The sequence below is a fragment of the Haematobia irritans genome, chromosome 3 (assembly GCF_050003625.1).
Source record: "Haematobia irritans isolate KBUSLIRL chromosome 3, ASM5000362v1, whole genome shotgun sequence".
Classification (NCBI taxonomy): domain Eukaryota; kingdom Metazoa; phylum Arthropoda; class Insecta; order Diptera; family Muscidae; genus Haematobia; species Haematobia irritans.
Genome location: NC_134399.1, coordinates 78909243 through 79053421, shown reverse-complemented (window position 1 = coordinate 79053421; position 144179 = coordinate 78909243). Strand labels below are relative to the sequence as shown.

Here is a 144179-nt window from a genome sequence, read left to right as displayed (position 1 = left end):
GACACATAGATGGCGTCATTCATCAATATTTGGATATGCGGAAGCTCTGTGCAAAATGGGTGCCGCGCGAGTTGACATTTAACCAAAAACTACAACGTGTTGATGATTCTGAGCGGTGTTTGCAACTGTTAACTCGTAATACACCCGAGTTTTTCCGTCGATATGTGACAATGGATGAAACATGGCTCCATCACTACACTCCTGAGTCCAATCGACAGTCGGCTGAGTGGACAGCGACCGGTGAACCGTCTCCGAAGAGTGGAAAGACTCAAAAGTCCGCTGGCAAAGTAATGGCATCTGTTTTTTGGAATGCGCATGGAATATTTTTTATCGATTATCTTGAGAAGGGAAAAACCATCAACAGTGACTATTATGTGGCGTTATTGGAGCGTTTGAAGGTCGAAATAGCGACAAAACGCCCCCTTATGAAGAAGAAAAAAGTGTTGTTCCACCAAGACAACGCACCGTGCCACAAGTCATTGAGAACGATGGCAAAAATTCATAAATTGGGCTTCCCCACACACCGTATTCTCCAGATCTGGCCCCCAGCGACTTTTTCTTGTTCTCAGACCTCAAAAGGATGCTCGCAAGGAAAAAATTTTGAGGCAAAACCGAAGGAGTACTACCAAAATGGTAACAAAAAATTGCAAGGTCGTTATAATCGTTGTATCGCTCTTGAAGGGAACTATGTTGAATAATAAAAACGAATTTTGACAAAAAAAAATGTGTTTTTCTTTGTTAGACCGGGGACTTATCTGCCAACCTGTTAAATGATAGAATTTCATGTACCTGACCATTCAATTTTTTTTACTTTTTTGCAGAGAAAAAAGTATTTTTATAGGTTACGTATAAACATGTCTAGAACCATTACATGGTTATAAAGACCATGTAAATTGTTTTCGTGACCATTTAACTTTATATTTTTTTTTTGCAGCGAAAAGATTTTTCGAAAAACATTGGGCAGGTACACACGATTTGCATTTTGCGCGTCAATTGTGTGTTGATTGTTTCTTGGAATGGACAGAGAATACGGGATTACTGTGTTTTGTGTTAATTTATTTATTCAGAAGTGACACGTGGTTTTATGTGGACACAAATAAGTATATATGGCCGTAAGTTCGGCCAGGCCGAATCTTATGTACCCTCCACCATGGGCAGCGTAGAAACTTCTACGAAAAACTGTCATCCACAATCGAATTACTTGGGTTGTGGTATCTTAAATCGTTTTCTAAATTGTGAGTTAGTCCATACGTGGTATATATTAGACAAAAAAGATATGGGTAGGTAAGTCTACAAATAATTACGAATCGATATGGACTTTTGTACGGCACATAGGGAGCCAGAATTGAAATATGGGGGTCGCTAATACGGGGGCTATATACAATTATGAACTTGATATGGACCAATTTTTGTGTGATTGGGGATCGATTTATCCAGGGATCCGGAGCGGTCCATTTTTTTCGCTCCGCTCCGCTCCCGCTCCGGAGAAAAAAAAAAAAATCCGCTCCGCTCCGCTCCACGCTCCGCTCCTCTTCGAGAAAATTATAGTACAAATATTGTATTATTTGTTCAATTGAGTTTTATTATACCCTGCTCCACACTGTGGAACAGGGTATTATAAGTTAGTGCATATGTTTGCAACACCCAGAAGGAGACGAGATAGACACATAGTGTCTTTGGCAAAAATGCTCAGGGTGGGCTCTTGAGTCGATATAGTGATGTCCGTGAACACATTTTTGTAATCAAAGTCTAGATCGCAGTTTTAGTCCAATCGACTTCAAATTTGACACAAGTATATGCTGTGGCTCAGAATAGAACCCTATTGATTTTGGAAGAAATCGGTTCAGATTTAGATATAGCTCCCATATGTATATATATTTCGCCCGATATGGACTTATATGGCACCAGAAGCCAGAGTTTTACCCTAATTTGCTTAAAATTTTGCAGAAGAAGAACAATTAGCACTAGAGTCAAGTGTGTCAAATTTTATTGAAATCGGTTCAGATTTAGATATAGCTCCCATATATATCTTTCGCCCGATATGGACTAATACGGTCCCAGAAGCTAGAGTTTTATCCCAATTAGGTTGAAATTTTGCACTAGGGGTACAATTAGTAGTGTAGTCAAATATGCCAAATTTTATTGAAATCGGTTCAGATTTAGATATAGCTCCCACATATAGTTTTCGACCGATTAACACTCATATGACCACAGAGGCCAATTTTTAACTCCGATTTAGTTGAAATTTTCCACAGGGAGTAGAATTAGCATTGTAGCTATGCCTGTCAAATTTGGTTTAAATCGGTTCAGATTTAGATACAGCTCTCATATATATGTTTTTCTGATTTCGACAAAAATGGTCAAAATACCAACATTTTCCTTGTAAAATCGGCACTGCTTAGTCGAAAAGTTGTAAAAATGACTCTAATTTTCCTAAACTTCTAATACATATATATCGAGCGATAAATCATAAATAAACGTTTGCGAAGTTTCCTTAAAATTACTTCAGATTTAAATGTTTCCAATATTTTTTTACTAACTTTGTGTTACACCCTAGTGCATTAGCCGACTTAAATTTTGAGTCTATAGATTTTGTAGAAGTCTATCAAATTCTGTCCAGATCGAGTGATATTTAAATGTATATATTTGGGACAAACCTTTATATATAGCCCCCAACACATTTGACAGATGTGATATGGTATCGAAAATTTAGATCTACAAAGTGGTGCAGGGTATAATATAGTCGGCCCCGCCCGACTTTAGACTTTCCTTACTTGTTTTATTTAGAAAAATCGGGTGGTACATATATGGGAGCTATAGCTAAATCTGAACCGATTTCGATGATTTTTTGCACATATAGTTAGTGCTATAGAAGATTACATTTAGCCAACTTTGAGTAAGATCGGTTGATAAATAAGGGTTTTATGACATAATTTGGCAAAATTGGGCGATACATATATATGGGACCTATATCTAAATCTGAACCGATTTCGATGAAATTTTCAGACTTAGAGGGTGATACAAAAGATTATTCTGTGCTAAATTTGACGACGATCGGTTAGTAAAAAAGTGTAACGTGACCCCATTTGTCGAAATCGAGCAATACATATATATGCTATATCTGAATTTGATCCGATTTATTCCAAATTCAATAGCGTTCGTCCTTGTGCCCAAAAAAACTCCCTGTACCAAACTTCATCAAAATCGGTTAATAACTGCGACCGGAATCCTGTGAACAACAAATACATGGACAGACGGACGGACGGACACCAAGCGCTAGATCGACTCAGGAGGTGATTCTGAGTCGATCGGTATATACTTTATTGGGTCTAAAATCAATATTTCTGGTAGGCACATTTTTTGGCAGATCAAACTTATTATACCCTAACCACTATGTGGTTTAGGGTATAATGACTTTAAAGCAATGTTTTGAAACATTTTATTAATTTTGAAGATTTTTTTAGAAATATTAAATCCATTTTGACTTCATTAAAACAAAATTTTCATTCATGTTAGGATACACATTTTTATGTCGAATCACTTAGCTATAAGGACAAACAGACTTCATTGAAAAGTTTAGAGACTTTTAGACAAGGAAAAAACTTTACTTCAGAGAAATACGTTTTATATTCTAAGCAAAATTCGTATTCATATTTTACGCATGTGAAATATTTGGCCTCACGACAATATTCTTTGCGGTGCACCATCTACTATTTAATATGTGATAGAAACCAAATTTATGAATATGGACCAAATTCTGTTTGGTCCGACCATCGGACCAAATTTAAAAATTAGAAATTTTTTGGACCAATTTTGGTCCGATCGGACCAAAACGGCAACGCTGATTGGAATTGAAAGTCTATACACAGAGTAGAAGTAGCTACTCTCCGAAAGTTTTTTTTGTTTTGCAACAGACGTAGAGAAGAGGTTTTGTTATATTTGTAATGTGTGTGTGTATGTTTATGTTTATGTTTGCAACAACCTCCATCGAAATCAGTCCGTGGTATACCTACGAATATTCTTACTCAGATCTAGTGTTACCTAATTTCGCTTTTTTCTCTTTTATTGCAAAAATAAATTTTCGAACAGCGTTTTTAAGAAATGTTCGTTCTCAAAAAAGTAGATAACATGCAATAATACAAATCAAGTCAATGTGAAAAAAAATAAAATAAATGTATATGCGCACATTTTTCAACCAAAATTGAAACTATCCATAATTTTAATTACATTTTCGAGAACTAATATCAGAAATAAGAGAATTCTAGGATATAGTACAATAGTAAAGCAAATATGAATGTCCTTACACTGAAAAAAAAATTTTATCTTTCATGTTATGATACACATTTTTAAGTAAAATCACTTAATTATAAGGACATTACAACTTCATTCAAAAGTTTAGAGAAATGCGTCTTCGATGTTAAGCAAAATTTGCATTCTTATTCTAAGGACATGAAATCTTTGACTTCACGACAATATTTTTTTCAGTGTAGAAAACTAAAAAATTAAATATAAATAAGATCATTTAATTGCATTTATTTGACGTTCATTACAAACTACTAGCTATATTTGAAATTACCTACACAGTGTAATTTCAAAGTTACACATTTCATTCAAGTAATATTTTATTAGGAGCGGAGCGGTTTTTCATTTGGAAACCGCTCCGCTCCCGCTCCGCTCCGGATTTTAGAAATGCCGCTCCCGCTCTGGCAAAAAAAGGGCTTGCTCCGCTCCGCTCCGGATCCCTGGATTTATCTAAGGGCTATATATAACTATAGACCGATATGGACCTAGTTAGGTATGGCTGTTAACGGCCATAAACTAGCACAATGTACCAAATTTCAACTGACTCGGATGAAATTTTCTCCTCCAAGAGGCTCCAAAACCAAATCTCGGGATCGGTTTATATGGGGGCTATATATGATAATGGACTGATATGGACCACTTTTGGCATGGTTGTTAAATATCATATACTACCACCACGTACCAATTTTCAACCAGATCGGATGAATTTTGCTTCTCCAAAAGGCACCGGTGGTCAAATCTGGGTATCGGTTTATATAGGGGTTATATATAATTATGGACTGATGTGAACCAATTCCTGCATGGTTGTTGGATACCATATACTAACATAACGTACCAAATTTCAACCGAATCGGATGAATTTTGCTCTTCCAAGGGGCTCCGGAGGTCAAATCTGGGGATAGGTTTATATGGGGGCTATATATAGTTATGGACCGATTTCGACCAATTTTTGCATGTCTGTTTGAGGCCATATATTAACACCACGTACCAAATATCAACTGAATCAGATGAATTTTGGTCTTCCAAGAGGCTCAGGAGGTCAAATCTGTTGATCGGTTTATATGGGGGCTGTATATAATTATGCACCGATGTGCACCAATTCTTGCATGGTCATTAGAGACCATATACTAACACCATGTACCAAATTTCAGCCGGATCGGATGAAATTTGCTTCCAAATCTGGGGATCGGTTTATATGGGGGCTATATATAATTATGGACCGATGTAGGCCAATTTTTGCATGGTTGTTAAAGACCATATACTAACACCATGTACCAAATTTCAGCCGGATCGGATGAAATTTGCTTCTCTTAGAGGCTCCGAAAGCCAAATCGGGGGATCGGTTTATATGGGGGCTATATATAATTATGGACCGATGTGGGCAAATTTTTGCATGGTTGTTAGAGACCATATACTAACACCATGTACCAAATTTCAGCCGGATCGGATGAAATTTGCTTCTCTTAGAGGGTCTGCAAGCCAAATTTTGGGGTCCGTTTGTATGGGGGTTATACGTAAAAGTGGACCGATATGGTCCATTTCCAATACCATCTGACCTACATCAATAACAACTACTTGTGCCAAGTTTCAAGTCGATAGCTTGTTTCGTTCGGAAGTTAGCGTGATTTCAACAGACGGACGGACGGACATGCTCAGATCGACTCAGAATTTCACCACGACCCAGAATATATATACCTTATGGGGTCTTAGAGCAATATTTCGATGTGTTACAAACGGAATGAAAAAGTTGAAATACCCCCATCCTATGGTGGAGGGTATAAAAATGTCTTTGCCGCTATACGAAGTTCAACTTTCTTCACAATGAGTTCATTTTAACTTAAATAAGAGGTTACTTTTTTCTGTGTGTAAGTAATGTTTCATCTGCAAACAATTTTTTCCAATGGGAATTTCATGTTAAATAATGGGTACCGCCAGAATTAACTCATTACCTACCATACTCAGGGATACCTCCATTATACCCAGTAATTATAGTTTTTGTTCAATTTGCCTTATTAGCTTCTTTCGTCCCCAAATATACCGCTGGGAAGTTGCATGTTGCATACTACAAAACGAAAACATCGCAATGAAACACAAATTAGATACTGCCCACATTGTACGCGCAGTCGTAACAACATCGCACTTTTGTTTTTATCCAACTAACTCCCCTAGGCGGATCTCTCATGAAGATCTTTTTCTTTTTGGATGACGCGAGGAGTACGGTTACATGCATGGTCCACCAGACATCTATTTAGTTATGTGGCCCGAAAGGAAGTGTTACGTAGAGAAGAGAAATAGCAGCAAGAAAACAAAACAACATCCAAATGAAAAACACCTTAAATTTCTTTTCTGGGTTTTACGCAGACGCACACTCATTTGCAACCAGCTCTGAAATTATTGTACACAATCTGGGGGAGTGGGGAACGGTGGGTAGGTGGGCCAACTGACGCACACACAATTAAAATATATTTCTTACTCTTAAATCAGACATTTGTTAGAGTCGGACCGGGAAGTGTCTTCAGTTGTTATTTTGGCCAACAAAAGTCATTAATTTCATTTTTGGCCAAGTTTTGTTTTTTCGGTTTGTTTTTCCTACTGCCGGAGAGATAACATTTTGAGATTACATGATATTCACATGTTACTTGGTCAATATCAATTTAATGCTCCAGTTGGACCACTAAGTCTGCCAATGCCCATTTTCAGAAAAAAAGAAAATAGTAAAAAAAAACATGGACAAATTGGGACGAGTGGTGGCATGGCGTGGTGTGGCGTTTTGCATACTGCTACAAAGTGGATTGTGTGAGAATTATTAATGCTAATTGTTTCACTTGTAGTGGGCAATTTGTCTTGTTTATTGCACTGATTCAATTTTAATTACACATTTTCTTATCATTATAGATTTATGTATACAATGTGTAAATGGTCGATATAACAATGCCTATGAAAATGGTAATGAGTGGTCCTTTTGAAAATATTTAGTTCAACATATCTGTGGATTTATGACAAAACCCCATAAGTCTAAAAACTCGGTTTCACAGGTGACAAAAACTTCAGTAGAAAACATCTGGGAAATGTTTAATATTTATGTGGCAGACCTTTACACACACAAAAAATTTTTTTGTTGATTTAATCACGAAATTAATTGATCCAATTAATTTTTAATTGAAATGTCTTCAATCACAGAAATGATAGTATCAATTAAAAAATTAATTGTCAGTCAATTAAAAAATTAATTGATCCAATTAAAAAATTAATTGATACTATTATTTTTGTGATTGATTTTTGTTTCAATTAAAAAATTTTTGAATCAATTAAATTTTTAATTGAATATTTTTTAAAACTCAATTAAAATTTTAATTGGAAATTTTTTCGTGAATTTTTTTTGTGTGCACACAAAAAAATTTTTTTCTGATTCAATTACGAAATTAATTGATCCAATTAATTTTTTAATTGAAATGTCTTCAATCACGAAAATGATAGTATCAATCACAGTTTTAATTGGGCATAGAAAAATTCTTGATTAAAAAATTAATTGATTTCATTGCCATATTTCAATTAATTTTTTAATTGATTCAATTAAAAATTTAATTGATGTTGATTGCAAAACTCAATTAATTTATTAATTAAAAAAAGGTAACTATTTTCAATTAAATTCTGAATTGGCTTAGAATTTTTATTTGGATTAACAATTGATTGTTTGAAAAAAAAATTAATTAAAAATTTAAAAAAATGTTCATCATCATCATAAACTGACTTACCCCCATTTTCATAAAGCTCCGTTAGTGTTCCGTTAACTAACCAGCTTTTAAACCGTATTATGGACGAAGCTGTCATCTTGCATATATATTCCATATGCCAGTTATGAACTTAACTGACGAAAATTTTTCAGTTAAAGTTAACTGGAGAGAAGATATTTGCAATTTACTTTCTGTTAACTGGCAGTTAAAGCCTAACGGAGCTACATGAAAATGGCCGTTAGTCTTCCGAATTTGATTAAAAGTTAATTGTATCAATTAACTTTTTAATTAAAAATTTTAAAATTTTCAATAATTGACTTAATTAACTTAATGTTTCTATCTTGATTAAAAAGTTAATTGTACCAATTAATTTATTAATTGAAAAAAAATTTTAAATTCAATTAACTTTTTTATTGGAAATATTTTGGTGATATTTTTTTCTGTGTAGAAATAACATTTTGACAATGTTTTCTATAAAAATAAAATTTTGGTAGATTATTTTGGCGCGAGTGGCAACTATGATTATGAACCGATATGGACCAATTTTTGTGTGATTGGGTATCGGCTATATATAACTATAGACCGATACTGACCAATTTTGGCATGGTTATTAGCGGCCTTATGGGAGCCACCGTGGTGCAATGGTTAGCATGCCCGCCTTGCATACACAAGGCCGTGGGTTCGATTCCTGCTACGACCGAACACCAAAAAGTTTTTTCAGCGGTGGATTATCCCACCTCAGTAATGCTGGTGACATTTCTGAGGGTTGCAAAGCTTCTCTAAGTGGTTTCACTGGAATGTGGAACGCCGTTCGGACTCGGCTATAAAAAGGAGGTCCCTTGTCATTGAGTTTAACATGGAATCGGGCAGCACTCAGTGATAAGAGAGAAGTTCACCACTGTGGTATCACAATGGACTGAATAGTCTAAGTGAGCCCGATACATCGGGCTGCCACATAACCTAACCTAACCTAACCTAGCGGCCTTATACTAACACCACGTTGCAAATTTCAACCGGATCGGATGAATTTTGCTCCTCTAAGAAGCTCCGGAGATCAAATATGGGGAACGGTTTATATGGGGGCTATATATAATTATGGACCGATATGGACAAATTCTTGCGTATTTCTTAGAGACCACATTCTAACACCATGTTCCAAATTTCAACCGGATCGGATGAGTTTTGCTCCTCTAAGAGGCTCCGCAAGCCAAATCGGGGGATCGGTTTATATGGGAGCTATATATAATTATGGACCGATGTGAACCAATTTTTGCATGGTTGTTAGAGACCATATACTAACACCATGTACCAAATTTCGGCCGGATCGGATAAAATTTGGTTCTCTTAGAGGCTCCGCAAGCCAAATCGGTTGATGAGTTTATATGGGGGCTATATGTAATTATGGACCGATATGAACCAATTTCTGCATGGTTGTTAGAGACCATATACTAACACCATGTACCAAATATCAGCCGGATCGGATGAAATTTGTTGCTCTTAGAGCAATCGCAAGCCAAATTTGGGGGTCCGTTTATATGGGGGCTATACGTAAAAGTGCACCAATATGGCCCATTTGCAATACCATCCGACCTACATCAATAACAACGACTTGTGCCAAGTTTCAATTCGATAGCTTGTTTCGTTCGGAAGTTAGCGCGATTTCAACAGACGGACGGACGGACGGACATGCTCAGATCGACTCAGAATTTCACCACGACCCAGAATATATATACTTTATGGAGTCTTAGAGCAATATTTCGATGTGTTACAAACGGAATGACAAAGTTAATATACCCCCATTCTATGGTGGAGGGTATAAAAATGTTATAATATATTTTCAAATACTAAAATATATGTCCCAAACATTTTATACTAGTTTATGAAAATTATATGTTTGCTATAAATTTGAAAATATTTGCTATAAAATATTAAGAAAAATATTATGCTATAAATTTGAGTGCCAAACATATGATTTGTACACCGAAACATATGAAAATCAGTCTTTTTCGTCCGAGTATCCATGATAAAGGGTTAGGTTAGGTTAGGTGGCAGCCCGATGTATCAGGCTCACTTAGACTATTCAGTCCATTGTGATACCACATTGGTGAACTTCTCTCGTATCACTGAGTGCTGCCCGATTCCATGTTAAGCTCAATGACAAGGGACCTCCTTTTTATAGCCGAGTCCGAACGGCGTTCCACATTGCAGTGAAACCACTTAGAGAAGCTTTGAAAACCTCAGAAATGTCACCAGCATTACTGAGGTGGAATAATCCACCGCTGAAAAACTTTTTGGTGTTCGGTCGAAGCAGGAATCGAACCCACGATCTTGTGTATGCAAAGCGGACATGCTAATCGTTGCACCACGGTGGCTCCCAACTATATTTATATATCTATATGGCTGTAGAACTCTATTTTAACTCTATTACTCGTGAATCGTCCGTGAATGTGAATGGGTACCACACGTATCGTGTGTGAATAAACATTTTGTTTCGTGAATGTACGTGAGTGTGAGCGAAATTTAACTCACGCGCACACCTCTACTAAGGACCCTAGGTTAGGTATATTGACAGCCCGTCTTTTATACACTGAAAAAAAGTATGCCAAGTTCCAAAAATGTTGCCTTTACACAAATGATTTTGGTATTGATTCCGAGCCGTAGAAGCGGAGAATTGACGTAAGGATACCTTTGAGACACAATTCTTTTTCAAATTTGAATACATACTTTATTCTAAGAAACAATTTTTAGTTTATTCCAATTTTCAGCTTTTTTGTTCATGTCAATCAAAGTTCATTAAAAAAGTATTAACGATAAAATTCAGACTCGACTTCACTTAGAAATTACCCGGCAAAAAAATTGGAAGTTGTTCCAAAGGCTGACTGAATTCGAATCGCACCTTAAGAAGTGATACAAATTCAGTGCATCGGCTATTGAAATTGTCCTATGACAATCCCATGTTAAATTGCTTCTGCCCCAATTTTGCACAACTTCCGGATACAAAAAGAACATTTTCACTCCTTTTTTTGCTGGGTAGCTATGTTGCAAGTAAAACACGTCTTTAAAATAAAATATTACAACACATCTCCTATTTTTTAACGCATTTTGGCTTTGTAGTGAAGATACAAAATATGTACACACAAAAAAATAAAATATGAATTTGTACATAAATTTGTACATTTTTATAAATGTAGGGTCTTTTTCATAAAAAATGTGTACACTTACATAATATATTGTTTTCGTAAATACTTGTTATGAAATTATGAATTTTTTAATAATATATAGGGACGATTTCATAAAATTAATGAAACTTTACTTAATACATCAAAAAATACTGGTTTTCTCTTAGCGTGAGAGAGCCACAACATAGAGTTACTCTCATGTGTATACAATACAAGCATATAATACCAGACGAAAAAAGAAACATAACGTTTTGAAGCAACACGTGTGTTTGAGTTTTCCAATATAGTTTGATTCGCCGTAGCGATTCGAAGATTATTTCTTGCTTTAAAAAAAATTACGAAAAAAAATATTAACTTGAAGCGTTGGTGCTCATGTTTATAAATAATATAAAATATTATAAAATTATGTTCTTTGCTGGTTGGACTGTAATGCGGGTTTTAATAAATGGGTTTATACATTTTGACCAATTATACAAGCATTAAGAATTAGGGGAAAATTTAAAGAAAAGTTACATATAATGCATGACGTTTTGAGTATATATTATGTAAAAGTACATATTTTTCAATAACAAAAAATATGCATACTTCATTTATAATATTAAAAATTCCATTCTTATTATGTATACATTCGTAGTCAATGAAAACCTGTATTTTTTGTTTTCATATAATTTATGAAACCCGTGTTTGGAAAATTTTTGTGAACACTATTCATAAAATAAATGTATTTTTTTGTGTAGGTATTTATTCTGCCTTTTAATATCTAAGCTTTGTCATTAATTTTGAAGAATTTTGCAGAAATATTAAAGCCAAGTTGACCATAGTCAAACAAACTGTTCTTTCATGTAAAGATACCCACCCAGCAAAAAAAGCGTCGCCAAAAAAGTAATGAAAATGTTCTTTTTGGATCCGGAAGTGGTGCAAAATTGACGCAGAAGCGATGAATTTAACATGGGCTTGTCATACTCGTAGGATGGAAGTCCTCCATTTTAACACCCGTTGCACTGAATTTGCATCACTTCTTTAGGTGTGATCCGAATTCTATGTTTTTGATGTAAATTAAAAAAATTCTTAGATATTTTGTCAAATAAATAATTTTTATAATTTTTAATGGATCTAACGCTTGTCGGAAACGTTTGACCTCAAATATTTTCAAAAATTCACAATTTTTTCAGATTGGATTTAGCATTTTTTTTCGACAAAATTTAAATGATTTGTACAATTTTATGAATTCTTACTCTGTTTTTAACCTATTTGAATCAAAAAAAGTTAAAATTACCCATTAAAAGTATGAAAAAATCAAGTTATAAAAAATTGAATTAAAAGAACTTCCTGGGTAGTTAAAATAAAGAACATCGTTGGGATTGCATCTTCTGGAAGTGCTTTTAAAGTTATGCCTTTGGAAGAACTTCCAAAATTTTTGCTAGGCAACTTTAAGTTGAATCACTTAACTATATTGACAAAACGTCTTCATTGTAGTTTATGGACTTTTGGACAAGGAAAAAAGGGTTTATATCAGAGCAAACCTCATCCGATCCGGTTAAAATATGGCACGTCATTTCAGTGTAGTGTGTCTGATATGTAATGTAATCAACCTGCTGTCATTTCTAACACTGAAAAAACAGTGAACCCACCAGAAAGAAAATCTTTGGTTAATTTTAGAAAATTTTGATTATTTTTAGTTCAACTAAACAGTAACATATTGCCAATATTTTTCGACAAATACTAGAAAATTTTGTTAGACATAATTAATTTTTTTCACTTGTTAAAGGAAATGTTGTATTTTGAAGGAAAAAATTGGAGTTAAAAAAACGTCTTTAGTGCCATACGAAGTTCAAGATTTGCGCACTTGTAGTAAAATTTACAAATTTAAAGAAAAACCCAAGTATATACGGCCGTAAGTTCGGCCAGGCCGAGGCTTATATACCTTCCACCATGGATTGTATAGAAACTACTTCTAAACACTGCCATCCACAATCGAATTACTTGAGTTGCGGTAACTCTTGCCGATAGCAAGGTATCTTAAAACCTCCTAACACCGTCTTCTAAATTGTAAGTAAGTCCATACGTGGTATATATTAAATTAAACAAGTATATACAGCACTAAGTTCGGCCGGGCCGAATCTTAAATACCCACCACCATGAACCAAATATTAGGGTTTCCTTTGAAATTTCATGAGGGCTTGAGGACTTGAGGACACTTCCCGAAGATACATTTAAAGATTTCACCTATGAGGACTATATCAGATTCTGGATTTATAAGAACCATTTTTGTTTGAGTTTTAGAGGAATCATTACCATCTCTTGTAAGTGTGCAAGAAAATTATAAAATAACGTCTTGATTTGAAATTTTAAATCTGTAGAAGTAAAATCTGGAAATTTTACCTTGAGTTTCAAGCAATTTTCATGATCAGTGCGCCTTCTACACCCTCAAGAAGTGAAGTCGGTCTATACGGAGGCATTACCAAATGGACCGATAAAAACTTAATCCGATACACGTTTTTGTGAGCCTAAAATACCAGAATATTTACAATTTCAGGCAAATCAGATAAAAACTACGGTTTCTAGAAACCCAAGGATTTAAATCGGGAGATCGTTCTTATGGGGGCTATTCTAAAATATGGACCGATACTCACCGTTTTCGGCACACCTCTTTATGACCCGAAAATACCTCTAGATTTCCAATTTCAGGCAAATAGGATAAAAACTTCGGATTCTAGAAGCCCAAGAAGTAAAATCGGGAAATCGGTCTATATGGGGGCTATACCAAAATATGGACCGATACTCACCATTTTCGGCGCACCTCTTATGGTCCTAAAATACCTCTAGATATCCAATTTCAGACAAATTGGATAGAAACTACGGTTTCTATAAGCCCAAGACCCAAAATCGGGAGGTCGTTTTATATGGGGGCTATACCAAAACATGGACCGATACTCACAATTTTTGGCACACGTATTTGTGGTCCTACAATACCTCTAGATTTCCAATTTCAAGTAAATTGAATAAAAACTGCGGTTTTTATAAGCCCAAGAAGTAAAATCGGGAGATCGGTCTATATGGGGGCTATACCAAAACATGGACCGATACTCACAATTTTTGGCACACCCCTTTATGGTCATAAAATACCTCTAGATTTCAAATTTCAGGCAAATTGGATAAAAACTACGATTTCTATAAGCCCAAGACCCCAAATCGGGAGGTCGTTTTATATGGGGACCATACCAAAACATGGACCGATACTCACAATTTTTGGCACACGTATTTGTGGTCCTACAATACCTCTAGATTTCCAATTTCAAGTAAATTGAATAAAAACTGCGGTTTTTATACCCACCACCATAGAATGGTGACGGGGGTATAATAAGTTTGTCATTCCGTTTGTAACGCATCGAAATATCGATTTCCGAATATATAAAGTATATATATTCTTGATCAGGGAGAAATTCTAAGACGATATAACGATGTCCGTCTGTCCGTCTGTCTGTCTGTCTGTCTGTTGTAATCACGCTACAGTCTTCAATAATGAAGCAATCCTGCTGAAATTTTGCACAAACTCGTCTTTTGTCTGCAGGCAGGTCAAGTTCGAAGATGAGCTATATCGGTCCAGGTTTTGATATAGTCCCCATATAAACATACCTCCCGATTTGGGGTCTTGGGCTTATAGAAATCGTAGTTTTTATCCAATTTGCCTGAAATTTGAAATCTAGAGGTATTTTATGACTATAAAGAGGTGTGCCAAAAATGGTGAGTATCGGTCCATGTTTTGGTATAGCCCCCATATAGACCAATCTCCCGATTTTACTTCTTGGGCTTATAGAAACCGCAGTTTTTATTCAATTTACTTGAAATTGGAAATCTAGAGGTATTGTAGGACCACACATACGTGTGCCAAAAATTGTGAGTATCGGTCCATGTTTTGGTATGGTCCCCATATAAAACGACTTCCCGATTTTGGGTCTTGGGCTTATAGAAATCGTAGTTTTTATCCAATTTGCCTGAAATTTGAAGTCTAGAGGTATTTTATGACCATAAAGAGGTGTGCCAAAAATGGTTAGTATCGGTCCATGTTTTGGTATAGCCCCCATATAGACCGATCTCCCGATTTTACTTCTTGGGCTTATAGAAACCGCAGTTTTTATTCAATTTACTTGAAATTGGAAATCTAGAGGTATTGTAGGACCACAAATACGTGTGCCAAAAATTGTGAGTATCGGTCCATGTTTTGGTATGGTCCCCATATAAAACGACTTCCCGATTTTTGGTCTTGGGCTTATAGAAATCGTAGTTTTTATCCAATTTGCCTGAAATTTGAAATCTAGAGGTATTTTATGACTATAAAGAGGTGTGCCAAAAATGGTGAGTATCGGTCCATGTTTTGGTATAGCCCCCATATAGACCGATCTCCCGATTTTACTTCTTGGGTTTATAGAAAACGCACTTTTTATTCAATTTACCTGAAATTGGAAATCTAGAGGTATTGTAGGACCGCAAATACGTGTGCCAAAAATTGTGTGTATCGGTCCATGTTTTGGTATGGTCCCCATATAAAACGACCTCCCGATTTTACTTCTTGGGTTTATAGAAAACGCACTTTTTATTCAATTTACCTGAAATTTGAAATCTAGAGGTATTGTAGGACCGCAAATACGTGTGCCAAAAATTGTGTGTATCGGTCCATGTTTTGGTATGGTCCCCATATAAAACGACCTCCCGATTTTACTTCTTGGGTTTATAGAAACCGTAGTTTTTATCCAATTTGCCTGAAACTTGAAATCTAGAGGTATTTTTTGACCATAAAAAGGTGTGCCGAAAATGGTGAGTATCGGCCCATATTTTGGTATAGACCGATTTCCCGATTTTACTTCTTGGGCTTCTAGAATCCGAAGTTTTTATCCTATTTGCCTGAAATTGGAAATCTAGAGGTATTTTCGGGTCATAAAGAGGTGTGCCGAAAAAGGTGAGTATCGGTCCATATTTTGGTATAGCCCCCATAAGAACGGTCTCCCGATTTAACTCCTTGGGTTTCTAGAAACCGTAGTTTTTATCTGATTTGCCTGAAATTGTAAATATTCTGGTATTTTAGGCTCACAAAAACGTGTATCGGATTAAGTTTTTATCGGTCCATTTGGTAATGCCTCCGTATAGACCGACTTCACTTCTTGAGGGTGTAGAAGGCGCACTGATCATGAAAATTGCTTGAAACTCAAGGTAAAATTTCCAGATTTTACTTCTACAGATTTAAAATTTCAAATCAAGACGTTATTTTATAATTTTCTTGCACACTTACAAGAGATGGTAATGATTCCTCTAAAACTCAAACAAAAATGGTTCTTATAAATCCAGGATCCGATATAGTCCTCATAGGTGAAATCTTTAAATTTATCTTGGGGAAGTGTCCTCAAGCCCTCCTGAAATTACAAAGGAAACCCTAATATTTGGTTCATGGTGGTGGGTATTTAAGATTCGGCCCGGCCGAACTTAGTGCTGTATATACTTGTTATAAGCCCAAGAAGTAAAATCGGGAGATCGGTCTATATGGGGGCTATTCCAAAACATGGACCGATACTCACCATTTTTGGCACACCTCTTTATGGTCATAAAATACCTCTTGATTTCAAATTTCAATTGGATAAAAACTACGATTTATATTAGCCCAAGACCCCAAATCGGATAAAAACTACGATTTATATTAGCCCAAGACCCCAAATCGGGAGGTCGGTTTATATGGGGACTATATAAAAACCTGGACCGATATAGCCCATCTTCGAACTTGACCTGCCTGCAGACAAAAGACGAGTTTGTGCAAAATTTCAGCACGATTGCTTCATTATTGAAGACTGTAGCGTGATTACAACAGACAGACAGACAGACAGACAGACAGACAGACAGACAGACAGACGGACAGACGGACATCGTTATATCGTCTTAGAATTTCTCCCTGATCAAGAATATATATACTTTATATAGTCGGAAATCGATATTTCGATGTGTTACAAACGGAATGACAAACTTATTATACCCCCATCACCATTCTATGGTGGTGGGTATAAAAAGACCGATTAAATATGTATATAATTCAGTTTAACAAAATTTTCTATAGAAATAAAATTTTGACAAAATTTTCTATAGAAATAAAATTTGATAAAATTTTCTATAGAAATAAAATTTTGACAAAATTTTCTATAGAAATAAAAATTGGACAAAATTTTCTATAGAAATAAAATTTTGGTAGACTATTTTTGGCTCTAGTAGCAACCATGATTATGAACCGATATGGACCAATTTTTGTGTGATTGGGGATCGGCTATATAACTATAGACCGATATGGACCAATTTTGGTATGGTTGTTAACGGCCATATACTAACACGATGTTCCAAATTTGAACCGGATCGGATGAATTTTGCCACTCCAAGGGGCTTCGGAGGTCAAATCTGGAGAACGGTTTATATGGGGGCTACATATACTTATATGATATACCGATATGGACCACTTCTTTCACGGTTGTTAGAGACAATATACTAACACCATGTTCCAAATTTCAACCGGATCGGATGAAATTTGTTTCTCTTTGAGGCTCCTCAAGCCAAATCTGGGGATCGGTTTATAAGGGGGCTATATATAATTATGGGCCGATGTGGACCAGTTTTTGCATGGTTATTAGAGACAATATACCAATACCATGTACCAAATTTCAACCGGATCGGATGAATTTTGCTCCTCCAAGAGGCTCCACAAGCCAAATCTGAGGATCCGTTTATATGGATCCTATACGTAAAAGTGGACCGATATGGCCCATTTCTACATCAATAACAACTACTTGTGCCAAGTTTCAAGTCGATAGCTTGTTTCGTTCGGAAGTTAGCGTGATTTCAACAGACGGACGGACATGCTTAGATCGACTCAGAATTTCACCACGACCCAGAATATATATATATATATATATATATATATATATATATATATATATATATATATATATATATATATATATATATATATATATATATATATATATATATATATATATATATATATATATATATATATATATATATATATATATATATATATATATATATATATATATATATATATATATATATATATATATATATATATATATATATATATTATAGGGTCGTTGAGCAATATTTCGATGTGTTACAAACGGAATGACAAAGTTATTATACCCATCCTATGGTGAAGGGTCTAATAATTATTTTGTCAGAATTATGAATTTAGTAAATCTTTATGCTTCATTATTAGAGTAAAGAAAACTTTCTCCAAACATAATAATTCCATGAACTAAAATAAAGTTAAATTGGCTTTAGTGAAATAGAGGGTTCAATTCTTTTTGAGTGAGCCCGCCTGTCTGAATGCTCACAGATTTATTCCAGTGACAGTTTATTTTATTATTGACAAGCTTACAAAGGCATTTAGGTCGTTTCATTCAACGCCTTTAGACCACGGTTGCCATTCGAGCTAAAAGTAATCTCCCACTATTTGGAGCAAATTTTACCAAAAAACTACTTTGTCAAAATTTTATTTCTATAGTAAATTTTCTCAAGCTTTTATTTATTTTGTAAAATTTCTCAAACTTTTGGTTGATTTATTTTTATCTATGTTTTGAAGATTTTTCAAAAACTTTTTTACATAGACAATTTTGTCCAAATTTTATTTCTATAGAAAATTTTGTCAAAATTTTATTTCTGTAGAAAATTTTGTCAAAATTTTATTTCTGTAGAAAATTTTGTCAAAATTATTTCTATAAAAATTTGGTCAAAATTTTATTTCTATAGAAAATTTTGTCAAAATTTTATTTTTATAGAAAATTTTGTCAAGACTTAATTTCTGTTAAAAATTGTGTCAACATTTTATTTCCGGAGAGAATTTTGTCAAAATTTTATTTCTAGAGAACATTTATGAAGTAACTCTTAGTTGGAGAGGAATATTTTGCAAAAAAAAAAAAAAAAAAAAACACACATAAAGAGGTCTTTTCATCCAACGCCTTTAGACCACGGTTGCCACTCGAGCTAAAAGTAATCTACCAAAATTTGGAGCAAATTTTACCAAAAAACTACTTTGTCAAAATTTTTTTTTCTATAGTATATTTTCTCAAGCTTTTATTTATTTAGTAAAATTTCTCAAACTTTTATTTGATTTATTTTTATCTATGTTTTGAAGATTTTGCAAAAACTTTTTTCCATAGAAAATTGTGTCCAAATTTTATTTCTACAAAAAATTTTGTCAAAATTTTATTTCTACAAAAAATTTTGTCAAAATTTTATTTCTGTAGAAAATTTTGTCAAAATTATTTCTATAAGAATTTGGTCAAATTTTTTTTTCTATAGAAAAATTTGTCAAAATTTTATTTTTATAGAAAATTTCTTAATTTCTATTAAAAATTGTGTCAACATTTTATTTCCAGAGAGAATTTTGTCAACATTTTATTTCTAGAGAACATTTATGAAGTAACTCTTAGTTGGAGAGGAATATTTTGCAAAAAAAAGAATTCTACCAATCTATACGCAGAGAAGAAACATGATTGTCACAATCATATTCGAAGACCAAAATAATATGATAGGAGCTGTTTTGCGGCGACCATGTAACATTTTCAACTGCAACCATATTGATTCAGTGAACAAGGTTCTAAGAAAAATAAAATTATCCTCATCTAAAATGTTATTATATTGATAAAAAGAATTTTGTTTGAATCAAAAGACAATGGTCACGATCTAAAATTTTATGGTATTCGGCAACCATGTCCAAAAATATTTTTTCTGTGCGTGTACCAAACAGTACAAAATCTACCATTTGAGGTTCTACCAACTGTAGCAACTGTGCTTTAGACTGGGGCTATGTTAAAGATCATGTTTATACAGACTAGCCCTCTTTAATTTTAAATAATGAAGCATTTATTCGTGAGATACCGGCCGAAAGTTTGAAAGAGTATGCAAAAATTAGACTAAGGGATGGACCACTTGAGGCGCAGTTAACATCCCAACAAAAAAATTTGAAAGTTCTTCTCAAGGCACAACTTTAAAAGAACTTCCAAAAATGCTCTCCCAAAGATATTTTTTATTTTAACTGCACAGGAAGTTCATTTGAGTCAATTTTTTTATAACCCGGTTTTTTCATATTTTAAAGCGAAATTTATTTTTATTTGTTTTAAATAGATTAAAAACATATTAAGAATTAATAAAATGGTACAAATTATTTAAATTTAGGCGAAAAAAATGTCAAATCCTTTCTACAGAAATTGCGATTTTTGAAAATATTTGATGACAAACGTTCCAGACAAGCGTTATAATGCATTAAAAATCATAAAAAAAATTTAAAAATTATTTATTTGTCAAAATATCACAAAAATTCTTAATTCACATTCAAAACACTGTATTAACCTCACACCTTAAGAAGTGATGCAAATCAGTGCAACGGTTGTCGAAATTGTGGACATCCGTCCTATGACAAGCCCATATTAAATTCATCGCTTCTGCGTCAATTTGGCACCACTTCCGGATCCAAAAAAACATGTTCACTACTTTTTTGGCGACGCTTTTTTTACTGGGATTTGCCTGAAGTAATCTTCAAACATTGAAATATATCGATTCAAATAAAATTTCGTTCCTCAGAAAAGAAAACTCTTCTGTCAGTGTGGTTTTCTAGGTTTTGTAAGTGAGCCATCGGTTTTCATTTTGAATAACTCAATGATTTATAGTGCCTATCTGTTTACTACCTCTGTATATGATTTCATAAACGTCGATTAAGACATTCTTCCAGTGCAATTTACATCGTCGATTTGATCCACCTAACCAAGAGCTTGATTAAGCTTCATTATGGTTAATATCGAAAATTTATGACATGGTGACATTTTTATAACAAGCAAACGAATCCAGTAAAAAGAAGAAATTCCACCAGAAGATGTGGTAGTTATACCAATAATGTTGCGGTGAAATGATTTCAATTGAAACTTCGTGATTATTTCCTCATAACTCATTTAGAGTGGATCAACCAGATCTATCGTATATAACTCATACAGCTACTATCATTATATGGAACGGATGGTGAAGATTAGTTCCAATTGAAATATGGATTTATCAGTTTAAGCGCAGATAGCTTATAGGCGGATTGTCTTGTGATATATATTGATGTAATAAATTAATTATCCACAAATGCATATTATATCATAGGGAATAGTCACACTAGGCAACTATTTAACAAAAATTAAAGTTAAAATATTTTCCAGGAACACAACATGCGAAAAAAGTCGGCGAAAATCTAATTAAAAAGCCAATTTAACTCTATTTATTTAAGTTCATGGAAATTTATTAATTGTTTCCAACTACAATGAAAAAAGCATGCCTGGACAAATTTAAGACACAACTCTCTTTTAAATTTGAGTTTTGCTTACTTGATTCTAGGAAGAAAATTTTAATTTTTCGTTTTTTCAGCTTTCTCTCTTCCTTTGCTATCAAAGCCCTTTAAAAACGTGTTAATGACTAGAGAACGTCTGCGATCTACCGCAACCGACCAACTAAACTGAAAACAGCATGCCCGGACAAATTTAAGACACAACTCTCTTTTAAATTTGAGTTTTGCTTACTTGATTCTAGGAAGTAAATTTTAACTTTTCGTTTTTTCAGCTTCTTCTCTTCCTCTGCTATCAAAGTCCTTTAAAAACGTGTTAACGACAACTTAAATTTCCAAATTCAGGCTCCACTAGAAATTATGCTATGTTTCAAGTAAAAAACTTCTTTAAAATAAAGTGTTGAAAAACAAGTCCTACTTTTTCAACACTTTTTTGCTTTGTATTCAAGATGCAAAGAAGAATTTTTCTAAATTATTAACGTGAAGTTGCCATTAGTCAAAAAAATGTCTTACATATTATGACACCAGCGCGACTTCATTGAAAAGTTTATCGAATTTTGGACAAGGAGGTGTTTTCAAGAAGTTTCTTGAAAACACCTCCTTGTAATGGATTTTGTCTATACACCCAAAAAAAATTGCTTCTCTAACATATGTTCCAAACATATTTTGCAGGAAGCACATATATATATATTGGATACTAATTTTATTTTAAATTTTACCTTTCGCCTGCACGGAGAATCGAACCGAGGACCATACAGTTTGTAAGCCAACACACTATCCACTGGGCTACGTAGCTGTTATAGTCACCAGTAGAAAATTATCGTTATAAGTTACATTTATATAGTATAGTTTGCAGCGCCCTCGAACCCATGCAAACAACATTATTTAACAGAAACATACATTTGTTGGCCACGTGGAGCAGGGGTTATCATGTCTACCTTGCATGCAAAGGGTCGTGGGTTCAATCCCTGCTCCGACCGAACACTTTTTTTATTTACACATTTATAGAAGACGTTGGTTCGTTAAAAGAAATCGTACGTTCCGATTTCTTTTAACGAACCATGAAAAAAAAATTTGCCCATAATACTAAAATGATGAACAAAACAAAACAAACAAAAATTGCAATTTTCAATGTAAAGTATTGCTATTGGCGGTTCGATACAATGTTTTGAAATATGTGTCACCCTGTTGTTATTGGTAGCACTTAAACAGATATTGGGGTATTGATTATCGTTATCGATTGATGTTTGACAGAGTGGGTCAGAACGTTCGTTTTGTTTTGTTATTATTGTATTTTTGCAGTGTTAGTGTTCACGCGGGTGTATTTAATATTATTAGTGATCGCATACCAAAAAAATATATAATTTTTATAACGAAAACTGAAGGTGATCGCGATAATTGATTAAACGGACTTCAACACTCCGTACTGGATCGGTTGCGAACAGCTAATTTTTTATACGATAGCGGTCAGATGAGGCCGTAGAAAAATATCAAACTCAAAATATGACGAAGAATCAGAAACACGTCCGTATATGTATGCCTGTGATATATACAAGCGGTTTCACAGAAATTGCTCTCTTTCTATTCTTTCTCTGTGTTATGTTGATATCTTTCGTCAACTCTCCCGGTTTCCATCTCTATTTCATTCTCTGTACTCTCTCTCTCTCTCTGTCGCTCTCTGAATAAAATATCACAACATATATATGTTTACTCGAAATTTGTAAATTTATATATGTTTACATTCACACATATTATTTTTATGAAACATTCATGCCCCAAACATAATATATTCTAACATATTAACATATGTGTCCCAAACGTTTATTGTTAGTTTGAGAACATTACATGTTTGCACTTAAATATATTGTGTTTAAAAATGGTGCCCGAAACACATTTTGTTTATATCGGAACATATAAAAAACATATTTTTCTAACAGTGTAGTACTCGTACATACACAAAAGCGAACTCCCCAGGGCATTAAAACCACCTTAATTATATTTTAGTTCATGGATATTATTAGTTAAAATTTCTAAAATAAGAGAAAGTTTCCTTGGATTTTCTGAATTGTTCGTGTATATTAGGTTAGGTTAGGTTTAAGAGGCAACCAGCTCGTTTTGGATATAATTCTGCAACTTTTGAAAGGATAAAGCTGAGATGTTTTCTCTAAGTTTGCACATTTTTGGGTCCCTAGTGGGTCAACGGGCCCACAGACCTGTTGGTCACCTCGGGGATATGGAATTTTGTTTTAGCTGTCAACTCCGCAAGCGAATTTTGACCATTTATTTCGAAAAAGGCACCTACTTTCTTTCTGCCGTAAAATAATGTATGTGTCGAAAATTGCTTCTCTAACCTCCAGAAGTGAAAACGGTCGATATGGAGGCCTTACCAAATGGACTTTTTTGTGAGTCTAAAATACCAGTATATATACAATTGCAGGCAATTTCATAAAAACTACGGTTTCTAGAGTTAAATAGGGAGATCGGTCTTATGGTGGCTATACTAAAACATGGACCATATATATATATATATATATATATATATATATATATATATATATATATATATATATATATATATATATATATATATATATATATATATATATATATATATATATATATATATATATATATATATATATATATATATATATATATATATATATATATATATATATATATATATATATATATATATATATATAGGAAATTGCTAACTAATAGGTGGAATGTTTTGTACCTAATTTCTACAAAAATTGCTCAAACAAATGAAAATGTCTTTGGCGCTATACGAAGTTCAACTTTCTTCACAATGAGTTTATTTGAACTTAAAGAAGGGGTCACTTTTTTCTGGGTGTAACTAAAATTATTAGAGTAAAGGAAACTTCCTCCAAACATAATAATTCCATGAACTTAAATAAAGTTAAATTGGCTTTAGTGAAACAGAAGGTTCACTTTTATTGAGTGGATGATTTTAAATCTAAATTTTTACCGGAACGAGAAGTAAAATCGGGAACATCATGCAATTTGGATGATCAGTGAACCTTCCATTCCCTTAAGAATTAAATCGCGAGGCTCCAACATATTTTGAACTTGAAATAAATCATAGGTTTCAAAATTGGATGAAACTGTGGTAGTGGCCCAAGAAGTCAACCAAAAATTGTGCCGAACCATATTCGGCCATGTAATCTAGAGGTACTTTATATCCATAAACTACCTCTAGATTATATAATGTCAAATCTGGAGATCGGTCTATATGGCGGTTATACCAAAAAGTGGACCGATCTACACCATATTCAGGACATCCATTTGTGACCCTAAAATAACACTATATGTCGAATTTCAGGAAAATAGGATAAAAATTGCAATGTGTAGAAACCCAAGAAGTCAAGTCGGGAGATTGTTTGGGAGCTATTGCAAAACATGGACCGATATACACGATATTCGGCACACCTAAAATACCATCAAATTTTGAAATTTAAGTAAATCGTGAAGACATTGCGACTTATAGATGCTCAAAAAGTTAAATCGGAAGATCCATATATATGGCGGCTACACCAAACCATGGACCGATATATACCAAATTAGACGTATCTCAGTAAGGACAAATATTTTATCTTTAGATATACAATTTGAAGCAAATGGGATCAAGATTTCGACATCTTGATACTGAAGAAATCTAATCGAGATGTCGGTTTATGTGAGGGCCAGAGACGAACGTAGAGAGGCGGGAGCCTGGGCCCCATGAGATGTGTTCACGTCCATAGAAATATATCTTGACAAAGAGCGACATTTTGTATCTGTTCGAGAACAGCTTTATACACCAAAAAAAAATACTTTCCTCCGGAACGAAATTTTAGACAAACGAAATTCTCCTTTCTTATAAAATATTTTCTTTCAGAGCACATAAATCGTAATTTATGACAAACAAGGTAACAATGGTCTCCAATCTTTTATATTTGCGTTTAAAGACATTTTTTCTTCTTTCAGTGTATATTCAAAACAATAGAAACTTCGATAAATGAAATCGGCATCGTAATTTCAATCGTATGGAGCCTTGATATAGAGATGTATTGCCTCTTCAAGTATATTTTATTTTTGATACTAAAATCTTAAATTTTGACCATCAATTTAAGACCTTTGAATCCAATTTAAGTTTTTATACCCTTCACCATAGGATGGGGGTATATAAACTTTGTCATTCCGTTTGTAACACATCGAAATATAGCTCTAAGACCCCATAAAGTATATATTCTGGGTCGTGGTAAAATTCTGAGTCGATCTGAGCATGTCCGTCCGTCCGTCTGTTGAAATCACGCTAACTTCCGAACGAAACAAGCTATCGACTTGAAACTTTGCACAAGTAGTTGTTATTGATGTAGGTCGAATGGTATTGCAAATGAGCCATATCGGTCCACTGTTACGTATAGCCCTCATATAAACGGACCCCCAAATTTGGCTTGCGAATCCTCTAAGAGAAGCAAATTTCATCCGATCCGGCTGAAATTTGGTACATGGTGTTAGTATATGGTCTCTAACAACCATGCAAAAATTGGTCCACGTCGGTCCATAATTATATATAGCCCCCATATAAACCGATCCCCAGATTTGGCTTGCGGAGCCTCTAATAGAAGCAAATTTCATCCGATCCGGCTGAAATTTGGTACATGGTGTTAATATATGGTCTCTAATGACCATGCAAAATTTGGTCCACATCGGTTCACAATTATATATAGCCACCATATAAACCGATCCCCAGATTTGGCTTGCGGAGCCTCTTGCAAGACCAAAATTAATCTGATTCAGTTGAAATTTGGTACGTGGTGTTAATGTATGGCCTCAAACACCCATGCAAAAATTGGTCGAATTCGGTCCATAATTATATATAGGCCCAATATAAACCGATCCCCAGATTTGACCTCCGGAGCCTCTTGGAAGAGCAAAATTCATCCGATTCGGTTGAAATTTGGTACCTGAAGTTAGTATATGGGTGTTTCCAAAGTAACGGTCGTTACCGATATTCTGTGATTTTTTAAATAAAATTCCACTCTAAGAATATATGTCACGAGGATTGCTTAATTTTGGACCTATGAAAGTTCAAGCTTCGGTAGCAGCCGAAAGCATTCATAAAAAATTTAATTTCAATACTATTTTTGACCGTCAAAAAAGTAACGGTCGTTACTTTATAAATGTGCTGTTTTCATATTTCGGAAACAAATATCATGTATTGTAAAATTTTGCACAAGATGTGTCAAGTAAAAAATCTGATTAAATTCTTTGTAATGTTTTCTTTCAGCAATAGGTTTGTTTTCAAATCAAAGAAAATTATTTATCAAAAAAAATTCTTTTAAAAAGTAACGGTCGTTACAATATAAAAACTTAAACGATTTTTGTATTTGAATTCATTTATTGTGGGTAAAAAAAAAACATAAACGAAAAGCTATATTCTATTGCATAATTCTTGCATACTTTCGATATGAGAAATGTAAACATCATTACAATCTAAGCGTTTTAGGGTGTTAATTTTTAAAGTTGATATGCCTGTTAAGGGGTCATATACTTTGGAATTACCCATATGGTACACGCAAAGAAAAAAAAACGTTTGGAAAACGTGTACCGAAAACGTTTTTCTTTTGTTGGAGTTTTTTGAATTGCTTCGAAAATTTTAAACTTTTATCACCAAAAAAATCGTTTGTTACAAAATTTTTATTTTTTCGATAAAAAAATTTATTTTTGAAACAACAACACAGTCCATTTCGTTTATATCAAACACTGTTCTTTTCTGACTTTAGGTCTTTAATAAGACACATTTTACAGTTCAAAATTTTATATACTACAATGTAATGTTGAACATTTTTTCGGAATCTTCCGAACATATCTGGAATATATGTAAAAAAAAAAAAAAAAAAAAAAACTTTGGTCGAAGCAGGAATCGAACCCACGACCATTGGCATGCAAGTCGGACGTAGCAACCACTGCACCACGGTGCCAAACTAAATGTTTGTTTCTGTTAAATAAACTTTGTTTATTCGGTTTGTGGGCGCCGCAAGCTATGCTATATAAATATAACTTATATGGATATTTATCTATTGATGACCATAACAGGTACATAGCTCAGTGGTTAGTGTGTTGGCTTACAAAGTGCATGGTCCGCGGTTCGATTCTCCGTCCAGGCGAAAGGTAAAAAAAAATTTTAAAAATTTATAAAATCGTATAATTTCTTCTACATTGTTGGTATTACAGAAAAAGGTGTTAAGAGCTAAAAAACATCGTGGGTGTGAGAAAGATGTGAGGGAAAATGCAATTAGAAAGAAAACAATGTTTTTTTTATTTTTTTTTTAATTTGTCCTTATGAAATTGTTTTTACATCCTGGAAAAGTATAAACGTTTATCACAAAAAGTATATACTTTTCTCCCAAATACACTTCCTTACAGCGAAAAGCAAATGAGAAACGAACTTTGTTTGTCTAAAATTTCGTTTGGGAGGAAAGAATTATTTTTTGCGTGTATCCAACAACAATGCAAACACTTCAAATCTATTTCGTCTGTATTCGAACCCCAGGCAAAATCCTCAGCAGGGCCTATATGTACACAAATTTCTTTAATATAACTATATTGGAATGAAAACATTCCTAAAAAGATTTCCTTCAGAATTTTCAATTCATCAAAGTCGCATTGATTTTGTGTTAAGACCAATTAATGAAAGAAAATAATCTTGATCTGTTTGCCTCAACAGTTGGAAATTATATGATTGCGCCATCTATTTTCGAAAACGTCTACTAACGGAATGAATAGTCTAGACACACACCACGTGTACTAAAATCAAGTAGCATGAATTGACCACAAAGATGTCGCCAATGTTCGAAGATATATAATAGACAGTATAGCCGAATATTTGGAATTGTTTGCAGTTGAATTAGTTTTTAACACGCCTTGCCGAATCTTAAATACCCACCACAATTACAATTAGGATGGATCGAAAATTGTTGAAGGCACTGGCAGTGCCATTCACTGCGAGGATTTACGAATACTTTATGGGAGGAAGTATTTGTCCTTGCGAAAGCTGCAGAAATACTGTTGATGAGGCCGATATTCAGAAGTGATATGAGCTTCTTCAACGACAGGCTTAGGAAATCCGAACAAAAGGTCGAAGGTAGTCGGCCTATATACATACAGCATAATATTATTCTGTGCTGGGTTCGTGTACACTATGGAATAATGGGTAATGAGGAGGCGGATGTGTTGACTAAAGAAGGCGCACTCAGAACGAATAACATCGTTTCTTTTAGAAGAAACAAGATACTGGACACATTTTTCTTTCAGGACATTACTGATGTACGGAACTGCAATCTGAAGGATATATGTACTCAATTTAGAACTCGTCTTAAGACTCGAATACGATTGATGCAAAGTGGAGAAAACAGCTATGGGGAAACACCATCGATGAACATGGTCCAAGTGCGAACCAAAACCTTTTTCTAAGAGTAGGCTTCATCCTCTATAACCTAACCTAATAAATCGAAAAATCTGGTACGTGCACTCAAAATTGAGCCAACGAAAAAGTTTCTTTGATATAACGAAACATTTTCATTAATACAATGAATATATTTGTTAATAGTACGAAATGTTACGTTCATTAACAGAAAATTCGTTATAATAACGATAAATTTCGTTGTATTAAAGAATTTGTTTCATTGACTGACTTTTAACGACACATTTCGTTAATATAACGAAACTTTTTTTATTACTGTAGTGAAATTCTCAGTCGATATAGCGACTTCCGTCTATCGGTGGTAATCGCCCTTCCGAACGAAACACATTATCGACTTGAAATTTGGTATAAGTAGTACCCAGAAAAAAAAATTTGGAAGTTCTTCCAAATGCACAACTTTAAAAGCACTTCCAGAAGATGCACTCCCAATGATGTTCTTTATTTTAACTATTTTTTTTTTTCAATTTTAATAAAATTTTTTATAACTTTTTTTTTCATACTTTTAATGGGTAATTTTAACAGGTTGGCTGATAAGTTTTTTTTTTATCAAAATTCGTTTTTATTATTCAACATAGTTCCCTTCAAGAGCGATACAACAATTATAACGACCTTCCAATTTTTTTGATACCATTTTGGTAGTACTCCTTCGATTTTGCCTCAAAGTAGGCCTCAGTTTCGTCGATTACCTCTTCATTGCAGCCAAATTTTTTCCCTGTGAGCATCCTTTTGTGGTCTGAGGACAAGAAAAAGTCGCTAGGGGCCAGATCTGGAGAATACGGCGGGTGGGGAAGCAATTCGAAGCCCAATTCATGAATTTTTGCAATCATTCTCAATGACTTGTGGCACGGTGCGTTGTCTTGATGGAACAACACTTTTTATACCCTCCACCATAGGATGGGGGGTATATTAACTTTGTCATTCCGTTTGTAACACATCGAAATATTGCTCTAAGACCCCATAAAGTGTATATATTCTGGGTCGTGGTGAAATTCTGAGTCGATCTGAGCATGTCCGTCCGTCCGTCCGTCCGTCCGTCTGTTGAAATCACGCTAACTTCCGAACGAACCAAGCTATCGACTTGAAACTTGGCACAAGTAGTTGTTATTGATGTAGGACCCCCAAATTTGGCTTGCGAGGCCTCTAAGAGAAGCAAATTTCATCGGATCCGGCTGAAATTTGGTACATGGTGTTAGTATATGGTCTCTAACAACAATGCAAAAATTGGTCCACATCGGTCCATAATTATATATGCAACAATTGGTCCATATCGGTCCATAATTATATATAGCCCCCATATAAACCGATCCCCCGATTTGGCTTGCGGAGCCTCTAAGAGAAGCAAATTTCATCCGATCCGGCTGAAATTTGGTACATGGTGTTAGTATATGGTCTCTAACAACCATGCAAAAATTGGTTCACATCGGTCCATAATTATATATAGCCCCCATATAAACCGATCCCCCGATTTGGCTTACGGAGCCTCTAAGAGAAGCAAATTTCTTACGATCCGGCTGAAATTTGGTACATGGTGTTAGTATATGGTCTCTAACAACCATGCAAAAATTGGTCCATATCGGTCTATAATTATATATAGCCTCCATATAAACCGATCACCAGATTTGACCTTCAAAGCCTCTTGGAAGACCAAAATTTATCCGATGCAGTTGAAATTTGGTACGTGATGTTAATATATGGCCACAAACACCCATGCAAAAATTGGTCGATATCGGTCCATAATTATATATAGGCCCCATATAAACCGATCCCCAGATTTGACCTCCGGAGCACCTTGGAAGAGCAAAATTCTTCACATTCGATTGAAATTTGGTACGTGATGTTAGTATAGGGTATTCAACAACCATGCAGGAATTGGTTCCTATCAGTCCATAATAATATATAGCTACCATATAAACCGATCCCCAGATTTGATCTCCGGTGCCTTTTGGAGAAGCAAAATTCATCCGATCTGGTTGAAATTTGGTACGTGGTGGTAGTATATGATATTTAACAACCATGTGAGTTGAAATTTGTGGATGACAGTCTTTCGTAGAAGTTTCTACGCAATCCATGGTGGAGGGTACATAAGATTCGGCCTGGCCGAACTTACGGCGGTATATACTTGTTTCTTCTTCATATGGGGCCGTTTTGTCGCGATTTCGACCTTCAAACGCTCCAATAACGCCATATAATAGTCACTGTTGATGGTTTTTCCCTTCTCAAGATAATCGATAAAAATTATTCCATGCGCATTCCAAAAAACAGAGGCCATTACTTTGCCAGCGGACTTTTGAGTCTTTCCACGCTTCGGAGACGGTTCACCGGTCGCTGTCCACTCAACCGACTGTCGATTGGACTCAGGAGTGTAGCGATGGAGCCATGTTTCATCCATTGTCACATATCGATGGAAAAACTCGGGAGTATTACGAGTTAATAGCTGCAAACACCGCTCAGAATCATCAACACGTTGTTGTTTTTGGTCAAATGTGAGCTCGCGCGGCACCCAATTTGCACAGAGCTTCCGCATATCCAAATATTGATGAATGATATGACCAACACGTTCCTTTGATATCTTTAAGGTCTCTGCTATCTCGATCAACTTCATTTTACGGTCATTTAAAATCATTTTGTGGATTTTTTTGATGTTTTCGTCGGTAACCACCTCTTTCGGGCGTCCACCGTCCTCCGTGCTCATTTCACCACGCTTGAATTTTGCATACCAATCAATTATTGTTGATTTCCCTGGGGCAGAGTCCGGAAACTCATTATCAAGCCAAGTTTTTGCTTCCACCGTATTTTTTCCCTTCAGAAAACAGTATTTTATCAAAAACACGAAATTCCTTCTTTTCCATTTTTTTCACAATAACCAAAGTTGCTTCACAAAAGACGCTCTATCTCACAAACTAACAGACGTCAAATTTTGACACATATCATTTGAAGGTTGGTACTATATAAAAATAATATGCATTTAATACTAGCGACGCCATCTATGTGTCAGACCGGGGACTTATCAGCCAACCTGTTAACTTTGTTTGTTTCAAATAGGTTAAAAACAGAGTAAGAATTCATAAAATGGTACAAATCATTTAAATTTTGTCGGAAAAAATGCTAAGTCCAATCTGAAAAAATTGTGATTTTTTTTAAATATTTGAGGCCAAACATTTCTGAGAAGCGTTAGAATCCATTAAAAATTATAAAAAATTATAAAAATTATTTATTAGACAATATATCACAGCATTTTTTAATTTACATCCAAAACATTAAATTCGGATCACAGAAGTGATGCAAATTCAGTGCAACGGCTGTTGAAATGCAGAACATCCGTCCTATGACAAGCCCATGTTAAATTCATCGCTTCTGCGTCAAGTTTGCGCCACTTCCGGGTCCAAAAAGAACATTTTCATTACTTTATTGGCGACACTTTTTTTGCTGGGTAGTTATTCATGAAGGTCGGATACAAAGCCTCTTGGAAGAACCAATCACAGCCGATTCGGTTCAAATTTAGTACGTGATGATAGAATGCACAAATTGGTCCATATGGGTCCATAGTTATATATAGCCCACCATATCCTCAAATTTTACCTCCGGATCCTCATAAAGGAGTAAATTTCATCCGATACGGTTTAAATTTGGTACATAATGCCTTGTCAACAACCTAAGTAATTCGATTGTGAGTGACAGTCTTTAGTAGAACTATGTACCTAAACCATGGTGGAGGGTACATAAGATTCGGCCTGGTCCCGTATTTCCTTTGCAGCTTTGTTGTTAAGATTCATAAAGTCGAAGAATTTAAAGAATAAAGGTTTAATTGAAGAATTTTTCGGAATTAATAAAGCTAAATAGACCTTTCTCTTTCATGTAAAGATAAGTATTGTAAAGTCGAATCGAACTTTATGAACAAAACGCCTTCAATGAGGTGTTTAATAAACACTGTTTATGAAGTAAAAAATCGTTGTATCAGTGAAATCCGATTTCTATGCTTACGAAAATATTTTTTACATGGTGTTTTAAATTATTATTATTAAATTATAATTGCGACCAATTCCGTTTTCAAACTGACCAAAATCTCTCCGAAATTTTGATAAGCAATTATGTTATTACCAAGAAATGAAACAAATCCGCCCGTTAATATCATTCTGAATAGCCTTCATGTACATGACCTTGTAGTTAATATAAATAAAAGAGTTTGTGTACGACCAATAATGAATTTTTTTAGAAAAATAATCATTTGTCTGAGCAATTTCATGCGTATTCCCATAAAAACAAGCACTTAAGTGTGAATCCCAAAATAGACATATTTTGTTTTATATATTCAACCATATAGATAGATACTCACATCGAATAATGATTTCAATTCTAATTGGAATTCTTAATTGAAGCGGTAGAGAGGCGGTCGGCAGCACGTTCTGCCATAAAAATTGTGAATCGCAATGCTGCCATTGACCTATGAAAATGGACGGGCCGAAAAACACCTAAAGTACCCACAATTGGAATTTTTCTGTTGATAATTTCGGAAGCCTTTGCCGTTAACATCTGATTTCGGTATTGGTGGAGAGACAGATAACTATCTCTCTCTCTCTCGTTTTTCAGTAGCTGACATTGTTCTTATCAATCATTGTTATTTCTCTGTGATCAGCATACAAAGCAATTGGCGTTTGCTCATAATTGCAAGAGAGTTAATTGAAGTATGTCCATCATGATGAGGTGTAAATAATATGTTTATGTGATTGTATTATCAATGTAGTAAATCAATAGGACAGTAGATTTTAATAGGTAAAGTACATACACCCAGAAAAAAGTTAACGCACCATGAAAGAAATTGTACACTCAAAAAAAGTGAACCTTATATTTCACTAAAGCTGATTTAATTCAATTTAAGGTCATGGAATTTTTACGTTTGGGTACGTTAGTTAAAATAACTAAAATAGAGGAAAAAATTATACATAAATGAAGCATAAAGATTAACTAAATTCGGGTCTCCCACAAAATAGTTCAGAATTTATTAAAATTTGTAAATTTTAGCAGTAATGAGCCAATCATGAACTTCGTATGGTACTAAAGACATTTTTGCAATTTTTAACTCCAATTTTTTCCATTAAACTTCGAAATTTTCTTTAACAAGTGAAAAAAAATAATTATGTCTAACAAATTTTCTTGAATTTATCGAAAATTATTTACTTAGTTTTGTGAAGTCTGCGTGACATCTGCGTTTCTAATACAGTTTAGTTAAAATTTTCTACAATTAATATATTTTTTCTAAAACTAACTAAAATTTTCTTTCCTGGTGGGTTCACTGTTTTTTCAGTGTAGGTTCATATTAGAAAATTTTAACTAAAATATTTTAATAATTGCAACATTTGAGAAACTTATGAACTCAATTTCAGTAAACCTCACCCATTTGAGAAAAATATGAACTATTTTACATATTTAGTAAACTTGTGTACTTCATTTGTATAAAGCTTCTTTTTCTCATTAAGGCAAGCAAAAAATAACTAAAATAACAAAAACATTCTCACATATGGCAAAATTTAACTAAAATCAACTAATTTGCGTGAACTAAAATAAAGTTAAATCAGCTATAAAAACTTCTTTTTTCTCGAGGTTCACGCCAAAAAGGTATTCATTCCGAAATTTTAAACCAAACCGAAATTTTATACCAACAACTATCGCACAGTGGCTCCAAATCTCTGTTTTGGAAATAATTCTATAGCTTTTGAATCGATAGAAGTAACTTCTTATGAAAAAGAAAACAAAAACATTACATCCAGAAAAAAGTGCCTTCGAAACTAAAGGAAAATGCTCATCAATATAGTTTAGCAATTTTTTTCATTAAGTTAAATTTCTGTATATAATAATAAAATGTACTTGTTTATAAAACAGAAAGCAGTTCATTAACTGAATAAGGTACACACAAAGAAAATTTCATTAAAAGTCAGCCAACGAAAAATTTTCATTGATACAACGAAACATTTTCATTAATACAATGAAAATATTCGTTAATAGTACGAAACGCTACGTTAATTTGCAGAAAATTCGTTATATTAACGAAAAATTTCGTTGTATTAACGAATTTATTTAATTGGCTGACTTTTAACGACACATTTCGTTAATATAACGAAACTTTTTCTATTAGTGTATCCAATTTTACTAATACTGATTTCTTCACGGGGTATAAGAATTTTTTTTGCTGATAACAAAGCATTCATAAAAATGAACAAAAAACGAACTAAAACGGGGTTTCCTCAAATTTAGTAAAATTTCTTATAAAATGACAAATTTGACGTTTATTATAGAAAGTTTATCATATATATAGGAATAAGACTTAGCGTAGAAAAATGTTTTAGTTCACTCGTACTAAGAAGGATTCAGTGTGAAATATAACAGGTTGGCTGATAAGTCCCCGGTCTGACACTAGATGGCGGTGCTAGTATTAAATGCATATTATTTTTATATAGTTCCAACCTTCAAATGATTTGTGTCAAAATTTGACGTATGTAAGTCAATTAGTTTGTGATATAGAGCGTCTTTTGTGAAGCAACTTTTGTTATTGTGAAAAAAATCGAAAAAAGGAATTCCGTGTTTTGATAAGATACAGTTTTCTGAAGAGGAAAAATACGGTGGAAGCAAAAACTTGGCTTGATGAGTTTTCGGACTCTGCCCCAGAGAAATCAACAATATTTGATTGGTATGCAAAATTCAAGCGTGGTGAAATGAGCACGGAGGACGGTGAACGCAGTGGACGCCCGAAAGAGGTGGTTACCGACGAAAACATCAAAAAAATCCACAAAATGATTTTAATGACCGTAAAATGAAGTTGATCGAGATAGCAGAGGCCTTAAAGATATCAAAGGAACGTGTTGGTCATATCATTCATCAATATTTGGATATACGGAAGCTCTGTGCAAAATGGGTGCCGCGCGAGCTCACATTTGACCAAAAACAACAACGTGTTGATGATTCTGAGCGGTGTTTGCAGCTGTTAACTCGTAATACACCCGAGTTTTTCCGTCGATATGTGACAATGGATGAAACCAGGGCTGTGGAGTCGAGCCAATTTTGCTCGACTCCGACTCCGACTCCAGCATTTTTCATCAGCTCGACTCCGACTCCGGAGTCGACTCCGGGTAATATAACTAAATCTCATTTTAATACCAATAATTTGTAGTTCTATTGTGGGGGTACCGTAAGTGGATCGATATAAAGTATCCTATTTATTTATGTGTTTAAAAAAAAGGTCTTAATTTCACATTAGATGCCAATTGAACTCTATATTTCAATTTTAGGACAATGTTTAATAAAAAAAATAATGATATAAATACCCATCATAATATGAGAAGATACCAACAGTATATGTATTTGTTGACCAAAATTATTGATAAATTTGTTGCGAGCTATATAAAGGTTTATATTCCCATATGCATGAATTTGAATCTGAATCTATTTAGACAAAATTGTATATACTTCTACAAAATCTATGTACCTAAAATTTAAATCTAACGTTATGGGACGTAACACAACTTTAACAAAAAATAAAAATGCAAGGAAGGTCTAAAGTCGGGCGGGCCGATTATAATATACTCTGCACAACCTTGTATTTAGATCGACATTTTGATAAAATCTCAAATCAGACTTTTACAAAATCTCGGGCAATATTTGGGAAATATTTGTAATTGTTTAGACAATTTCGCAAAAATGCATTTATGATTCATTCATTGAAAAATTTGAAAATTTTAGTCATTTCTACAAGTTTTCGACTTAGCAGTGAGTATCAGTGAGCATAAAATTTTGGAAAAATATTGCAAAATTTTATATAGAAATAAAATTTTGCAAAATTTTCTACAGAAACAAAATTTTGACTAAATTTTCTATAGAAATAAAATTTTCATTTGTTTTGTTTTGTTATTGTTGGTTTTGTTCTTTAAGCATTGTTGTTGTCTTTTATTGCAGCTTAAAACCATACATTGACTAAACTACCAGTGTAGCTTAACCAACAGAGGAAGAGAATGTTTGTCAAATTTATTTGGGCAAAGCCCTATAGACTGCAAGATGGTTGGATGGACGCACGTTTCGGAATTACCACATTCCTCATCAGCATCCTCTACTTGCAGCAAAACTATCAACCAATTATCAGAATAAATTCAGGCAGTTTATTAAACCCAACAAAAACCACACTTGAACCCTCCGAAAAAAGGTTTTACATTGATAGCCGGCTTATGCCGAAATAAATTCGAAACAAACATATCTCTTTTCCTATGCCACTGTCAAATCATCGATTTGAATTCACATGGCTGGGTTTATTTTGAGCGTGCCTCCTCTAAAATTTTGGCAAAATTTTCTAAAGAAATCAAATTTTGAGCAAATATGTAGAAATAAAATTTTGTATAAAATGTTTATAGAAATAAAATTTGGCCAATTTTTTTTATAGAAATAAAAGTTTGAAAAAATTATCAATAGAAATACAATTTAAAAAAATTGTGTAGCAAACAAAATTGTGCAAAATTTTCTATAGAAACAAAATTTTGACTAAATTTTCTATAGAAATAAAATTTTGACTAAATTTTATATAGAAAAAAATATTTCTATAGTAATAACATTTTGAATACATTTTTTATAGCAGTGAGTATCAGTGAATATCAGTAAGAAAAAAAATTTGAGAAAATTTGCTATAGAATTAAAATTTGACAATATTTTCTTATAGAAATAAAATTTTGAAAAAATTATCAATAAAACTAAAATTTTAAACATTTTTTTGGTGTAGTAAATAAAATTCTGCAAAATATTCTACAGAAAAAAAATTTTACTAAATTTTCTATGGAAATAAAATTTGACAGAATTTTTTTTAGAAATATAATTTTGACCAAATTTTCTATTAAAAAAATCTATTACTACAAAATGTTGACCAAATTTTCTAATAAAAAAATCTATTACTACAAAATTTTGGCAAACTTATCTATAGAAATAAAATTTTGACTTAAATTTTTATAGAAATAAAATTATCAAAAATTTTGGCAAACTTTTCTATAGAAATAAAATTTTGACTTAAATTTTTATAGAAATAAAATTATCAATAGAAATAAAATTTTGCAAAATATTCTATAGAAACAACATTTTGACTCAATTTTCTATAGAAATAAAATTTTGACTAAATTTTCTGTAGAAAAAAATATTTCTATAGTAATAAAATTTTGAATAAATTTTTTATAGAAATAAAAGTTTGACAAAATTTGCTATAGAAATAAAATTTTGACAAAACTTTTTATAGAAATAACATTTTGACAAAATTTTCTATAAAAAACAACTTTGAAAAAATTTTCTGTCAATATTCCACCTATGTATATGGCCTTAAAATAAAATTAAAAAAAATAATTTCGATTGTTCGAAATAGTTTAAATAAATTAATATGGGCATTAAAATGGATCGATCCAGCCCATCTGCTAGTCTAACATTCTAGGAAACATAAAAAGATAGCCGTAATTGGAAGTTGATTTTCATTTACAATCATGCTGTACATTGATCGAATGAATAACACAATGGAAACTAATTTGCGTAAAAACTTGCTTAGTTACAAAAGTGTGAAGTGTTTTAAAAAATTTGGTTTAGCCGGAGTCGGAGTCGAGCAAAATTTTTACGACTCCGACTCCAGCAAAATCTTCAGACTCCGACTCCGACTCCGGCTCCACAGCCCTGGATGAAACATGGCTCCATCACTAAACTCCTGAGTCCAATCGACAGTCGGCTGAGTGGACAGCGACCGGTGAACCGTCTCCGAAGCGTAGAAAGACTCAAAAGTCCGCTGGCAAAGTAATGGCCTCTGTGTTTTGGGATGCACATGGAATAATTTTTATCGATTATCTTGAAAAGGGAAAAACCATCAACAGTGACTATTATATGGCGTTATTGGAGCGTTTGAAGGTCGAAATCGCGTTTGAAGGTCGCAAAACGGTCCCATATGAAGAAGAAAAAAGTCATTGAGAACGATGGCAAAAATTCATGAATTGGGCTTCGAATTGCTTCCCCACCCACCGTATTTTCCAGATCTGACCCCCAGCGACTTTTCTTTTTCTCAGACCTCAAAAGGATGCTCGCAGGGAAAAAATTTGGCTGCAATGAAGAGGTGATCGCCGAAACTGAGGCCTATTTTGAGGCAATACCGAAGGAGTACTACCAAAATGATATCAAAAAATTGGGAGGTCGTTATAATCGTTGTATCGCTCTTGAAGGGAACTATGTTGAATAATAAAAACGAATTTTTACAAAAAAAAAATTGTTTTTCTTTGTTAGACTGGGGACTTATCAGCCAACCTGTTAGGAAGTTTTCCTATATTTCTATTATCAATCTGTCATCGATGTAATCGATATAATTTTTTCAGTTGAAATCGCAAATTTAAATTTTTCGTTTTTTATTGTTTTTTTATATTATTGAAAATCAATAAAAATAATATAAGTCTATCAATGTGCGTGATAGTGAACTGAAAAAAAACAGTGAACCCACCAAGAAGAAAAATTTTGGTTAATTTTAGAAAATTTAAATAATTTTTTTAAAATTTTAACTAAACAGTATTACAAGCGCTGACATCACGCCGATATCACAAAAATAAGTAAATATTTTTCGACAAATTCAAGAAAATTTATTAGACATAATTAATTTTTTTCACTTGTTAAAGAAAATTTTGTAGTTTGAAGGAAAAAATTGGACTTTAAAATTGCGAGAATGTCTTTAGTGCACTAGTAGAAAAAATTTCGTTATATTAACGAAATGTGTCGTTAAAAGTCAGCCAATGAAACGAATTCGTTTATACAACGATTTTTTTCCTTAATATAACGAATTTTCTGCAAATCAACGTAACGTTTCGTACTATTAACGAATATTTTCATTGTATTAATGAAAATGTTTCGTTATATCAATGAAAATTTTTCGTTGGCTGATTTTTAATGAAATTTTCTTTGTGTGTGTCATACGAAGTTCACGATGGATGCATTTGTAGTAGAGGTTTGCACGTGAGTAATATTTTACTCACGCTCACGCACACTCACGACGGAAAAATCTTTCTCACGCACGATATTGTTTAGTAGGACTCACGCTCACGCACACTCACGAAAAGAAAATTTGTACCCACGCACGAAAATGTCGTGACTCACGAAAAATACCGTGACTCACGAAAAATATCGTGAATCACGAAAAAGTCGTGACTCACGAATAATTTTATGAGTAATTTACCTTAGGGACATGTTTGAAAACATGAGCATGATTAACATCGAGAGCGTTATGTAACTTTTAATATCTCAGGTGTCACTAAAATTGTAAATAAATTCAACTCGTAAGCGTTTTATGTCCTTGGGAAGGATTATTTTCGTGAGCGTATTTTTCCGAAATTCGTTACTCACGCACACTCCCGAAGAAATCATTTTCGTGACTCACGCTCACGCACGACATTTATTTTGTTAATAACGCACACTCACACCGTTTCCATCAGCGTGTTTCACGTCTCACGCGTGAGTCACGACAATTTCGTGTCACGTGCACACCTCTAATTTGTAGTAAAATTTACAAATTTAAATAAATAATGAACTATTTTGTGAGAAGTACGAATTTAGTAAATTTTTATGCTTCATGTATGTATAATTTTCCCTTTTTTTTAGTTCATTTAACTAACGTACGCAAAAAATTATTAGAGTAAAAGAGACTTTCTCCAAACATAACAATTTCATGAACTAAAAGAAAATTAAATTAGCTTTAGTGAAATATAGGGTTCACTTTTTTTTTTGAGTGTGTATAAAGAAATCTTATAGATTTCTTCATTTTGGAATCTTCAATTACCACACTGAAACAAATATTGTCATGAGGACAAAAATTTCATCTCCTTAAAATACGAATGCGAATTGTGCTTAGCATAGAAGACGCGTTTCTCTGGTATAAAGTTTTTTCCTTGTCCAAAAGTCGATAAACTTTTCAATGAAGTCGTTTTGTCCTTATAGTTCAAATTGTTTATCCTAACATAAGAGAAAATTTCGTTTTACTAAAGTCAACTTGACTTAAGTACTTCTGAAAAACTCTTAATGTGTCCCTACTTCAACTCTCCGCTGCTTAGGCTCGGAATCAATACTAAAATCATTAGTGCAAAGGCAAAATCTTTGGAACCGGGCAAGCTTTTTTTCTGTGTAGGCACATTATCAGGTAGATCAAATGTATTGAACCTTGACCACTTTTTTCAGGATATAACACAGTGGCCTTCCAACGTGTTTTTCCTCTAGTGCTCCTATTATATAGACCATTTTTTTAATTTCCGTTCAGCCGTAAGCCCTTATTGTTTTACTGATATGAATACATAGTAATTTCTATTTAATATTACTTAATACTACAAAACATTTTTAGATTTTTAATAACAATAATGTACTCAGATTGTGTTGCTCCAATTTAATCTAACAATTTAGCATGATGTGTTTTTTTACCCATTAACCGCGAAATATTCACTCTCAGTCGATAGTGACTGAGTTTAGCTGCAATCATAGATGGCTTTTTAATTATTATAAAATTGAAAGGCGAAAAAAAATAATTTATAAAATCCCAAGCGTACGACGGACGTGCAAGAATAAAAACAAATCAAAATGAGTGTGTAAATCAAAACCACACAAAACAATTCCATACTCATTTGGTGGAGAGGAGTAACGAAAACCGAGATATGATGACCATATGAAAAGTACAATCGACCGACGACCAGCAATGGACATTTCCAGTAATCGGTTATTTCTAGCGATATGTAATGCTAAATATGCGGGCTTGATGGTTTAGCTTTGTATTCTGATTTGGCGGTGGCCAACCACCAAAAACAATAGCACTGGCTCATCGTATCAACAATCATCCAATGGCCCCAAACCAGAGCTGCTGAAGCTCCATCATATAGAATGTTGAATGTTTACTGAACATTCACATACAATTTATATTGGCATGGCAGAATATACGCATATATGCTCTATTTGGAGATGAGAGCGTGACGTGAACAAAGTGTTACCGTTATGATAACTTTGCCACTCTTCAGTCACTTTTTTGTTGTACCACTAAATAACATATTTTTTTCAGTTTTATGGCCGTGTTGTGCCACTTTTTATACCCTAAACCACATATTGCTCAGGGTATAATAACTTTGATATGCAAAAAAATGTGCCTACACAAAAAAAATTTCACGAAAATTTTTCCAATTAAAATCTTAATTGAGTTTTACAAAATATTCAATTAAAAATTTAATTGAATTAACAAATTTTTTAATTGAAATAAAAATCAATCACACAAATTAATAGTATCAATTAATTTTTTAATTGACTGTCAACTAATTTTTTAATTGACACTATCCTTTCTGTGATTGAAGACATTTCAATTAAACAAATAATTGGATCAATTAATTTCGTGATTGATTCCGAAAAAAATTTTTTTGTGTGTACCAGAAATGTGCCTACCAGATTTTAGGTTAGATTAGGTTATGTGGCAGCCCGATGTATCAGGCTCACTTTGACTACTCAGTCCATTGTGATACCCCAGTGGTGAAAAAGGGATGCCAGACGGGCTCTTTTAAGGAGCATATGTGCTCTTTTTTACAAAATATGCTCTTGAAACAAGATAGGCTAAAAGAGCACGCAAAAGTGCTCTATTTTTAGTTAAGTACTCTTTTTGTGCTCTTTTTATGCATCACAACAAATATTACTCCAACGCGATTCAATAAATGGTAAAAGTAAACTGAACATACGTAAATGTCACACTACGAGATTTTCCTACGCTGTTATTATACCCTCCACCATAGGATGGGGGTATATTAACTTTGTCATTCCGTTTGTAACACATCGAAATATTGCTCTAAGACCCCATAAAGTATATATATTCTGGGTCGTGGTGAAATTCTGAGTCGATCTAAGCATGTCCGTCCGCCCGTCCGTCTGTTGAAATCACGCTAACTTCCTAACGAAACAAGCTATCGACTTGAAACTTGGCACAAGTAGTTGTTATTGATGTAGGTCGGATGATATTGTAAATCGGTCCACTTTTACGTATAGCCCCCATATAAAGGGACCTTCAGATATGGCTTGTGAAGCCTCTACCAGAAGCATATTTCATCCGATCCGGCTGAAATTTGGTATATAGTGTTGGTATATGGTCTCTAACAACCATGCAAAAATTGGTCCACATCGGTCCATAATTATATATAGCCCCCATATAAACCGATCCCCAGATTTGGCTTGCAACGCCTCAAAGAGAAGCAAATTTCATCCGATCCGGCTGAAATTTGGTATATAGTGTTTGTATATGGTCTCTAACAACCATGCAAAAATTGGTCCACATCGGTCCATAATTATATATAGCCCCCATATAAACCGATCCCCAGATTTGGCTTGCGGAGCCCAAACGAGAAGCAAATTTCATCGGATCCGGCTGAAATTTGGTACATGATGTTGGTATATGGTCTCTAATAACCATGCAAACATTGGTCCATATCGGTCATTATTTATATATAGCCCCCATATAAACCGATCCCCAGATTTGGCTTGCGGAGCCTCTAGGAGAAGCATTTTTCATTCGATCCGGCTGAAATTTGGTACATGATATTGGTATATGGTCTCTAACAACCATGCAAAAATTGGTCCACAGCGGTCCATAATTATATATAGCCCCATATAAACCGATTCCCAGGTTTGGCTTGCGGAGCCTCAAAGAGAAGCAAATTTCATCCGATCCGGCTGAAATTTCGTACATGGTGTTGGTATATGGTCTCTAACAACCATGCAAAAATTGCTCCATATTGATCTATAATTATATATAGCCCCCATATAAACCAATCCCCAGATTTGGCTTGCGGTTCATAATCATGGTTGCCACTCGAGCCAAAAATAATCTATCAAAATTTTATTTCTATAGAAACTTTTGTCAAAATTTTATTTCTATATACAATTTTGTCAAAATTTTATTTCTATAGAAAATTTTGTTAAAATTTTATTTCTTTAGAAAATTTTTGTTAAAATTTTATTTCTATAGAAAATTTTGTCAAAATTTTATTTCTATAGAAAATTTTGTTAAAATTTTATTTCTATAGAAAATTTTGTTAAAATTTTATTTCTATAGAAAATTTTGTTAAAATTTTATTTCTGTAGACAATTTTGTCAAAATTTTATTTCTATAAAATTTTTTTTGAAAATTTTATTTCTATAGAAAATTGTGTTAAAATTTTATTTCTATAGAAAATTTTGTCAAAATTTTATGTCTATAGAAAATTTCGCCAAACTGAATTATATACGTATTTGATCAATCTTTTTTGATTTAATATATACCACGTATGTACATACAATTTAGAAGACGGTGTTACGAGGTTTTAAGATACCTTGCCATCGGCAAGCGTTACCGCAACTTAAGTAATTCGATTGTGGATGGCAGTGTTTAGAAGATTTTTCTACGCAATCCATGGTGGAGAGTACATAAGCTTCGGCCTGGCCGAACTTACGGCTGTATATACTTGTTTTCTAATTAAGTAGTGCTTTACTTTATATATCAGAGATGAAGAAGAGCATGCCGATGTTGCTTCTTCACTTTGTACTCTGTTCTAAATGTAAACAAACTTCTTTCAATAACATGGCTTACAAGGTATTGTAAGAAAATTGGGATTAAAGGTTTTTATATTATTTGAAAAAGTGTGTTATCTTTTTTTCGTATGTGCTCTTTTTATAAGCTGAATGTGCTCTTTTTGCCTCTTCAAAATCTGGCATCCCTAGATGAACGTCTCTCTTATTACGGAGTGCTGCCGATTCCATCTTAAGCTCAATGACAAGGGACCTCCTTTTTATAGCCGAGTCCGAATGGCGTTCCACATTGCAGTGAAACCACTCAGAGAAGCTTTGAAACCCTCAGAAATTTCTCCAGCATTACTGAGGTGGGATAATCCACCGTTGAAAAACTTTTTGGTGTTCGGTCGTAGCAAGAATCGAACCCACGACCTTGTGTTTGCAAGGTGGGCATGCTAACCATTGCACCACGGTGGCTCCCAAATATTGATTTTAGACTCCATAAAATATATACCTATCAACTCAGAATCACCTCCTGAGTCGATCTAGCCCCTGGTGTCCGTCCGTCTATCCATGTAATAACAGCTTTTGATGATATTGATGTGGGTCATATAAATCTCGTTTGCTACCCGATCGGTGTCAAATTTTCCACAAAGTAATCTAATATACCACACTTTAAGTGTGCAAAATTTCATCGAAATCGGTTCAGATTTAGATATAGCTCCCATATATGTATCGCCCCATTTTCCCAAATTTGGCCATAAATCTCTTATTAATCAACCGATCCTACTCCAAGTTGGCCAAATATAACCTTCAATAGTACTTACTATATGTGCACAAAATCATCGAAATCGGTTCAGATTTAGCTGTAGCTCCCATATATATGCCTCGCTCGATTTTCCCAAATTTGGCCATAATACTCTTATTTATTAACCAGTGTTACACAGATTTAAAATTTGGAAGTATTAGCCGATCGTAGTTAGACTTACAACATGTTAAGAGGTACATGTTATAACATGTTGTACATGTTGTGTAAAGTTTCACAAATACTAAAATAATAAATATGTGTGGTAGATAAATATGAAGGTGGGTTATATTGATGCGATATATTGTCCAGTTATGAACACTGATGAGGGGGCAACCTTTAGAGCCGAGTCCTCATGAAATGATTTTAAAATTGTCTTAACCAAGCTGAGTAAAAATTACAAATTAGCGCTTGGGCGTCAAAAATAAAATCCTGTGTCCGTTTTTAGTGTAATGTACAAAGAAAAAAATCGCTTAATTTAACTTATTTTTATACAAAAAATTATTTGTTTTTAGTTAAATTTTATTTTTTTTTCGAAAATTTTTACAGCTTAGTAAAATCTTCCTTGTTTTAGTATGTCTCCAACATTTTGTGAACTAAACGTGGGAATAAAGTTCAATGACCGTATACATAAGTTCAATAGGAACTAAAGCAAAACAAAATTTCATACGATTCCCGAAAATAGCAAGAATGAACTACTGAATTGTTAAAATGGTCATGATTTGACGCCAATGATTTTCTTCTTTACTTTTAATTCATAATTTCTTCGATGAGAGGGTGTAATTTCGTGAACTGAAGTTAAAAAGGTCATTAAATTATCCTTCATTTAACAACACTTTGTGAAAATCTCAAAATGTGGAGTACAATTTAGTTCAATTTTCGCACAAGTTAGTTCAATTTTCGCACAAGTTAATTTCATGTACACCACTACCGATTTATAATACAGAAAATTTCGATGTCCCAAAAAATCCCCAAATTCCCCACCAAATACCCAAATCAAAAATTTCGAATCAATTCACAAAAAAATATGCCAAAATTGAAAAAAAAATCTCCAATACTGGCAACACTGTTCATTTGTACTTAAAACATGTTTTTTCTTTTATTAATAAAATAAAAATGACTTTCATTAAAAAAAACCTATTCTTTTGTACTTTTTAATAAAATAAAAATGACTTTCATTAAAAAAATACCTATTTTGTACCCGTGATTAGTAGTAAATCATGTCACTTACCCATCATAGGGTTTCTCCCAATTGTGTTGTATTGGTACGCCAGAACGTACGCATACATATTCTCCAATATTCTCTCGCTCGCGATACTCTCATCATACTTAGGTTTTGAAAAGTTCTCCACAATCAAACATAAGTGGTGGAGAAATGTTTTTCAGTTTCAAACAAACCAAACAAGTGGAAGCACTTCAGTCGTGAAAAAAGAAAATAAAAAAATGCGAATCTAATTAAGACGAACCGTCAAAACATTTAACTAACTTGTATAGTACGTGATATATACACGCATGCATGCCTTAAAAACGGGCCAAAATTGTGCTAATCCATCTCCAAAAGAAAAAGTGTCCAAATCGATATCTGATGCGGCAAAAAATTACATATCCACTACTATGTGAAGCAACCAAAACAAAACAGTGATGTGCAAATTACAACAACTGGAGGAGATATCTTGAAGTTTGGTTATTTCATTTGCTCTACTAGTTGCTACTTTCTTCGCACAAACCCCTTTCTCCCATTATCTTGGTATCATTAAACCCTTGTGTCGTTATCATCATCGAAAACACGAAAACAAAGTAGTCAAAGAGTCCGTAAATATGTCTGCCCCTTTGGCGTACGATGGCACATATTTGAAAACCATTTCCGGCATTTTAAAAATCTGTTGCATGGTACGTACTCGTATATCAGAAGCACTAATATTGTAAGTGAATGGATGAGTAAGATATGTGAAGGGTATGATGAGAGGGGATTTAAATAGCAATAGCATCTCATTATTCATCAGAATGAAGATGAGTATCATCTATCAAGCACTGGGCATCACTTGTGTCCGAATGTCTGTTTCTTTTGAATCTGATGAACGTGTCTCCCTCATTGGCGCTAAAAAACTGATTTTAATTTTTTTTTTTTATAATGAAAAGAATATAATTTATATGCTTCATCCAAAACAAAAAAGAGTGAATAAAAATAGGCTTATTACTCATCTATCCATTGTATTTTTGCTTCAAAAAGGATTAAAGATGAACAATTTGAATTGCTTTGTGGATCGTAGGCACGGTCAAATTGAAAACAGAATGGAAATTCGAGTTGCACGAAATTCCTTCATTAACCTAAACCACACGAAGAAAAGACAAGAAAATATGGCCTAAGGTTCAATAGAATTTTAAAAATCCAGGAACAGTGTTACCGTTGCAAATTTTGAAAGTCACACAAAAAGTCATCAAATCAAGTTTAGACAAACAATCAGCGCAAGCACTGCTATCTGGTTAGTTCATGTACTGGAAATTCAAAAAGATTTGGATGAAGTACCTCTTCTATTTTGTGCCGAACTGCTCGTTTTTAGGTTGAAATTTGAATGGAAGAAAATTTGTAGAAAAAAATATTTGACAATAGAAGATATGCTGACAGTGATTTAAATGGTATGCAGGAAATCGACCGAACAAACTAGTAACAGGTTGGCTGATAAGTCCCCGGTCTAACAAAGAAAAACACATTTTTTTGTCAAAATTCGTTTTTATTATTCAACATAGTCCCCTTCAAGAGCTATACAACGATTATAACGACCTTCCAATTTTTTGATACCATTTTGGTAGTACTCCTTCGGTTTTGCCTCAAAATAGGCCTCAGTTTCGGCGATTTTTTCCTGCGAGCATCATTTTGAGGTATGAGAACAAGAAAAAGTCGCTGGGGGCCAGATCTGGAGAATACGGTGGGTGGGGAAGCAATTCGAAGCCCAATTCATGAATTTTTGCCATCGTTCTCAATGACTCGTGGCACGGTGCGTTGTCTTGGTGGAACAACACTTTTTTCTTCTTCATATGGGGCCGTTTTGCCGCGATTTCGACCTTCAAACGCTCCAATAACGCCATATAATAGTCACTGTTGATGGTTTTTTCCTTCTCAAGATAATCGATAAAAATTATTCAATGCGCATCCCAAAAAAACAGAGGCCATTACTTTGCCAGCGGACTTTTGAGTCTTTCCACGCTTCGGAGACGGTTCACCGGTCGCTGTCCACTCAGCCGACTGTCGATTGGATTCAGGAGTGTAGTGATGGAGCCATGTTTCATCCATTGTCACATATCGACGGAAAAACTCGGGTATATTACAAGTTAACAGCTGCAAACACCGCTCAGAATCATCAACACGTTGTTGTTTTTGGTCAAATGTGAGCTCGCGCGGCACCCATTTTGCACAGAGCTTCCGCATATCCAAATATTGATGAATGATATGACCAACACGTTCCTTTGATATCTTTAAGGCCTCTGCTATCTCGATCAACTTCATTTTACGGTCATTCAAAATCATTTTGTGGATTTTTTTGATGTTTTCGTCGGTAACCACCCCTTTCGGGCGTCCACTGCGTTCACCGTCCTTTGTGCTCATTTCACCACGCTTGAATTTTGCATACCAATCAATTATTGTTGATTTTCCTGGGGGCAGAGTCCGGAATCTCATTATCAAGCCAAGTTTTTGCTACCACCGTATTTTTTCCCTTCAGAAAACAGTATTTCATCAAAACACGAAATTCCTTTTTTTCCATTTTTTCACAATAACAAAAGTTGCTTCACAAAAGACGTTCTATCTCACAAACTAATTGACTTACAGACGTCAAATTTTGACACGAATCATTTGAAGGTTGGTACTATTTAAAAATAATATGCATCTAATACTAGCGACGCCATCTATGTGTCCGACAGGGGACTTATTAGCCAACCTGTTATGCCGCGTGGGTATTCAGTCCATTGTGATACCACGCGTGATTAAATGATCTCTTATTAATGAGTTCTTCCCGATTCTATGTTTAGCTCGATGACAAAGAAACTCATTTTTATAACCGAGTCCGAACGAAGTTTCACATAGCGATGAAAGCACGTAGAGAAGCTTTGATCCACGGCTGAAAAACTTTTTGCCTTTTGGTCGAAACTGAGGTTAAATCCATGAAACATAAGACCACGTGCCACTTCTGAATAAATAAATTAACACAAAGCACAGTAATTCCGTATTCTCCGTCCGTTCCAAGCAACAATCAACACGCGACTGACGCGTAAAATGAAAATCGTGTGTACCTGCTCAATGTTTTATAAAATTCTTTTCGCGTCAAAAAAAGTTAAAATATGAAATGGTCACGAAAAATAATGTAATGTAATTTTTCCCTGCAAAAAAGTAAAAACAAGTAAGGAAAGTCTAAAGTCGGGCTGGGTCGACTATATTATACCCTGCACCACTTTGTAGATCTAAATTTTCGATACCATATCACATCCGTCAAATGTGTTGGGCTATATATAAAGGTTTGACAGAATTTGATAGACCACTGTGATCATATGAGTGTAAATCAGGCGAATGATATATATGGGAGCTATATCTAAATCTGAACCGATTTCAATAAAATCTGGCACACTTGACTAAACTACTAATTGTACTCCTAGTGCAAAATTTCAACCAAATTGGGTTCTATTCTGACCCAAAACACATACTTGTGCCAAATTTGACCTGCGACCTAGACTTTGATTACAAAAATGTGTTCACGGACAGACGGACATGGCTATATCGACTCAGGAGCCCACCCTGAGCATTTTTACCAAAGACACCATGTGTCTATCTCGTCTCCTTCTGGGTGTTGCAAACATATGCACTAACTTATAATACCCTGTTCCACAGTGTGGCGCAGGGTATAAAAATTGATTGGACAGGTACATGATTTTCTCGACTATGTAATGGTCTCAAATTCTATCATTTTTTCTCTGCTCGAAAATTATTTTTACAAAGACAAAATACATAGTTTTCGCGACAATTACATGCTCTATATAAGCATTAAATGGATGCGGCAACCATGTCCAAACATGTCTTTTCTGTGCGTGCTCAAGTCGGACCATTGCACACTTGTAACATAAGGCACATGGCGTATTCTCGTTTATAAAAATTGATTCACATTTGAGCACTTCCGAGTCCCAACGACGTTTCACATAGCGGTGACAGAAGAGAAGCTTTGATCCACAGCTGAAAAACTTTTTATACCCTCCATCATAGGATGGGGGTATATTAAGTTTGTCATTCCGTTTGTAACACATCGAAATATTGCTCTAAGACCCCATAAAGTATATATATTCTGGGTCGTGGTGAAATTCTGAGTCGATCTGAGCATGTCCGTCCGTCCGTCTGTTGAAATCACGCTAACTTCCGAACGAAACAAGCTATCGACTTGAAACTTGGCACAAGTAGTTGTTTTATTGATGTAGGTAGGATGGTATTGGAAATGGGCCATATCGGTCCACTTTTACGTATAGCCCCCATATAAACGGACCCCCAAATTTGGCTTGTGATTGCTCTAAAAGAAGCAAATTTCATCCGATCCGGCTGAAATTTGGTACATGGTGTTAGTATATGGTCTCTAACATCCAAGCAAAAATTGGTCCATATCGGTCTACTTTTACGTATAGCCCCCATATAAACGGACCCCCAAATTTGGCTTGCGATTGCTCTAAGAGAAGCAAATTTCATCCGATCCGGCTGAAATTTGGTACATGGTGTTAGTAGATGGTCTCTAACAACCATGCAAAAATTGGTCTACATCAGTCCATAATTATATATAGCCCCCATATAAATCGATCCCCAGATTTGTCCTCCGGAGCCTCTTGGAGGAGCAAAATTCATCCGATCCGGTTGAAATTTGGAACATGGTGTTAGAATGTGGTCTCTAACAAACACGCAAGAATTGTTCCATATCGGTCCATAATGATATATAGCCCCCATATAAACCGTTCCCCAGATTTGATCTCCGGAGCCTCTTGGAGGAGCAAAATTCATCCGATCCGGTTGAAATTTGCAACGTGGTGTTAGTATAAGGCCGCTGATAACCATGCCAAAATTGGTCCATATCGGTCTGTAGTTATATATAGCCGATCCCCCAATCACACAAAAATTGGTCCATATCGGTTCATAATCATGGTTGCCACTCGAGCCAAAAATAATCTACCAAAATTTTATTTTTATAGAAAACATTGTCAAAATGTTATTTCTATAGACAATTTTGTCAAAATTTTATTTCTATAGAAAATTTTGTCAAAATTTTATTTCTATAGACATTTTTTTCCAAATTTTATTTCTATAGAAAATTTTGTCAAAATTTTACTTCTATAGAAAATGTTGTCAAAATTTTATTTTGTCAAAATTTTATTTCTATAGAAACTTTAAACTTAATTATATACGTATTTAATCGGCCTTTCTTAGTTTAATATATACCACGTATGGACTATGTGGTATATATTACGGTGTTAGGAAGTTTTAAGATACCTTGCCATCGGCTTCAGTAGAAGTTTCTACGCAATCCATGGTGGAGGGTACATAAGCTTCGGCCTGGCCGAACTTACGGCCGTATATACTTGTTGCTTTTTAGTTGAAACTGAGATTGAGGTGGATCTGCGCTACTGTGGCCTTTCGTCGCAAAGTGATGGACACATTTGTATTTTTTAGTGGAGCATCTCCTAAATGCTCCTTGTGCAAAAGTTCAGCGGATTTCGGAGAGATTCGGAGATTTTGGTGGTCATTGTGAGGTAGAAATTAAGTGAGGGTGATGAGTCCTGTTGGAATATACATTGTATGTGGCCGAAATGTTTGTCTGTCCAGGGCAGACGCCACGACATATGAATACAGACGGGGAGCGATCATCCGCCATTACGGCGCCCACACCATTACCATTGGCAGCGATTTAGTTCTGGTGGTGTAATTTTTCAGCCGGCCTCCTTGATAACCCAGCGAAAAGAGCTTCCGAAAATATATTTTGGATCCCCAACTTGTGATCCGAAAGTAGTGCAAACTTGGATCATCTCCAATGAATTTTACATTGTCACGTTGGGCTTGTCATATTACGGAAGTACTCAATTTTTGGATCCCTTACATTGCTTTAGAAGTTGTGCCTGGGAAGCTCATTTGGATAAAGAACTTTAAAAAACTTAAAAACAATTTTTTTCCAATTTCACTTTTTATTTTTATCAGTATTTGGTGTTACACTTTTATTGTCTTATTATTTAATTTTTTCAAATTGAAAAACTTCGTTGCTTCCACCGGGGGTTGAACCTGGGTCCGTTGGCACCATAACAGAACGGCTTAGCATGCTCAGCCACAAACGCCATTGAACTCGATACATCAAAACGTCAATTCAAATGTTTGTGACATGTACCTACACCGAAAAAAAAGTGAACTGTTTTATAGGAAGAATGAACTACCACGCACGAAAATTGAACTAAATTTTACTCCACATTTTGAGATTTCCACAAATCATTGTTAAAACCAGGAAATTTTAATGCGCTGTTGTACTTTTTAACTGCATCATCTCATAGAAGAAAAAATTAACTAAAAGTAAAGAAGAAAATCATTGGCGCCAAATCATGACCATTTTAACTATACAGTAGTTCATTCTTACTCTTTTTGGGAATCGTACGAAAATTTTCTTTTGTTTTAGTTCATATTGAACTTATGTGTACGGTCATTGAACTTTATACTCACGTTTGGGGAGCCACCGTGGTGCAATGGTTAGCATGCCCGCCTTGCATACACAAGTTCGATTCCTGCTACGACCGAACACCAAAAAGTTTTTCAGCGGTGGATTATCCCACCTCAGTAATGCTGGTGACATTTCTGAGGGTTTCAAAGCTTCTCTAAGTGGTTTCACTGGAATGTGGAACGCCGTTCGGACTCGGCTATAAAAAGGAGGTCCCTTGTCATTGAGCTTAACATGGAATCGGGCAGCACTCAGTGATAAGAGAGAAGTTCACCACTGTGGTATCACAATTGACTGAATAGTCTAAGTGAGCCTGATACATCGGGCTGCCACATAACCTAACCTATACTCACGTTTAGTTCATAAAATTATTGAGACATACTTAAAAAAAAGTAAGATTTCGTTAAGCTGTGGAAAATTTCTATAAAAATAATAAAATTGAACTACAAGCAAATAATTTTTTCCAATAAAAATAAGTTAAATTTAGCGTTAGTTTAACTACGGAATTTTTTTTCTGTGTAATATGACACCACGACATGATATTGTAACTACTTCCAGCGGAATTTTTTTATTAAATATATTTCTAAAAAAATATGTCGTTGTTATTTTGTTTTTATCGGCATATATGTATTCTTGTATAAATATATTTCTTCATTTCCAAAGGATTCCATCGGAAGTAAAAAAACAAACTAACTTCCGAATTTAACTAGCTATCGACTTGGTATAAGTAGTTGTTACTGATGAAGGTCAACCATATCGTACCACTGTTAGTTATAGATTTGTCTTATGGAGGCTCTTGGAAAGTAAATTTCATCCGATCCGGTTGAAATTTTGGTACGTGGTGTTATTCCATCTAGTAACCATGCAAAAATTGGTCCATATAAGTCCATGTAAACCGATCCCTAGATTTGACCTCCGGAACCTCGTGGAGGAGAAAATTTCACAGTAACGAGCAATGGTACGATAAACAAAAGATTTATTCACATTTAAATTCTAAAAAGCTTTAACAATAGCCACCTGTGGATTTCCAGCCAAATATAAAGCGATGACACTAGCACGCTGGAATTCCATCACAAATAACTTTATTTCTAAATGCATTAGATCAAAATGATTTTGTAAGCTTGTGAACAATAAAATGAATCTGTCAACTGTCAGACGATCGCAAACTGAAGTTGGTTGCAATACATATCAGTCATACTGTAGATACATTTAGATGCAAATGTTTTTGGTGGCTTGCAAACAGCACACCAAAACCAATATTAGTAGCTGCCATAGCCAGTTCAACAAATCTTTCGTTACACACTGATGTGGTGTACTGGAAATTAAAAATGGGTTAACGAATGTGACTAATAGTTGTTCAACAAGGATGGGAACATTGAAAACTGCAGTCTGCTTTACATTTTAGACTACTTTTTTATTTTTCTATAACATTATAGAAAAGACTTCTGGGGAGCAATTCAAAGTGGATCCATTATTGTTTTTCAATTTGTGATACCAAGCCTTGTGATGCAGAACCCCATATTAATTACCTCTATTAGATTAATTCTGAGAAAATTTATATCATACAACATGATTTTGGACAAAATTGTCAATGAAATATTTCGGTAGATTTCACTTCATGATGTCATAAACAGGACACACGACACACAGGAATGAATGATATTCAGGAAACGCACACAATATTAGCATGAATGAAGTCATTTTAATCTAAAGCCATAAACACATGGTCAAGAGGGTTACTGTATATCTTGCCATGAAGTGGGTGCTGATTTGTTTGATTATTCGCTGTTTTGCCATTCAACAATTGCTTTGATATTTTGCGCCAACAAAGGTAATGGTTTAACAAATTTTTGAACAGCGGGATTCTAAATAGGAATATTGCATTTATTGAAATTTCTTTTTTGGATGTATATACAATGCTATTAGACTATTATAAAATATATCTATTAAAAAATCCTAATTATAACAGACAAGGCCGTAGCCAGGATTTTAATTCGGGGGGGGGGGGTTCAACTTAAAAAAAAAAAAAAAAAAAAAAACAAGTAAGGAAAGTCTAAAGTCGGGAGGGACCGACTATATTATACCCTGCACCACTTTGTAGATCTAAGTTTTCGATACCATATCACATCCGTCAAATGTGTTGGGGGCTATATATAAAGGTTTGTCCCAAATACATACATTTAAATATCACTCGATCTGGAAAGAATTTGATAGACTTCTACAAAATCTATAGACTCAAAATTTAAGTCGGCTAATGCACTAGGGTGGAACACAATGTTAGTAAAAAATATGGGAAACATTTAAATCTGACCTAATTTTAAGGAAACTTCGCAAAAGTTTATTTATGAGTTATCGCTCGATATATATGTATTAAAAGTTTAGGAAAATTGGAGTCATTTTTACAACTTTTCGACTAAGCAGTTGCGATTTTACAAGGAAAATGTTGGTATTTTGACAATTTTTGCCGAAATCAGAAAAACATATATATGGGAGCTATATCTAAATCTGAACCGATGTCAACCAAATTTGGCACGCATAGCAACAATGCTAATTTTACTCCCTGTGCAAAATTTCATCTAAATTGGCCTCTGTGGTCATATGAGTGTAAATCGGGCGAAAGCTATATATGGGAGTTATATCCAAATCTGAATCGATTTCAACCAAATTTGGCACGCATAGTTACAATGCTAATTCTACTCCCTATGAAACATTTCAACTAAATCGGAGCAAAAAATTGGCCTCTGTGGGCAAATGAGTTAAATCGAGCGAAAGCTAAATCTGAACCGATTTGACTGATATTTTGCAAGTTTTTCGAGACTCATAAAATATTGGGATGTACAGAATTTGAGGAAGATCGGTTGATATACACGCCAATTATGACCAGATCGGTGAAAAATATATATGGCAGCTATATCTAAATCTGAACCGATTTTTTCCAAAATAGATAGGGATCGTCTTTGAGCCGAACAGGACACTATTCCAAATTTTAAGACAATCGGACTAAAACTGCGAGCTGTACTTTGCACAACAAAATACACCAACAGACAGACAGACAGACAGACAGACGGACATCGCTAAATCGACTCAGAATTTAATTCTAAGCCGATCCGTATACTAAAAGGTTGGTCTATGATTACTCCTTCTTGGCGTTACATACAAATGCACAAACTTATTATACCCTGTATCACAGTAGTGGTGAAGGGTATAAATATGGGAAACATTTAAATCTGAAGCAATTTTAAGGAAACTTCGCAAAAGTTTATTTATGATCTATCGCTCGATGAATATGTATTAGAAGTTTAGGAAAATTAGAGTAATTTTTACAACTTTTCGACTAAGCAGTGGCGATTTAACAAGGAAAATGTTGGTATTTTGACCATTTTTGTCGAAATCAGAAAAACATATATGGGAGCTATATCTAAATCTGAACCGATTTCAATCAAATTTTGCACACTTGACTATACGACTAAGCGTTATGTTTGTACAAAATTTCAAGCAAATCGGTATAAAACTCTGGCTGCTGGGTCCATATTAGTCCATATCGGGCGAAAGATATATAGAGCTATATCTAAATCTGAACCGATTTCTTCCATTGAATCTTTACATTGAGCCGACGGGCTTTTTGGGCAGCAAATAAATCAATGACTTCTTCAGTCGGCACATTTATTCGGCGATGAACCGACATTAATGCCAATCCATTGAGTCTACTCTCGCTAGTCGAATTTCTAAGATACGTCTTTAATCTCTTCATTGTTGAAAATGAACGTTCGGATGAGCACGTAGTAACTGCAGGGATGGAAAATGCAGTACTATGGTACTTTTTTCAATACTTTTTCACCCCGGTCAGTACCGTAGTACCCCCGCGAAGGATTTAGTACCTTTTGTGTAGACATTTTTGAGTCGATATCAGATTTATGGTACAATAGCTTTGACAAAATATTTTAATATTTTGAGAAAGTCTTTATCAACCTTATTTGCTAGTGGCAAAACAAACATGTTCATGTGGGAAGAAAACCTCGATTTTGTAAAAGACATAGTCAAAAACAGGATTTTATTGAACTTCAAGAATGTTTTAGTCGAAAAAAGAATGCGATGTTGTCAAAATTTTATTTCTATATAGAATTTTTGCAAAATTTTATTTTTATAGAAAATTTTGTCAAAATTTTATTTCATTTGAAGATTTTGTAAAAATTTTATTTCTATAGGAAATTATTGCAAAATTTTATTTCTATAGAAAAAATTTTGCAAATTTTTTTTCTGTAGATTTTTTTTGCAAAATTTTATTTCTATAGAAAATTTTTGCAAAATTTTATTTATATAGAAAATTTTGTCAAAATTTTATTTTCTTTAAAATTCAGTCTCTTGACAATAATCTTCCAGAGAAATTTTTGTTGAAATTTAGTAAAAAGTACCTTTCCGCTCAAAAATACCTTTTTTGTACTTTCTTATAAATTGTATTTTCCATCCCTGAGTAACTGGCAAAGTGACCAAAATTTTTAAAAGAATATGCACGTTTGGAAATATCTCTTTATTGCACTCTCCAAGTGCTTCCGTCGCTGAATTAGGAAGGTTCTTTTCGCAGTTTTGCGTCATTTCATTTACACATGTGTGTTTGGCTGTTTCGTTGTTGTTGCTATGGCCAAACAAAGCGAGTCATGTTCACAAAAAGGACAACAAACACACAAAAAGCAGAAAGACATTTTCCAAAAATGAAATTTGTGGTGCGAGAACAAAAACAATTTGTTTTTTTTTTTCGACCGTCGTTTGAAGGGCTTTTCAACTAGTATTCTATGATTTGTGCAAGTTTTATAGGTAAGCGTTTTTCAAAATAAAACCTTCAGCTTTTCTCCAACATCTTCGATAAGATTTGTCTATGCAGCTAAAAATATATATTTATTTATATAAAAACATTCATTCATTACGGGGGGGGTTTGATCCCCCTCATCCCCCCCCTGAATACGGCCTTGATAACAGACCACGTCGAATCTTAAATACTAGACACCATGTATCAAATACACCAGTTTCCTTTGAAAAACAGACCTTCTAGCAGGTTACTTGATAGTACAATGCACTTCAGGTGAATGTGATAAAACATACATAAGAAGATCGGTACGGTTACCGAAGTAAAATTACAGTTACTACATATGGAGACTACCCCGAAAAAAAATTGGAAGTTCTTCTAAAGGCACAACTTTAAAAGCACTTCCAAAAATGTCCTCCCAAAGATGTTCTTTATTTTAACTGCAGAGGAAGTTCAATTGAGTCAATTTTTTTATAACTACACTAAAAACACAGTGAACCCACCAGGAATAACATAAAACTTTCGATTAATTTTAGAAAATTTTGAATATTTTTAGAAATTTTTAACTAAACAGTATTACAAATGCTGGCATCACGCCGATTTCACAAAAATAAGTAAATATTTTTCGACAAATTCAAGAAAATTTATTAGACATAATATTTTTTTTTTGTTCGCATGTTAAAGAAAAATTTGTAGTTTGAAGAAAAAAATTGGAGTTCAAAATTACAAGAATATCTTTAGTGACATACGAAGTTCATGATAGACGCATTTGTAGTACAATTTACAAATTTAAGGAAATAATGAACAATTTTGTGAGAAATAACAAGTATATACGGCCGTAAGTTCGGCCAGGCCGAAGCTTATGTACCCTCCATCATGGATTGCGTAGAAACTTCTTGTAAGCACTGCCATCCACAATCGAATTACTTAAGTTGCGGTAACGCTTGCCGATGGCAAGGTATCTTAAAACCTCCTAACACCATCTTCTAAATTGTATGTAAGTCCATACGTGGTATATAGGGCTGTCGTTCGGGATCGATTTTTAAAAATCCCGGGATTCGGGATTTCAAAATATTGAATCCCGGGATCCCGGGATTTTTCGAGATTTTTTTCGGGATCCCGAAATTTTCGGGATTCTTTAAATATTTTAATTAATAACAATTTACAGCGCCAAAAAATTGTTGTACATTAAACCAATTTATTTAATTAATTCAATTTTATTAACAACAAAAGAACATAAGAGTAAATTTAAAAGCAATTTTAAATTGCTATCATACTTAGCGAAAAAAAAAAATGAAAAAAGCCATTTCTTATCGCAATCTTACTCAGCAAACATTTTAAGGATTAGGTTAGATTAGGCGTATTTTCGTATACTTGTGATAATCCTTTTGTACTTCGATTTAAGTAAAAATATCGCAGCATCCAAATTTTTGTCAGATAATCGCGATCTTGTCATATTTTCGACGGACCTTTTATCATTGCTTTTTATTTTATGTGGCACGAATTCCATTTCACATGAACTCATTATTCAAAGGTCCTTCTCGTTTATTTCGATTTTTGATGAAATTGTGCTCTTTAGTATACCTCATGTATAATAAATTCTTACTCAAGATGTTTATTAACTCAATTTGTCGGTTATGAAATCTAAGGGCCGTTTACACTGAGTGAAGACTCCAATTTATTAATAAACAATCTTAAAAAACCACAATTTTATCACATTGGTATTATTTTTTCGGGATCCCGAAAAATCCCGGGATTCAAAATAAAAAATCCCGGGATTCGGGATAAATCCCGTCCCGAAAATCCCGGGATTTCGGGACGGGATTTATCCCGAGTGACAGCCCTAGTGGTATATATTAAATCAAAAAAGATCGATCCAATACGTATATAATTCAGTTTGACAAAGTAGACATAAAATTTTGACAATATTTTTTACAGAAATAAAATTTTAACAAAATTTTCTATAGAAATAAAAATTTTGACAAAATATTCTATAGAAAGAAAATTTTGACAAAAATTTTTACAGAAATAAAATTTTAACAAAATTTTCTATACAAATAAACTTTTGACAAAATTTTCTATAGAAATAAAATCTTGGTAGATTATTTGTGGCTCGAGTGGCAACCATGATTATGAACCGAATAAAATTTGAACAAAATTTTCTATAGAAATACAATTTTGACAAAATTTTCTATAGAAATAAATTTTGACAAAATCTTCTACAGAAATAAAATTTTGGTAGATTATTTTTGGCTCTAGTGGCAACCATGATTATGAACCGATATGGACCAATTTTTGTGTGATTGGACCAATTTTGGTATGGTTGTTAGCGACCATATACTAACACCACGTTCCTAATTTGAACCGTATTGGATGAATTTTGCTCCTCCAAGAGGCTCCGGAGGTCAAATCTGGAGAACGTTTTATATGGGGGCTATATATAATTATGGACCGATATGGACCAATTCGGGCACGGTTGTTAAAGATCATATACTAACACCATGTTCCAAATTACAACCGGCTTGGATGAAATTTGCTTCTCTTGGAGACTTCGCAAGACAAATCTGGGGATCGGTTTATATGGGGGCTATATATAATTATGAACCGACGTGGACCAATTTTTGCATGATTGTTAGAGACCATATACCAACACCATGTACCAAATTTCAGCCGGATCGGATGAAATATGCTTCTCTTAGAGGCTCCACAAGCCAAATCTGGGGATCGGTTTATATGGGGGCTATATATAATTAAGGACCGATATGGACCGATTTTTGCATGGTTGTTAGAGACCATATACCAACATCATGTACCAAATTTCAGCCCGATCGGATGAAATTTGCTTCTCTTTGAGGCTCCGCAAGCCAAATATGGGGATCGGTTTATATGGGGGCTATATATAATTATATACCGATGTGGACCAATTTTTGCGTGGTTATTAGAGACCATATACCAGCACCATGTACCAAATTTCAGCCGGATAGGATCTCTTTTAGGCTCCGCAAGCCAAATCGGGGGATCGGTTTATATGGGGGCTATATATAATTATATACCGATGTGGACCAATTTTTGCGTGGTTATTAGAGACCATATACCAACACCATGTACCAAATTTCAGCCGGATCGGATGAAATATGCTTCTGTTAGAGGCTCCACAAGCCAAATCTGAGGGTCCCTTTATATGGGGGCTATACGTAAAAGTGGACCGATATGGCCCATTTTCAATACCATCCGACCTACATCGATAACAACTACTTGTGCCAAGTTTCAAGTCGATAGCTTGTTTCGTTCGGAAGTTAGCGTGATTTCAACAGACGGACGGACGGACGGACATGCTTGGATCGACTCAGAATTTCACCACGACCCAGAATATATATACTTTATGGGGTCTTAGAGCAATATTTCGATGTGTTACAAACGGAATGACAAAGTTAATATACCCCCATCCTATGATGGAGGGTATAAAAATTGAAAATTATTTATTTGTCAAAATATCACAAAATTTCTTAATTCTCATCCAAAACACTGAATTGGAGTCACACCTTAAGAAGTGATGCAAATCCAGTTCAACGGCTGTTGAAATGGTGGACAAAAATTTTTTTTGAAGCAAAGATTATAAACTTTATTTTAATTAAAATTTCATTATTTTAAAGAAATTTGTCCTTAATATTTTGTTAATTTGGCATCCTAAAATTTAGGTTGCGAAATCTTTAATATCACGTAAATATTTTTTTCAGTCCATAGGTCAATATAAATTAAACTGTGGACCTAAAATATTTTTAATTTCAGAAAAATCAGATTATATTTGGGGCTATAAAAAACGTAGAGCGATACACACGATATTTGGCAGTGCGTTGTCTGGAGGCCCAAGAATATATAGCTAGGGAGTTCTGGGGGCCCAAGCCACCGCAAGAAAAAGTTCAGCCCCCAGAATATTTATCGGTAGAATATTTTAGTCGTCTTTAAAAGAAATTACTTCATAAGAAAAAAATTATTTTTTCTTTCGGTCTATATACACTCAAAAAAAATTACTTGGATCCAAAGGGAAGGACCTTTCGACCCTTCCTTAAGGATTTTGGTATTGATTCCGAACCAAAGATGCGGCTTCTTTAACATAAAGACATTTTTTAGCGACCCATCTGGCTTTTAAATCTAGGATCAATATATTAATAAAGCTATGCACGTCTTCACTCTTCAAAGTAAAAAATTATTAATAAAAAAAAATCGTTAATCCAAAGATGCTAAACCCTCAAAATAAGTCTTAGCCTATATTTGAATCGTTTTTATCTTAAATATAAAGATTAAATAGTCAATTTATTTTAAGGACGATTTCTTTAAATCAAATATATGTTTCTTTACTTTAAGGAAAATTTGCCTTAGTAATAAAATTATTAAAAAAATGTTTGAAGCAAAGATTATAAACTTTATTTTAATTCAAATTTCATTATTTAAAAAAAATGTCCTTAATATATTGTAAATTCCGCATCCTAAAATTAGGCTGCTCATATAACGCTGTGCCTCGGTCGCGGGTTCAACTCCCAAAAATGATTTTGTCTTTGCTCATCTAAGTAAAAATTTTGCATAGTTTTTCCTTAAACATTATGTCTTGAAATTAACACTGAAAAAAATTTTGTCGCGAGGTTAAAAATGTTTTGTCCTTAAAATACGAATGGGAGTTTTGCTTATCATTTCTCTCATAAGCTGAGTACTATGTTCAGTTTTCAAGCTGAAAACCAGCCTTTTTTCACGGTTACTTTTCGTAATTAATTAATTTAGAAATATAAAATGATTATCAATCAATTCATTGGATCTTTTCCATCCATTATTTGATAAGACTTGATAAAAATATAATAGTCTTCATAAATATTTGTGTACATTTAATTTAGTGTTTTGGTGAAAAAACCGAACATAGTACTCACCTATATAAAGTTTTTTTCCACTGTTTAAAAGTCAATAGAATTTCCAATGATGTTGTTTTGTCATTATAGTTAAGTGATTCAACTTAAAAATTAGTATCTTTACATGAAAGAAAATTTCTAATTCTAATAATAACTAATAATTCTGAAAAATTTTTCAAAATTTTTCAAAATTAATGTAATCGTTATTTTTTTCTTTAAAGATATTAACACTTTGTAAAGGACTCTAATACCATATGAAAAAAAAACAGAAAAAACGAATTCAAACGAATAAATCCTAGTATCAAGTATTCGAAACTCAAATTTAGAAGAGAATTGTGTCTTAAACGCCTTCTTTTTTCAGTGTACGTGTAATTTTATTAATCACTCAAACAACCCATTGTAAACGAATTGGGTGTACTTTTGCTTCTCCAGCAAGCTCAAAAAGTCAAAATTTGTGAACGTTTTATATATCTGGACCGATATGGACCAATTTATTATTAACTAGTACATATTGATATCGCGTATCAAATTTGAAGTGGATCGAAAGAAATTTGCACCTCCAAGAGGCTTCGGAAGTCAAATGTGGAGATCGGTTTATATTGTAATTATAGACCAATATGGGCCAATTTTTGGAATGTTTTTAAACGGCATATACTGAGATCACATACCAAATTTCAATTCCTCCAAGATACTCCGGAAGTCTAATCTGGGAATCGGTTTATATGGGGGCTATATATAATTGTTGACCGATATTGACCAGTTTTTGCATGGTTATATAGACATGGGCTTATATAGACATCACATAACATATTGAAATCGGGTCGGATAAAATTTCCACCACCAAGAGGTGAAGTCATATCTGGGAATCGGTTTATATGGGGGATATAGCTAAAAGAGATTCGATATCGCCCATTTGCAATATCATCTGATGTACATCAATAAGAACCACGTGTACCAAGTCGATATCTTGTTTCGTTCGGAAGTTAGCTTGATTTCAACAGACGGGCGTACATCGCTAGATCATCTCACCAGGACCAGAATATATACATCATGGGGTCTGAGACCAATATTTCGAAGCTTTAGAAATTGAATTACGAAGTTATTATAATTAATTATATTATCTAAATTAATTGTATCAATTAATTTTTCTGATTGATGTTTGTTTGAATTTAAAATTTAGTTAAATCAAATAAATAATTAATTGCATATTTTAGGAAATTTAATTTTAATTTTAATAGAACATTTTGGGTATATTTGCTTCTGTTTACCGCGGTCAGGGCGATGTTTTTGAGGGGGACGAACTACATAAAATAAATAGTGAACAAATTCTTACTAATAAAACTGGAAACAACCTCGTTATTATCAAGAAGAATACATATCTTATACTCTTTTCCATATAAACCACTTTTTAAAAAAAGTTAAAATTTATTTAACACTATTTATAATTATTTCATTTCTATAATTTCATGTCCTGGTATACTTTCTACAATTTATGATCATCTATATATGTGGACAGTAGATATGCTGCTTTCTCGGATTTCTCTGCATTTTGTGTAGTCCTGTCAAATTACACAATTTTCGTGGCAGTTTTTATAGTGCAATCGCCATACTTGCATTAGTTTGTAGCGGATTTATGCTGCTGGCTCGTCTCTTTCAAGTATGGCAACGAAAATTCCTAACATTCAATGCCATAAAATATGAGCTATACTTGAATATAATCTTGGCATGTCTATCATTCATTGGAGGCTGTGTCAGTATATCATTGGATGTAATAGCCTATACAATAGCAACGGTAAGTTATGGGTTAATAGGTGTTTAATTTGTGGACCTAAAAGGGTATATTTAATAATATAGCAAAGTATCACCCAACGGAAAATATACTTAATATTTTAGTGAAAGAGTACACCATAAGAAAAAATATTTTCCTTCGGAACAGATAACAAACGACAATCCCTTTTCTATTGAAATATTTTCATTGAGAACAAATAAAGCCAAATTTATGATTGTCCATAAACCTTATTAATTGATGTTAAAGAAAATTTTCAGCAACAAAAGAAATTAATTTTAGATAAAATTAATTTTTCTTATTTAAAATTATGTTCCTCAGAGAAGAAAACTGTTCTTTCTGTGTACAAACGGAACTAGAAGCGACCAAGCCTAAATTCTATCCTTATGTATCATAGATTGGAATCATTAAACCATCCCGAAATTCTACCTGATAAAAATTGTATTATTCATACTTAAAATGAACCACCACGGCTCCGATCTTGAATAAATATAACCAAGAAATCGGTCTATACACGCAAACAAATAAATAAATTAAAATTTTTTATCTTCCCCAAAAGTTCAAACTTTATTTTTTGTGAGATATTCTCACGTTAAGATTAACCAAAATTTAGGGGACTGTGGACAGTGTTGCCAGTATTGGGGATATTTTTTCGTAGATGGTAATTTTATGGGGATTCTTTTTAAATCGATTAATTATAACATAAAATAATGGTTTATATGAAATTCTTTTTATTTCTACATTATTAAAAAAGAAGATCAGAGAATCGTAAACATTTTAAAAAGAAAACTTTGCTCCTCTTTATTATTCAAAAGGCTACAAATGGAGCATTTGAAATAGAAACGGGGACAGGATTTTATTTTTGGGGCCCAAGCTGTTCTTTATAATTTTACTCACCTTGGGCAAGACATTTTTCTACAATTGTTAGTACTCACTCTCAAAATGATGCCCCCTCATCACATAAATATAGCAATGAGACACATCCTAAATGTAAGTCAATTAATTTAGGGCAAATGGTGAATTTTATATATTGTTTTACTCTCGGACTCGCACAGAGAATCGAACTACGGACCATATGTTTTTTAAGCCAAAACACAATCCCCATAGCCATGTAGCTATTATTATACATATCGCTCTAGCCATCAACGTGCAATCAATGCATACAGTCAAGCTTTTCTATTTATAGAATAGAGTACAATGTCAACACAAGCGTATTTAAAGAAACTTCATTTAAAGAAAACAAACAACTTTAGTTGCAAACTTCTCATGCTCTCTTTTTTACCAACGATATACCAATACAGCTTTTGTGTAGAACAAAAACGGAAATACTGTAATTTTAGATATATTTAAAAAAATTTCGTACGATTTCAAAAGGGTCGATTTAGGATTTGTGACACTGCATAGCTCTGTATCACATTTCTACCACGAAACATTAAGATGTGTCATATTTGAGGCATAAAACCATACGTTCTTTGGAAAAGAACTTGCATTATAAACGATATCGACTGTGGTTTTAGAATAACAAGGATTTTATTTTGGATTTTTTAGATTAATTCTAAATCGGGTTTTTATTTATGACAAAAAAGAAAAGATAAATAAAAAATTTGTAAGAAACAAATTTTATTGGTAATAAAAGTTTGAACTTTTCGATATAAATACATAGCAAGTGTATACGGCCGTAAGTTCGGCCAGCCCGAATCTTATGTACCCTATACTATGGAATGCGTAGAAACTTCTACTAAAGACGGTCATCCACAATTAAATTACTTGGGTTGCGGCCGATGGCAAGGCATCTTAAAACTTCTTAACATCATCTTCTAAATTGTAAGTTAGTCCATGTGGGATACATAGTAGACATAAGAAAGGTCGATTAAATACGTATATATTCAGTATATATAGGGAAGAAATAATTACGAACTTTTGTGCGGTTATTATAGAGCCAGAATTGAAATATGGAGGCTATATACAATTATGAACACGAGCCTACCAAAAATGGCAGATTTTTTACTGTTTGGTAGATTGGTAGAATTCTTGATGTTTTGGAAGATTTTGCAAAATATTCCTCTCCGACTATGAAATGCTTCATAAATTTTCTATAGAAATAACATGTTGACAAAAGTTTCTTCAGAAATAAAATTCTGACAAAATTTTCTATAGAATTAAAATTTTGACAAAATTTTCTATAGAAATAATTTTTTTTTTATATTTTTGTTGTTTTTTTCGATCTTTATTTTTCAAATAAAAGTTTTTCTATTTTTTTCGAACTTGAGATCTATATGTATTTTTATTTTCCTTCAATATTTCGCAATTTCATTGAATTGCTCCTTCAGGAAGTAATGATATCTGTTACAATAACTAAACACTTATTCTTATTAGAGTCAGCGAAACATCACTGCTCTCGTCTGATTTGAGTGCAATAAAGAAACCAGACGAGAGCAGTGATGTTTCGCTGACTCTAATAAGAATAAGTGTTTAGTTATTGTAACAGATATCATTACTTCCTGAAGAAGCCATTCAAGGAAATTGCGAAATATTGAAGGAAAATAAAAATACATATAGATCTCAAGCTCGAAAAAAAAACAGAAAAACTTTTATTTGAAATAAATTTTTGACAACATTTTCTATAGAAATATAACATTTTTGGGGGCTATATATAATATAGATCGCTACGGATCAATTTTGGCATGGTTGTTATCAGCCATACACTAGCGAAATATAACAAATTTCAACCGGATCGGATGAATTTTGCTCTTCCAAGAGGCTCCGTAGGTCAAATCTGGGGAACAGTTTATATAAGGGACCGATATGAACCAATTCTGGCATGGTTGTTAGATACCATATACTAACACCACGTACCAAATTTGAACCGAATCGGATGAAATCTGCTTCTCTTAGAGGCTCTGCAAGCCAAATCTGGGGATAGGTTTATATGGGGGCTATATAATTATGAACCGATGTGGACCAATTTTTGTATTGTTTTGTAGAAACTATATACCAACACCATGTTCCAAATTTCAGCCGGATCGGATGAAATTTGCTTCTCTTAGAGGCTCCGCAAGCGAAATCTGGGGATCGGTTTATATGGGGGCTATATATAATTATGGACCGATGTCGACCAATTTTTGCATGGTTATTAGAGACCATATACCAACGTCATGCTTAGATCGACTCAGAATTTCACCACGACCCAGAATATATATACTTTATGGGGTCTGAGAGCAATATTTCGATGTGTTACAAACGGAATGACAAAGTTAATATACCCCCCATCCCTGGTGGAGGGTATAAAAATTGCTACAAAAGGACACCCATATTCAATTTTTTTTTTTTCGTGTATGGCTTGTGATGTGGACGACGAATCTTTGGAATATATCCTCTGTCACTGTACTTCGTTCATAAGATACATATCTCTATATTTGAGAGGAGTCAGGATATCATGTCTGGAACTACTTTGCAATGGTTGTCTGGAACTGCTTTGCAATGGTTAGGAAGGTTTGGGAAAACGTCAGTTAAGCCGTAATATCGACCGTTAATACTTTCTTGCCTGGCTTGTAAACAAAGTGTCATGGGTTCAATTTATATTTTGGGCGAACCAGGGTTGTGGAGATGCCAATTAAACTCTATATTTCAAATTTAGGGCAATGTTTAATAAATAAAATAATGATATAAATACCCATCATAATATGAGAAGATACCAACAGTATATGTGTTTGTGGACCAAAATTATTGATACTATCTCAAATCCTTTAAATTTGTTGCGAGCTACATAAAGGTTTATATTCCCATATGCATGAATTAGAATCTGAATCGATTTAGACAAAATTGAATATACTTCTACAAAATCTATGTACTTAAAATTTATATCTAACGTTATGGGACGTAACACAATTTTAACAAAAAATAAAAATGCAAGGAATGTCTAAAGTCGGGCGGGCCGATTATAATATACTCTGCACAACTTTGTATTTAGATCTACATTTTGATAAAATGTCAAATCAGACTTCTATAAAATCTCGGGCAATATTTGGGAAATATTTATAATTGTTTAGACAATTTCGCAAAAATGCATTTATGATTCATTCATTGAAAAATTTTAAAAATTTGAGTCATTTCTACAAGTTTTCGACTTAGCAGTGAGCATACAATTTTGGAAAAATTTTTGTTTAGTAAATAAAATTTTGCAAAATTTTCTACAGAAACAAAATTTTGACTAAATTTTCTATAGAAATCAAATTTTGGCAAATTTTTTTATAGAAATCAAATTTTGACCAAATATATAGAAATAAATTTTTGAATAAAATTTTTATAGAAATAAAATTTGGCAAAAATTTTTATAGAAATAAAAGTTAGAAAAAGTTACCAATAGAAATTCAATTTAAGAAAAAAAATGTGTAGCAAATAAAATTTTGCAAAATTTTCTATAGAAATAAAATTTTGCAAAATAACATATTCTATAGAAACAAAATTTTGACAAAATTTCTATAGAAATAAAATGTTGACTAAATTTTATATAGAAAAATAATAAAATAATAAAATTTCGAATACATTTTTTATAGCAGTGAGCATCAGTAAGAAAACAAAATTTTGAGAAAATTTGCTATAGAAATAAAATTTGACAATTTTTTCTTATAGAAATAAAATTTTGAAAAAATTATCCATAAAAATACAATTTTAGAAAAATTTTTGTGTAGTAAATAAAATTCTGCAAAATATTCTGCAGAAACAAAATTTTGACTAAATTTTCTATATAAATTAAATCTTGACAAAATTTTCTAATAAAAAAATTTATTACTATAAAATTTTGGCAAAATTTTCTATAGAAATAAAATTTTGACTTAAATTTTTATAGAAATAAAATATCAATAGAAATATAATTAAAAAAAATTGTGTAACAAACAAACTTTTGCAAAATTTTCTATAGAAATAAAATTTTGCAAAATATTCTATAGAAACAAAATTTTGACTCAATTTTCTATAGAAATAAAATTTTGACTAAATTTTCTACGGAAAAAAATATTTCCATAGTAAAAAACTTTTGAATAAATTGTTTATAGAAATAAAATTTTGACAAAATTTGCTATAGAAATAAAATTTTGACAAAACTTTTTATAGAAATAACATTTTGACAAAATTTTCTATAAAAAGCAACTTTGAAAAAATTTTCTGTCAATATTCCACATATGTATATGGTCTTAAAATAAAATTTAAAAAAAATAATAATTTCAGGTATTAAAATGGATCGATCCCGCCCATCTGCTAGTCTAACATTCTAGGAAACATCAAAAGATAGCCGTAATTGGAAGTTGATTTTCATTTACAATCATGCTGTACATTGATCGAATGAATAACGCAATGGAAACTAATTTGCGTAAAAACTTGCTTAGTTACAAAAATGTGAAGTGTTTTAAAAAATTTGGTTTAGCCGGAGTCGGAGTCGAGCAAAATTTTTACGACTCCGACTCCAGCAAAATCTTCAGACTCCGACTCCGGCTCCACAGCCCTGGGGCGAACACCTAAAAGTTTTTCAGTCCCCTCTCAGTAGTGGTGCTGAAATTTCGGAGTATATCTTAGCTTCTCTAATAGGTTTCACCGTAATGTGAAACGCCGTTTCGAACTCGGCTATAAATTAGTCAAAATCCCTAATTTAAATAGATTTTTTATCTATAACTATATCTTTAATATTTAAAATATTTTTTTTTCATTTCAGTTCTTCATATTCCTAGCATTCAGTTTCTATACATTCGACGCTTATTTATGTTATCGTATTCATCGGCAGTGTGATGCACAAACTCAAACTCAACCGCAGATTGCTTAGCATTATTAATCGCATTTGAACTTCTAAATATATTTAAATGTTTTTTATTATTTTTTTATACATGAAATTGTAATTATATGCTTAGATACCATAATGTAAGAGTTGTAGTATTTATAAAATTGTTGATTATTTTATTGTATCCTATCTTTAAAATGGTCATACATACACACAAAATGGTGTATGTTTGCCATATAATGTTGAATTGTGATTGATTTAGAATGAATTATGATGATGCATAGTTGCCTAAGTCAAATATTAATAAAACTCATATATAAAGTATATGTTTTATTTTTAAAATTGAGTTGTTTGTATTTGTTATTGTTGGTAAGAATTTATACTAAATTAGGCGGAATTTCAACAATGATGTTGAAATCTTAGAATTACGGCGGAAGACTAAGTCAATAAAATGAAGTGATGTTTTTTTTTTAATTTTTAAATAAAAAATTATTTCAAACAATCAATTTTTTAATAAAACTAAAAACACAAAGTCGGATAAGAAAGCAATTGAAAATAGTTACGTTTTTATTTCAAGATAATAATTGAGTTTTGCAATCAACGTCAATTAAAAAATTAATTGAAATGGTCAAATCAAATCAATTTTTTAATTGATTGATACTATCATTTTCGCGATTGAAGACATTTCAATTAAGAAATTAACCCTGCCATTACCGAAATAAACCTAACGTTAAAAAACTTTAATTTTTCTCCTGTTTTTACTTGTTCTAACAGCATGTAGAACAAAAATTGTACTTTTGAAGACATACCTCAATTATCCCAGCCAGCATTTCAAAGTTCCATTTCATCCTCATCGCTACCACAGACTCGTAAGTGACACTGCAACAATCGCCAACTGTGATGGGGGAAGAGTATGAAAAAGTATGAAATGTACATGAAAGTATTTTGCCATCACTATTGTTACAAGAGCCATTTTCTATTTTGTGAAACACCAAACACAACTAATTTCTTATAATTTATTTAAATAAAATCGATAATGAAGTGATGAAAACATAAATATTTCGCTTAAAATTGTAAAAGGTATATTGGTGAACAATTTTTGACTTTCCAAATGGAATAAAGTGATTGTTTTTCAGATATTCTACCGACACGCTGCCTCCATCGAGACTAAAAACACTGTCTGATAGACGCTGCAACATGTAACTTGCCACTTGTAAATCAACATCATTCTATAATTAATGAAAAACAAGTAAGGAAAGTCTAAAGTCGGGCGGGGCCGACTATATTATAACCTGCACCACTTTTTAGATCTAAATTTTCGATACCATATCACACCCGTCAAATGTGTTGGGTGCTATATATATAAAGGTTTGTCCCAAATACATACATTTAAATATCACTCGATTTGGACAGAATTTGATAGACTTTTACAAAATCTATAGACTCAAAATTTAAGTTGGCTAATGCACTAGGATGGAACACAATTTTAGTAAAAAACAAACTTATTATACCCTGTACCACAGTAGTGGTGAAGGGTATAAAAATATGGGAAACATTTAATTCTGAAGCAATTTTAAGGAAACTTCGCAAAAGTTTATTTATGATTTATCGCTCGATATATATGTATTAGAAGTTTAGGAAAATTAGAGTCAATTTTACAACTTTTCGACTAAGCAGTGGCGATTTAACAAGGAAAATGTTGGTATTTTGACCATTTTTGTCGCAATCAGAAAAACATATATATGGGAGCTATATCTAAATCTGAACGGATGTCAACCAAATTTGGCACGCATAGCTACAATGCTAATTCTACTCCCTGTGCAAAATTTCAACTAAATCGGAGCAAAAAATTGGCCTCTGTGGGCAAATGAGTGTAAATCGGACGAAAGCTATATATGGGAGCTATATCTAAATATGAACCGATTTGGCTGATATTTTGCAAGTTTTTCGAGACTCATAAAATATTTGGATGTACGGAATTTGAGGAAGATCGGTTGATATACACGCCAATTATGACCAGATCGGTGAAAAATATATATGGCAGCTATATCTAAATCTGAACCGATTTTTTCCAAAATCTATAGGGATCGTCTTTGAGGCGAAACAGGACCCTATACCAAATTTTAGGACAATCGGACTAAAACTGCGAGCTGTACTTTGCACACAAAAATACATCAACAGACAGACAGACAGACGGACATCGCTAAATCGACTCAGAATTTAATTCTAAGCCGATCCGTATACTAAAAGGTTGGTCTATGATTACTCCTTCTTGGCGTTACATACAAATGCACAAACTTATTATAACCTGTACCACAGTAGTGGTGAAGGGTATACAAATTATGTTAAATGTGTTGGGATAGTGGCATAAATGTTATTTTTATAAGAATTTATAAATGTTTAATCAAATTAATAAACATCTAAACAATCGTGTTTTAATTGATCACAATGATTCTTTTACAGCTATCTTAAAATTCACTTTTTCTGATTGTTTGAAGGGGCTCTTATTGGCGTCGTTCTAAATTTATTAAAAAAGGCACCTAATAATTGCACTCATGCGATACTTTTTTGTAGTAACTTGGCGTGGTATAACTTCTCAATAGTGACGGCGCTTTTCCGACGAGTTTTGGTTGTCGTATACGATTGTTTTCGACTTGGTGGGGATTCTCAGAAGCGCCGTCAAATTCAAAAAATGTTGGCAGGGTTACATCAAGAACTATACGAGTTTGTTCTGAAAATTTGATTCTTGAATTGTGACCAAATGGCCTTACGAAAATAAGCGCTATTTATATAATATAATATTTTTCGAAGTGTTAGAAAAAAAAATCAAAAAAGAATCCGAACAAATATTAGCTATAGTTTTTGTAACAGGTTGGCTGATAAGTCCCCGGTCTGACACATAGATGGCGTCGCTAGTATTAAATGCATATTATTTTTATATAGCACCAACCTTCTTTTGTCTTTTGTGAAGCAACTTTTGTTATTGTGAAAAAATGGAAAAAAGGAATTTCGTGTTTTGATAAAATACTGTTTTCTGAAGGGGAAAAATACGGTGGAAGCAAAAACTTGGCTTCATAATGAGTTTCCGGACTCTGTCCCTGGGAAATCACCAATAATTAATTGGTATGCAAAATTCAAGTGTGGTGAAATGAGCACGGAGGACGGTGAACGCAGTGGACGCCCGAAAGAGGTGGTTACCGACGAAAACATAAAAAAAAATCCACAAAATGAAAATAAAGTTGATCGAGAAATAAATCAAAACTGAGTGGGGATATAGAGTTTAGAGTCGTTTTCGAATGTCCTCTTAAGTCCCTGCCAACATTTTTTGAATTTGGGGGCGCTTCTGAGAATCCCCACTACGTCGAAAACAATCGTATACGATATCCAAAACTCCTCGGAAAAGGGCCGTCACTATTGAGAAGTTGTACCACGCCAAGTTACTACAAAAAAGTATCGCATGAGTGCAATTATTAGGTGCCCTTCTGGATACATTTAGAAGGACGCCAATAAGAGCCCCTTCAAACAATCAGAGAAAGTGCATTTTAAGATAGTTGTAAAAGAATCATTGTGGTCAAGTAAAACACGATTGTTTAGATGTTTATTAATTTTATTAAACATTTATAAATTCTCATAAATATAACATTTATACGACTATCACATCACATTTAACATATTTTTATGCATTAATAAAAGTTTGATGTTGAGTTACAAGTTGCAAGTTACATGTTGTAGCGTCTATCAGCCAGAGCTTTTTTTCCCAATGGAGGCAGCGTGTCTGGAAAAATATTTGAAAAACTATCACTTTATTCAATTTGGAAAGTCAAAAATTGTTCACCAATTTACCTTTCACAATTTTAAGCGAAATAACTATATTTTCAGCACTTCATTATCATTTTTATTTAAATAAATTATAAGAAGCTACACACAAAAAATTATCACCAAATTTTTTTCAATTAAACACTTAATTGAATTTGGAAACGGATTCAATTAATATGTTAATTGATTCAATTAATTATTTAATCAAATCCGAATAAAAACCAATTAAAAAAATGATTGATATTTGTTACGTTTCCAATGTAAATATTAATTGATTCAATCAATTTGTTAATCAATTCGGAAATAATTTTTAATTACAAACGTGATTGAAATTTTTTCCGTTTCCAATTACACATGTGATTGATCCAATCACCTTTGTGATTGAAACTGAATAATTTTGAGCAATGGGAAGAGCGAAAAGAGAACAAGAGAATGGGTATTTATTCAACAAAGTATGATGGAGAGATCAGTCTGTGGAAGTAACTCGTAACGAACGGTTGGGTTTTTGTTTTTCGCGTAAATTGAATAACATGATTGGCGACATTCTGTCTGCTGCATTCAAAATGTGTGCATAAGTATTTTGAACGCAACAACAAATCATAGCAAAGGGTTGAAATAAATAAAGTGTGCAACAACAAACGGCCACGTGGTAAGGGTTTGACAAAAATATATGAGAGAACGCATTTGAAATTACCTGTGTTTGTGTTTTGTGGTATTGTAAAAATGGAAAACAATCTACGTTTATTGAAGGTAAGAAATTGTGAAATGTGAATACCGTTTTCCATTGAAGCCTGTTTACATTAAACGGACTAAAATAATATATTTTTTATTTATTTCTTTTAGTGACCAATTTTATTTCGTGAAATTGACCAATCAATCCCATCAACTCCATCATTTTATCAAATATTTAAGAATATGTTTGCAATAAAAAAGTGGGTACTGTATTGATCTTTTAAAATTATACATTTTTTTCACTCCTAGTTTTCTTAAAACCAAGAGCGGTATGGGTTTGTTGGAAGATTCTCCTTGAAGTTGCGAAGTGGCGTTGGCATTAAATTGTATTTTTGTTTCCTGCCTTTTTCAGTTTGAACCCAAGTAGAGAGCAATATATCTGGTATATAAACTAATGAGCTGAATTATGTAATGGTAAAAAGTTCTTTCTTTTGGATTTAAAAATATGAAAAATATCCGAAAATAATGAAAAAATTTGTATTTTCCATTTATATTTTTACCTATTTCCAGAATTTGCAAGGTATCATCAATATAATACCAAATATTACATTGCTTTCCCATTATTTTTGTCTTTGATTGGTTCAAATTTTAATAGACGATTGTAATGTATGGAAATTTTGGAAAGGAATTGTTACTAAAATTAAATTACCGAGCTCCTTAATACACCTTTTTATGCTAAAAGACTACAACTGCAAAAGAAGATTATAGATCTGCAACCTGGAACTAAGAATTGAACTTGATATTCTATGCAGGTAATGTTTAACAAAATTAACTTTTAATTGAACAAAATTAAATTCGAATTATTCTGTTTACTTTCAGAAAAACTAATTTAGCTTACAGGCTGCTGATTTATTGGAAATCTAGGCGCATCTACATATTAGAAGGAACATGCTAACATGGTTTTTATTATAGGGAAGATAATGATTTATATAATTTATTTGTTCACCCTATAGTAATTGTATTTGTAAGTTATGTTAGAACAAAACACAAATGACAAGAACCAAATTTATTTGTCTATTGCATAATTCAAAAAATAATAAAATGTTAAATATGTTTTATAAGAAACACATATTTTCTTTTATTTCAAATAAAACTAAATACGATTTTGGGGTCGCAATATATAATTTTTTTGATCGAAATTTATGGCCAATTTCAATTAATTATTTAATTGAATGAATCAAATAGTTGATTGATTTTTGTCGCGAAATTAATTAAAATTTTAATTGATTCAATTAAAACTGTGATTGAATTTTATGTTAAAAATCAATCACGTTTTTAATTGATTCAATCACACAATTAATTGATTCCGTGACAAAAGTCAATCAAATTTTTAATTAAAAATCGTGTTGGTTTTCAATCAAAATGGGTGATTGATACTATCATTTTCGTGATTGAAGACATTTCAATTAAAAAAATGATTGATTCCGCGATTTTCGTGATTGAATTCAAAAAAATTTTTTTTGTGTGTAGTTGTCCTTGGTGTTTCACAACATATAAAATGGCTCTTGTAACAATAGTGATGGCAAAATACTTTCATGTGAATAGTGATGGCAAAATACTATCACAGTTGGCGATTGTTGCAGTGTCACTTACGAGTCTGTGGTAGCGATGAGGATGAAATGGAACTTTGAAATGCTGGCAGGGGTAACATCAGTATTCAAAGGGTTAATTTGAACAATTAATTTCGTGATTGAATCAGAATTTTTTCCGTGTAGTTAGGCACACAAAGATTGGGCGTTGATGACTGGAAATAAATTATATGGTCAGATGAAACAAGAATAAGCCATTTTATATCCAATGTAAAAGACCATTACTGATAACGACCTCCGAATATTACTGGTAATGACCTGGTAACGACAAAGTCTCCAAAACCACCTCATCACGTAAACCGTTAAACATAGAGGGGAAGGCCTCGTGGTATGAGGATAGTGACACACTTAGCCGCTGGTTAATGATAAGGAATCATGAACAAAGGAAACTACCTTGATATTGTCCAATCAAATTTGTCTGAGTTTGTGGAGGTTTGCGCCTACCCTGAGGGTCAGGTTGTTTTTCAACAAGACGGCAATCCCAAGCATACTTACAAAATGGTAAAGAATTGGCTGTTCTCAAGCGCTCAAAAGGCCACCACAAAGTCCCGATTTCAATCCCATTGAGCATTTATAGTCTCTGGTTAAAATGCGCTTGAGATTACACCAAAGAGGACCAAAAACAGCGATGAGATCTAGTTCAGCGTAATTAGTTGGATATTCGAAAATAAATAATAATAAGTACACTGAAAAAACAGTGAACCCACCCACTTTCGGTTAATTTTAGAAAATGTTGAATATTTGTAGAAAATTTTAACTAAACAGGGGGCTAATCACGGCATTCGATATCGAGAACTTTTGATCGAAATCTAAATTTTTCGGATCACGGGAGTCGATATCGAGTTTTTTGGATCGACAATTTTTTCGATTGGTAAATTGCAATCGTAAAACATTTTTCACTTGTTTTTTACATTGTTTTCGTTAGCAAAAAAAAGTTAGCAAAAAATTATTCAAATAAGGAACATTTACGCATATTGTGCAAAATTTAACTAACATCAACTAATCTTCATGAACTAAAATAAAGTTCAGTTGGCATTAGAGCCCCTTTTTTCTGGGTGTAGATTATTTTTGGCTCGAGTGGCAACCATGATTATGAACCGATATGGACCACTTTTTGTTTGACTGGGGATCGGCTATATATAACTATAGCCCGATATGGACCAATTTTGGCATGGTTATTAGCGGCCATATACTAACACCACATTGGAAATTTCAACCGGATCGGATGAATTTTGCTCCTCCAAGAGGCTCCGGAGGTCAAATCTGGGGAACGGTTTACATGGGGGCTATATATAATTATGGACCGATATGAACCAAAGTTTGCGTGGTTGGGCCTTTTCGGAAACGCAGTGTTGCGCTGCAACTGCTGCGCATCACATTCATAATTGCAACATCCGGCAACACTGTAATCGTCATATGTTCTAAAATGCAACAATGTAGCATATGTTGCGCAAACGTAATAAAAAACACGCAGTATAAAAATGGCTGATGCAGAGAACGAGTAAGTATTAAAATTTTCAATTTAGTTTTTTTTTTAATTATTATATTATATGTTTATAATGTTTTTATTATATTTTCATAATTTTTTAGGGTAGAGGTTGATTCCAAGACAACTAAATTAATAGTAAGAGCACGTTTGGATATGGAGGGCGACTTTGCGTTAGGCCGAAAAAAATCTGTGTTATGGAGCAAAGTGGTCGACAAAATTAAGGAAAATAAACCTGATTTCACGCTCACGAAGGAGCAGACAAATAGGAAATTTATAAATATGCAAAGATATTGATTGATGACTTCAAAGTATCCCAAAACTTTTGGAATTCTTCGTATCATCTTGCAAACTTGTTGCAGTATTAAATTTCGCTTTTTATACTTTAGATATCTTTTTTTCTGTAAATAACATAGATTTGACCCATTTGAAGAGTCATCTAATTCACACATAAAATGTATTATATACTTTTCCATTTGTGGTGTTTTTGCGTTCTAAATTGCAAACAAAATATGCAACAAAAAAGCAACTGCAACAGCTGATCGGCAACAGCTGCGCAATAAAATCAATGTTGCGCAGCAGTTGCAGCGCAACACTGCGTTTCCGAAAAGGCCCGTTGTTAGATACCATATACTAACACCATGTACCAAATTTCAGCCGGATCGGGTGAAAATTGCTCCTCCAAGAGGCTCCGGAGGACAAATATGGACCAATTCTTATGGGCCAATACTTGCATGGTTGTTTGAGACCATATACTAACACCACGTACCAAATTTCAACCGGATCAGAAGAATTTTGCTCTACCAAGGGGCTTCGGAGGTCAAATCTGGGGATCGGTTTATATGGGGGATATATATAATTATGGACCGATATGAACCAATTTTTGCATGGTTGTTAGAGACCATATACTAACACCACGTACCAAATATCAGCCGGGTCGGATGAAATTTGCTTCTCTTATAGGATCCGCAAACCAAATCTGGGGATCGGTTTATATGGGGGCTATATATAATTATGGACCGATATGGACCAATTTTTGTATGGTTGTTAGAGACCATATACTAACACCACGTACCAAATATCAGCCAGATCGGGCGAAATATGCTACTCTTATAGGCTCCGCAAGTCAAATCTGGGGGTCCGTTTATATGGGGGCTATACGTAAAAGTGGACCGATATGACCCATTTGCAATACCATCCGACCTACATCAATAACAACTACTTGTGCCAAGTTTCAAGTCGATAGCTTGTTTCGTTCGGAAGTGAGCGTGATTTCAACAGACGGACGGAGGAACATGCTTAGATCGACTCAGAATTTCACCAGGACCCAGAATATATATACTTAATGGGGTCTTAGAGCAATATTTCGATTTGTTACAAACGGAATGACAAAGTTAATATACCCCCATCCTATGGTGGAGGGTGTAAAAAAGGGGTCCCTTACCTGTACCTAACCTTGTATTGTGCACTTAAATCTGACGAAAGTAAATAAAACAAATTCCAATCATTTCCAATAAATTCCATATGTTGGTATATTTATTAAATTATTTTTCATCATAAATATCATGTTTCTTCTTAACTATGTAGATTATGTATCTACATACTCGTACGTTTGCTTCATTATCTATACTTCATACATTTCATAATGTTTTTGTTCTTGTTTTTGTAGGACTATCGTACACACTTTAATTTCTTTTACCAAAAAAAAAGTTTTGTTTTTAGTCCACTACAATTTCTTAGAGAAAACTGCCATAAATTTCATAATTGTTTCATTGTTATTTGTTCCATAGTTTAGTTAGTTAATATAAATTTGTAGTTATAAAACAAATGGAGGAGGGTTGTTCAGTAAAATACCATAAAAATTATTTAGAATAAAACATAAAAATTTTTTGTGTGTATGTTATATAAAAAAGTTTTCATGTTTTCTTTTTTTTTTAAACAAAATTCACATATAAAAAAGAACATAAATTAAAATAAAAATTGTTTAACAAATTTATCATACATAGTTTATTTGTTTTGTTTTTTTTTTTAATACAGTTAAATCTTCATTTGAAATGAACTTATAATACTTAAAAACCAAGGGGAGGGATATATTTAATACAAGAGAAAAAAATAGATACGAATTAAAAATTTACATCTAAAAATTGGTTCTGCAAACGATTTTTTTTTTTTGAAATCCAAATAAAATATTATGCCTCACCTCACAGGTTTCTCTAGACATATAATTTTATGTATAAGGAACCTCTATATACCAAATCATTTGTTTCGGTATAGAGAAACCTATGACAAGCTTCTATTCAATACAATTACCATTTGGAAAATTCAAAAAAAATCGTCAACAGCACCAACCATAAACATGAAATGGGGCCAAAGATTTTTTATATATGTATCTAAATTCATGATGACTAAATGGGATAGATTACAGATAAGATACAATATTTCTAGATAACTCAGTTTTAGAATTGTTTTTTTTTTCGGGATAGAAGAAGCCAAAATTGAAATGATAATGAGTGCGCTATTCAAAAATAAAAATTGCCATTTGAACAACTTTATTATATAGTCTTTTAAAGCTGTAAATAGAATTGTAATGGGACTTCGATGAGAAAAGTCCCTATTTGTGTATGTGTGTGTGTGTTCCAGCACTTAAACCTCATCACTTTGATTCATTTTGAGCTCATTCAGGGTAGCATTAAATCTAGGCCATTCATCCCTTGATGGTTGGGCCAAATGCTCTGCCACATCGTAGACATACAAATGGCCACTGTCATCTCCAACCGTGACATGATGACCATTTGCCATCCATGAAACACGATTGAGAGCAGGTGCCCCTTCCACAATAACCGAGGCTGTGGGTACTTCAGTGTCTTGATTTAGATTCCATAAATCCAGACGACCGCTACCATCGACAGCAGCAAAGAGTGCAGGATGAATGGGAGACCAAGCCACATCCATAACATAATCGGAATTATCTTCGAATGAGTAGAGAGGCTTGGTATCTTTCAATGACCACAATTTGATTGTCCAATCGATGGATGAGGTAAGGAACAAATGGCCAAAATCAGGTGATGATTGATTATAATGAGTTGAAATGCCAGTAACAGGTCCGATATGCTTTTCAAATGTTTCATTAACTCCCGATCTCAAACCATGACGAGATGCTGGAAAACAAACAAATAAAATGCAATCAGAGAATTTTCAAATCTTTGTGAACTATTTCCTTACCCGAGTACACGTAACCATCTTCACTACCCATGACCAAACTATTAATCTCATTTGCCGGAAAGGCCATACATGTAATGGCTATGGGTTTCTTTTGGCTCTGTTGCAATTCTAATGTATCCTGAGGTTGTGACAACATATCCAAACTCCATGAACACAATTTGCCATCGGATGAAATTGAGATAACATTGTGTGCATTTTGTGTTCCCACCATTTGTAAACAATATACCGGATGGGTATGAGCTGCCGCACTAAGTGGTGTACGTTGTATGGGTGTACGTTTCTGTACACGATTATCCCATAAAACTACTTGACCGGAATAGGTACCTCCCAATATTAGATTGGGATTGAATTTAGCAAAACATGTTGACATAACAGCACTTTGACAATGGAAAACATCTTCGGGTGTTTGTTTTTTGAATTTCGTATTCCATACCATAACAACGCCATCAGGTTCATTTGGACTTTCCTATAGAATAAAAAAGAAATATTGATTAGTTGATGTAGAGTAAATTAAAATTTATAAGCGGTCCCGCTTATGACAATATCCTGCCACTTTTTTAATAATATCTTTTTACCATGGATGGTATTCAAAGTTCTACTAAAGACTGTCACCCAAATCGACCAAAATTCAACCGGATCGAAAGAAATTTACTCCTCTAAGAGGCTCCGGAGATCAAATCTGGAGACCGATTTATATGGGGGCTATCTAATTATGGACCGATATGGACAAATTTGTGCATGGTTATTAGGCGGCATACCAGATTTACAACTGATCGAATGAAATTTGCTTCTCCCAGAGCCCTATGGGAAATTGGTGCAAATTGCCACTTGATATTAAAATCTTAGATATATTAAGATTTTAATATCAAGCATTTTCACATTTAGTGAAATAAAATGATCAGAATAATCTATTGTTCGACATATTTTAATTTTTTTCTTATTTCGGGTTCGATTGAGATGTCCAAATTGAAAAAGATTTCTAAAAGTTTGTCCGAGACTGGTTCCTGAGGACCTGTCTATGGGGTGCTCGTGTTAAATTGTCCCAGGACATGTCCTTTGGGATGAGTCCAAGACGCGTCCTAAAATGTAAATTTACCCCGTCAATAATAAACCATGTTAAATTGACCAGTCCCTTCCAAACGTTTTGACCAAAACTGGGGCTGGTTCATACACACCAGGGTCTAGTCCTGTACCGGTTCTGTGGTTGATCCATTTCCCGTAGGGAGGCTTCAGAAATAATTCTGCAACTTTTGGACGGATGAAGATGATATCAACATAATATTTTCTTTGTGTGAAAGCTGAGATGTTTTCCTCCAAGCATTTTGAGGTGTTTCCTCTTGCAAATCTGTGGGTCCATAGTGGATCCACGGGCTGACCTCTGTAGGCATTGAAAGTTGGTCACCTCGGGGGTATGCAATTTTGTTTTAGCTCTCAACTCCGCAATTTTGAATTTCGTTTTACTTTGCTGGATAGGACTCGTAAAGCTTTTCAAAAAAAAACCCGTTCGTAAGATATGGGCACCATAATTTATTTTTCGCAAAATTTTGAAAAAGTGTGGTAATCTTTTTAACGGCATTTCCTATCAAAAATTTTAACCTATGTTCTTTAGATTAAAAGTTATAAAGTCCACAAATTAGAATTTCAAACTAACGAATTTTAACCATTTTTTCTGGAAAAAGGCACACACATAACATTTTTTAGTAGATTTTGCTTGCAAATACCGTTTAAGCTTTTGTCGGCCATTTTGGTCAAGTAGTATAAGAGTTCTTTTCCTCCCAAAAGTCGACAATTTTTCAAAAAGAAAAATTTCTCATTTGGCAAAGCACTGATTGCTAAGCCGATCTCCTTTCCAAAAAACCCTAATTCCAAAGTTGCAGAATTATTTCCAAAAAAGGGACCACTGTGCGATATAGACCAATTTTGTTGCATGTTAGTACATCGCTTACCAACTTTCAAGCGTATCGTATGAAATTTGCTCTTCCAAGAGGATTCTTAAGTCAAATCTGGGGGTCGGTTTATAGCTAAAAGTGATCTAATATGGCTCATTCATCAACAACAACTATCAGTACCAAGTTTCAAATCCATCGCGTTTTTGTTTCGCGTGATCATGATGGACGGACAGAGATAAATAGAGAGCAATTTCGATGTGGTACAAATGGAATGACAAAGTTAGTTTGGTGGAGGGTATAAAAACGCAAACGAAAAGCTAAGGAGTAACTGCTACGAAAAACCGTCAAAAATCGTGCTTTGATTTTTGAAAAATGTTCCCCTCTCAAAAATGAAAAGAGATAAAATTCAATTGATTGTAAATTCCGGTAAAAATACCATCAGGAGCTTTTTGTAATAAAAGGTTCAAAACTTGTGTTGAAAATCAGTAACAGAAAAAATGCAAACTTACCTCATTATTGTGATATGAAGCCGCAACCAACTCGGGGAAATGTGTTGACCAATCCATGCAAGTAATACAACGATTTTTCGACCAGCGATCATCATAGAAGACACGATTCAATGACAAACGTGCATGAGATTTTTCATCATTAGCTTCCTCATTGTCACCTCCTCCAATATAATCCAAATATATATCGACATTCTCTGAAAGAGCCCTTTCCATAAAGCGTCCAGCCTTCAATACAAATCTTTGGAAGTCCTCGGATAAAATAATCATTTGTTTTTGTTCTTCCGACAATTCCTTGACTAAAGTTCATACAAATAAAAGAACAAGTTAATACAAATTAATAAAATGCTTAATTTTATTATAATCGTCCATCATTCTCACTCACTTTCTTTTTTCTCCTCTTGCTCTTTTTTCTGTTCCATAGGCGTTATGGCCGGGGCAACATCTTTCACTGTGGGCAGACCATGGGTCAAATAGCCAGGTGGTAACTTCGAAGTGAATCCATCCATATGTGGTAGCGAACTCTCTTCGTCATCTCCTTGGGCATCAAATGCAAGCACTGTTTAAGGTATAAAAACTAACACAGCTAAAGGAACATGACAATCGACAGAACAGGAACAAATTCTACAACACTTTTAAAATTCGTTTTCATTGTTTCTCTTTTAATTTCGTTCATTTTTTATCTCGCAATAAACTAGGGCGTTCATTATTCTTAAAGAGTATATAAGAAAATGTGCATTGTGTGTATGGAAGCTCGTTTAAACAAACATTTAATGGAAGAAACATGTGTGGTGAATTTCAAAATGGAGTCCATATTTAATTACCATGTGTTCAAAAGCAGATTCGAAATTTTATAAAGGATTGCAAATGGATATACCAGGTAGGTTTTTAACTACGCCAATATATAATTTAATTTTTACAATGGCATTTGCAACAATCCTCTGTGATTTAGGAATTGTGATCGGCATTTTCCGACAATTCAAAGGTCAATTTTTTATATTGATACCCTACACCATAGCTTGGGGGTATACTAACTCTGTCATGTCTTTTGTAAGGCATCGAAATATTGGACTCAGAGCCCATAAAATTTATTTAATAATCATTCATGCTCCATATCGGCCCATAATCATATATAACCACCATATAAATCGATCAATTATAAACAAAATTGCTTATAAAGGGTGATTTTTTAGCTATTATATTTTCAGTTTCAAGCATTTTTCTGATTTTTTTTTAAATCCTTTAGTTCTTAGATGTGATACTACTTCGATATTCTAAATAAGATATAAGAAGAAAAAATACAAATTTGAAAAATGGAAACTAAGCTTGTCTTTAGAAGGGCATTTTTTATGGATATCAGCGTTGCCATTTTTGTCCGTTCGGACCAAATTTTGTCCAAAAGGTTTTTAATTTCTAAATTTGGTCTGATGGTCGGACCAAGTGGAATTAAGTCCATTTTGGTCCATTTTCAAAAATTTTTGTCAAATATATCCATGTTTTGTAGTGTTTTTTTAATTTTCAAAACCATGAGATTATATACCAATCACCTACCAAATGGATTGTTTAATAAGAACGTGACTTTTCATAAATTCGAATTCGTGATTCATCTGTTGCTTTTAAATTCCTCGGATAAGAATCAAAGAAAATTTCATGAAATTTCTGGTTTTAGATCTTCTCCTATATATCTTTTTGGACCATTTTAACGCTATATCATCACTTGACGCATCAAATTATGGATGCAAAGAGACTACAGCAAATCGGATGAATATTTCGAATTCTGGGGGCTAGGCTAATCACGGCATTCGATATCGAATTCATAATCGTATCGAAAAAATTGTCGATACGATTAAAAGTTTGGATCACGGCATTCGATCGAAATTTGATGCAATTTCTCAAGCGTTGCCAACAGCAAAAAACGAAGCAGAGCAAAATGAAATGACAAAACTAAGTTAGCGTCACAAAATAGAATGTAGGAAAAAAACATGTTTTTGGAGGTTTCAAAGTAAAAAGTAAATTGTATTGCATTATATCTTATGGACCCATATCTCTTTTTACATTCCTCCAAATTCCTTCCTAATTGGAGGATGAGATGAATATAAAATAATTCGGCGACAAATAAGGAATAAAAGTGCACATTGTTATTGGTGTAAGTACATGGGTTTGAAATGGTGTGCACTGTTAGAAAGTCACCTTTTGTAGGCTCAATGGACGATTTCGGCTGACGAAGGAGGCGTTCAAATGGAAAATAATTTTTGGTGGCATGTCAACGTCAATTTTATCACTTTACAATTGTCTGCCGTCTTAAAACTTTTTGCGAGTGGGAGCCTTCATAATTCACTATTCTTACAAGGTGGTCCAGAAGCGTTATGTTGTCACGGAATGGTACGGTATTTGGTCGATCACAATCTCTTGAATATCGATCTAGCATGTGCGCTTTATATATGGTTCTTTGCCAATCTAGAATGCTCGCTGCGAACACTACTATGACCAATTTTTGTTTAACTTTTATTGGAATTGCATTGGTCCTAAATATTAAAAATATGTTCATTATATGTAAATTTACTACAAACTAGCAACAATTCGAACTAAAACTAATATATTTACTATTCCTATATGGCGAAAACAATGTAAAAAACATGCGAAAAATGTTTTACGATTGCAATTTACCAATCGAAAAAATTGTCGATCAAAAAAACTCGATATCGACTCCCGTGATCCGAAAAATTTAGATTTCGATCAAAAGTTCTCGATATCGAATGCCGTGATTAGCCCCCTGTTGTACTTTCTGAAGATGTTAAATTGGGAGATTGGTTTTTATGGGGGCTATACCCTATACCTGAAATTTGGTCCTAAAATAAAATTTCGTTGTGGCAACGCTAATGGATATTAAAAATAAAAAGTCCTTCCTAAGTCCTTTCCCTCTTAAGAAAATTTGTTTTTTTTATTTCTAGCGGCATTACAACAGATTCTAGTTCCCATGGAATATATAGCAGATTTACCAACGCATTTACCGTTCCATTCCCTGCAATATTCTTCTAGTCCTGTATTATATGAATATTGAATTGTTCTGTATATTAAGATGAATATTGCTCTGTTATATCGTTAAAAGGTATGACTGTCACAGTCCATTTTCAAGGTGATGAACACTTATATCTCACATCCTATTCCATTGCACCAATAGAAAAAATTACGTTCCACTATCGTGAACGGACGGACGGGCGTTCATGATTTCATGAAGGTTAGGTTAGGTGGCAGCCCGATGTATCAGGCTTACTTAGACTATTCAGTCCATTGTGATACCACATTGGTGAACTTCTCTCTTATCACTGAGTTCTGCCCGATTCCATATTAAGCTCAATGACAAGGGACGTCCTTTTTATAGCCGAGTCCGAACGGCGTTCCACATTGCAGTGAAACCACTTAGAGAAGCTTTGAAACCCTCGGAAATGTCACCAGCATTACTGAGGTGGGATAATCCACAGCTGAAAAACTTTTTGGCGTTCGGTCGAAGCAGGAATCAAACCCACGACCTTGTGTATGCTAGGCGGGCATGCTAACCATTGCACCACGGTGGCTCCCACGATTTCATGAATGAGTTCAGTTTTTCTTTGGCAATGAAAAGTCTTAAAATAATCGTTAGGCGTTGTTATGGAACAATGTGGAAAGTACAAATTTCATCTGATCCGATTCAAATATGGCCCTCTAATTATCCGAAAATTTGTTCACATTGGTTGATAATTATTTAAGGTCACTTGCCATCGGCAACTATTACCACAACCCAAATAAATCAATTGCGGATGACAGTCCTTAGCAGAGCTTTGTACGCAATCCATGGTGGAGGGTACATAAAATTCGGCGTGACCGAACTTTCGGCTTTACATACTTGGTACTATTGCTGTGTAGCAGTCCTCGCTCAGTTTCGAACATGTTGTTTTTTGTTGCAAAAAATAAGCTTTGTCAGATAGAAGCAAACAAATATATGTTTGGATTCAGGACATTGAAAGTCATTTTCTACATCTATGATGCAGTTCTTTAGTAGACAAATAACGCTCTAGTGAGGGTGGTCTGTGCCCCCACTGATACGATTATAGGACCAATCCGACGAGTAATTGAAGTAAAAATACCCTATTTGGCGAAGAAAAAAATACTATTTCACCATGAAAACACGCCGGCACATTTCCAAAATGTGCGTTCATTATACCATCCACCATAGGACATTCCGATTGTAACTCATCCTAATATTGGTATCAGGCTACTTAAAGTATAAACAAAGTGGCTGATATGTGTTGCAACCAACTTCAGGTTGCTAGAATATCTACACCGCTCATCTGACAGAATTATTCCAGTGCTAGTTCATTTTACGAAAGCATTTTAATCTGACATTTAAAAATAAAGTTACTCATGATGGAATTCAAGCTTGATAGCGTATATTTTTGGCCGGAAACCCCAGAAGGTTAAAGCTTTCCAGTCTTTAATTGTGAGCAAATCTTTTGTTTCTTGGACCTTGATACTTGCAGTATCACGGTAGGTTAGGTTAGGTTAAAGTGGCAGCCCGATTAAGTTTCAGGCTCACTTAAACTATTCAGTCCATTGTGATACCACATGGTAACGTTTTTTTCGTCCAAAAAGTCAATGAGACATTGTAACAACACCGCAATGGTAGAAAACTTGCTTGTGAGTTGAAAATATCGTGAAATCACTTGCAATATATGTGACCTTGGATTAAAAACATAGAAGCCAAAAATGAATCGAAGCACAAAAATTAAACTGGAAAGAGCCAAGGAAATTCTTCGTTTGCATTGAAAAATTATCGGGTTTATTTGCCAAAGAAGTCGAGAATTGGCCAAAAATCAAGCGGCGCCGATAGTAATGGTTCTCATGCCCGACTTGTGTTGAACCCAGTTTCGACCGAAACTGGAAAGAGCCAAGGAAATTCTTCGTTTGCATTGAAAAATTATCGGGTTTATTTGCCAAGGAAGTCGACTGAAAAAGTGCACCTTCAATCGGCCACCAGAAATCAAGCGGCGCCGATAGTAATGGTTCTCATGCCCGACTTGCATACATAGGATCGTGTGTTGAACCCCAGTTTCGACCGAAACTGGAAAGGGCCAAGGAAATTCTTCGTTTGCATTGAAAATGATCGGGTTTATTTGCCAAGGAAGTCGACTGAAAAAGTGCACCTTCAATTGGCCAGCAGAAATCAAGCGGCGTCGATAGTAATGGTTCTCATGCCCGACTTGCATACATAGGTTCGTGGTTTCAACCCCAGTTTCGACGGACACTTAGAAATGCTGGTGGCAATGCCTTTTGGCATTGTGCTAAACATGGAATCGGTCAGCACTCGGTGATAAGAGAGAAGTTCACCACTGTGGTGTCACAGTGGACTAAATAGTCTAAGTGGCCTAAGGGCTGCCACTATGTCTAGCCTAACCTAATAGTCATCGGCGGTTGGGTCAAAATAAATGCGCAATATTATGTGGAAAATTCCGTAAAAATAGTAAAATAAGCCTTGAAGGACTCAGCACCATCGCACTCAGCATGCATCAATCAAGAATGGCTTAAAGAGGAGATTCCTCGCTTCATTTGTACCGCACAAAGGCCATCAAAGGTTAGCACTAAAAAATACCAAAGTGTAGATTATCTCAAGAAGGCGCTTCGCGGGGAATGGGCCAAAATACCGCAGAGCTACTTTCGTGCATGGTATCAAGGCTTTGTCGGTAGTTTGAAGGCCATAATTCGTGCCCCATTTTTATATCGGCCGGCTGCACCGTCTTGTACATTTCAATGTTGTGATCTATTTTTTACTCCACAGTTTATGTTGCGCTCAAATCAAAAATTCCCGCGAAAAATTGTTCTTAAAATTGCTAAAGATTTTTCCAAAATTTAATTTTTTTACAAAATAATATTATTTAACATATTTTCAAATCATTTAAGAACATCGTATAAAATTCGTCTTTTATTTACAACACAAAATGAATGACATATGAAAATTAAAAAAAAAGAAAAAATCTTTCGCGGACACTAACCAAGATTAGAATAATGTCAAAATATTTACAATTATGTGTTTTTTATTTCCTTCAAAATATGCAAAAATGATTGCTGTTTAGTAAAACGACGAATGACAATAAATTAATGACCTTTTCAATTATGAAGGATTGTTAAAGGATGCATGTCGAACTTGGTATTCAAAAATAAAGAAATTAGATTGTTTTTTGATAATTCACCATGTAATTTGATGCCAGTTATATTGAATTAATTTTTGTATTAAAAAAAGAAGCGTGCAAATAAAGAATAAAATAATCAAAATGTACACTGAGAATGAGAAATTTCGAATCTGCAATAGGCATAAAGACATTTCAAAATCAATCAAAAATATAAGAAAATTGGTGCAACAAAATGTTAAAGCTGTATTATGAACACATATTATGTAAATGTAAGTAATATTAAATAAAGAAAAATATTTTATATATTTTTTTAATTTATTAAACTTTTTGTTTTTACCACATATAGCAAATTACCTTGTTTGTGCATTTTGTAAAGTTTTGATTACTTTTGTTATATTTGATATAACTTGGGACAATGCTTGAGAAATAGAATGTTAAGATATCATTATAAAAATAAATAGAAAAACACAAACATTTCATTTCTCATGTTGTTTTATGAGTTTTATGTATAAATATATATATGGTAGTATTAGTTTAAATTTACACTCACACACACACACGCACACACAAAAATTGGAATATCATTTTGAGTTTTACAAAAGATCCTTGCCAACAGGATAACCTAATAGCCAATTAAGTTCTTAATTTAAAATTCAATTAAGAAATGAATGTACTTTGCACATTGAAAGCACCAAAAAAATATGTACAAAATAAATTTTTAATATCGATAAAAAGAAAGAAATTTGGAAAATAATTTTTTGTATACATTTTGTATTTGAAAGTTTCGCCTTCTCTAAATGCCAAATGTGTAAGACAAAAATTTACATGGGCTTTTTTTTTTTGGTGCAGTGCAAATTAAACGATATTGAAAATTTCAATTTATCTAATATTTATAATTTTGTGTATAAGAAAATTTTATTTAAATACACATATATTTAAAATTTCTCCACCCAATTTTTGTTTATTTCAATAATCTAATTGCTTTACTGATTCATGTTTTATTATAGAATAATGATTAAAAAGTAGTTTTGTAAATATGACTTAAAATTAATCAATATTTTTTTATGACTTTCTAGTGCAGTAGTTTATTCGCATGGAGAAGGGAAGACATTTTCTGTGAATAGAAGGGAGGAGATGGGGATTTACAAACACCGGTCAATGAAATCAAATTAGGAACATATGAAAGTGTGTCATTTTTTTCGCCTAGACTGTATTTTGTTCTTTAGGATTAGGTTGTTTTGTTTTATGGATGATAAATATATAAAATGTATTTGGATGAAAACAAGATACACTTTTTAATGAAGAACAAGCAAATTACAATTAATAAAATGTTGAAAAGCATCAATAGCCATTTGTCGCAAGATAATTCTGTATAATGTGGATTATTCACATTCAGACTAAACTAAGGTACACTGAAAGAAATATTTACGTGATATTAAAGATTACACAACCTAAATTCTAGGATGCGCAATTTACTTAATATTAAGGATTTTTTTAATATAAAGAAATTTTACTTTAAATAAAATTTATAATCTTTGCTTAAATTTTTTTTTTATTAAATTTAGGACACAAGTTTTGGAAATTGAGTCATATGTCTTTGAACTAACGCAAATTTTTCTTAAAGAAACATATTTTTGATTTAAAGAAATCATCCTTAAATTAACTGAAATATTGAATCTTTAGATTTAAGATAAAAACGCTTCAATATAGGCTAAGACTTATTTCAAGGATTTACAATCTTTAAAGTTTTTTGTTTTGTTTTTGGAATTAAGAAAACTTTTTAAACTTCGAAGTATCCGTTACAATTTGGATTTTCAAACTGGCATTTGTTTGTACGTAAATAGCTTTATTAATGTACCGCGAAAACAGAATGAAAATTTGATAAATGAAATCGTTAACATAATTTTAATTTTATTGATCCTAGATTTATAGCCACATAGGTCGCTAAAAAATGTCGTTATTTTAAAGAAGCCGCATCTTAGGCTCGGAATCAATACCAAAATCCTTAAGATCAAGATCAAAATCTTTAGATCCAAGTAAACTTTTTTTAGAGTAATATCGTAGTGTGTATAATAGAGGTGTGCGGTGACAGAAATTTCACTCACACTCATGCACATTCACATAGCAAAATGTTTATTCACGCACGATTCACGACATTTTCCAAACGAAAATCACCAAAGGTAACAAAATTCAAAGATAGAATATAGTTCGATAGATAAATTAATTTCAGTTAACATACGAGTATGAATTAAATCTAGATTTTTTCGTGAGCGTGATTTTGCAGAAATGTTATTCACGCACATTCACGAACCGATTTTATTTCTCACGCACGACATATTTATTTTAGTCCCATTCACGAGAGTTGCTTTGGATTTTGTTCACGTGATTCGCGCGTGTCACGAGAATTTCGTGTCACGCACACACCTTTAGTGTATAACCTGGTCTGACTCATAGAAAGAGCTGCTAGAAATGAATTCATATGATTTCAATTATTCCTAACCTTCAAAAGACGCGTTTAAAAATTTGATAGATACCGGATCAATAGTTTATGATTTTATAGCAATTTAATTGAAACATCTTTTTATATTGTGGAAAATATCTTCTTTTTACGAAATGAAAAATGCAGCAAAAACTTAGCTTTATGATGAGTTTCCGGACACTGTCGCCGGAAAAACAACAATAATCGAGGATTAATTTAGACGTTGTTGAAGCAGTGTTTATTACTCTCAGAATATTTGTATGTTTTAGAAACATATCTGATAAAATAATGTCGTTGATGAGGGCCTTAAGACGTTCTGATATCCCCCGTTCGGAGCGAAAGTTTTTCAAATTGTTAAATAAAACTTTCTTCAGTTTTTATACCCTGCGCCACACTGTGGAACAGGGTATTATAAGTTAGTGCATATGTTTGTAACACCCAGAAGGAGACGAGATAGACACATGGTGTCTTTGGTAATAATGCTCAGGGTGGGTCCCTGAGTCGATATAACCATGTCCGTCTGTCCGTCCCTCCGTCCTTCCGTCCATCCGTCTGTCTGTGAACACATTTTTGTGATCAAAGTCTAGGTCGCAATTTAAGTCCAATCGCCTTCAAATTTGGCACATGTTCCTAATTTGGGTCAGAATAGAACCCTATTGATTTTGGAAGAAATCGGTTCAGATTTAGATATAGCTCCCATATATATCTTTCGCCCGATATGCACTAATATGGACCAAGCAGCCAGAGTTTTATACCGATTTGCTTGAAATTTTGTACAAACATAACACTTAGTCGTATAGTCAAGTGTGCAAAATTTGATTGAAATCGGTTCAGATTTAGATATAGCTCCTATATATATCTTGCGCCCGATATGGACTTATATGGCCCCAGAAGCCAGATTTTTGGCTGAATTTGGTTGAAATTTTGCACTAGGGGTACAATTAGTAGTATAGTCAAGTGCGCAAAATTTGATTGAAATCGGTTCAGATTTAGATATAGCTACCATATATATCTTTCGCCAGATATGGACTAATATGGTCCTAAAAGCCAGAGTTTTGACCCAATTTGGTTGAAATTTTGCACAGGGAGTAGATTTAGCATTGTAGCTATACGTGCCAAATTTGGTTGAAATCGATTCAGATTTAGATATAGCTCCCATATATATCTTCCGCCCGATATGCACTTATATGGACCCAGAAGCCAGAGTTTTATCCCGATTAGCTTGAAATTAGCAAGGAGTACAATTGGTAGTATAGTCATGTGTGCCAAATTTGATTGAAATCGGTTCAGATTTAGATATAGCTCCCATATATATGTTTTTCTGATTTTGACAAAAATGGTCAAAATACCAACATTTTCCTTATTAAATCGCCACTGCTTAGTCGAAAAGTTGTAAAAATGACTCTAATTTTCCTAAACTTCTAATACATATATATCGAGCGATAAATAATAAATAAACTTTTGCGAAGTTTCCTTAAAATTGCTTCAGATTTAAATGTTTCCCATATTTTTTTACAAACATCGTGTTCCACCTTAGTACATTAGCCGACTTAAATTTTGAGTCTATAGATTTTGTAGAAGTCTATCAAATTCTGTCCAGATCGAGTGATATTTAAATGTATGTATTTGGGACAAACCTTTATATATAGCCCCCAACACATTTGACGGATGTGATATGGTATCGAAAATTTAGATCTACAAAGTGGTGCAGGGTATAATATAGTCGGCCCCGCCCGACTTTAGACTTTCCTTACTTGTTTTGTTTTTAATTCTTCATTCAAATGAATTCCAAGGTAATGCAAACGATCCGAAAACGTATAACTTCCGTCCTATGAGAAATCCATGTTAATTTCATAGGATTTTATCAAAAATTGCATTACTTCCGGATCACAAGTTGGCGATCCAAACTATTTGTTTGTTTTTTTTTTTTTAAGTCCCCTTTTTGCTAGATTACAATTCCTACTGACTGCACAGGAAGAAAAACATATTTTCCTCCGGAACGAAATTTTAGACTATCGAAATTCATCTTTGTTATACATGAATGGAAGACACCGTGGTGCAATGGTTAGCATGCCCGCCTTGCATACACAAGGTCGTGGGTTCGATTCCTGCTTCGACCGAACACCAAAAAGTTTTTCAGCTGTGGATTATCCGTGACGTGCACTAATGCTGGTGACATTTCTGAGTGTTTCAAAGCTTCTCTAAGTGGTTTCACTGCAATGTGGAACGCCGTTCGGACTCGTCTATAAAAAGGAGGTTCCTTGTCATTGAGCTTAACATGGAATCGGGCAGCACTCAGTGATAAGAGAGAAATTCACCAATGTGGTATCACAATGGACTGAATAGTCTAAGTGAGCCTGTCAATATCTTCATAACTCGCTTTTTTCATATTTTTAATGGGGATTTTTTTTTCAAATAGGTTACAAACACATTCATAAAATGGTACAAATTATTTAAATTTAGCCGAAAAAAATGCTAAATTCTTTGTAGAAAAATTTCAAATTTTTTAAAATATTTGATCACAAAAGTTCCAGACAAGCGTTATAATGCATTAAAAATCATTAATTTGGCACCGCTTCCGGATCCGAAAAGAACATTTTCACTACTTTTTGGCGACGCTTTTTTTTGCTGGGAACCTAAGGGTGAATGATAGACACCGTGGTGCAATGTAATCCTAGTAATTTTCAGCGTTGGATTATCCCTTCTCAGTAATGAAGGTTACATTTCTGATTGCTTCGAGTCTTCTCTAAGTGGTCTCGCCTTAAAGCTGGGTACTATGTTCATTTGGTTTTTCAGTAAGACTTTAAATTACAAGTGTAAAAATTCGCAAGTAGAGAAGGAAACATGTTTCAAGAGCAAAATTTTATTTTTTAACGGTGAACATGGAAATGATTTGTCGCAATTTTTTTTTTTTCAAAAATTTTGTTGCCGAAATCAGTACATAATTTTTGAGATAGTAAAATGGTTGCGACATTTATAAGAGAAAAACTCACCACTTGTGGTATCACAATGGAATGAATAGTCTACGCGAGCATGAAATATCGGCCAGCAACTATACAAAACCTAACCTTAAACGACAAACGATAGAACGTTTGTCTTAAGGATTAAAAGGAAACTTCGTTTGTCTAGAATTTCGTTCCTCAAGGAAGTAAACACTTTTTTTCAGTGTACTTTGAAATCGGAAGGGAGTGGTACATAATGAAAATGGATTGCTAATAAAGGAAACTGATGGGGATGGGGAATTTCGAAACAGCTGTCTTTCCTCCAGTTTACGGTTTTAAGGCCACCCAATTTTTAAGATTTAAGGCAAACATAGTCTTGAACGCGCATCGTGGACAGCGTTACCGTGAGAGAATTTCTAAAAGGTGGCACAAAAAGTGTCACTGTCATAAAAATTGGCCTCTCATTCTCTCATCATAAAAAGTGGCACAAGTTTTCATATTGAAAAAATACCAAACGTATTTATATCAGTGTTTTATATAGAATTGAACTAAAGTTTTTCAATTTAGATCCTCACTACAGGTAATTACTATGTTCAGTTTTCAAGCTGAAACGCTTAGTCTTTTTTGAATCAATTAATTTAGAAATATAAAATGTTTTGTATCTATGCCTTGGACCTTTTCCATCCATAATTTGACAAGACATGATGAAAATATAATTTTTTTTTTGTGACCGAACATAGGACTCACCATAATATCGATGTCTACATTCCAAAGTGCGCTAAGCCTAAAAAGTGAATTTTACAGGAAACAAAAAACAAGATTTGTTTTTTGAAATTTCTCAAAACCCGTATAAGATAGTAATTCCCTTACCTTCGGTCTTAAAATCATATTTTTTATAATTTTTTGATCCCAATCTCAACGGGATTTGGGATCAAAATGCACAAAAAAAAACATATTTCAGTATAAATTGATGTAAATAAAAAGTGACACAGTATGTAAAGGTGACACAAACATGTGAAAGGAATGGCATTTAGTACCACTAAACTAGGCCCGCTTGTAAAAGGTTACAAATATGCCACTACTTTAGACTGAACAACTTTAGACTGAAACAAACCAAAAACAACAAAAACAATTCGAAGAAAATATTTTTTGTTTGTGTGACGATTAAAAATCGATTTGTATTATTTAAATTGTATGATTTATATTTTATTATTAATCATTTCTGTTATCTTTACCAATCCATATTACTAAAATCTATAAACACGTAGAGACAAATTTAGAATATCAAGCCTAGCAATAAGAATATCAATAATGCTAAATTTTAGTCATAATCATAATTCTGTCGCTTTTCATATGCTTAGTGTTATTCACAAATTTGTATAATGCAAGTGTGTTAAAAAAATAAAATTAATATTAATGCATGCCTCTATGTTATGTTCAATGTTTTCTTTTTTTATATTTAGATTTTTTTAAATAATGTATGTATGTATACGCATTTAGCATGAAGCATTTTTAAAATATACAAATTATTTTCTAAAAATTATTGCCAACACCGCTCAAACTCACCTGCTGATAGAAAATAAAAATATATATTTTTTTATGGACATATTCTATAGATTCCCCTCCACCTGTATACATTTCCCAAGAACAAAGATCATGTTTCCGAGAACTTGGAGCACAATATATCAACTATATTTGTAAAAAGTGCAAAAGACGACAGCCAAAAAAAAATCATAAAAAAGTCATGACATCCAATAAACGCAAATATCGAATTTTACCTTTTTTTTAAATTTTAAGAAGGCGAAGATTCGACTTTTCAAAATGTCGAAAAGTTGACTTTTTAAATATTCGCCGTTCACTGTCTTCAGATTCTTGGTGCACCCAGAAAAAAGTGAACCCACAATGAAAGAAAATGTAGGTATAAGACAATTTTGACTAAAATATTTTAGTAATTGCAACATGCAAATACAAATAAGTTAATAATTTTTGTCAAATTGGAGAAAATTTATTGAAAATAATAAATTTTTTTTGTTGTTTAATAAAAATTTATTATTTTGGAATAAAAAATTGGAATCAACAAGTGATTAAAGTGAAAAGTCGGGCGGGGCCGACTATATCATACCCTAAACCACAGAAATAGTAAACAAAACCATTTGTGTGGTATCATTGTATATATATGGGAGCATGCATATATATGGGAGCTTTATCTAAATCTGAACCGATTTAGATGATATTTTGCAGGCTTTGTTGATACCACAGAACGTTATTGTGTGCTAAATTTGAGTAAGATCGGTTAATGAGGCCACTATGGTCAAAAATAAGGTTATTAGGCACAAATTTTTCAAAATCGGTCGCTACATATACAGAAAAAACTTTCCGTAGTTAAACTAACGCTAAATTTAACTTATTTTTATTTCAAAAAAATTATTTGTTTATAGTTCAATTTTATTATTTTTCCGAAACTTTCCACAGTCCAATGAAATTTTCGTTTTTTAAGTATGTCTCAAACATTTTATGAACTAAACGCGAGTATAAAGTTCAATGACCGTACACCTAAGTTCATTTTAACTAAAACAAATGAACATTTTCGTACAATTCCCAATAGTAGTAAGAATGAACTACTGTATGGTCATGATTTGGCACCAACGTTTTTCTTATTTACTTTTAGTAAATTTTTTCTTCAATGAGAGGGAGTAATTTCGAGAACAACAGTTAACAAGTATATACGGCCGTAAGTTCGGCCAGGCCGAATCTTATGTACCCTCCACCATGGATTGCGTAGGAACTTCTACTAAAGGCTGTCATCCACAATCGAATTACTTGGGTTGCGATAACACTTGCCGATGGCAAGGTATCGTAAAACTTTTTAACACTGTCTTCTAAATTGTAAGTTAGCCCATACGGGGTATATATTAAACAAAAAAAGGCCGATTAAATACGTATATAATCTAGTTTGACAAAATTTACTATAGAAATAAAATTTTGACAAAATTTTCTATAGAAATGAAACCTTGAAAAAATTTTCTATAGAAATAAAATTTTGACAAAATTTTCTATAGAAATAAAAATTTGACAAAATTTTATATAGAAATAAAAACTTGACAAAATTTTCTACAGAAATAAATTTTTTACAAAATTTTCTATAGAAATAAAATTTTGACAAACATTTCTATAGAAATAAACTTTTGACAAAACTTTCTATAGAAATGAAATTTTAACAAAACTTTCTATAGTAATAAAATTTGACAAACTTTTCTATGGAAATAAAGTTTTGGTAGATTACAAAATTTTCTATAGAAATAAACTTTTGACAAAATTTTCTATGGAAATAAAATTTTGACAAACATTTGTATAGAAATAAACTTTTGACAAAACTTTCTATAGAAATGAAATTTTGACAAAACTTTCTATAGTAATAAAATTTGACAAAATTTTCTATGGAAATAAAGTTTTGGTAGATTATTTTTGGCGATATGGACCAATTTTTGTGTAATAAGTCATCGGCTATATATAACTAAAGACCGATATTGACCAATTTTTACATGGCTGTTAGAGGCCATATATTGACAAAATGTACCAAATTTCAACGGTATCGGATGACGTTTGCTCCTCCAAGAGGTTCCGGACGTCAAATCTGGGGACGGTTTATATGGGAACTATATATAATTATGGACCGATATGGACCAATTTTTGCATGGTTGTTAGAGACCATATACTAACACCATGTACCAAATTTCAACTGGATCGGATGAATTTTGCTCTTCCAAGAGGCTCCGGAGGTCAAATCTGGGGATCGGTTTATATGGGGGCTATATATAATTATGGACCGATATGGACCAATTTTTGCATGGTTATTAGAGGCCGTAAACTAACATCAGGTACCAAATTTCAACCGGATCGGATGAATTTTGCCCCTCCAAGAGGCTCCGGAGGTCAAATCTGGGGATCGGTTTATATGGGGGCTATATATAATTATGGACCGATATGGAACAATTTTTGCATGGTTATTAAAAACCGTATACTAAGACCACGTACTAAATTTCAACCGGATCGGATGAATTTTGCTCCTCCAAGAGGCTCCGGTGGTCAAATCTGGGGATCGGTTTATATGGGAGCTATATATAATTATGGACCGATATGGACCAATTTTTGCATGGTTGTTGGAGGCCGTATACTAACATCAGGTACCAAATTTCAACCGGATCGGATGAATTTTGCCCCCCCCAAAAGTCTCCGGAGGTCAAATCTGGGGATCGGTTTATATGGGGGCTATATATAATTATGGACCGATATGGACCAATTTTTGCATGGTTGTTAGAGACCATATACTAACATCAGGTACCAAATTTCAATCGGATCGGATGAATTTTGCCCATCCAAGAGGCTCCGGAGGTCAAATCTGGGGATCGGTTTATATGGGGGCTATATATAATTATGGACCGATATGGACCAATTTTTGCATGGTGGTTAGAGACCGTATACTAAGACCACGTACCAAATTTCAACCGGATCGGATGAATTTTGCTGCTCCGGGAGGCTCCCCAAGCCAAATTTGGGGATCGGTTTATATGGGGGCTATACGTAAACGTGGTCCGATATGGCCCATTTTCAATACCATCCGACCTACATCACTAACAACTACTTGTGCCAAGTTTCAAGTCGATAGCTTGTTTCGTTCGGAAGTTAGCGTGATTTCCACAGACGGACGGACAGCCGGACAGACGGACGGACGGACAGACGGACGGACGGACGGACATGCTTAGATCGACTCAGAATTTCACCACGACCCAGAATATATATACTTTATGGGGTCTTAGAGCAATATTTCGATGTGTTACAAACGGAATGACAAAGTTAATATACCCCCATCCTATGGTGGAGGGTATAAAAAGTACAACATGGAACTAAATTTTCCTGTTTTTAACAAACTTCGTGGAAATCTCAAAACATGGAGTACAAAATAGTTCAATTTTCACGCGAGGTAGTTCATTCTTCCTATAAAACAGTTTATTTTTTTCGGTGTGTATGGGAGCTATATCTATATCTGAACCGATTTCAATGTTATTTTGCAGGTTTGGTTGATATTACAGGAGATTACGTTGTACTGAATTTGAGTAAGATCGGTTAATAAATGAGGTCACTATGGTCAAAAATAGGGTTATTATTAGGACAAATTTTTCAAAATAGGGCGCTGCATATATATGGGAGCTATATCTAAATCTGAACCGTTTTGGATGATATTTTGCAGGTTTGGTTGGTACTACAGAAGGTTACTGTGCACTATATTTTAGTAAGATCGATTAATAAATAAGGCTATTAAGAATAAATTTTCTAGAATCGGGCGATACATATACATGGGAGCTATAGCTAAATCTGAACCGATATCGATGATTTTTTGCACATATAGTAAGTGCTATAGAAAACTAGATTTGGCCAACTTGAAGTCAGATCGGTTGATAAATAAGGGACTTATGGCCAAATTTGGGAAAATCGTGATATGGGAGCTATAACAGGTTGGCTGATAAGTCCCCGGCCTGACACATAGATGGCGTCGCTAGTATTAAATGCATATTCATTTTATATAGTACCAACCTTCAAATAATTCGTGTCAAAATTTGATGTCTGTAAGTCAATTAGTTTGTGAGATAGAGCGTCTTTTGTGAAGCAACTTTTGTTATTGTGAAAAAATGGAAAAAAAGGAATTTCGTGTTTTGATAAAATACTGTTTTCTGAAGGGAAAAAATACGGTGGAAGCAAAAACTTGGCTTGATAATGAATTTCCGGACTCTGCCCCAGGGAAATCAACAATAATTGATTGATATGAGACAATGGATGAAACGTGGCTCCATCACTACACTCCTGAGTCCAATCGACAGTCGGCTGTGTGGACAGCGACCGGTGAACCGTCTCCGAAGCGTGGAAAGACTCCAAAGTCCGCTGGCAAAGTAATGGCCTCCGTTTTTTTGGGATGCGCATGGAATAATTTTTATCGATTATCTTGAGAAGGGAAAAACCATCAACAGTGACTATTATAACATATGGGGCCGTTTTGCCGCGATTTCGACCTTCAAACGCTCCAATAACGCCATAACAGGTTGGCTGATAAGTCCCCGGTCTAACAAAGAAAAACAATTTTGTCAAAATTCGTCTTTAATTATTCAACATAGTTCCCTTCAAGAGCGATACGACGATTATATTAACGACCTTCCAATTTTTGATACCATTTTGGTAGTACTCCTTCGGTTTTGCCTCAAAATAAGCCTCAGTTTCGACGATCACCTCTTCATTGCAGCCAAATTTTTTCCCTGTGAGCATCCTTTTGAGGTCTGAGAACAAGAAAAAGTCGATGGGGGCCAGATCTGAAGAATACGGTGGGTGGGGAAGCAATTCGAAGCCCAATTCATGATTTTTTGCCATCGTTCTCAATGACTTGTGGCACGGTGCGTTGTCTTCTACATAACATATACGACCATGGAAAAGGTCCATTGTAAAATACGATTTTTTTTTTGAAAATTTGGCTTTTTCGCATCGATATTTTTTGAACCACTTATCACAAATCCAATTATACCCGATTATTCGTCATCGTAATACCTTAAGTGCCAACAACAGTATAATCGGACATTTCTAACTCGAAATATAATTTGTTTAGTGAAAAAAGAGCGAATAACGAAAAATAACGGGATATCTCAACAACTGTTCCAAAAAAAAATTAAATTTTTTCGAATTCAGCAGTTCAAAATACATAAGAAAAGTTGCCTCTCATCAAGTGTACATGATTTTTTTATTTTGTAAACTAGAATAATTAATGATAAATATTTGCTTTAATCATTTACGACAATGGAAAAATATATACAAAATGGTGGAAGGGAGTTATATCAAAAATTGACCGATATAAACTAAAATTGACGTAGCTTCTTTTGGATCTTAAATAAATTTCAGCTATATCGGATAAAAATACGTTCTATATGGGATTTGTATCAAAACATCGATTGATATCAATATTATGTTAAATCATCAGTGCTTATTCTTCCGTATAACGTTTATAACGATTTATAACGTACAATAACGCAATAAAAATCACCGGGAGTTTCTTATAACCGAGTTCCCCGTAACAATTTTGATTTCACTAGGTCGACTTCAGGGTTTAAAAATGCTTCCATAAATTTGAATCATTGCATAACAATTTAAAATACACTTACATACAACTTGCTCAAGCAACTGCAGGACAAAACATTAGACGAAGCTCATAATTTGAAGAAAGTAATTCGGTGAATGTTATAGAACAAAGATGAACTATTAATTATTGTGAGCAAAGATTATAATGAAGATAGACAACATTTACAAAAGCATTGACACACAGTAGATGAAAGGACACAGAAAGAAATAAGTGGATAGATAGTATCTACCAAAAGAAAGTATACGTTTGCTTCCAAGTAGTGCATGTTAGAATAAAGTAAATGTAATTTTGAATAATTTTTTTAATACTCTGTTTTTTTATTTATTTTATTTATCTTTTACGTAAATGTCCAGCATTTACATTTCAATGGAGAATTTTGACGTTCCTATTTTGCTTCATGTCGATTTATTCCGTCACTGCGAGACAAAATTTCAAAAGAGTACCTACCTGTGAACTCATCCTCCCATTCTAAACCCGGATTAAGATTGTATTCATCTTGAAAAATAGAAAATGAAAAAAGAAAGAAGTTGCGACATTGTTTTCGTTGTTAAGATTTGAAATAAAAACTCAAGAAAAAAAACATAATTCGAGACAGTACCCCAAACAAAATTTTTGCTAACTAGCCATCAAGAAGAAATGTATAAACCAAAAAAAAAGGAAATATGAACTAAAAAAGGTATCGTTGATAATTATGTTAGACATGCATAACTCTTGGGAAAATGTAATCCTTCCTTGTTATTATTTGAATTGAGGGGAAATCAGGTTAAACACATATGATGATGGAATCAACAAAGTGTTTAATTAGACATATATTGATTGGGTTTAATTATTAAATAAACAATTCCATAAATGATTATTCTATAGTTTTCATTATATTGAAAAACCATCTTAATTCTACACGAAAACGTAAGAAATTAGACTAAGAATAATTAATAAAAAAATAATTAAAACTTATGGTATTTGTGAAAAAAAGTCTTATACTCTTCATTTATAATCTAATTAGAAAATAAACTATAATTGAATCTATTCGAAATTGAAATTAAAAAAATGGGTGGAGAAAAATAAATATGGTGATTTAGTTTTTTTTTGTTTTGGCTATAAAATATATATGTATGTATATACATGTTAAAAACAAATTAATTGCAAAGAATAAAACTCAAACTTGTAAACTTGTTTGTTGAGTTTCTGGGTGTAATCGAGAAATTAAAATGAAACATAAAAAACGACGAGAAAATAATATTACAATAATTTCCTCAATTAAAATCTAAACTAAAAAAATATACGTAAATATATTCTCGAATTTATAGCTAACTACTAAACACGTGTACAAAAAGAAAATAATCAAATGTCTAACATACAAAAAAAATATTTTGGTTATAACTTCTATACTCTATATTACACAATTAATTTTACATAGTAGAACTCACCATAATAATCCGTAGCATGAGCTAAAAAGGCAACATTAAAAGACAAAGAGAAAGAGAGAAATACAAATTAATATTGAAATTATTACATAGCATTAAAAATACTCTACTACGACATAAAAAAATGAAAATTTATGTGTAAACCAAATGTAAATTTTGCAGATGGAAAATTCTTGTTTTTATATAGCATGTTCACTTTAAATATTTTTTTTTTCAAGCCAAATGGAATCTTTTTAAAATAAAATACAAACTTTTTCATTTAAATGAAACCCTTGTAGTATCAGTCTGAATTTTCGTTTTGTTTAATTTTGTATTTTACCTGGTAATAGTGATTATACCCGGTGGATCGGTTTCTCTTCTTCACCGACTGTCGGGTTTGTTGAAAATCCCACTTTCGGTGTACCGGTTTTTAAGATCTCAGCAACCGGTGTTCGGGTTTTTATTTTCAATGTAAAATTACAAAATGCCACTTTCATATAGATGCGACGTAAATACACTCAAAAAAATGAACCCACCAGAAAGGTAAATGTAGTTTAATTTTATAAAAATTTAACCAAATTGTATTACAAACACCGATATCATGAAAATAATTAAATATTGTCTGACAAATTCAAGAAAATTTATTAGACATAATTATTTTTCCAATTAAAAATTACTGATAACATGTATATACGGCCGTAAGTTCGGCCAGGCCGAATCTTATGTACCCTCCACCATGGATTGCATAGAAAATTGTACTAAAGACTGTCATCCACAATCGAATTACTTGGGTTGCGGTAACACTGGCTGATGGCAAGGTATCTTACCGTCTTCTCAATTGTAAGTTAGTCCATACGGGGTATATATTAAACAAAAACAAAAATTTTCTATAGAAATAAAATTTTGACAAAATTTTCTATAGAAATAAACTTTTGACAAAATTTTTTATAGAAATAAAATTTTGACAAAATTTTCTATAGAAATAAAATCTTGACAAAATTTTCTATAGTAATAAAATTTTGACAAAATTTTCTATGGAAATAAAATTTTGACAAAATTTTCTATGGAAATAAAATTTTGACAAAATTTTCTATAGGAATTAAAGTTTGACAAAATCTTCTATAGAAATAAAATCTTGACAAAATTTTGTATAGTAATAACATTTTGACAAAATTTTCTATAGTAATAAAATTTTGACAAAATTTTCTATAGAAATAAAATTTTGGTAGATTATTTATGACGATCGGCTATATATAACTATAGACCGATATATACCAATTTTGGCATGGTTGTTAGCGGCCATATACTACCAAATTTCACCACGTTCCAAATTTCAAGCGGATCGGATGAATTTTGCTCCTCCAAGAGCTCCGTAGGTCAAACCTGGGGTCGGTCTAAATGAGGGTTATATAATTAAGACCGGTATAGATCAATTTTTGCATGGTTGTTAGGACCATACACTAACACTACGTACCCAATTTCAACCGGATCGGGTGAACTTTGCTCTTCCAAGGCGCTGGAGGCTACATATAATTATGGACCGTTATGGACCATTTCCTACATGGTTGTTAGAGACCATATACTAACATCACGTACCAAATTTCAACCGAATCGGATGAATTTTGCTCATCCATGAGGCTCCGCAATCCAAATCGGGGGATCGGTTTATATGGGGGCTATATATAATTATGGACCGATGTGGACCAATTTTTGCATGGTTATTAGAGACCATATACTAACACCATATACCAAATTTCAACCGGATTGGATGAATTTTGCTCTTCCAAGAGGCTCCGCAAGCCAAATCTGAGCGTCGGTTTATATGGGGGCTATACGTAAAAGTAGTCCGATATGGCCCATTTTCAATACCATCCGACCTACATCAATAACAACTACTTGTGCCAAGTTTATATATATATATACTTTATGGGGTCTTAGAGCAATATTTCGAGGTGTAACAAACGGAATGACAAAGTTAATATACCCCCCATCCTATGATGGAGGGTATAAAAACGAGCTCGAGGTCTGTAATTTTACTAAATATAAATTAAAATTCAATATTTCTGAGTGTACAAAAAGAAAATATATACACATTATTTTCTCTTCACTTGCTAAGGAAAATTTCTTAGTTTGAAAGATACAGGAAGAAAGAAAAACATAAAAGGTATACCAGTATGAAGTAAGCGTCAAGATACAAATGTCTCGATAGGGAACATTTGTTGTGAACGAGCCCTTATTTTTTTGTTTGTTTGTTTGCTATGACTTGTGTGAAAAATATTTAGTATACATCAAGTCATTGAACAGACAACATCATATATTTTCACCGTGTTAAAAACGTCGAATTTTGTACCAGAATGTGATGATTTGCGGAAAGCAAATTATCCGTTTAATGGAAACCAGTCCAGAAGTCCTAATTTTTAACCGAAAGACACTCTACCTGGTAATAATCGTAACAATAATTAATTTTGCGCACTTTTATGATTGTCAATTTCATTTGACATGAAAAAAGTTTTACTTTAAGTGAAACTAAGTAGGAACGACGCTAAGATCGCTGAGTAAATGCTGATATACCCTCAACCAGGGATTTTAATAAATAAAATTTGCTGGAAAAAATCATTAATAATTTAATAAAAATAAAAAGTTTAAAATTTTGACCAGCTCCCGCGGACTACATTTCAAATCATGTTTTTTGTCCCCCGCGAAATAAAACTGGATTCTGTATAATATGTATCTCTGGACTGTATGACACAGAATCTGAGCCAAATTTGTTGAATAGATGGATCATTATATATGTCCTATAATGCTTGGAGCTATTCCAACTAGAGGTGTGCGCGTGAGTGAAAATTCACTAACACTCACGCACATTCACGAAGTAAAATATTTATTCACGAACGCTCACACACGATAAGTGTCGTGGCCACTCACGAACATCCACGAAATGAAAAGCAGTAATCACGCACGAACTACTTTTACAGACTCACGCACGATTCACGAAAATTCACGTGACTCACGACATTTTCCAACCGGGAATGAGCCAGGGTAACAAAATTCATAAATAAAATATAGTTCGACAGCTAAATCAATTTAATTTAACAAATTTTATTCACGCATATTCACGAAGCGGTTCTATTACTCACTCACGACATATTTGTTTTAGTCCCATTCACGCACATCAACGTTGTATACGTGAGATAGGTTATTTCCCTGCTGCTGTAAATCGTACAAAAATTCACTCGAAATAAAAATAAACATTCGAATTCCAATCAATTTGTGTATTTCTATATTTTAAAGTCAGTTTCGTTTGTAGAAAAATACCATTTATAATTAAAAATTAGTATTTTAAAATTTTTGACCTTAAAACTCATTTTTTTTAACTCTTTTTACTTTTTACCGAAATCAATTTTATTTCGCATGAAATACTAAAGGAGGCTTTCGTATGAGATATAGGAAGAGGGTATATGTTTTTTGTTCGATGGGTAGTTTGAAATGTTTGTATGTTGCTTTGTTCTGATCTCAAATGGGCTTCTGCATAGACCTTTTGTAGACCAATGCCTTCAAAATGACTTTAATAAGTCTACACCTAATTTAGTATTCTAATATCATATATAGATAATATAGACAAATAAATTCAGTTGTATACGTTATCAAATTCAGTAATTATTAGAATATATCATTTTCCATCAGCAAATAAAATTAGATTTATTTTATGTGAACAGAAAAAAACAGATGCTTCAATATGAACTAGTGGAAATTAATAATATTTATATTATAACAAGCGTAGTTATTATGTACGATAATGATGTATGCAAAGCCTTAAAAATGTGCATTATAATAATGTGTTATTTAATATAGTATAAATAATAAAATTATATCAAATATTCTTGTAATCTGTATTTTTTTATTGTAGGCAAAAACAATTGCAAACCAAAAAGTAAAATAAAATACATCATAAATTAAGTTAGTAAAATTACCAGTACCTTTGCGTGGTCTCCACCAATCCTCCATATATCCTGACAGAGGTGAGGAGTGGCAAGAAAGAACTGTATTTGTTATTTTATTTCACTACGTTCTTCATTGTATTGTATGAAAGTATCATATATTTATATGGCTAATCATATATAATAATTAACATATTAAAGGACTTGTAGAAATTTAGATAAAGATAGTTAGGATATAGACATGCCAAACACACTTCAATTACTAAATAATAAAACAAACAATTACTTTACCAGTTGTAATAGAAAGACAGAATTTAAAATCGTTAATTTCGAAACAGATTTCAGGATTACAGTGAAACCTCTCAATCTTGGACACTCTGAAAACTGAACACCTCTCAAAAGTGGGCAATTTTCGTGAGACGTTATCACATTAAAAATAAGCTCCCATATGTGGGCATCTACCAAATTTCGAACTGTGTGTACTCACTTCTAAGAGGTTTTACTGTATATATTTATAAAAAAAAACAATAGTGGTTCAGCTCTGTATATATAGACGCCTACCAAAAACTACAAATAGTTTAAAAAATAACCACAGTTCAATTTATCCTTGAAGTTATTTTTACATTTTGATGAATTTGAAAAAACCTCAGATCGTTAATTTATTATCTTATTAACATAAGATGCTCCTTTCCCTATTAAGACCACTTTTTCGTACCGTACCGTATAAAAATTATGGTCAATTTACAAAGTACTATACGCTGCATTCAAATATGTTTCTTCTGAATGAGTGATTTTTTCCCAATGTAAAATGGAAACGAAACAAAATCTATTTAATATTGATACCTCCCAAAAGTCGAATTTAGATAAGAATTGATAAGTTGACTTTAGGTATGTGAGAATATGTGAAATGTAGGATCGATTTTCGGTATCAGCGAAGGAAAATAGTTTAGAATCCTAGATTTTTAAAATTTTCGATTTGTTTGTTGTTGCATTAGTGTAGCAAAAACACTAAACGTAAGTTCGGCCAGGCCGAATCTTATGTACCCTCCACCATGGATTGCATAGAAACTTGTATTAAAGACTGTCATCCACAATCGAAGTAATTGGGTTGCGGTAACACTTGCTGATGGCAAGGTATCTTAAAACTTCTTAACACCGTCTTCTCAATTGTAAGCTATATGTTTAATATATACCCCATACGGGGTATATATTAAACAAAAAAGGCCGATTAAATACGTATATAATTCAGTTTGACAAAATTTTTAATAGAAATAAAATTTTTACAAAATTTTCTATAGAAAAAAATTTGACAAAACTTTCTATAGCAATAACATTTTGACAAAATTTTCTATAGGAAAAAAATTTGACAAAATTTTCTACAGAAATAAAATCTTGACAAAATTTTCTATAGTAACAAAATGTTGACAACATTTTCTATAGAAGTAAAATTTTGACAAAATTTTCTATAGAAATAAACTTTTGACAAAATTTTCTATAGAAATAAAATTTTGACAAAATTTTCTATAGAAATAAAATTTTGACAAAATTTTGTATAGTAATAAAATTTTGACAAAATTTTCTATAATAATAAAATTTTGACAAAATTTTCTATAGTAATAAAATTTTGACAAAATTTTCTATAGAAATAAAATTTTGACAAAATTTTCTATAGTAATAAAATTTTGACAAAGTTTTCTATAGAAATAAAATTTTGGTAGATTATTTTTGGGGATCGGCTATATATAACTATAGACCGATACGGACCAATTTTGGCATGGTTGTTAGCGGCTCAATGTCCGAAATTTCACCACGTACCAAATTTCAACCGGATCGGATGAATTTTGCTCCTCCAAGAGCTCCGGAGGTCAAATCTGGGAGGTCAAATGGGGGTAATATAATAAAGACCGGTATGGACGAATTTTTACATGGTTGTTAGATACCATATACTAACATCACGTACCAAATTTCAACCGGATCGGGTGAATTTTGCTCTTCGAAGGGGCTCCGGAGGTCAAATCTGGGGATGGGTTTATATGGGGGCTACATATAATTATGGACCGATATGGACCAATTCCTGCATGGTTCTTAGAGATCATATACTAACATCACGTACCAATTTTCAACTGAATTGGATGAATTTTGCTCATCCATGAGGCTCCGAAGGTCAAATCTGGGGATCGGTTTATATGGGAGCTATATATAATTATGGACTGATGTAGACCAATTTTTGCATGGTTGTTAGATACCATATACTAACACCATGTACAAAGCCGGATCGGATGAAATTTGCTTCTCTTAGAGGCTCCGCAAGCTAAATCTGGGGATCGGTTTATATGGGGGCTATATATATTTAAGGACCGATATGGACCAATTTTTGCATGGTTATTAGAGACCATATACTAAAACCATGTATCAAAATTCAACCGGATCGGATGCTTAGATCGACTCAGAATTTCACAACGACCTAGTATATATACTTACAAACGGAATGACAAAGTTAATATACCCCCCATCCTATGGTGGAGGGTATAAAAACGAAATCAAACACTAAGATTAAAGGATTGTAATTATATGAGAATATGGAGGAATAATTCTCGTATGTAATCTTACATAAGAAATTAGCACATACTAAAGACTATGTAAATTCGAGTTAGCCGTCGATGAAACATATATGTGTATAGTCAGGCATTTTTTCAATAATTTAATAATAACAATTCCTCAATCTTTATGTCCAATTAGCTCGTATAAATAAATTGTAATAATATGTAGAATAACTCCTGCAGATTTAATAGACATACGGGAATCACCATGGTGAAATGGCCAGTCTTGCTCACAAATCTTGGTATATCTCCTCCCATTATTCGTGCACATAAAACAAAATTTCTGATTCAATCACGAAATTAATTGATGCAATTAATTTTTTAATTGAAATGTCTTAAATCACAGAAATGATAGTATCAATTAAAAAGTAATTGAAAATCAATTAAAAAATTAATTGATATAATTAAAAAATTAATTGATTCTATTAATTGTTTTGATTGATTTTTGTTTCAATTAAAAATTTTTTTGAATCAATTAAATTTATAATTGAATATTTCTTAAGATTCAATTAAGACTTTAATTGGAAAATTTTTTGTGATTTTTTTTTCTGTGTGGTGATGTTTCCCAAGCTTCCCTGAGTGATTTCACCGTTTACAAACGCTGTTCGGACTCGGCTATAAAAAGGAGGTCGTGGGGGAAAAAGGGGCCAAACCCACCTCTAAGTGGTTTCACCGCATTATGAAACGAAAATCGGAATTTGCTTATAAAAAGGAGTTCCCTTGTCGTTGTACAAAACGTAGAAATGCACGGCAGTCATTGATAAGAATAGTGTAAATGGTGATGATGATAATGAGAGTACTCTAAAAAGCCTTAATTTAGCGAATTACAGATTTTTGGGCAAATTCCTCACATATTTTTAATATCTAGCTTTTAATGTGTAACAATAGCCTCCTAAATAACTGTTTTTGTTTATTTTTAGCTAAAATAAAATATGTATTATTTAAGAAAAAATCTGGTCACGAAAATAGCAGACAAAGTTAGGTTGGGTGACAGCCCGACGTATCAGGCTCACTTAGACTATTCAGTCCATTGTGATACCACAGTGGGGAACTTCTCTCTTATCACTGAGTGCTGCCCGATTCCATGTTAAGCTCAATGATAAAGGACCACCTTTTTATAGCGGAGTCCTAACAGCGTTCCACATTGCAGTGAAATCACTTAGAAAAGCTTTGAAACCCTCAGAAATGTCACCAGCATTACTGAGGTGGGATAATCCACCGCTGAAAAACTTTTTGGTGTTCGGTCGAAGCAGAATCGAACCCACGACCTTGTGTATGCTAGGCGGGTATGCTAACCATTGCACCACGGTGGCTCCCAATACAAAGTTGCAGTAATAGTTTTTACTTTATGGGCTTTCTCTGGCGTGTCGATTAACAATTATATCGGAACATTCAAAAGTAGCGTTGATAAAATTTCTATGTTGTCCAAATCTCTTGGTCTAAAATCCCATATATTGAAGAGGTCATGAACGAAATTTGATTAAAGTATCGACAAAAGTTAATATATATTTATATATTATTTATAAACGATGTAAAATGAAAAAAAATTAAAATAATAATAATCCAGTTTCTGTATTTGTCCTTTTAATGTAATTTCCAAGAATCTAAACTGTGCACTCTATAGGTCCATGCACATATGTCAATATAAAAAAATATATTAATGGCTCTACATTAACACATTAACGTCCATTTTCATGTAGCTCCGTTAGGCTTTAACTCCCAGTTAAAAGGAAGTAAATCGCAAATATCTTCTCTCCGGTTAAATTTAACTGAAAAATTTTCAGCAAATAAGTTCCTAACTGGCATATGAAATATATAGGCAAGGTGACAGATATGTTCATAGTACGGTTTAAAAGTTCATTAGCTAACGGAGCACTACCGGAGCTTCATGATAATGGGGTAATTAAAAAAAAACATTTAAGCAAATATTCGACCTACTTTCACAAAGGAAAATCTTTCGATAGATGGGCACAAAACTTTAGCTTAATGTATACAAATTATAATACATGATTAATATATATAAAAATTTTATTATTCATGAAACATAAGCTCTTCATGAAAGACAGCCCCCGGTACTAAGTTTGTGTTTCACAGGCGAAAAAAAACAAAGAATTTTTATTATGTTATTGATGCTTTAGACCATTGCCTCCAAATTATATTGGGCTTTGCAAATAAAAGCCGCTTTATTCCTATTTTGCTCTATCAATTTTGGTTTCCCCTGGTGAGACATGAACTTAGTATCAACCAGCCCATTTTTTGTATTACCACTATTGCAAATACAAGTTCTTTGTAAAAATCATTTCAACATTATATAACAAATTGTTATATTACCTTCAAGAAGAATTGTTGAGAAATGTAAAAAGTTGCATAACTTGAATATTTGGCATTTGAAAAATTAACTAAATATATCCAAAACTAAATTCACAGACAAAAATGTACCATCTACAAAAGTACATAGTGCATCATTAAAATTACATCATTTGTGAAAATGTTCAAACTGATTGGTGAGATACATGATGTGTTTTAACAAAAACTATTCTACAAATAAACTATATGTGTTTCTATAAAATAAATAATCCCCCATGTTCCGATATTCGGAGTCGTAAAGTTTTCGTTGGGCTTTTTCTTAATCCTAAAACTTACAAACTTGTAAATTGGCAATATAGTTCTCTTTAATGAGTGGATCAAATTAGGATTGGATTTAATTCCTCGAGTATCTCTTTTTTTCGTTATAAGATATAAATTCTTGCGATTTGCGATGCCGAATTTCGGAACATGAATAAATATGTGAAGGATTTAATCATGTTTTTGTAAAGCACCAACATGATCAGTACGACATTATTTCCCTATATAATCATTAATTCAATTTTCTACATATCTTGGTCTACTTTAGAAGTAATTGTATTATTTGTGTCCATACTCGATGGAAAGTACAGAGATAGCATGATCACAAAAGTGATCAGTGGTAAGGAAAAAAAGAAGAACAAAAGGATGTATATAGGAACTAATACCCCTTGATTTCCCCCCTATTATTATTATCCCTCTAAGACCAGGCATATTTAGGAAAGTATTTTCAAGCTATTAGGTGATTAAAATTTTTTCATTTGAGCAAAACTTTGATTGTCGGCATTTGCTTAATGGCATTGGTGTAGCTAAGGGGTTTTATGGGTTTGTCATTATTTCTTCAAACTATGATTATTATATATCATTGAATTAAATATTCTGGTTTCTTCCCATCTACAAGTATTTATTTCTACTCATACCTATCTTCACAATGAGCATGAATAATATAATGGGGTATTTTCCATAAACTGAACTTAGGTTCAAAGTGGGACTTAGGTCCGGATTAGAACTAAGGTTCTATTTGGGGCAAATGATCAAATGATGGGATTGTAGTATCCCACAAAACCGCATAAACGAGGGGAAGAGTGGATTTGTCAATCACAATTGAACTCAGGTTCCAGCGATGCAATTGAATGAGAGCTTTACTTTCATGTCACTTATGAATAACAAAAAAATGCGAGCTTGATTAGGAAATTCAAAACGGGAGTTTATTGGGTAATATGAGAGAGCAGAGAGATCTTGTTTATTCGACAGTAGAAACCGGGAGCCACCGTGGTGCAATGGTTAGCATGCCCGCCTTGCATACACAAGGTCGTGGGTTCGATTCCTGCTGCGACCGAACACCAAAAAGTTTTTCAGCGGTGGATTATCCCACCTCAGTAATGCTGGTGACATTTCTGAGGGTTTCAAAGCTTCTCTAAGTGGTGGAACGCCGTTCGGACTCGGCTATAAAAAGGAGGTCCCTTGTCATTGAGCTTAACATGGAATCGGGCAGCACTCAGTGATAAGAGAGAAGTTCACCACTGTGGTGTCACAATGGACTGAATAGTCTAAGTGAGCCTGATACATCGGGCTGCCACATAACCTAACCTAACCTAACAGTAGAAACCAGAAGAAAGAAAGCGAGCCGAAAGTAGCGCGCAGTCTACCTCGATGGAAAACAACAAATATTATTGGCCGTCGCCATAGTGAATAAAAATACTGTTTTCCTTAATTTATTACTGAGAGAACTCAGTCTAATATTTCAATTTTCACAATATGGTAAACTTCATTCTAATCTAATACAGGGTAACACTTTTTCTAATTCAGTTCATTGATTCAAGTTCATTAATTTGTAATTCATATTAATTTAATTTGGAATTCAAAAAACTACATTCAACAGAGCACACATTGTAGCTTTGACCCCTTACGAAAATGTTGCTAGCTGACAATGTTTAACTGCCAATTGTGACAAATAAAAATAAAAATTCAAAATAAAATTATTTAATACCAAAAATTTTTAAATATTAAATTTTTTAAATTTATGACACAAAAATATGGTGCTCATAATTGATGGTAATAATTACTTCAATTATTCTTGCGATTAGTAACACATTTCCTCATATTTCGTATATTTCCCTACCTTGCTAAATATGCCTTGGTCTAAGCTTTATTCTATAGATATCAAATGGACTACACTCTTTTAATTGGTTAAGAAACCATTGCTTATTTTCCGTCCAGTGCATTTCATAGGATATCTCCTAATGACGTGCTTAACAAAACTCAAGCACATATTATTTAGTATTTTTTTTTTTTGAATTTACCTAAAGGTTAAGTTACATACCATGCGTTAATGCATCCGTTGATTGAAGAGTTGAATTTTCCCTTTGAAAGCAACAGTTGAAAGTTTTGTTTGAGTGCTTAAAACTGAAAATAAAATCAACCCTTCCATCAACGCACGGATTAACGCATGATATGTAACTCAACCTTAACTCCGAACACCTTTTCAAAAATGCCGGTTTTTATCATATGCCAATACAAAGTCTATGTTACACATTTCAATTGCAATGAGCACTTTTCTATTTGCTAAGCGAAGCTAAAAACCTTTTGAAATAAATCTCGTGGCGTAGTTTGGATACAATAAGTTTGGTCCCGTGTGGTGAAAGCCTTCGCAAAAATACACTTTTTTGTATTTTTGTCAAATACGTTTTTTGAAAAAAAAAATTGTGACAAAAAAATTTTTAAAATTTTCAAAGGTTGGCATTTAGTACTTATTTTGCTGTATTGCAAAGAAGTTGCTTATTTTCTTTAGTCCACATAATTATTTATTTTGAAATGCAAAATCAATTTCATTTCATTTAACTTTTTTTAATCGAACCTAGCTGAACAAATATAGTACAATTTTAAAAAATAGTTTATTCGTCTTCAGTTATACTCATCTATTATTGACTTATTCCCTAAATTTCTCACCATACCTGTTGTCAAGGAGTCCCAGCCTTGGAACGAAGTATCCTCCTCCCTAAAATATTTTTTCTTTTGCCCTTCCCAAAAATATACACTAAGATCTATGTGCGACTTCAGAATTCTCATGTCCCAACGGATAGTCGTCGAACTCTCTTTCAGTAGCTCACTTGCACTCATCTCGTCCGGTTTCCCCCTGTAATAACCGTACGTTTCACTCCCTCCTCTACGTTTATGGTATATGTGCGTCCTTTGAATTCCAATACGCTTGGTGAATTAGAAAATAAAATCTGGCAGACTAGTTATAAACTGATTCTCGATATCCAAAACTAATATTCTATTTATTTTGTTGTTTTCTTTTACTATAAACAATGGTTTATAGTTTTTGAACTATTAATAATAAATTGCAAATTTGTAGTTAACTTCGAATAATTTTTAGTAATTAAGTTCCATCGATACCTAATATTCCTCTATCTGAATTTACTTGGACTCAAAAAAGAAACTGATTGGGCAAGCAAGAAAAACGAACGATAAGAAACGACTATAAATACAAATTTGAAAGCTAATAAATGAGTAAGAAAGAACTGGAGCATAAAATACATGACCAAAACTTCATTCTAAAAGAATCTACTAAGAAATGGATATTCAAAAGAAATAGGAAAATAGGTAAAAGATAAATGTAACGCATTCGCTAAACTTCAACATAGTTAGGGTAAATCAATAGCAATGGGATTAATGGAAACATTTAACAATGGATATAGAGACAGCTAGGTAAATAGCATAATTATACGTACCATCACGTTCATGACCGCCAGAGCTTTGTGTTTGCGTTTGTTTTGAGTAGGTAAGAGTTTCTTTAGGTGGAATGTTAGTGGCTTGGACACTATAGACGCTCAAGTTCAAAGGCTTCTTGCCAGCACTGTAAATGAGATTTATGTTGTAAACATTATTTTGCACGAAAACGTATCGAAATCTTTCATTACCTGGTTCCATTCATATTTGTTTGCAAACTGACATCTGGTGTCTGAGTATTGGAATTATCAGAATTCAATGAATTAACCGAAGACAAAGATGTAAGGACTTCAGAAACTGGTGCAACGCCCAATGATGATAACATTTCATCTAAATCCCTAATAATAAAAGTTTGTTGTTTTTTTTTTAAGATATTCATTAAAGTAAAGAAAGAGACTTACTTTCGTTGGTCCTTTTCCGAACTTCTTACGGCTAGCTCTTCCATATCTTTCATTTCTTTTTCACGTCGACGTCTCTCCTTTTCTTCACGCAAAGCGATTAACCTCGCTTTTTTGCGTTCTAGTTCGGCTTTGCGATCCATAATTTCAAGCTTTTTGTGACAATAACGGATATAGGAAGATTTTTTTAGTTCTCAATTGATATCCTAAAACAAAACATGAAATTTATACATAATTATAGTGCCTACTGACGAGGTATTAAAATTATATGTCCACATTCAAAACAATTTATCAAAAGAGGTTCTATGGTAAAGGTAGGTTCGAAGTTTTTATAATTTTGTGTGTATATAAGTATGGTAGCCAGCTTCTAGCAATCTAGCTCTAGACTTCAATTCGGATTGCCAAGAATAAACCTCTCATATAGATAAACATCCCAGAAGTGGACACTCACTGTCGCCTTTTATCCACATTTGGGAGGTGTCAACTTTAAATGTTGTAATATTACTTTTATTGTTATAATATAACAAACGTCTCACGAAAATTGACCAATTTTGAAAGGTGTGTGTTTTTAGTTTCCAAATGGTGTTGTTACGCTAAAATGTATTGCATATTATTATTTTTTTTTTTCTGACATACAGTATCAGACAACTACCATATATTTGCAATAAGAAAAAAAAGGAATGTTAAAATATTCCGATTTTTTTTTAATTTATTTATATTTTGTTAATATTTAACATTTTATGAAACGAATATATATAGTACCAAAATGGTTAAGACAAAACAATTGCAACTCATAACATCTTGTATTCTAAGGCTTAATATTTCAAAATTTGTTCCCGAATCTTTTATTTATTATCAATAACAGCTATGCATCGTTGGGACATGGAATTTATTAAATGTTCAATTGCATCCTGCAATATACTATTCCATTCACACTGCAGCCGCCGTACCAATTTCTTACATTATTAATTAATAAATATTAATAAATATTTATAAACATTAATAAATATTTTTATCCACAATTGGCCAAAGGATTTCATCGGATTAAAATGCGGTGATTGGGGAGACTACATCCAAATAAGAAGAACTTTCGTATTAGGCACCACATTATTATGTTATCATAAGTTTGCATAACTGTGATGCCTAATACGAAAGTACTGAGTTGCAATAGTTTTGTGTTATCCACCTATTTATCTTCACAAAAAGTTAAATATTAAATTAATTAAAGTTTTTTTTCTGATATAGCTGGCAGATTGTACAAAATATATAAAAATTGGAATATTGTAAAACACCTTTTTTCGCTTATGTCAAAATATTGAAATGTTTATGCTAGCTGCAAATGTTTTGTCCGATACTGTATATATGGGCTATATATCAATTTAGTTTTTTGAGTTGCAATAGTTTTGTGTTATCCACCTATTTATCTTCACAAAAAGTTAAATATTAAATTAATTAAAGTTTTTTTTCTGATATAGCTGGCAGATTGTACAAAATATATAAAAATTGGAATATTGTAAAACACCTTTTTTCGCTTATGTCAAAATATTGAAATGTTTATGCTAGCTGCAAATGTTTTGTCCGATACTGTATATATGGGCTATATATCAATTTAGTTTTTTGAGGGGCTAGAATATACAATTTTAATTCGATTTGACCAATATTGTTATGGAGTTGTGTAGATAGTCGGGTAGTTGTACCCCAAACTATCAACTGAAATGGAAGATTTCATATTTTATTATACCCACCACCCCATACTATGGTATGGGGGATATGATAGAATCTTGTCATTCCGGTTATAACATATCGTAACATCGATCACAGGCCCCATAAAGTATACATATTCTGGACCATGGATTAATTCAAGTAATTGTTATTAATGTAGGTCGAATGGTGTTGTGTGAAAGTGAGTCATTTCGAACCAAATTTAGATATAGCCCCCGACCCCTGATTTGGATTGCAATTTCTCTTGGAGGAGCAAATTTCTTCCGATCCGGTTGAAATTTGTATTTGTATTTTATTATTATTAAATCTCGCACAACAAGAACATATAATTCTTATAATTACAGTACGAGGATAAACTCCGTAATGGTTGAAAGAATTTGGTACGTGAAATAAAATATAAATCGATCCCCAGATTTAACTTCTTGAGCCTCCTGGAGGAACAAATTACTTCAAACGATCCGTTCAACAATTGGTTTATATCAGTTCATAATTATTTATAGACTCCTCTATATAAACAAACAGGGAATCTGCCTCTTTTGTTTATCATAGATCCATATGGACTAACATACAATTTAGATTAAGATATAAAACTAACTTGATATCTTGGGCATAGCGGTCTTTAGTAGAACTTTCTTCGCAATCCGTGGTGAAGGGTATATAAGATTCGCCGTATATACATGTTTTTTTTTTATTACACATTGCATTAGCAAGTTATTATATACCAGAATTATGTATAATATAGAATTTTCCTACTCTCATACACACACTTGGACATACCTTTGATCAATGACATTCATTATTACTAAAATATCATAGGCTTTTAGTCATAAAATATGCTAAGAAACTAAAGAAAACAATAACAACAAAATTTTTGTAAAGGTGTATCTAACTCATATATGAGGTAAAAGATAAGTCATCATCAAATAAGGCTTTGATGATGTCACCAACCCATACCCATTTCTGTCCCACAAGTTAATATAAATGCGGTCTAAGAACAGGACACTCTTAGTTTATCCTAAGACGTGGGTAATTCTACAAGAAAATCCGAAATTATTCATCATGGTAACAAAATCGATAAGCTTGTCGGTCGTTGCAATTCCGTCTGTACTCTGACGACACAAACACCAAAACTCTTATTGGACTTATTGGCTACACCTTCACATAAGAGAATTTATTTTTCGTTTGTTTTATCGTTTACTAAATTTAATTGTTTTCAAATGTATTTGCTATACCTCCTTGCGACTTTTTCCAGATATTTTCTATATTTATTCTTTTTATTAAGTACTTAAAATAACATATTTTCCCCGAACACAATAATTTTTCGCGAGTTTCTTCTGAGTTATGAACAGACTATGTGGCCAATCGATGTGTATAACAACGGCGTTGGAAACATAAGCGTCGGCGTAGAGACATCATTGATTCAACGAACTAACCATGATTGAAATTCAATTGAATTCATAGCGAATTCAAATATAACCATTCATTAAACCATAAACAATCCCAATAAGCCCAAGGATCTCAATATAGGTTGAACGTTTTTCAATTGCAACATCTTTTCAGTTTAAGGTAAGTACTATGTTCGCTTTTCGCGTTGAAATCTTCGTGGTTACTTTATTAAAACAGTTCAATATAAAGCAGACAAATTAACACAATTGATGCGTAGTTTCTTGTTCCCCTATATTTCGGCAAGACTTTACAGGAATAAGATTGTTTTCATTTATAATTTTGATTATTTAAGGAAAAGTAATCGCGAAAATAAAGTGGTTTTCAATTCGAAAACCGAACATAGTACCTACCCTTAAGGCCGGTACTCTGTTCGGTTTTCGCGTTGAAACTCCATACAAAACCAAAAAATGCGAAAAATTTGCGAAATTTTTTCCATTTGTGATACTTTGTTTTTTCGTGTTGAAAAACTGACGTTTATAGCACGGCGCCATTTGCAATGTGAATTAAGAAATAATTTATTTATTAAAAACTATTTGTGCGGGTTTATAAATCAAACACGGACCATATTTTTGTTCCGAAACTATACAAAGGATCAAAGGAATAGCAGATCAATTGCCCAAGGAAAAATAAAATGTTATTTTGTAAAAACAAGCAACAACCACCAACTTAATCCAATATCGCTCCCTGTAAAATAGCGCTCCAAGCTACCTAAAAAAACGCCGCTTTCTATGTGCGAAATAATGGTTTCCATAAAAATTTTTCGCAAGAATGAACATAGTACCGGCCTTTAGGTGGGTATTAAGTTCGTGTTTTTTCACTAAAGACCGGTATGCACCTCTAGCGAAATTTTCGGTAGCAAAAATGTATTTAAGTCTACAACAAAAAAACAGGGCTGTGTACACAAATTTTAAACCAGCTAATCGCTTTTAAAAATTGTTAATATATGTTCCAAATATTCCTCAAATAAATTGTTTATTATTTACAGACCTTTTAAAACTTTTACGCACACAATGGTAGTAATAAATTAAATGTTTGCTGCCAAAATATGCTTTTGACAACCCTGTTATTTTTATTAGAGGTGCGTACCAGCTTACGAAATTGAACGCTACCGAAAATTTTGTTAGCATAAATAGCAATGCATTTCTTATGGGAATGAAATTTTTCGCTAGAGGGGCCTTAAAGTGAAAACTAAAACAGTAAAAAAGGCATAAAATTATACATATTTGTTGCAGATTTTATTATAACTTGATGGGGAATAGCCCAAAGCAAGTTTTCACAAAGTTTGTATTCATTAAAAATGATTATTAAAGAAAAGTAATCGTGAAAAAATGGCGATTTTAACGGCTAAACTCGAACTTAATACTCACCTTTTGAGGTAAATATCATTTTTAAATATATTCAACTTGGCCTGAAACGGCTCACATTCAATACATTTTGAAATATTTTGCGAATTACTTCCCAAAATCGGCAAAATTTTGACGAAATCGTTGAAAAAGGTGTGAAAATGATTGGGAGAAAACTTTGAAAAAATACGACTCTTAAATGCAAAAAAAAACCTTTAATTTTATCGCACAATACTTCTTTGTGCGACAAAGTTCGTGTTGAGTTGGAAGAAATAAAAAAATTAAGACTTTTTTACAATTAACTCAAATAACTCCAAAGAGGTTATAATAATAGGTAAAGGTGGGTATTAAGTTCGAGTTTAGCCGCTAATTTTCACTAAAGTGAAAACTAAATGAGTAAAAAACGTCATAAAATTATACATATTTGTCGCAGATTTCATTATAACTTGATGGGGAATATCCCAAAGCAAATTTTCACAAAATTTATATTCATTAAAATGGATTATTAAAGAAAAGTAATCGTGAAAACATGACGATTTTAGCGGCTAAAGGTGGGTACTATGTTCGGTTTTCGAGTTGAAAAATACTTTATTTTCGCGATTACTTTTCCTGAAATAATCAAAATTATAAATTAAATCCAAAATATTCCTGTAAAGTCTTGCCGAAATCTAGGGGAACAAGAAACTGCGCATCAATTGAATTAATTTATCTGCTTCATATTGAACTGTTTTATTAAAGTAACCGCGAAAATTTCAACTCGAAAAGCGAACATAGTACTTACCTTAAACTCGAACTTAATACCCACCTTAAGGTAGGTACTATGTTCGGTTTCCGCAGCGAAATCCCATACAAAACCAAAAATGCGAAAAACTACCGAAATATTTTTTCGTTTGTGGTACTTTGTTTTTATCGAGTTGAAAAACTGACATAAAGCGCATAGTCCCTAATTAGGTCGTGTTAAATCCTTCCATATGTTGAGATTAGTTAGTTTGAAAACATGGCGCCATTTGTAATGTGAATTAAGAAATAATTTATTTATTCAAATGATTTGTGTTAAATTATAATGCAAAAGTGGTTCGCGTTGTTATTTAAAATTGTTATACGATCGATTGACGAAATAAAAATAACATGGAGTGGTATTTTCGTAATAAACTAGCAACCACCATCTAGCCGCCCCCTACTACATGATTGAATAGAAATAATGTATATAACATGAAATTTATAGAAAAATGTTAACAAATAAAGCTCTATTTAGCGAAGTTCATTTTACAATCGTTTCTTTTTAATGGGCATCGGGATAATAAACACAAATTATGCTGTCATTTCATGGCAAATATAAAGGAGGCAGTGCTATTGATGATGCAGTACTATGGTTGCAACGAAAGGAATCACAAGAATAATTTGCTATGTTCCAAAAATAAAATTAGTTGTTCTGAACAAAGTTATACCAAAAATAAATGGTGAATGTTTATGCCACATAAATAAAAAGTTATACCCTATACAGGGTTTCATAATTTAGTGCATATGTTTCCAATACCCAGAAGGAGACGAGATAGACACATGGTGTCTTTGGCAAAAATGCTCAGGGTGGGTTCCTAAGTCGATATAGCCATGTCCGTCTGTCTGTGAACACAGTTTTATAATCACAGTCTAGATTGTAATTTAAGCCCAATCGACTTCAAATTTGACACAATTATGTGTTTTGGATCAGAAAAGAACCCTATTGATTTTGGAAGAAATCGGTTCAGAGTTAGATATAGCTCCCATATATATCGTTCGCCCGATTTAGACTCATATGACCAAAGAGGCCAAGTTTTTACTCGAATTTTGTTGAAATTTTGTACAGGGAGTAGAATTAGATTTGTTGCTATGCGTGCCTAATTTGGCTGAAATCGGTTCAGATTTAGATATAGCTCACATATATATTTTTTCTGATTTCGAGAAAAATGATCAAAATACATTGTAAAATCGTCACTGTTAGTCGAAAACTTGTAAATTCATTCATTCATTCATTGTCCATATATCTTGCATTTTATCAATTCAATTTTATTACGTGACTGAGATAGTCTCTGGTATAGAACTCTAACATCCCTTTGTGACGAATTATAAGTCGGGAACAGTGACTTTGGCTTAGGAACTACCCTTGAACGTGAGTTATGGTCTTAAGTTTATTGAATTTGAATATGAACTTTACATTATACACTATACTTTCGTTTGACAAAAAGTAATAAGGAAGTAACAATATCGTAAGACGAAGAAAAAAATATATATGTAAAAAAAAAACTAGATAAAAATTTAGTGGGTATGGAGTGGTGGTATTAAGTATGAGAAATGGTATGGTTTGTATTTCCATGATGGCTGCACAAAAACCTTTGAAAGAGTTGTACAGACAGCCACCACATGTATGAGTTTTTGGGTAAATCAACATGACCTTTTACTTTAACATGGATTTGCGATGTATTGGAGCGGCATTGTTCTTTGCGTGCATGAAGGGAAATTCATTTCAAGTTCAAGTCCTAAACCTCCAATTTTCTCAATGGCATTATAAGCTTTATCGGGCAAACCACCATTACAAGCTGAATCTGTTGTATCACAATCTAATAATTCCTGCTCGGAATATTGTTCCAGTTTATCAGTCCTGACATCATGCAAATCTTCGACATTGCCGGTAACACTAAAAGCCCAGCAAGAGCCACATTGACCTTTTCTCTCAAATCGAATTCTTTGGGCAATTCAATGTCTGGAATTTCAGTTTAAAGCAGCATTACCCTCATCTCGTTGCCACATGCCGGTACGTTGTTTATATTCGGTACTGGCCAAATCAGCAAATTCAGTGATACCATATTTGGCACTACCGCGCTCATTTGCATTCAAATTCTGTATGATTTTTAAATTTTTCTTGAAAATTCTCACACGCATTTGTCTTTCCATGGTGGTGTGATAACGACGATTTTAAGCTATTCGACTTTATTCAAACTATGATGATTTTGTTCCTTATGTGTCTTCTTTGCATATTCCAATGAACGAGTAGGGGTTTTCACCAATTGTTTTGTTACTGAATTAAGTTTGTTGCTGAACGGATTGTCAATTGCTTCGGATGTAAAAGTTTGCATAACAAATTGACGGAATCCATTTGGATTATTATTGTCCAGTGCTTTGTGAGATTTGGTTCAAAACAATTCAAAAACTGGTAGAAAAACACTTCAAAAAATTATTATGAATGCGTGTATGGAAACAATCAGCTGCTGCGTATGTATACGTAAAAATATTATGACGTTTGGCGATGTTGTCAATTAAATTGCTGAGAAATAAACGCAGAATAGCTCCAAAATAGCTGTTTTCTTCGTTCGAAATCTATTGTCAACACTCTCATTTTTCAACGCGAAAGAATGGTTAAGTGAAGTTTTTTTCGTGCCAACAAACATAGTACCCACCTTTAAGTGAAAATAAAAAAGAAATGGAAACTTTAAGGATGTCACCAATCTCAAATCTCTTCTCAAGAAACTAAACTATTTGGATTCTATATTCTTGGAAAAATAAAGAAGCTGATCGTTGAAAAACTGATGCTTATCTACAAGGGACAGTTTCCAAAAAAAAAAAAACAAAAAACTGAATGAAAATGTGTTTTGCATCGTCAGTTTAATTTATATCCCTTCATCAGCTTAATTCGTTATATTGTGAATTGCTATTGCTCAAAATTAATTCTAAAAGCCGAAACACAATGAAAAAAAGCATGCTTTAGCTTTTTTCATTGCTTTAAAGCGACTTTCTTTTTACGAACACACATAGAAAAGCGTAATTGTCGCTTCATAAACAAACTTATATTTCTATATACAAACCTGGAAGCAACTAGAGATGTCATTGGAATCGATTTTTATAAATCCCGGGATTCGGGATTTTAATATATAGGATTTTTTTCGAGATTCCAAAATGTTCGGTATTTTTTAAATATTTTAAGAAATAACGATCTACAGCGCCAAAAAATTAAATCAATTTGGTTTAATTCAATTTTATTAACAAAAGAACATAAGAGTAAATTAAAAAGCAATTTCAAATTGCTATAATACTTAACGAACACCTAGTCCAACTCAACAAGAAAAGAACAACAAAAAATTTTGACGAAGAAAGCAAATTCATATCGCTATCTTAAAGATGGGTATTAAGTTCGAGTTTAGCCGCTAAAATTTCCATTCTTCACGATTACTTTTCTTTAATAATCCATTTTAAAGAATTTATATTTATTCCCCATTTTTGATGAATTGTGCTTTTTTGGGTATAAAATCTAAGGGTCGTTTGCACTGAATGTAGACTCAATTTATTAATAAATAATGCCAAAAAGCCACAAATTTAACAAAATTTTAATTATTTTTTCGGAATCCCGAAAAATGCCGTAATTCAAAATAAAAAATCCCAAGATTCGGGATTAATCCCGTCCCGAAAATCCCGGGATTTCGGGACGGGATTTATCCCGTGCGACAGCCCTAATAGAAACAACAAATTTGTTTACCGTCAAAAGCAAAGCAGCCCATAGAAACAGAAAATGTTAAAATTTCCCCCATTTTCCTGAAGCTCCGAACTTTTAAACTACATATCTGCCATATGCCAGTTAGAAACTTAACTGCTGAACATTTTTCAGTTAAAGTTAACCGGAGAAAAGATATTTCCATTTTCCTTTCTTTTAACTGGCAGTTAAAACCTAAAGGTAGAATTAAGGTAGAATTACATACCATGCGTTCAATGCGTACAATGCGTCCGATGATTGAAGAGTTGACATTTCTCTTTGAAATCAAAAGCTCGAATAGTCTGCCGCAAACAGAAAAAAATCAACCCTTCCATCAACGCACGGATTGACGCATGGTGTGTAATTCAACCTTTACATACCATGCGTTCAATGCGTACAATGCGTCCAATGATTGAAGAGTTGAAATTTCTCTTTGAAATCAAAACCTCGAATAGTCTGCCGCAAACAGAAAAAATCAACCCTTCCGTCAACGCACGGATTGACGCATGGTGTGCAATTCAACCTTAACGGAGCTACATGAAAATGGCCGTTATTAGTTAACTTATTTTTACGTTTCTGCGCCATGCTTATATTTATTGTGCGTACACCCATATAATTATGAACGTTTAAACTTTTTTCGAAAAAAGCGAAGAATTAAAAATATGGTTTGGTTAAAAACTATTCGCAACAATGTTAAGTTTTACCCCCATTTTCATAAAGCTCCGTTAGTGTTCCGTTAACTAACCAACTTTTAAACCGTATTATGGACGAAGCTGTCATCTTGCATATATATTCCATATGCCAGTAAGGACCTTAACTGACGAAAAATTTTCAGTTAAAGTTAACTGGAGAGTAGGTATTTTCAATTTACTTTCTGCTAACTGGCAGTTAAAGCCTAACGGAGTGGCGATTAATTTCAATGTGAGGATTACATTTGAGAAATTCTTGGTAATGCGTTGAATTGAGTTCGCGATTTTCTCAGCGTGAATATTACCATAATTTTTTGAAACAACGTTTGAAAAATTGTTGAATTTTAGCATTTTTCAAATGTTTGTGTTTATTGGTTCAAAAATAGCAGACAGAGCCATCTACATACAACGTTAACATTTTCAACTCTCAATACAGGAGAGCACTCAGATGTTCGGTAGCGGAACCGGATATTTAAATATTTGGTTGGCAAGGCAATAAATGTTGTTTAATATTTTTTTTTTGAAATAAAAACAATAGCTCTCAAACAATTGTAAATAAGCAAATTAAAAAACAGAAATAAATATGACAGATACACCACAAATGGAGGAAGAGCCCAAAGAAGAAAAAGAAGATGAAAGAACAAAGTACTATAATATTGGTATTAAAAGGATAAAATAAATCTATCTTCACATTATTATTTACAGATTTCTAAGAATCAATAGTAATATACTAAACTGGAAAGCTCCTACAAATGATACGGAACCAATGGAACCTTTTGACATAGCCAAGGCATGGGATGCGCTTCTATCACTTCCCAGCTGTCAGGAAATCATGATATTGTAGAGTATATTTAATTAATGTATTATTGTATCTGTATAATAGTCTGTTTTTAGGGATTCCAACCAGAAACGTTTGAATATGGTAGTGGGTGTTAATGTCACACAAGAATTTCCTTGGAAACAAATACCCTTTCGTAGTTTAAGAGATAATCTTCTCGATGAATTGCCCAATGGACAAATGTATTATGATGCTTTTCAGGGATATGATGCCGATAATCATGTACTAATGGGTTATGTTCCACTTCTCACTCAAGATGCCGAAGATCCTCCGCCTGGTGACCCATTTGTCATGTATGTGGATCCGGCCGATGCAAAATTAGCCTTGGCCATTATTCGCAATATGGAAACCTATGAGAGTTCACTAATAAATAAGCGTTTGCAGAGAATGCCTAGAGCATGGGTTTCACTTGGTAGTGAGGATGAGGTTAATTTGACGATATCACAACGTTACCACGAACCAGTGGATGTGGAAATCCAAAGTGTTTATCCCTTAAATATACCAGCGGATAAACAATTCACATTTCGCTTCACAAAGGATGTGAGAGATGGCTATGTGGAATTGGTGCCTCCGGATAGCGCCAACTTTGAAAATGTAGCCCGTCGCCGTATAACAGTTGGCATACAATCTGCTATGCCTCGCATAGATATAGAACAACAAACGGATCCAACATTTCCCACAAATGCATGGGCTCAGTATTTATATGAAATCAATGAGGATGGTGAGATTAACCTTACGGAAGAAGTACGTTTTTTAAAATTTCTGCCCTTTCCAGAGGATTGCCTTGATCCTGTGACTGAAGATGAAGAGGAGAAAAAGCCAGCTAGTAGAGCCGTTACGCCTGAACCACCGAAGCCTCCAAAACCTCCACCAGATGTCTCTGATAGAATCGAATTTCTATTGAAGACTTTAGAGTTTAACCAAATTGATATGTATCGGTGAGTTATATCATGAAAGACCATATTTCATCATAAAATTGTTTCGACTCCTATATGTATACACCAAAACGACCAAACTGCTATTATTTACACTAGGGTAGGTTAGGTTAGGTTATGTGACAGCCCGATGTATCAGGCTCACTTAGACTATTCAGTCCATTGTGATACCACAGTGGTGAACTTCTCTCTTATAACTGAGTGCTGCCCGATTCCATGTTAAGCTCAATGACAAGGGACCTCCTTTTTATAGCCGAGTCCGAACGGCGTTCCACATTCCAGTGAAACCACTTAGAGAAGCTTTGAAACCCTCAGAAATGTCACCAGCATTACTGAGGTGGGATAATCCACCGTTGAAAAACTTTTTGGTGTTCGGTCGTAGCAGGAATCGAACCCACGACCTTGTGTATGCAAGGCGGGCATGATAACCATTGCACCACGGTGGAAATGGAATTAATTAATCTTTTAATTGGTTAAAATAAAAAGTTAATTGATTTTTGCCACTCAATTAATTTTTTAAATGATGTAATCAATTATTTATTTATTTATTTATTAGTAATTATTTTACCTTTAGATGAAGTAATTTTCTTATAATTTCCATACACAGAATTTTTTTCTGATTCAATAACGAAATTATTTGCTCTACTTAATTTTTTATTGAAATGTCTTCAATCACGAGAGTGATAGTATCATTCAGTGTTTTAATTGAGCATGAAAATCATATTTGATTAAAAAATTAACTGATTTCAAATTTCAATTAATTTTTAAATAAAAATGTAATTGATGTTGATTGCAAAATTCAATTACTTTTAAATTAAAACGTAACTATTTCAATCGCTTTCTTAACTGACTTAGTGATTTTAGTTTGATTCAAATATTGGCTATTCCAAATATTCCAAAATCTTTAATTAACAATTTAAAAAATCCATAAATATACCCTGCGCCACACTGTGGAACAGGGTATTATAAGTTAGTGCATATGTTTGCAACACCCAGAAGGAGACGAGATAGACACATGGTGTCTTTGGCAAAAATGCTCAGGGTGGGCTCTTGACTCGATATAGCGATGTCCATCTGTCCGTCTGTCCGTGAACAATCGACTTCAAATTTGGCACAAGTATGTGTTTTGGCTCAGAATAGATCCCTATTGTTTTTGGAAGAAATCGGTTCAGATTTAGATATAGCTCCCATATATATATTTCGCCCGATATGGACTTATATGGCCCCAGAATCCAGAGTTTTACCCTAATTTGCTTAAAATTTTGCACAAGAAGAACAATTAGTACTATAGTCATGTGTGCCAAATTTTATTGAAATCGGTTCAGATTTAGATATAGCTCCCATATATATCTTTCGCCCGATATGGACTAATACGGTCCCAGAAGCCAGAGTTTTACGCCAATTTGGTTGAAATTTTGCACAGGGAGTAGAATTAGCATTGTAGCTATGCGTGCCAAATTTGGTTGAAGTCGGTTCAGATTTAGATATATCTCCCATATATAGCTTTCGCCCGATTTACACTCATATGACCACATAGGCCAATTTTTAACTCCGATGTAGTTGACATTTTGCACAGGGAGTAGAATTAGCATTGTTGCTATGCGTGCCAAATTTGGTTGAAATCGGTTCAGATTTAGATATAGCTCCCATATATATGTTTTTATACCCTCCACCATAGGATGGGCGTATATTAACTTTGTCATTCCGTTTGTAACACATCGAAGTATTGCTCTAAGACCCCATAAAGTATATATATTCTGGGTCGTGGTGAAATTCTGAGTCGATCTAAGCATGTCCGTCCGTCCGTCCGTCTGTCCGTCCGTCCGTCTGTCCGTCTGTCCGGCTGTCCGTCCGTCTGTGGAAATCACGCTAACTTCCGAACGAAACAAGCTATCGACTTGAAACTTGGCACAAGTAGTTGTTATTGATGTAGGTCGGATGGTATTGAAAATGGGCCATATCGGACCACGTTTACGTATAGCCCCCATATAAACCGATCCCCAAATTTGGCTTTGGGAGCCTCCCGGAGCAGCAAAATTCATCCGATCCGGTTGAAATTTGGTACGTGGTCTTAGTATACGGTCTCTAACAACCACGCAAAAATTGGTCCATATCCGTCCATAATTATATATAGCTCCCATATAAACCGATCCCCAGATTTGACCTCCGGAGCCTCTTGGAAGAGCAAAATTCATCCGATCCAGTTGAAATTTGGTACATGGTGTTAGTATGTGGTCTCTAACAACCGTGCAAAAATTGGTCCATATAGGTCCATAATTATATATAGTTCCCATATAAACCGTCCCCAGATTTGACGTCCGGAACCTCTTGGAGGAGCAAAAGTCATCCGATACGGTTGAAATTTGGTACATTTTGTCAATATATGGCCTCTAACAGCCATGTAAAAATTGGTCCATATCGGTCTTTAGTTATATATAGCCGATGACTTATTACACAAAAATTGGTCCATATCGCCAAAAATAATCTACCAAAACTTTATTTCCATAGAAAATTTTGTCAAATTTTATTACTATAGAAAGTTTTGTCAAAATTTCATTTCTATAGAAAGTTTTGTCAACAGTTTATTTCTATACAAATGTTTGTCAAAATTTTATTTCCATAGAAAATTTTGTCAAAATTTTATTTCTATAGAAAATTTTGTAATCTACCTAAACTTTATTTCCATAGAAAATTTTGTCAAATTTTATTACTATAGAAAGTTTTGTTAAAATTTCATTTCTATAGAAAGTTTTGTCAAAAGTTTATTTCTATAGAAATGTTTGTCAAAATTTTATTTCTATAGAAAATTTTGTAAAAAATTTATTTCTGTAGAAAATTTTGTCAACATTTTATTTCTTTACAAAATTTTGTCAAAATTGTATTGCTATAGAACATTTTGTCAACATTTTACTTCCATAGCAAATTTTGTCAACATTTTATTTCTATAGAAAATTTTGTCAAGTTTTTATTTCTATAGAAAATTTTGTCAAATTTTTATTTCTATAGAAAATTTTGTCAAACTAGATTATATACGTATTTAATCGGCCTTTTTTTGTTTAATATATACCCCGTATGGGCTAACTTACAATTTAGAAGACAGTGCTAAAAAGTTTTACGATACCTTGCCATCGGCAAGTGTTATCGCAACCCAAGTAATTCGATAGAAGTTCCTACGCAATCCATAGTGGAGGGTACATAAGATTCGGCCTGGCCGAACTTACGGCCGTATATACTTGTTCTGATTTCGAGAAAAATGGTCAAAATACCAACATTTTCCTTGTAAAATCGCCACTGTTTAGTCGAAAAGTTGCACAATTGACTCTAATTTTCCTAAACTTCTAATACATATATATCGAGCGATAAATCATAAATAAACTTTTGGAAAGTTTCCTTAAAATTGCTTCAGATTAAAATGTTTCCCATATTTTTATACCCTGCTCCACACTGTGGAACAGGGTATTATAAGTTAGTGCATATGTTTGCAACACCCAGAAGGAGACGAGATAGACACATGGTGTCTTTGGCAAAAATGCTCAGGGTGGGCTCTTGAGTCGATATAGCGATGTCCGTCTGTCCGTGAACACATTTTTGTAATCAAAGTCTAGGACGCAGTTTTAGTCCAATCGACTTCAAATTTGGCACAAGTATGTATTTTGGCTCAGAATAGATCCCTATTGATTTTGGAAGAAATCGGTTCAGATTTAGATATAGCTCCCATATATATATTTCGTCCGATATGGACTTATATGGCCCCAGAAGCCAAAGTTTTACCCTAATTTACTTAAAATTTTGCACAAGAAGAGCAATTAGTACTATAGTCAAGTGTGCCAAATTTTATTGAAATCGGTTCAGATTTAGATATAGCTCCCATATATATCTTTCGCCCGATATGGACTAATACGGTCCCAGAAGCCAGAGTTTTACCCCAATTTGGTTGAAATTTGGCACAGGAAGTAGAATTAGCATTGTAGCTATGCGTGCAAAATTTGGTTGAAATCGGTTCAGATTTAGATATAGCTCCCATATATAGCTTTCGCCCGATTTACACTCATATGACCACAGAGGCCAATTTTTTGGTCCGATTTAGTTGAAATTTTGCACAGGGAGTAGAATTAGCATTGTAGCTATGCGTGCCAAATTTGTTTGAAATCGGTTCAGATTTAGATATAGCTCCCATATATAGCATTCGCCCGATTTACACTCATATGACCACAGAGGCCAATTTTTAACTCCGATTTAGTTGAAATTTTGCACAGGGAGTATAATTTGCATTGTTGCTAAGCGTGCCAAATTTGGTTGAAATTGGTTCAGATTTAGATATAGCTCCCATATATAGTTTTTCTGATTTTCGACAAAAATGGTCAAAATACCATTTTGTCGAAAATTGTGAGTATCGGTCCATGTTTTGGTATGGTCCCCATATAAAACGATCTCCCGATTTGGGGTCTTGGGCTTATAGAAACCGCAATTTTTATTCAATTTGCCTGAAATTGGAAATCTAGCGGTATTGTAGGAACACAAATACGTGTGCCAAAAACTGTGAGTATCGGTCCATGTTTTGGTATGGTCCTCATATAAAACGTCCTCCCGATTTGGGGTCTTGGGCTTATAGAAACCGCAGTTTTTATTCAATTTACCTGAAATTGGAAATCTAGAGGTATTGTAGGACCACATATACGTGTGCCAAAAATTGTGAGTATCGGTCCATATTTTGGTAGGGCCCCCATATAGACCGATCTCCCGATTTTACTTCTTGGGCTTATAGAAACCGCAGTTTTTATTCAATTTACCTGAAATTGGAAATCTAGAGGTATTGTAGGACCACAAATATGTGTGCCAAAAATTGTGAGTATCGGTCCATGTTTTGGTATGGTCCCCATATAAAACGATCTCCCGATTTGGGGTCTTGGGCTTATAGAAACCGTAGTTTTTATCCAATTTGTCTGAAATTGGAAATCTAGAGGTATTTTAGGATCATAAATAGGTGTGCCGAAAATGGTGGGTATCGGTCCGTATTTTGGTATAGCCCCCATATAGACCGATTTCCCGATTTTACTTCTTGGGCTTCTAGAATCCGAAGTTTTTATCCTATTTGCCTGAAATTGGAAATCTAGAGGTATTTTCGGGTCATAAAGAGGTGTGCCGAAAACGGTGAGTATCGGTCCATATTTTAGTATAGCCCCCATAAGAACGATCTCCCGATTTAACTCCTTGGGTTTCTAGAAACCGTAGTTTTTATCTGATTTGCCTGAAATTGTAAATATTCTGGTATTTTAGGCTCACAAAAACGTGTATCGGATTAAGTTTTTATCGGTCCATTTGGTAATGCCTCCATATAGACCGACTTCACTTATTGAGGGTGTAGAAGGCGCACTGATCATGAAAATTTCTTGAAACTCAATGTAAAATTTCCAGATTTTACTTCTACAGATTTAAGATTTCAAATCAAGACGTTATTTTATAATTTTCTTGCACACTTACAAGAGATGTTAATGATTCCTCTAAAACTCAAACAAAAATGGTTCTTATAAATCCAGAATCTGATATAGTCCTCATAGGTGAAATCTTTAAATTTATCTTCGGGAAGTCCTCAAGCCCTCCTGAAATTTCAAAGGAAACCCTAACATTTGGTTCATGGTGGTGGGTATTTAAGATTCGGCCCGGCCGAACTTAGTGCTGTATATACTTGTTTTGGTCTTCTTTAGGTTCTGCTTGACAATAGCCCAGCATTTCTCAATTGGGCGGAGCTCTGGCGTGTTGGGAGGGTTCTTGTCCTTGGGAAACACCTGCACGTTGTTGACGGCCTTTTTACCGTAATGGCAAGATGCCAAATCCGGCCAAAACAGTACGGAACAACCGTGTTTCTTCAGGAAAGGCAGCAGACGTTTATTCAAACACTCTTTCACGTAAATTTCTTGGTTGACAGTCCCGGAAGCTATGAAAATGCTGCTTTTCAAGCCACAGGAACAGATGGCTTGCCAAACCAGATATTTCTTTGCGAACTTTGACAGTTTTATGTGCTTGACAATATCTGCTACCTTTCCCCTTCCTTTTGCCGTATAAAACTCCTGTCCCGGAAGCTGTTTGTAGTCGGCTTTGACGTTACCACGCAGTCAAACTTTGTCAGCATCGTCGTGTACAGCCTCCGGGATCGCGCTTTGGCCGTCGTATTTTGTTTATCATCGCGATTTGGAGTCACTACCTTCTTGAAAGTCGATAGTCCGGCTCGATGCACGGTTGTAGACGATACACCCAGCTTTTTTGCGGCATCTCGGAGAGAGAGGTTAGGGTTTCGCTTGAAACTACCGGCAACTCTCTTTGTCGTCTCAGCGGCTTCCGGTTTTCGATTTCCCCCCGATCCAGACTTCCTGGCTGTCGACAAACGTTCCCCAATCACTTTAATTACATTTGTAACGGTTGATTTGGCAACTTTTAGCGATTTTGCCAGCTTTGCGTGCGAGTAGCTCGGATTTTCGCGATGCGCGAGCAAAATTTTGATACGCTGCTCTTCTTGCTTGGACGGCATTTTGACAACTGAAGAGTGAATTCCAAAATCAAAATAGGAGCAACATTCTACACACACACACCTTCAAAATGAGGGGGTGTTCAGGTTTTTTAAATGCAAAATTGAAAGAAATACGTCAAGTTTATATTGACCAAATTTTGTATCACCGTATCACCCTTTACCACAGTGGTGAACTTCTCTCTTATTACTGAGTGCTACCCGATTCCATGTTAAGCTCAATGACAAGGGACCTCCTTTTTCATTGAGCTTAACATATCTATATCTAATGGTGTTTTCTGAAAAAAGTGCTTTGCCGTCATTTTGCACCCAGAAAAAAGTGCCTTCGAAACTAAAGGAAAAAATTTTCATCAATATAGTTTATCCATTTTATTTCCATTAAGGTAAATTTTTGTGAAAAATAATAAAATTTACTCGTTTCAGTAAAAAAATCCTAAACTGTAAGCAGTTAGGAATAGTTCATTAACTAGAATAAGGCATGGAATTTTACTCATAGTATTTTCTTCGCTGGGTATAAGAATTTACAACTGAAAAAGAAAATTTTATTCACCGATAACAAAGCATTCGTAAAAATAAACAAAAACCGAACTAAAACCAAGTTTCCTCAAAATTAGTAAAATTTCTTATAAAATGATAATTGCGACTTCCTTTATAATAGAAAGTTTTTCATACATACGAACAACACTTGGTATAGAAAAATATTTTAGTTCATTCGTACTAAGAAGTATGCAATCCTTTCAAAACTTAAGGAAACACACTTGTTAGAATATAGGAAATTTTCCTAAATTTCTATTGTCTACCTGTAATCGATACCTGTCATCGTAATCGATGTGTTTGCGCGTGGGTGTAATCGATATATTTGCGCGTCGGTTGTTTTTTTAGTTGGAATCGCGTTGTTTTGGTATACGGAGAGATTGTTAAAAAATAATATGGTAAAATAATATAATAAATAACAAATAAAATATATAAAATATTTGTTATTTTAAATTAGTGAGAAAAATTTTCGTTTTTTTAAAATAAATCTATCAATGTTCGTGATAGTGTATAAAGAAAGAAAACACCAGCAGAATAACAACCCTTTCATTTGTCTTCATTTTGGAATCTTCAAATATCAGGTAATATTCAGTGACGCTAACCTTTTGCAACAAAAATGTTTTATGATTTTTTATATTTGTAGGTATTGAAATTGTAAAAGGAGGTCAAAATCGTTAGGCAGCAACTTATTAAAAGTGAAAAGTACAAGAAGAAGAAAAAGTGCGTTTTACAGTTGATAATATCACACGGAAATTGGATGTAGTGGATTAATAAACTAATATTTCAAAGAGATTCGATGCTGTTGATTCTTAATAAATATATTCAATATATTAATAAAACATGTCTTTTATTGAAGATAAAATTGCTTATAGAAATAAATAAAATTGTATTTAAAAACGAAGGAAAGCAGTTCTAATTATGAAGTAAAAATTTTACCACAAATGTGAAAGATTTGTCGAAATGAATGAAAAAATTTCAATAAAATCATTCCATATATGAATTCAAATTAGTTAAATTTTTTCATTCTGTAGTATAGTGGTATATAAATATAGGAAAATGTTAACTAATATATGGAATGCATTATTCCTAATTTCTACGAAAATCACATCGTTCAAACAAATAAAAATGTCTTTGGCGCTATACGAAGTTCAACTTTCTTCACAATGAGTTCATTTTAACTTAAAGAAGGGGTCACTTTTTTCTGGGTGTGCCTGTACAGAATGCGCATTTTTAAAATGTTACCAGCAACCTAAAAAAATACTATCATTTCAGCGGGCAGAAAAGAATTCAAAGAAGGAAACAGGGCGATCGCAGCACTCTCGTTTGTTGGCAGTGCTGAAAATGCCCGTAATTTGCCTCTATGCGTGGCACTATTTTCAAAACAGAATTCGAAGCCTTTTCGCACTTTTGCCTGTTTTTTAGAAAAGAAACTAAAAAGTACATTTTCCGGCCAAAATGCAAAAAAAGTGCGCATTTTTTACAAGAAAAGAAAACGCCATAAGTCTGAACCGATTTTTTCCAAAATACATAGGGTTCTGCTCTGACCCAAAACATAAACTTGTGCCAAAGTTGAAGTCGAATGTACTAAGACTGCGACCTGGACTTTGATTACAAAATTGTGTCCGGGAGATCGGTCTATATGGGGGCTATACAAACAACATGGACCGATACACCCCATTCTCGACCTAAATGTGGTCCTAAAATACCTCAATATTTCCAATTTGAGGCAAATCGGATAGAAAATACAGTTTCTAGAAGCCCATGAAGTAAAATCGGGAGATCGGTCTATATGGGGGCTATACCAAAACATGTAGCGGTACACCCCATTTTCGGCACACCTATTTGTGAACCTAAAATACTGTAGATTTCTAATTTCAGGCAAATTGGATAGAAAATACAGTTTCTAGACGCCCAAGAAGTAAAATCGGGAGATCGGTCTATATGGGGGCTATACCAAAACATGGACCGGTACACCCCATTTTCGGCACACCTATTTGTGAACCTAATATACCTCTAGATTTCCAATTTCAGACAAAATGGATAAAAATTTCGGTTTCTATAAGCCTAAGACCCCGAATCGGGAGGTCGGTTTATATGGGTGGCGGTTATATGGTCGTGGGTATAAAAAGAAAAATATTACTATCAGTGTTGCCAAAAAAATTTTCAGTTTACCCTACAAGGCAGAAAAAAAATCCCTACTTTCCCCTACATCCCCAAAATTTTCTCCCTACAGTTTCCCCTACAATATTTTTCGTTATATTTAATTTATTTATTATATGAAAATACAATGTAACATATAAAACTACAATGTATATAACGTAAAATTAAATTTGTACTTTGTATTCAGTCATGTAAATAAAAATTAATATCAAAGCTTATATAGTTCCTTAGAGGAATTGTGTTTTTTTAGATGCGTAGTCTCGCATTTGAAACTCATACAGTCTATGCTGTTGGATTGCATATATGATCTTAGAATACATATAGAATTCAGGAGGGTGTGCGATAATTTGTTGCGTTTTTTGGTCCGAACATCAGTTACTGTAGAAAAAATTCTTTCTGCGTCTGCATTTGCATGAGGTAACGATAGTATTGCTGTGGCCAATTTTGATAGATTTGGAAACATAAATTTTCCATTGAAATCTTTTAATTTAAATATTTTTGTCCAAAACTGAACAATGTCCACAGCTTCGAATTCTTTAATTTGTTTGATGTTTTCTTCATCAGATAACATAGATGAATTACAAAGGATCAAAGGAATAGCAGAAATACAAAGGATCAAAGGAATAGCAGATCAATTGCCCAAGGAAAAATAAAATGTTATTTTGTAAAAACAAGCAACAACCACCAACTTAATCCAATATCGCTCCCTGTAAAATAGCGCTCCAAGCTACCTAAAAAACGCCGCTTTCTATGTGCGAAATAATGGTTTCCATAAAAATTTTTCGCAAGAATGAACATAGTACCGGCCTTAATGTGTTTTTTTTCTTCTTCTTCAATTTGTGAAGTTATTTGTATTTTGTAACGACTTATTATGTTACCATATGTCGTCGAAGATCATACGTTGCCAGCTTCGAACTTAAGTATTGGCGACGACCTAAATGAAAAAGCTAGCAAAAAGCGTCGGCGTATTTGACTATTTTTCCTTCACCATGACCACCAAAACACATAAGTTATTGAAAATGTTGTTGAGGGAAAAAATTCCCTACGTTCTGGCGTATTTGAAAAAGTCGGCCCCTACTCCCTACAAACGCTAAAAATTAGAAAAAAACCTACATGTAGGGAATTTCCCCTACTTTTGGCAACACTGATTACTATAGTAATTAGTATACTAATACAATAAATAATTGACTGCTTCAATTAAAAAATGAGTTTTTCGGCCAAAATTAATTCAACTTTTAATTGAACCAATTAACAAATTATTTAAAGTGCCAGAAGAAACCAATAAATTTTTAAATCAACTATATTTAGATTGAAAAGATTTCGGGTAGAAGGTTCCTTCTATACATCATGTAATCGATTATAATTTTATTCTATTTTTTAGAAACGATTATCCGCTAATATCCAAGACTCACATGATGCATCATACTACACCGACTTTGGAGGAAACACTTTGTTTTGCTAATATATCCAAAAGTCAGGAACGATATGTATGTGGTTATGATTGGTACCCTACATTAGCTGGTCTTATTGTTACCTCCTATACATTTAGTACAGCAGCTACTTTAGAATCAGGTAAGAAAAAATTTAAATGCTTATTATTTCAATACGCTGCCAATATTTTTTGAATTTGACGGCACTTCTGAGAATCTCCACCACAATGAAAAAACTGTGAACCCATCACGAAGAAAATTTTTTGTTATGTTTAGAAAATTTAGATTATTTTTTGAAAATTTTAATTAAACAGTATAATATTTTTTGGCAAATTCAAGAAAATTTATTAGACATAATTATTTTTTTTTTCAACTTGTTAAAGAAAATTTTGTAGTTTGAAAGAAAAAATTGGAGTACAAAATTGCAAGAATCTCAAGAAGTTCAAGATGGGCGCATTTGTAGTAAAATTTAAAGAAATAATGTATTATTTTGTTAGAAGTACAAATTTAGTAAATCTTTATGCTTCATTTGTGTATAATATTTTCCCGTTTTTACTTAATTTAACTAACGTACGTAAAATTTTTTAGAGTAAAACAAACTTTCTCCAAACATAATAATTTCATGAACTAAAATAAAGTTAAATTGACTTTAGTGAAGAAGAGGGTTCAATTTTTGTTAGTGTTAAATTTTTTTGGTACATTTGCCCATCACTGATGGCGATTGTTATAGTGCCACTTAAGAGTATGGTAGCGATTATGATAAATCGAACATTGAAATGCTGGCAGAGATGGGACTAGTTTTTTTTTTGTTATATTGTCGTCATAGATATTTTGTAGTTCTAATTTTCACCATGTGGTCCGAATCTTTAAATATAAATTCACTTTAATTTGTACATTTTCCCTTTAACAGTTGATGCTAAAAATGATTTAATACAACGCGTAGTCCTACAATCCAATCCCATATTGATGTGGAGTTTTGATGATAATCTTAACTATAAATTGGAGTTTGAATCCCCATTGGAGATTACCACCTTATCGTTTTGTCCCTACGATTCGAATGTTCTATTGGGTGGAGCCAGTAATGGACAAGTCATTTTATGGGATTTACAAAATCGTGCCGAAACTTTGGATTCTACAGAAATGCTTTCATCGTCTCAAATTCGTTATAGAATGCTTATTAACGAATTTCTGAAATGGACCATACAAATCGATGAGCAAATGTTGGTCTCACCAGCCACCATATCCCGTCTAGATAAATCCCAAAAGGGTCATATAATGGCTATACAGTGGTTGGGTAATCACTGTTCGGTTAATTCCTTTGGCAAATTGAATATGGATAAAAATGCCAAAGCCACAAATTGTTTCTTCCTGACATGCTCGTTAGATGGTACTATAGCGTTTTGGAATCTTGAGGGTCAAGTGGGTAAGAAGGCTGCATCGACAATAAGACGTGATTTACCAAAAGCTCTGACACAAAGCGAGTCAAGTCATAAGGGCAAAGTGTTAGTACCAATTTTTACTGTGGCCTTTAATGAACCTCTTACTGCCGTTGTGGCCGATACTCCAACCTTCGCGTGTTGCCCTGTGGACTTAGTCGGGGATAGAAAACATCTCTACAATTATCGTGTTCAATTGGTATCGCAGGATTCCGAAGAAGTGCGACAATCTTGTATTGTATCATCATTTTATGGAAGAATAGAAAGAATTTCCTGGCAAGGTCTCTATGCCGAGTCTGAAGGTCGAGAACCCATAACAACGTCGGTAAATTTTGCTCGTGTTCACGATGGACCCATCATTTCGTTGAAAAGAAATCCCTTTTTTTCTTGGTTGTTTGTTTCCATTGGCCGCAATGTAGTTGCAGTTTGGAAGGAAGATTACAATTATTCTCCAATATTTTGGCGTCGAAGACAGAATGATTTGACTGCCGTTGCATGGAGTGAATCGAGGCCATCGGTATTATTTTTAACACGAATCGATGGAAGTCTTGAAGTTTGGGATATTTTATGTAAGTCAAATTATAGGATTTATTGGAGGGATGTATTTTTCATCAATTCTCTTTCAGCTCGGGACGATGATGCTTGTTTGAACGATGTTTTGGGCGGAGGCATAGTAACACAAATCTGTGAACATAGACCAATGGAACCAGATAAGTTACTGGGTATCGGTGACTACAATAGCAGTTTGCGTATGGTGAAGTTACCGAAGAGTTTTTACCATCAATTTTCACAGGAGTTGGAGGTGAGTGAAATGTTGCTATTTTATATAATTGATATACACTGATGTGAAATATGGTACGTGGTCCGTAAATAAAATGAAATATTTCATTTATGAAATAAAATAATGAAGTATTTCATACCATTAAGCAAGGCCGTATTCAGGGGGGGGGGATGAGGGGGATCAAATCCCCCCCGAAATGAATGAATATTTTTATATAGGTAAATATATATTTTTAGCTGCATAGAAAAATCTTATCGAAGATGTTGAAGAAAAGCTGGAGGTTTTATTTTGAAAAACGCTTACATATAAAACTTGCACAAATCATAGAATACTAGTTGAAAAGCCCGTCAAACGACGGTCGAAAAAAAACAAATTGTTTTTGTTCTCGCACCACAAATTTCATTTTTGGAAAATGTCTTTCTGCTTTTTATTTGTGTTTGTTGTTCTTTTTGTGAACATGACTCGCTTTGTTTGGCCATAGCAACAACAACGAAACAGCCAAACACACATGTGTAAATGAAATGGCGCAAAACCTGCGAAAAGAACCTGCCTAATTCAGCGATGGAAGCACTAGGAGAGTGCAATAAAGAGATATTTCCAAACGTACATATTCTTTTAAAAATTTTGGTCACTTTGCCAGTTACTCAGGGATGGAAAATACAATTTTAAAGAAAGTCCAAAAAAGGTATTTTTTGAGCGGAAAGGTACTTTTTACTAAATTTCAACAAAAATTTCACTGGAAAATTATTGTCAAGAGACTAAATTTTAAAGAAAATAAAATTTTGACAAAATTTTCTATATAAATAAAATTTTGCAAAAATTTTCTATAGAAATAAAATTTTGCAAAAAAAAATCTGTAGAAAAAAAATGTTGCAAACATTTTTCTATAGAAATAAAATTTTGCAAAAATTTCCTATAGAAATAAAATTTGTACAAAATTTTCAATTGAAATAAATTTTTGACAAAATTTTCTATAAAAATAAAATTTTGTCAAAGCTATTGTACCATAAATCTGATATCGACTCAAAAATGTCTACACAAAAGGTACTAAACATTCGCGGGGGTACTACGGTACTGACCGGGGTAAAAAAGTATTGAAAAAAGTACTATAGTACTGCATTTTCCATCCCTGCAGTTACTACGTACTCATCCGAACTTTCATTTTCAATAATGAAGAGATTAAAGACGTATCTTAGAAATTCGACTAGCGAGAGTAGACTCAATGGATTGGCATTAATGTCGGTTCATCGCCGAATAAATGTGCCGACTGAAGAAGTAATTGATTTATTTGCTGCCCAAAAAGCCCGTCGGCTCAATTTAATATTATAAAAATATTGTATACATACCTATGCATAAATAAAATTTTCTACACATGAGATTATATGAATATTTTTTTTAAGTTGAACCCCCCCCTGAATTAAAATCCTGGTTACGGCCTTGCCATTAAGTAAACTTTTCATTATTATTTTAATGAAAATGTTTCATTACATTAATGATAAATTTCTTTGGCTAAATTTGAAAGAAAAGTTCTCACAGTGTAACAGGTTGGCTGATAAGTCCCCGGTCTGACACATAACTAGATGGCGTCGCTAGTATTAACTGCATATTATTTTTATATAGTACCAACCTTCAAATGATTCGTGTCAAAATTTGACGTCTGTAAGTCAATTAGTTTGTGAGATAGAGCGTCTTTTGTGAAGCAACTTTTGTTATTGTGAAAAAAAAAATGGAAAAAAGGAATTTCGTGTTTTGATAAAATACTGTTTTCTGAAGGGAAAAAATACGGTGGAAGCAAAAACTTGGCTTGATAATGAGTTTCCGGACTCTGCCCCAGGGAAATCAACAATAATTGATTGGTATGCAAAATTCAAGCGTGGTGAAATGAGCACGAAGGACGGTGAACGCAGTGGACGCCCAAAAGAGGTGGTTACCGACGAAAACATCAAAAAAATCCACAAAATGATTTTGAATGACCGTAAAATGAAGTTGATCGAGATAGCAGAGGCCTTAAAGATATTTGGATATGCGAAAGCCCTGTGCAAAATGGGTGCCGCGCGAGCTCACATTTGACCAAAAACAACAACGTGTTGATGATTCTGAGTGGTGTTTGCAGCTGTTAACTCGTAATACACCAAAGTTTTTTCGTCGATATGTGCCAATGGATGAAACATGGCTCCATCACTACACTCCTGAGTCCAATCGACAGTCGGCTGAGTGGACAGCAACCGGTGAACTGTCTCCGGAGTGTGGAAAGACTCAAAAGTCCGCCTGCAAAGTAATGGCCTCTGTTTTTTGGGCTGCGCATTGAATAGTTTTTATCGATTATCTTGAGAAGGGAAAAACCATCAACAGTTACTATTATATGGCGTTATTGGAGCGTTTGAAGGTCGAAATCGCGACAAAACGGCCACATATGAAAAAGAAAAAAGTGCTGTTCCACCAAGACAACGCACCGTGCCACAAGTCATTGAGAACGATGGCAAAAATGCATGAATTGGGCTTCGAATTGCTTCCCCGCCCACCGTATTCTCCAGATCTGGCCCCCAGCGACTTTTTCTTGTTCTCAGACCTCAAAAGGATGCTCGCAGGGAAACAATTTGGCTGCAAAATGGTATCAAAAAATTGGAAGGTCGTTATAATCATTGTATCGTTCTTGAAGGGAACTATGTTGAATAATAAAAACGAATTTTGACAAAAAATGTGTTTGTCTTTGTTAGACCGGGGACTTATCAGCCAACCTGTTATCTTAACATTGTACGCCTTGGGAATAATGCCTAATCCTCGTTAGGTTATATACAGTGGCAGCCCTAGTCGCACTTAAGACTAATAGCACAGACGGTGAACTTCTCTCTTATCAATCAGTTCTATGTTTACGGATGTCCTTTTTATAACCGAGTCCAAACGGAGTTTTACATTACGTTCAAACCACTTAGGGAAGCTTTGAAACGTTCAGAAATGTCATCAGCATTACTGAGAGGGGATAGAGCACTGCCGAAAAACGTCAACTTCGCGATATTACCGTTGAACTCATCAA

At 33.6% G+C, this 144179-nt stretch overlaps 4 protein-coding genes and 2 long non-coding RNA genes across 14 annotated transcripts in view; 4 read left to right on the top strand and 2 right to left on the bottom strand.

The window, feature by feature from the left end:
* The first annotated feature begins 46794 nt into the window (after positions 1 to 46794).
* On the top strand, positions 46795 to 70733 carry LOC142230422 (uncharacterized). 2 transcript variants are annotated; one of them, XM_075301064.1, is made up of 3 exons: positions 46795 to 47308; positions 64355 to 64627; positions 70329 to 70733. In XM_075301064.1, exons 1-3 carry the CDS (start codon positions 47237 to 47239, stop codon positions 70434 to 70436), a joined length of 453 nt encoding a protein of 150 aa, XP_075157179.1. In that variant the 5' UTR covers positions 46795 to 47236; the 3' UTR covers positions 70437 to 70733. The 2 variants fall into 2 exon arrangements, with proteins under 2 accessions (XP_075157179.1, XP_075157180.1); XM_075301065.1 differs by having other exon boundaries at positions 64352 to 64627.
* A 3968-nt stretch (positions 70734 to 74701) lies between these two features.
* On the top strand, positions 74702 to 75877 carry LOC142231574 (uncharacterized). Its single transcript, XR_012720829.1, has 5 exons — positions 74702 to 74957; positions 75051 to 75139; positions 75292 to 75353; positions 75450 to 75691; positions 75759 to 75877. It is a non-coding gene; the product is annotated as an uncharacterized LOC142231574 (long non-coding RNA).
* Positions 75878 to 79518: 3641 nt separating this feature from the next.
* Positions 79519 to 119893, bottom strand: sw (cytoplasmic dynein 1 intermediate chain short wing). 8 transcript variants are annotated; one of them, XM_075303140.1, is made up of 10 exons: positions 119762 to 119893; positions 116811 to 117013; positions 116601 to 116747; positions 116412 to 116536; positions 103821 to 103841; positions 102841 to 102888; positions 84017 to 84169; positions 83635 to 83930; positions 81237 to 81702; positions 79519 to 81172 (listed from the first exon to the last, which is right to left on the bottom strand). In XM_075303140.1, the coding sequence occupies exons 2-10, from the start codon at positions 116948 to 116950 to the stop codon at positions 80658 to 80660; spliced, it is 1911 nt and encodes a 636-aa protein (XP_075159255.1). In that variant the 5' UTR covers positions 116951 to 117013; positions 119762 to 119893; the 3' UTR covers positions 79519 to 80657. The 8 variants fall into 8 exon arrangements, with proteins under 8 accessions (XP_075159255.1, XP_075159256.1, XP_075159259.1 ...); XM_075303141.1 differs by having other exon boundaries at positions 84017 to 84166; XM_075303144.1 differs by lacking the exon at positions 102841 to 102888 and having other exon boundaries at positions 84017 to 84190.
* On the top strand, positions 85611 to 86226 carry LOC142232361 (uncharacterized). The gene is made up of 2 exons (XR_012721104.1): positions 85611 to 85777; positions 85831 to 86226. It is a non-coding gene; the product is annotated as an uncharacterized LOC142232361 (long non-coding RNA).
* A 3864-nt stretch (positions 119894 to 123757) lies between the features above and the next one.
* On the bottom strand, positions 123758 to 124249 carry LOC142231008 (cathepsin F-like). Its single transcript, XM_075301627.1, has 2 exons — positions 124087 to 124249; positions 123758 to 124020 (listed from the first exon to the last, which is right to left on the bottom strand). Exons 1-2 carry the CDS (start codon positions 124247 to 124249, stop codon positions 123758 to 123760), a joined length of 426 nt encoding a protein of 141 aa, XP_075157742.1.
* Positions 124250 to 127027: 2778 nt separating this feature from the next.
* Positions 127028 to 144179, top strand: part of mmm (missing minor mitochondria) — a 22719-nt gene continuing 5567 nt past the window's right edge. Inside the window, exons 1-7 of the mRNA XM_075301303.1 lie at positions 127028 to 127153; positions 127214 to 127348; positions 127403 to 128067; positions 128122 to 128284; positions 138880 to 139070; positions 139839 to 140933; positions 140991 to 141166. Of these exons, the coding sequence (XP_075157418.1) occupies positions 127092 to 127153; positions 127214 to 127348; positions 127403 to 128067; positions 128122 to 128284; positions 138880 to 139070; positions 139839 to 140933; positions 140991 to 141166 (2487 nt within the window). The 5' untranslated portion in view covers positions 127028 to 127091. The remainder of the gene's footprint in view (positions 127154 to 127213; positions 127349 to 127402; positions 128068 to 128121; positions 128285 to 138879; positions 139071 to 139838; positions 140934 to 140990; positions 141167 to 144179) is intronic.

Bases quoted from the DNA above. Each gene is read 5' to 3' on its own strand.
- LOC142230422 (XM_075301064.1), top strand. From the start codon at position 47,237: ATGTCTGCCCCTTTGGCGTACGATGGCACATATTTGAAAACCATTTCC. The intron at 47,309-64,354 runs GTACGTACTCGT...TGTGGACAGTAG, and splicing joins TTTTAAAAATCTGTTGCATG to ATATGCTGCTTTCTCGGATT. The intron at 64,628-70,328 runs GTAAGTTATGGG...TTTTCATTTCAG, and splicing joins TAGCCTATACAATAGCAACG to TTCTTCATATTCCTAGCATT.
- sw (XM_075303140.1), bottom strand. From the start codon at position 116,950: ATGGATCGCAAAGCCGAACTAGAACGCAAAAAAGCGAGGTTAATCGCT. The intron at 116,748-116,810 runs GTAAGTCTCTTT...TTTTATTATTAG, and splicing joins TCGGAAAAGGACCAACGAAA to GGATTTAGATGAAATGTTAT. The intron at 81,173-81,236 runs GTAAGGAAATAG...TTTGTTTTCCAG, and splicing joins AGATGGTTACGTGTACTCGG to CATCTCGTCATGGTTTGAGA.
- LOC142231008 (XM_075301627.1), bottom strand. From the start codon at position 124,249: ATGGAAAGACAAATGCGTGTGAGAATTTTCAAGAAAAATTTAAAAATC. The intron at 124,021-124,086 runs GTAATGCTGCTT...TTGAGAGAAAAG, and splicing joins CATGTGGCAACGAGATGAGG to GTCAATGTGGCTCTTGCTGG.